Source organism: Colias philodice, chromosome 26 (assembly GCF_061535455.1).
Source record: "Colias philodice isolate Cphi_HAF_F1 chromosome 26, ilColPhil1 Martin Lab GWU primary, whole genome shotgun sequence".
Lineage (NCBI taxonomy): Eukaryota > Metazoa > Arthropoda > Insecta > Lepidoptera > Pieridae > Colias > Colias philodice.
In genome coordinates, this window is record NC_143111.1 from 6,772,484 (window position 1) to 6,889,965 (window position 117,482).

A 117,482-nucleotide genomic window follows, 5' to 3' on the forward strand; every position below is an offset into this window, starting at 1 on the left:
GCGACGCCCACTTCACAGATAATCAATACATGTAATAATAAATAATTATTAAATATTGGGATATTTAAGTTATATAATTCGCATGTCATTACATGCCGTTTTATATTATGCACTGACAAAATTAAAAGTGAAGTTTAACAAAATGAAGATTCACGATTCAAAAATTGTATCAAAGAAAACTTATGAAGAAAATTAAATAAATTTATTGTCTATGGATTCGAAATGGAAAAATATTTGATTTGTATTGATATTTTTCAAAATAATTGACAAGTTTATTAGAAAATTTAATGAACTTGTGATGAATTAGATTTTTAATTATTAAACTAGTTTTTTAATACAGTTTTATAATGTTTATGTCATTAGTGCAAAATGAAGATATTTATGGCAACACTGAACGTTATGTCGCTACTCGCTGGTCCGCCATTCGAATTTTGTTCAAGCGCCATTCGTGTGAGTTCGTCGTTTCCGTTCGACGGACTTTGTTGCGACGTGTACGGGTGTGTGCGAAAGTATGAAGTGAAATCGTACCTAAAAGTGTGTGAAATGTTTAGTGCTAGTTTTACTGTGCTTTGAATTCAAAATGAGTGCGAATGGATAATCTTTTTTCCATCTTTCGATCAACAAAACTGTACGCTCGCAGTACACGTAACATTCATATGAACTGTTTCAAAATGGCTGTGTTTTGAAGGACCCTTTGTCCGCTTTCGTGTGCTTCTCCAGCATGATAGTGGGATCATACAGACAAAGAATTATCTCTGAAAGGTGAGGAAACTATCTGACTGCAATTTCAAGTGAAAAAATTGTGTGGAAAATAACTGGTTCTCACGGAATCGCGGCGTCGTTTATTGCTTTCTACTGAGCGATATCAACCGCTCACTGGCTACGTGTGAGTTTCTTGAAAACATTCTATATATTTTCTCACTATTTAAACTTAATATTGCTTCATTTTAACGTTAAATGTTGAATTATGCATAATTCCTTATCTATTTTCATCACATGCTACAACAAATCATATGTTTCACTTTGTAGTCTATGATAAACGTAAATAAATAACCCAGTTTATTTTTAATCTTATTGGAATTTATATTTAGTTTTAACAGCTCCCGTTTTGCTTTTATTTAGTGTGACTGTTTTTATTATGTAACTTCGTATGTTTTATTATAACGATAATCATATATTTTATGCTTTGAAAATATCTACTAAAATTGATACGAGTTTTTAAATTTAAACAGCTGTTCCAGATTTACGTTATACCTACATATCATATGTCTGATATCGATTTCAGCTACCGCAATCTTACGTACCGACGGAATTTATAATAGTTACAAATATAATATGCTTTTATTTTAATATTTGTTTTATATTTGTTTTACAATCAAGAATTTTTATTGTCATTCGCTACTTGGGTATTATTTCTATAAAGTATCATCAGTTTCCCAGATCATCTTGAAATTTGTTTGTATGAAAATTATCTCTAGCACTAAATACTTTTGAGCGTAATTAAATGTAGATAAAATCCTACATTCTTTAGATAGATAAGGTTTTATTTACCTAATATGCTTTAATTTGTTGCGTCAAGGTAATTGAATATAGAAAACCCAATAATATAATATAAAAATATGCAAACTTCTCAACACCTTTTCACATTATACCTATATGAAGTTGCAGCTAACAGCCAATGCCAATTTATAAATTATCGGAATGATAAAGTTTAATATAACAACAGTATACTAATAATAATCAGCATCCGAGTGTATTAATGAATTGGGTGATTTAACCAGTTGGCTGTAAGAAATATATAATTACTGTTTGTTAAAACACTATTGAACTTTCACCTTATCTTTTTTTAAATTGCTTACAAGTTTAAAAAAATCTTCATTTATGATATTTTGAATTAAGTTATGGAATTTGACTTATTCGTATGTACTTGTTATACAAAATCAAATCATTAAGGTACATTTTGGAAATATTACTTTTTTAAGCTAGTTGTTGTGAAATAAATAATTTTTTTGTAACCAAGTTGGCATGGCCTTGCCAGTGTTCAACAATTTAGCAAATGGCAAATCAAAAGACAATGTATCTTATTCAGCCAGATTCTGCTTCTAATAATAATTTATTAAAAAATTTTGTATTGAAATAAATTATCTGCTAATGAAACTAGAGAAAATCGAAGCCCGATTTCCCCAGAACCAATCGGCCGATAGAATCGTCAAGTGTTGCGACACCGTGCGTGCGCGCAGATACAATGGTAGGCCGTTATGCGTTCGCTGTAACGGTGCCTGTGACATTTCGCTGGGGCCGAGACTCGGCACGACCTTAGCGAAGATCTCGTAGTACCGACACCTTTGTCTGGAAAATAGATTAGACCGTGGAGTGTAGTGCTGCAGGGCAATTATAAGTGGGTGATTTTCAATTTGTGGGCTTTTAGGCGGTTTCCTAGTTAAATCGCGCGCCAGGGTATTTATAGTTAATAGCGTAAACAGAATTGCATGGGCATCAAAATCTTGCTAAATACCAAAATCTTTGCAAAATACATAAAACTGCCTCTATACACAAACTTTTTACGCAAAATAAAACTCCCGTGTGCCACGCCCACGCCACAAGAATACAAGTATAGGATAGGATCTAAATTCTAATGAAAAATTGTTGTTGCTAACTGTAAATGTATTCCATCGCCACGAAAGTACGTTCATACGCAATACAATTGTACTAATCGAGTCATTTAGTCATACAACGAAACATGTAAAAATGTTAAAATTGTACAAACGTCTCGACTGACGTAACGATACACAAACATAATTTGAAGGTCCACTTTAATGGTGTTGCATGTCAAGTGCCATTAGCTGAAATGTCCATTCTCGAACTTTCTCCACTCATTCAGCAAGCTCGTGATGTTAATTGACCGGCTCTAGATAAGGTATCTGCTGGGTAACCTGCGCCTGTAGCTGTCGTGCGCCGTGTCACCCACGCGGTTAGAAAGTCGATAGCCGTGATAGTGGTGGGCTTCTGAAACAACTAAGCGGGCTTCAATGAGTGTACGCTTAAATAATGTAGGGTAGGGTAGCGTATGGTATCGTTGATGTGATCTCTCTTTTTCCGGACGCTGGATGACGGCTGTCATGTATAACTTTTTTGACACGCCTTTTTTTACGGGGGCTGGTCGACTGTCGTCATGTGAAATTTATAACGAAAAAAATAACAGATATGCAGCCATATGCCACAATTATGTATTTGGTTGTAGTAATAATTAATTTCGCGTCTAAAATAGGTAGTTTCACTAAAACCACCTAAAACTATGTACTATAAGTACCTTATCTATTGTAGGTATGTACATTGTTTTACTGAATTTAGTAAGCTTCTGCAAGGAATGAATACCTCTTAAAATGTACTTGATCAAAGTAAGCGCTGCTACATTGCATTCCGTAAGCCTCTTCCCAATAAATATCTTCTCTCGTTTCGAATCAAACAAATTAGTTTCAAACTGCACGTAGTAAAGCGTTTGTTGGTGTTTATTTTATGCAAATTAAAGTCTAGTCATGATTCATGGTATTGGTAGACAAAATATATACCTATACGTATATGTGTGCATGTAACGTGTAGTCAACAAACCACGGACATGTATCAAGATAGACTAAGCGAGTGTATGTACTTCCCGTGTCCAAACTAAGATTATGAAACTTACTTGACGCTGGCCTACACTCAGTCCGCGCTTGCAGTTCGCCAAGGAAAGACATGAAGCTGAATAAAGTAAAATGCCGAATTACGCCGTTATAAACTGTAGAAACTCCACAGCTGTGAGTGGCCGAGTTAGCAGAGATGTTTCCTTCCACCGGTAAGTAATTTTCTAATCAGAATATGCACTATTTATTTTAAAATCAAATAAAGAATATCTGTGGAAAACGATCGTGACAAACACGGATACCAAATCATACGAAATGATTCGGAATACATTGCGGCTTTTACTTGGCACGGTAAAGATCGAGTCGTATGATAACAAGCAATGAATAGCGTCTTCTCATTTTTCTGTTCTCATTTTTCTGTCCAATTTTGTGGTTAGTGATGTTCATTTGATGCAACAGTTCTCGATTCTAATCGATTTTATAATCGAACAGAAAAATGATAATTTGAAGGAGCAATTTTTCAGAAAAAAAGGCATAGATTTTTTTTGTCATTTAATACGACTTGACCTAGAACTTTTAAGTATTTTAATACAAAGGTACTAAAAATAAATATTATGACATGGACGCCATTAGTTAAAGTGTCATCTTGGGAGTTTTTTAACCCGGCGTCATTGAGGTTGGGTCAAAATGACCCGGCTTGTTTATAATTTACAATATCTTTGTAATTACGTGCACGATTGTGCTGTTCTTTGTAGTAGCTGGAGCTAATAATGTACATTAAACATTTTGGAAGTGAAATCCTTTCGACGTCGAGTGTACTGGGAGCTACACGCGTGTATTTTCGAAAAAGGTAAATATGACCCATCCTCACAATTGATGTAACAATTTCGTGCCATGGCTAAGTTATCGATTTTTACTGTTATGTAGGATTTCTTGGTGTCTGCAAACATTTTTTTTTGCTTGTTTCTGTGAATTTAATGTTTTTGTTTGTCTAACAGGTACTTATTATAAAATAGGTACTATAAACGGATATCATAGAAAATATCACGTATCATGGCGGGTTTAGACTCTATTTGACTCAGACTTACCTTATTATGATGATGAAGTAGAAGAAGAGGATCATTTTAGAGTCCGGAGTGTGTTTCAAGCGGAGAATAGAGAAAACCCGAATTCAATACCTTTTACAATAAAGCTAAATATGGGGTTGACGTCCCTGATGAACTTTGCGCCTCATATGATATGAGTCGTAACTCCAAAAGGTGGCCCCTGACAATTTTTTTGCCATGTTCGACACATAGGAATTAATGCGCTTATAATACATCGCATAAATAAAAACAAACCAAACGATAAGCGACGTAATTTTTTGAAAAACTTAGGTCTTGCTCTGGTCTTAGAACATTTGAAAATTCGCCAGGAATTGATCGATAGCAATGACAAATGGGTAAAAGAATCAGAGAATTTATTGGTGGATCATCAGAGGAGCCACCTGCAAAATATGTTAAGTGTGTCCGGAAATAAAAATAGTAAAACAAAACATTTTTGTCAAGCTTGCCCCAAATTTATTTGTCCTGAACGCATCATGGCTTTCTGTATTGATTTCATTTACAATGAAGATTCTAATTATCTTTGTTAAAGTTTTTTTCTAATATATATTAGACTTAAGTTTATAAAAATACTATTTGTAACCAAAACTACTGGTTATTAGCGTAGTAATGACATGAAAACGTAAGAGGTCTATATTTTGTTCCTATTTTTATGAGTTTATGTCAAAGTTGATTAAAGTGAATAAAACGTTGGTTAATTATTATTTTTATTTTATATTATCAAAACCAGAATACCTATAACCTATAATAATAACACAGAATACTAATTTTCTTAAAAAGTTTAAAAATAACAACTATAAAATATATGGGTAATATTGACCCACCTCAACGTTCGCGTATCTGTTTTCTACCACAATGACGCCGGGTTAAGAAAACTCCTTATTGCTTAGACTATGTTTGTTTTTTCAGTTTTCCAAGTAACCCGAACATAAAAGAAAAATGGATTGATGCAACGGGACATAAAGATTGATTGATTGACAGTTTCATTACTTTCTTTCGATGGCCTCTCTAGTACGTAGTACACGGTAACGCAATGGGCATATGTAAGAAAAAGCTAAAACACATTAGTTTACTTGTTAGAATATTAAAAGGTTTATAAATTTATTTTATCATTCCTCTGTCTATGGTAATTATCATTTTTCTGTCTTGAATCGATTAAGTAATCGATTACGATTCATTTATTTAATTACCTCTTAGACATAGATCTAGTTTGATCTGATTTCTTTCGATTTACTTCGATGGGATAGGACGATACTAGAATCGCCGCGCGAGTGGCGTCATAATCGATTTAGCGTAAAATGAAATTACCATCACTAAAAAGCGCTCGTGACGTCATAACGCGTCAAGGTCAGTACAAAAAATATGACACGCTTGGTTTTCATACAGATCGCGGTACTTGCGTAGTCTATCTATGTCTGTGCAACAAACACATGGCTACCGGTCGGCATATGTAATACGTAATCGCGTTTATTTGCGTGCGTCACAGAAGGTTCTTGTTAAAGTATTCAGTTCTTCGAATTCCCTTTTTATAACTTGATGTTCTCGTGATAGATCTATGATTTTTCAGAATTGCAATTTCTTTAATGCCGGCACTCCTTTGAAAAAAGGGGCTAGTATATCGTAATGTGGTAATGCGATTAAAAGAATGATACAATTGCAATTAATAAATGTACAACTAAGCATGAGCTTAACTGTACTGTAAAATAATGTGTTTATATGAATAAACACACTATTTTACAGTTCAAGTCGTTAGCATGAGGTTGTTTACGACTTGAACTGTAAACTTCATAATATTAGTACTAATTTTTTTGTGGTATTTTTTGGTGGATATTGTTGTAGTATTAAGGTATTGATAACAGCTAGTGTTGCCGAACTATCGATAGTTTGACTATCGATAGTTGACCTTGAAAATAAGTCAGAATATCGATAGCACTATCGATAGTATCGATATTATCGATACTATCGATACTATCGATATCGTTAATCATGGAATACTATTGATGAACTGCAATAGTATCGATAAAATCGATAGTATTGATTGCCAATAGTTGCTATACTATCGATACTGTCGATAGTATCGATACTATTGCTACTGAATATTGCAACTACAATCGATACTATCGATAGTACTGATACTATCGATAGTTTTGAGCTATCGATAGTAGTAAATTGTGCAATAGTATTGTTCAAGATTTCTTGGTATAATGGGTCAGTCAATGGGCTTATTGGATTACGAATTAACGAACTAAAAAAAATGGATTGTACAAAGCGCCAATAGATAACTTGAAAAGTATTATAACCAAACATCTAGTTCTCTGTCATCCACTATAATATTATTGATAAAGCAATACTATCGAGAAAAAGGTCACTATCGATGGGACGATATTATCGATAGTATCGACACTATCGATAGTATCGATAGTTCGTTCGATATTGAGCTTCGATAGTATCGACACTATCGATAGTATCGATAGTTCGTTCGATATTGAGCTTCGATAGTATCGATACTATCGATGGTATTGCTATGTGTCGATAGTATTTACGCTTATAGGACTATCGATACTATCGATAGTATCGACACTATCGATAGTATCGATAGTGCTATCGATACTATTGCTTTTCCCCAACTATCGATAGTTAATCGATAGACTATCGATAGTGGACTATCGAGCGGCAACACTAATAACAGCCGATATGCTTCGATATTACGAGATTTGTATTTTCCCGCATATTGAAGATGTAATCTCCAAATTTAAAAAAATTCCGATGAATATGTTTCCTTGCGATACAAGTACATAATAACACGTCGATACGAACGTAACGTGCAAGATAAATATTTGTTGCAGTTTATTCTCGCCATCATTTACGCTATCAACAATAGGTACATAACAATTCGAGGAAAAGAGATAAGTTTGAATGGTTAATGGCTGCCGCTGGCGAATGGAACTCGCTTTTTATGATGCTTTTTACAAAATTACGAAGATGGTGGAAGCTCGAAAAATATTAAAATTGCTCGACGCGGACGTCTTATTGCGTGTCGTTAATTCAGGGCGCGGTTTAGGGCGATGATTCATGGACTACTCGATTGTTGAACAGGTATAATCTCGATTTCAGTCATTATAACAACAGCGGTAATTGTTTAATTGGCGATGGTTTATTTCACATGCCAGTTACTGTGATGTATGGTTACGGTTACGACTTACGGCTCACTATTGATTCATTTCATATTTTATAGATAAATATTAAATATACTGTAAGGACCGTTTTTTGTTATTTTTATTTTATTTATATAATCTAAGTAAAACCACATGAATTTATCACATCTGTAGATATAAAAATATTCTGGCAATGTATGCTTCTATAACAATATGTACATGCGTTTTGTCTAAACTCTAAACAAATAGGTTCATAAACAACTATCCACCAAGGCCTTGTCTGTTAGCAACTGTCGGTGATTTACCGACGGAGTTGCGAACACTTGTATATAATGGTGAAGATGTAAAGATATTTTGTTGAATGTACAGCATAACAGTGTTAAACATCTCAGGATGAAAAAGCTTGAATATTATAATACTGAATGTCCGATCATAGGCAACAACTTCTAGATAAAAAATGTTCTTGTATACCTAGTAGGTGTCTTGTGTGGGTTTAAATAGGCTTAATATAAATGTATTAGTACATATATACCTGTATATATAACTATCAATTAGGAATGATCGATCCCATTTAACTCGTAACATTCAATTAAAAGCATATTGATCTAACTTAATAGAATTTAATAAATATTCCTATCAAAAATTCATAACAACATGTATTGTTCTCTATACATACCTACTTAACATATTTTTTTTCTCTCTATACCTATATAACGTCTTTTTGTTATCCAAAATCACAAACGTCCCCACATTTTACCTCTCAAATGTCGCCATATACACGAGTATAGAACGTGTGTGTTTCCACCAGCAGGGAATGCATGTCATGTACCCGGAGCAGTCACAGCATTGCAACGGTCAGGCACACAGCGCGCAGTCAGTGTACACGCCAGCGCCGGCAGCGTCGCCGGCCCGCCAGCCAGCTAAGAAGCGCCGCGTGCTGAGCCCAGCCGGCCCGCTCGCTAGCCACGCGCTACCGGACGATTCGCTTTTTAAGGTCAGCTTTATATAGTCACTAGCTGCTAGCTAGCCCAGCAAACGTAGTACTGCCTTACTCTTATCACTTAGGGGTATGAAAAATAGATGCACACAAAATTTCATGAGAATCGGTCAAACCGTTTCGGAGGAGTCTAACTATAAACACAGCAATACGTTATTTTATATGTATTTATTAGAAGATTTTGCATAATAGGTATATGTGATCGTTGATGATCAGAAGTAAGTTTTCAATTATAAATAGTCTTTTTTATTAGCTACTGAGAAATACAAATACATATGTTATACTGTAGTATTTATATTTATGAAATGATCATAATATGAATATTCTGAAGAGTTAATTTCATTGGTCAAAGTGAAATATACGATAACGTATTACGTATTTCACGTGGGCTATGGCCTATGGCGGCCATTTGCAGGCACATGTTTGGTACATTAGTTATATTTTGTTTCATAATATTGGAAGCCATTACTCAAAGCCTTAATATCATTTGTAATATCGAATTAGATCTACGATATAACGTGCATTTCACGTTATTGTACGATAAATAATTCTCTGTCAAAATAGAATTATATTTTTCACTGTGTTCTTTCGACTTCTGATTTCGCAACATAATTAGCCTCTAAGGATCTATCTTTATGTATGAATATAGATAGAAATTCCTTTGAGCAGTTCGTGTGTGACAACGCAACAGACAAAGTTACCTTCACATTTATTATATGACACAAATAACATTGAAATAAATGCCGACATATCACAATGATAAAATATAAAGGTGTGATTAGTTTGTCTGCGGTTCGAAGTAATTGTGATACGGGCTTTGAATTGTTTTTATTATTAACGATTTTATTTGTAACAGCTGCGCTTTAAGTGAAACAATTGTGAAGGTCAGTGCATACGGACGATTCGATAAACTGGAGCTATTAAAACTTTAATAAATAAAAATATTTTATGATTGTTTCACGGCGATTGGAAATGTCAAGTTGTTTGATGAGTAATCGAATTCTTGTTTTAAAGTGGTTATCTATGAGGTGTTTAATTAATGATCGATATATCGAGAAGTTTCCAAATTTTAAGAAAAAAGGTTTGGAATGAATAAGCGATTCATATACCTACTCGAAGCGAATTCTTGTGGAAATTAAAGCATATGCTACGCATTTGATATAGTATCAGCTAGTCCCCAAAAGGTTTACCATTCAGTTTCATAAACGTTCTCTCTACAATACACAGAGACGACAGCATCGTAAACTGCAATACAGTTATCAACTGCCAAACGATAACGGTCGCTCGCCGGCGTGACCTCTCCTCGTACAAACGTCCGGATGAACGGCCAGCGTCTCAATTGACGTCCGTCCTCTGAACACTGAGTACTGACATAGTATAAAGAAAGAAGCAGGCCGACTCCCAGCGTTTAAGCCTACGGTACCAAATCTCCCGAGGCGCAGGGTTGTCACTTGTCACATTGATATTTTAAATAATTGTACATATAAACAAACACTAATCGCTCACAGCAATGACGAGAACGGTCCATGAGAAGGAACCTAGCGGCGTTGTGTGCGTGCGTGCGTGCATGAACGGGGGCGTGGCCTAGCGCTTCGCGTACGTACTACGCCTAGCGCCGTTTGTATGTACGCGAAGCGCTTAGGTACACCTTTGTTGGAAGATAACTTGCTTCTCTCTATACTATGGTACTGAGCACTCCGTAAATGGGTTTCCAGGCCTCCTCCTCCGGCTAATTGGATATAATCGTTGTACGTCCTCGCGATTGGACGCGGTCAACACTGTCTCCGGTGTGCTGGAAATATGGACAATTGAATCTTGCCGGATCTTGGAAATCCGAAATGCTTTGTTTGGTGTAGACTTGTTGTTGTGTATAGAAATAGGAATTAATCTGTAATGGTAAAGATTTATAAAGTACAGTTCGGAGATAGGAGTGCAATATTAGCCGCTTTTTTCTATGCTATGTTACTCTTTAAAGCTCTCTCTGTCCCTTAACAGATAAGCAATGAGAAAAGAAATCGCTTAACAAATTGAATCTTGTCATCTTATTACATTCTGATTTCTGACAGATGCCCAATCTTTGAAGATAATTTATAGATTTATATAGGTATGAAGTTTCAACAATGGCAATTTTAATGCAGTAAGAAAATAGTAAACCAAGAGGTTTACTTGACAATAGATTGTTGCGAATGAATAGAAATTAAAATTATATTGATGGAAAAATTTAAGATCTAGAAGAGGGATCAAGCGAGATAACACAGGCCTCTAAATGGTTTCAAAACACTATTGTTTATTTTCATTGTTTATACTATAATGCAATATCTAGAAAAAAATCAGTTTAAATTCTATTTTAGGAGGACTGTTTGCAATTTTCAATCACAAGTCATTGTAATTAAACCAATAAAATGACAAATATCCCACACATTGCGAATGGATCTCTGATCATGAATGAAAATTAATTTTTCTTAAATCAATTTGCAGGTGATGTCGCGTGACATTGCACGTATGAATAAACATAGTAGAAAATATTAAATTGCCCAGTACCATAATGATTTCATACTACATAGATACAAGCTTCAGATTGTTAAGTATACTAATTGTAAAATTATCTCTAAACTAATATTAGGTGATACCGTAGAATAAAGAGTTTAAGATTATAATCTTGATATCGGCTTATATAATTGTCTTGTTATTCAATTATAAGTAGGTAAAAGCTAATTCCTAGATATCAAATTTAAAATTACTAAGATGATAAACACCTCACAAAAAACATTCTCGTAAAACGTAGCTAGATAGAAATATATCCGCGAATATCAGAAGAATGCTTCAACATTTTTCAGCAATCGAATTTAGCAAGCGGTTGCATCTGTCGATCGTTGTTGTACCGTTACTACCATCTGGGCCAGTTTGGAAAGTATCGCCGGGTTTTGTTACACGACGCTCCGAATTCTACTGCAATCCTTTATTGTTCTTAACTACCGGGTGTCAGGTTGCGGCCCATTGTTTGAAGACTTCGATATGTGGTATATGCTGCTAGATGTTGAATGTTGTGCTGAATGATGTATGGGAATTATCGGTGAATGCTAATTATGTTAATGTTAATTACTTTAAAATATGATCGATGATATTATTATGCATAAATTTATCCTGTCCATTGTTCAATATTTTGTTGAGTAAATAAAATTGACAAAAACTATATTTCAGTTGCAAGAATTAGGTACACTAGTTAATATTGTACTTACTACCTACTTAGTAACATATAAGCCACATATCATTATGTATTCTGAAGGATACATAAAAATGGAATAGTTTACAAATTGGATCGTAAATCAATATCGACTTTTTATATTTAATACGTGCAAGTGGCGTAAACGAGAACATTGCAAATACTTGCGAAAAAGCAACTCGCAAGAAAGCAGGCGAGTGGCAACAAGCGTACAGTGCAAGATTTGTGCAACGCTGCAACCCGATCAGCGGCCTGCTTGTGGCGTTTCGCTGCGCATGCAGAGTGGCTATCACATTGTCACATTTCCCAATCCAAAGCGAGATGGAATACAAACAGTTTGCGTAAGCGTCACGTGCGGCGGGAGCCCGCGCCGCGTGACGGGATAACGTGACGACTTTGGGAAATTTACTCGACAAACAACGGCCCAATCCACTCCGTTCTTCACCGCGGCCGAGCAAGGTCGTATGAGATTTAAAATCATGAATACCCGCCGGCATGAATAAATGTATTCGATTAAATTTCGCGCTCCAACGACAAATATAATCCCCGGGATCCGATCACCAGGAAACAGATATATTTGAATGCTGGCGTCATTGATGTTTTTGTTACACGCTGCGTAGTCGCGACGAATGGTATGTTTTTCATCCAAAAAATAGGTGACTCTAAATTATAGCGAGTATTATAACGATGTTATAAACGTGTCGCGTTGTCCTCCATCGCGATTTGTGTTCTATGCCTTCAGCTTTAGGTGCAGTTTACGTTGGTGTCCGACGTGACGCAACGTTGTTTACGCCCAGTAAAGTGGCAACGTATAGATGTGATATGCACGTAGCGGAGGCGCTCTTGTGCCAAATTTGGCTCCACTTAGATGGTTAGCAAGAACTACATTGACACGTCTTATTTTTTAAAAAGAAGTTTCCATATACATTTTCTTCGCGTTCTAAACGTATATATAAAACCCGACAACGGCTGGTTAATGGGGTCGTGACGTTGTGCAATTATAAGCCGTATGTAGGTTGGCTTTCTTTGTAATTGCCGATGTTACGTCTAGATGAAATTGCGAGTTGCGCAAGACTATAACTTATATTCTTGCTATAAAAATATATCCAATAACTACATTGTTAGCTGTTTGCTATGACGACTTGTTTCTATCCGAATTTTTCATGTGAACCCATCATGAATTAACACGACCTATATGGAATGTGAGCAATTATTAATTTAGGTTGTAGTAGCAATTGTAGGACTCCGAACTAGTCACTATACTACTGTACTTTAACCATCATTACACATGAAACGATAATTGTTTGTGTTGAAGTTTGAACCTAATTATTGTAATATAACATTTTATCGTCTTTTACGTGAACCTTGACATAAAAGTAAATTGATCATTATTTACGCCATTTTTTGGAGAATTGTTCCAATTGCTGTCTCAGTGAAGCATTAATTGACGAAGGACAGTCTCGCCTGAGTCGTGTCGTGTCAGATTGTGACAATTACGATGTTATAAGACGTTTTTATGTGAAATATTTAACATTGATCCAAAAAAGGGAAGTGATCAAAAATATATTTTTGACCCTTTCGAAGGTGACACTCAAGACCATAATACGTGTTTTAAATATTATAGCGAGTGTTTTCAGCCTTGATTTAACAAAATGATTACAATATATTTAACCCATAATTATGTTAAATTATTGTCCTTATATTTACTATTTACTTCATTGTTAATACTATAACTATGGAAAGACGCCAAATGTCGAAAGTAGCGAAATAATGGAGCCTAATACTGACTGTTATAATATATTTTGAATGAGTTTTATTGTCACAGATACATATTTTACTGTGTGTTGCTTTTAAGAAGTTCAGTTTCAATGTAAGAACCGCGCGTGCTCAGGTTGCAACCTCGTCCAGATTTGTACCAGGATAGCAGGGCATTCCGTCGGTGTACTTCACGTGCACATATTTAGGCGTGCCATAATTTCGCATCGTATGCAATGAAGATTTCGTGATGCGCAAATTGGCAACAGCGGACCATGCAGGTCAGTCACCCTGCTCCCTGCCGCCCGCGCATCAAGTTACGTAATCGCGCTGTTGCCACACTGACAATGCCAAACTCCTCGCTGTGTATTAGCGCCTGGTACCTCATTCTACGAATTTTCAGGTTCTATTGTATGGCTTCTGTCATTCGAGGTGATTTTTTTCCTTATTCGCACCAAGTTTTTGAGTTGTATTTGGCACTATATTCGAATCTACAGAATGATGAACATTGTATGTGCCAACTTATAATTTACAAATGACTAGAATATAGGGATGTACGAACCTACATATATGAGGTTTGTAATTGAGCTTAAACGGTTCGCGGTAAAGTTTTAAATAATTGATTCAGTTGGAGCCGTGTAGTTGATAGTTAATTTTTGATGCTCTCAGCTGAGTAACGAACGTGCGTACTGAAATTTTAATTGATTACAGTATTTCCATGTCATATAAAGCAGAGACTTTATCATTCGAAAGTTTTGTTGAGGAATTTTTTTCTCCGAGTTGAGGTATAGTGGTGAAGTGGAGTATCTTGAACATCTCGCATTGACGTAACCGCAATATTACCTTGCAGCTAACTAGAACGCGCGCCATTTTCTTGTGTTACCAGTAAGTTGGTGATAAATCGTTTAATCATGGAGCTGAACGTTCTGGCAACGGATTTGTTCAACTTTCCGAACCGGACCGGAGCGTTTCGTACATTTGTCACCGTGATAAATAGTCGTTAACTTTCACTGTTATTCTCCCGGGGACATGTTTTTAAAGAAACGTCTGCCGTTTCAAATTTCATTATTTAACTTTAGGAGAAATAATCACTCGACCCGCCAGCTTGGACTCGAAAAAATGAGATTTCTATGTTTAGTGTAATTCGTGTTGAAACTTTATCGGAAATTGATGAGGGAATTACAATCTTGAACAGCTAAGCGCGATCGTCCGATATCAGAGTCTAGTGGTCCTAGATGAAGATATCGTAGATATAGTAAGGACTGCATAATTTAATACGTGATAAAACTTGATGTGATTCGCCTCGAATGTATTTTGATGGCGTGGTATGATATGGGAATGGACCGAGGTACTTACATTTTATACGGATTCAAAATAATATTAATAAGTAGATTGAACATTATGATTGGTTGATGGTTATTGTTACTTGTTTCCATTCATCCTCAGTATGGACTTAGCTTATACAAAAATATGAAATGCGTGTCAAAGAAATAAACGTACGTACACTTTATATGACGTGCTTATGACTATACTTATGACCCTTTCATATCAAAATGATTCCACATATTATCCACTTTCACTCGTAATGATTCAGATTCTTCGTGAGTAGGTACTTATATTGTTAACGCATGTTTATTATTTAAATAATTATTATCTTCACTCCTTCGGATCTTGTGAAAAATAATATTTTCATTATCCAAAAATATCTCGCATGTTTTTATAACGACAAATTTTAAACACATTCAAAATGTATATCTTTTTGAGTGCACTTGATGTCCCCAATCTTTAAACAAATTTAACTCATATTTACAAATTATAAAATTATTTTTAGAATGAATTATTAAAGTATTTTTCACAAGGCACGAGAAAATCTCTTTCGATGACAACACAAAGAAACGCATTAATACACCCCTTCTTCACCGTATTCTTCTAAATACCTTACATTCGTTACGTTCAAAGGTGACACTCGTGCCTTCAAAGCAGTGTAAGTGAAGCTAATGATATAGTTAGTCAACAATAAGACGGGTATTGTTAACCCGCGCTTGTATGGCGAGGGTCCTTTTAGACATGGGGTGTTGTATACCCCGGGTGACATGTCTAGCTCGCTGCTTGAGACTCGACGTCATTTGATGCTTTCTATGAAATGTGTATAGCTTTAGCTAGCGAGAATTACGTGCGAATTCATGTCTTGACGTAAATTTTTGGTTAAGTAGATGTTGCGTGGTAGAATTTTGTTTTATCAGCTCATTGTTTGGTTTTCTGTGGATTTCACAACGATTCTAAATTGAAATGCCATTATCTTTATATTCTACTCCGATTTCTCACAGGTTTTCCTCAGCACTTAATTTGTACGGTGTACTAGAACCATTGTATTTTGTTAAGCAACTTCGAACGCTGTATGTAGGCTAACCGTATGTTGGCTACGTATTATGTTTAGTAAATTATTGAGATCGATTCGACGCGAGCTACAAACAAGTATGCGTTATTCAGACCACCGGAAAGTTCCTTAATGTTGCCCTGATATTGTAATAACGTGAATTGTTTGCTCAGTCTCCTGATATATTGTTCATACATGCTTCTATTTCTATAAAGTTTGCACAACAATTATGTACCCCCAGAGAAATTATCGTCCATTTAGAAATTAAGTTCTGACGTATCACTATCTAATCATAAATTGTAATCTTAACAAAATTAGTCATGTCTCAAATCTGATTTGCTCTCAGGCATTCCAGAACAATTCTGTGCATTTCTCCTTTGTCAATACAAAGGAGAACGGATCATTTTTAAAAATGATCCGTACTTCTCATAAAGCATTTTAATTGGAGAAAAGTCGCATCTACAGGAACCGTGTGGGTCGGGGCGACATTTCCGGCGTATGTTTTAAACCGGATAATTATTTTTCATGATGGAAAATCCAATTTCTATCTGGAAAGACTACGTACAGCTATCATTTATTGAAAATGTGCAGTGAAGCATTTTATGGAGAGCCTTTCCACGGTATATTCCAGAATTCTTCTTTCAGATTAATTTTTAATGAACCACGTTTAATGAAAGATTGGTATCTATTAAATGTTTATAGCCATAATTTTCCACTAGACGAGACGATACGTTATGATGTATCATCACAATCATTGACAGCAAAACGATTAGCGATTTCTTCGGTATTAGATAAAGTATAATATTATGATGAATGATGATGTATTGCGTAAAGTATTAAAATGTTTTTATATTGTTTTGTTATCAATTTTACATAATCTTTAACTAAATATCGTCTATAATAAGGGGAGTAAATGGATTTCTTAATGGACATCTTTGGGTTAGTCTGGTATATCCTATGAAGATCACCTCTCTTTAAAATGTAAATTGTAAACATTAATGATCTGTGAGGTCTTTTTTGTATTGCAGTAGCATCGTCTACCATACAAAAAGTACAGAAGATAGCATCGCTCGAAATGCATGTCGGCCATTCGTCGGGATGGTCTTCACTGTGTTTTTGCTGAACGCCACGAAACATTGAATCCAAATGTAACCAGTAAATGTTTAATTTATATCGGGCCTCGTGATTTACGTTATCACAAGTTGTCAAGCGTCGAGCTGCCGCTTGCCGGCTCCGTCTCGTTCCAACCTTCACGAGTGCGCCGAGTGTTCATTTGTATTCAGCGTGTCTGTCCGTCCATTGTGCACCGTTCAGTGCTTATCTATTGGGCCGGTGAAAGCATGGTGTCGAATGTGTGGGCGGAGGAAAGTTAGAAGAGCTTATGGGTCGTGGGTGAGTTGGAAACATTCGTGGGCTCGTTTGTTGCGTATTCGTTGAACGTTTATTATTTGGTACCATTTTTGTAATCTCACGAAAAGTAAAAAAACTGAAATATTAGTTCCTTTCGAACATTAGGGACGACGATAAACTATGCTAATCAATAAAAAAAACATAGCTAGGGCTCTAAATGTGGCGTGATCCTCCCTTTTATCGGAATCGGTTAGGACAACGATTAGAGTTCCTCAGAGTAAGGACAAACTCTTTCATCCTTAGCACCAAAACAAGCGCAGTTTCATGGATATTATATCATCAATTCAACGAATCGCCGATACTGATGAGCGTTAATGCATTGTTGGCGAGTTAATTTCTATTCAGTTGTAACAAAGTGGTTCATGACGCACGGTGCGAGGTCGTCGCGGCTGCATTGACGAGTGCATTGCACCCTAGAGCTCGAATGTTTGCCTAGTTACGTCTATAGATAACAGCGCACGATATACTTGCCTGTACATAACATGTCTAACGACTGACAGCTCAAATTTTTGGTGCAGACCACATAATTATGGGAAATAGACAGGATATTTTTTTTTCTGTCCAGCTCTCCTGGAAGTGTCGGTCCGTTTATGTTGATTTTGTGAAAGAATCATTGAGTAGACAATTATACAGGGTGTCCCAAAAAGTAGTGATGAACGGAAGCTGGGAGGTAGAGGACCTAAAGGGCTATCCGAATCACCCCCATGTATGTTATGCGATTTTTCGTATTTTCGGAGTTATGACGTTTTTTTCAATTTTTCACCTATCGCCGAGTACGGTGATATTTTCACTCATGGTGACGTCAATTATTGCGGAAGGTGCTTGATTTTTTTTGTGTGCTAAGCTGAAAGATAGGCCAATTCAGTATGGTAACATTTACTATCGTTAGATCTTCGAATGGAATAAAAAAAGAATTAAATGCCAAGAAAGATAAAATTACCCAGTATGTTCACAACTTCAAGGGCCCATAAAAAAATAAAATCACATAAAAAAAGTTTTCCATTTGGCTTTTAAAAACTCGCTCTATCTATCAGGTAGCTACCCTAAAAATTTCATTTTATTATTCAGAAGGCTTCAATCGAAAAATTGAAATCTAAATGTGGTAAGTGCAAAAATTTTATTAACATGATGATCATTAAAACCAAATTAAAACCCATAAATAGGTGTTTAATTACCAGAAATTTTTAAAATAACCCCGCTGTTGCTCAATGCAAGTGCGAAATCACCGTAAAAAGTTGTCTTTTAAATGTCTGAATGCCCTTTTATCATTTTTAATGGTTTCTTCTGCTACTATGAATTTCCAGGTTATTTCGTTCAAATTGTGGCAGTCTCTCGTCTTTGTAGTATCCCCACGGAAAAAAATCAATAGGGTTTATGTCCGGGGACCGTCGAGGCCAGGCTAAAGGGCAAAGATACCCTGAAAGATGGATTGGTCGTTGCAGCCTGCGCATGCGCTGGTGACGCCTGCCTTAAAGCCTGGCCTGCACGGTCCCTCGACCTAAACCCCATTGATTTGTTTCAATGGGGATACTAAAAAGACCTCGGCTACTTGAGAGAATGCTACAATTTGGACGAAATAACCCGGAAATTCATAGTAGCAGAAGAAACCATTAAAAATGATAAAAGGGCATTCAGACATTTAAAAGACATATTTTTACGGTGATGTCGCACTTGCATTGAGCAACAGCGGGGTTATTTTAAAAATTTCTGGTAATTAAACACCTATTTATGGGTTTTAATTTGGTTTTAATGATCATCATGTTAATAAAATTTTTGCACTTACCACATTTAGATTTCAATTTTTCGATTGAAGCCTTCTGAATAATAAAATGAAATTTTTAGGGTAGCTACCTGATAGATAGAGCGAGTTTTTAAAAGCCAAATGGAAAACTTTTTTTATGTGATTTTATTTTTTTATGGGCCCTTGAAGTTGTGAACATACTGGGTAATTTTATCTTTCTTGGCATTTAATTCTTTTTTTATTCCATTCGAAGATCTAACGATAGTAAATGTTACCATACTGAATTGGCCTATCTTTCAGCTTACCACACAAAAAAAATCAAGCATCTAGCGCAATAAGTCACGTCACCATAAATAAAAATCTCATCGTACTCAGCGATAGATGAAAAATTGAAAAAAATGTCATAACTCCGAAAATACGAAAAATCGCATAACATACATGGGGGTGATTCGGATAGCTCTCTAGGTCCTCTACCTCCCAGCTTCCGTTCATCACTACTTTTTGGGACACCCTGTATATATAATAAGGTCGAAAAAAATATTGTTAAGTAACTTCTATGCTATTTTGCAAAGAATGCTGGATTGGAACCCTCTTTACATAAAAAAAAAACAAAGCATTCGCAATTTTCTTGAACAAGAAGGAAAATAAGTCAGAATAACAATTTAGCTTCCCTCGATGGACTTGGTAATAAAAAGTATAGCTGAGCAGTTGAAAATACATTGAGCTGGCTTCGTGTTTCCCCAAAAATGTTTGCTCTAACCCCCTGCGTTTACGAGGGCGAGGTAATGGTTGAGGGAATTTCTTCCAAGTGTACACTCCGAGACCCCTTTAAGAGAATCGCCGACATTGTATTCATAAAAACGCCGGCTATATTGCATTCTCCGATGTTTTAGAACGATTCCATTAAAGTCGTGTGCGACAACGTGAGGTGGCTGTATAAATTAAATCGTTGCAAATTCATTTTGTACTCTATGTCCATTGTGTTAAGATCTCATTCAGCGTTGCAATGATAAATAGTTTGCTATCGAGACATCAATTGCATTGATTGCACTATACTAGATACATGTGGTTGTGCGTTTAATAAGGTAATGTGGGTGATAATGTCTGATCTGTTTGTCTTGTTATGGAACTAGTTTGTTTCAATATTGAATCATTAAACTGTTAATCGATATTGTCCTTTTTGGTCTGCAATTTGCACTTTCTTTTTTAATAACCGTCGCTTACACCGATGATGGATATCCGATGATCATTTTTCTTTTTCTCCGATGTTTTACAGGTGCTTCTTTAAGTTTTCCTTTACTATGATATCTTTGACTTCAGTGTTTTTATTGTATTATGTTTAATTTATTCGAAACTTGTTTGAAGCATATCAATCTTTCGGAAGTGTGCGAAATAATAATATGCAATTGAACATAAATAGCACTAAAGGAAACTGATCCTATTGCGCCTTACACATCGCGACACGACGTCTGATCGCACTGCGCACACACTCGATCGAGTTTTCCTTTAATGGACCGTCGCAGCTTGTCCTTAGGCTTGCTCCATTTGCCTGACATAGAAAAAGGTTAGTTGTATATACCTTGGTATATACCTAGCTGTTGAGATTCGAGTATGATTGAAACAGTTAGGCAATAATTGCTATACTGCTATGTTGTGTGGGAGAATTACTAAATGATCGGTATAAGGTTTGAATGATGAATGTGCCAGTTTCATCGGCTTAAAATATAGTACCAGTATTCAACTGCGTCAATTGTAATTATTGGATTTAGTTCGATTGACTTTGTAAGTTAATTTAACATTATTTAACATGTTTAATAACTCAAATCGTTCATAAAATATTTTTTGCCGCTCAACATAATTTCCGACGGCGACAGCAGTCACATACAATTACGAAAAGATCCCAAAAAAGCTGCATACATAGACTTTGTTGGCTTCATCAAGACGCTAACTTTCTAAGTATATCATATTCCAGCAGTAAATTTACTTAACCTTTCCGAAAGTTGATGAAATGAGATCGCCCGGCTCAAGATCTCGACGCCCACGATACTTGACGTCTTGCTTGAGGCTTACAACGGCTAAGTAATGAGTAATGACATCTACCGTGGATCCATGTTTTTTGATTTTCTTTAATATAGTTAATACAAAACGTATTTGGTTTTAGTGATACGTATCGTAGTTTTAGAATGAACGTCATTATTTTAGTATTTGCTATAGAAAAAACGAGTTTATACGGCCATTAAATTAAAGCAGTTCTATCTTGGTGCTATTTTTCTGTCTGATTAAATACAATAGCCCGTTAGATAGGATCCATCTTAATCCTTATCGAAAACGGACCAACTTTTATGTGTTTGCGTGCGTGGTAGATTTGTCTTACAATTACGAAATTTGTTTGTATCTCTCGGTTCTTAAGGAAAGAAGGAATATCAGCTAACGATTGGTTTATTGTTTTTTCTGTATAGGTATCTAAAAGAAACATTAGCACCTGGATATATCAACGTAACATATTTTCTTTTTATGCCATATTCGTGTGCTATTTTAATTGTACATTCCATACTGTTACAACTGTAAAACCATATATCACTTCACATAGGTATCTACTATCTAGTGTATACAGTTATAATAAGGGTGTTTTTTCTCATGTTGCAGGTAAACAAATTGTGTAAACACGTGCTCCGAAACAATCGAGGTCAGTAAACACTGCGGGTGCCGATAATAATTGTTTGTTTGTTTGTTTCACCGGGATTTACTATGGGCTAATTGGTATTTTGTATTTATTCAAATCGGTATTTTGAATCTATTTTGATCAGCTGCGAGATAAATATTTAGTGGTATGTGTTGTGTTAAATTTTAATTAGGCTGGTTTCAAAAATATTGAATTATTTTATGTTAGGCACAATGTTACATTTATAGAAGACTTAAATCATATTATATGAAGTAGGTAGTGTATGCCACAGAAAGTAATAATTTATTAATTACCCTTGCCGCGAAAGTGAATGTAGACAATTGAAATAATATTTGTTTCAATAAACATTCATCAAATTATTTCACGGTTAAAATTTTAAAGCAACGGTAACGCGAGAATTTGTCAACCATGAAATGAAAACCGCGGAAGGTAAGTAGGAATCAGGAAATTAAATCGTATAACCTTTTCAATATCCTTATTCATTATATATTTATGGATGGATTGTTAATTAAGAATTAAAGCTATGTTTCTATTTTATAGGCTCAATATTTAACTGAACGAACTAAAATTTTTGTATGGTAGACAATGAGTAAAAAAAAAGGCAATTATAACCGACGAATAACTTCCAATTACTGTCGTAATACGACAAATTTTTAACCGACTTCAAAAAAAGGAGGAGGTTATCAATTCGGCCGGTATGTTTTTTTTTTTTTTTATGTATGTACACCGATTACTCCGTGGTTTCTGAACCGATTTACGTGATTCTTTTTTTGTTCGATGCGGGATGGTGTCGAATTGGTCCCATAAAAATTTTATTCGGATAGGCCCAGTAGTTTTTATTTTATGAGCATTTTTGTCTGTATTTGTAAATGTTGCAAGTGCAAGTTTGAAGTCGGTTGTTTTTAACGCAGTTATTGTTATGAAAACAGCTCTAAATTAAGAATAGGAGAAAAGCATTTTTTCCCAACACAAACATAAAACAGAGATGCCTCACATGTAGCTCGACGGAATCATCTTGTAATTAAGATTTTGGAGCAAAAATAAAAGTGAACCGTCTCTCAAGTAGGGTTGCTAATTAGCAAGCGTAGACGTTCACAGCAGATCTGAAAAGATATTACGTGGTATACGTCTTTTTACGTAGTGAAAACTAAGTGTAATAAAGAAATAATTAACATTTTAATGTCTCAAAAAATTTACAACAACGGTACAAAAGATTTAGATCACAAAGACTAAATAAGAAGATTACATTGTAATAATCTATCATACTTATATATTTTAAAGATTTATTGTCAGGTCACTAATGTACTGGATTAGTGTTCCATTATACATAGGGGCCAAGGCCAAAGCCTAAGCCTGATTATCTACAGAGGTACATTATATAATTTGGCAACCCTAGTTAAACTAAGTCTAGCTATTTAGTCAGTTCATTAGTGCAGTGTAGCGTGTATATGATAATATATATATGTGTGTGTTTTTAATGTGAGTCTGTTTCACAATGTACCTCTTTGTGGAGTGTGGGAATTGGGAAACAAACGTGTGCCACTCGCATTGTTGAATAGAGATGCTAGATAGTGATTCAAAGGTATCTAAGAATATAAGAATAGTTGTAGCTATTATGGGCGCCGGTCGAAGACTTTAGATTGTTAGGTTTCTTTTGCTGCTGGACGAAATTGCGCCTTATGTCATAATTTCAGAATCCGAATAGAGATCTTTGAAATATCAATTTGATAAATTACTTAAGGAAGATATAATATGTATTCTTACGGTTTTTTTATCATACTGAGAAATATTTCATGTAATGAACTAAGTATAGATGAGATGCCTTTATTTATATCAGTTTTAAACAGGAACATAGCATGATTCTGAGACTGACATGAATTCAAAGAGTGAAGCTAAATCTTTGGAATATCAAAAATATCCACCAACATCCAGATAATTTATAAATATATATGTATTTTGAAGGTTTTGTACAATTTTCTCAACGTCGTAGGTAGCTACAAACTGTATTTTTTACTTCGTCGAACGCGGTTGGAATTTTTTATCCGATCGCCTCGGAGATGGACACGGCAAGCAGTTATTGACCCCTGGTGACTATAAAGAGTTTAGAGTGGCGTCGCCCACGCTCTGGTGTCTTATTAAATTGGGCATTAGACTGAACAAATAATGTTCCTGCAATTTACTCTATGGGTAACTGACCGTTTTGTCGTGAGATCGGTGTCGTCTCGACTCTATTCCTAATTACTTGCATGTCAGTAAGTAGGTTCATACTCTCGAATATTCTCGTCAAGAAATAATGACAAATATTTTGTAATAAAAAACTCAAACAAATTCCCAACTTTTCTAATTATTTTTTACCGAAACTTCGTTTAGTCTATTAAAAAGTTTTACGAAAATAATTAGGTAGTTAAATCAGTAAAGATTTTTCGTTAATATTTAATGGAGACAGAATTTCTCTAGAAAGTAGAATTTGAATAGACGAAACTTGAAGTCTTGGTGACAAAAGACAGAATGGTATTTTTACTGAATTCTGTTATAAATTATTTCAGTTTTTGGTTTATAACATCTTTATTATATTTCTGTTCTATGGAATATATACCATTCCTTTACTTAAAATTATTTTGCCCTTTGTTAGTGAAGTGATCCGGCAAATTGTAATAGGTACCGATGATCGAGAACAAAAACACACGATGAAAAGAAATGGCGTAATAAAGAGCGATATTCAAGTTCAATTGAACTAAGATTTATGTAATCAATTATCGGAATAAGGCTTACCGCGTATCATATATACGTTCATAAATATCTGCATCAATGCCGCGCCACCCACGTTCGCGATTTCAGTGGCTCCATAATGTAGATTGTGAGCAATCATCAAGCCATGAGCGAAATAGAAACTAATTTTTCCACTTGAGCGAACGGCTGACAAGAAAATAGCCGCGCACATGTTTCGCCGGTTCAATGAAAGCGGGGAGAGCGGGCCGGGCCCGGGACGCGGGCGGTGACGTCACCGCTCCCCGTCCTGGGCCACCCCGGCCCGAAATAGATGCTTCAGCCCGGGAGACGCTCAATGGAGGGCGACGCCGGTTTCCAAGGAGCTATGATTGATAATCACTTTCTTAGATTTCGCTCTTTGTACGCGCGGACACGTGTAACTTAGTTTCATAACTTTTTGGCTAACGACATTGATTAATCGCTCATTATTCGTGTGTGTGTATATATCCAACATACTTTCGAGCCAATTAAGCTGCCTTTATGAGCGAATAGTGCGGTAATAACCCCTTTTACGGGCGGGACGTAAACAATATCTCAATTATAAGTTGCGCAATTGGGCGACTGTAGGCACATTACAGACGGAGAGACAAATGCGTCCAGCGATAAAGGCCCATGTAATAAACCTTGTCGGATAATCTCATTCGTATCACGAAACTACGTGGGCATGTAACGAGTACATTGTGTGTAAGCGGATAAAATAATAAAAATAGACGACGGTGGCGCTCAATGGCCGGCCATTACAAAAGCATCGGATTGTTTTGTACACGGCAATAGAGTTAGTCAATTGTTTGTAGAACAAGTAATGAGTATGCGATTTTTCTTTGCCTTTTTTTGTGGTAATCACAATGCTATTGATAAAAAACAATCAAAACAACTTTTTGTCATCTGTTACAAAGTAAATCCGTGTAATTAATTATTGTTAGTTAATTTTATGTAACTTAATCTGTGGATTGAAGCTGACTAGATGAATATTTATTTGATAATCAAATTTTGGCTACGGATTGAACATAATTGTGCTAAATCCCATTAGTTGAAAGCTGAAACATTGCGTCTGAAATAAACAAATAAGCCATAACGAAACGCAAAACAAATCCGTTTTATTTAAGTGTTCTCTGGAGCCTCATTAACGAAACTCGACGTGCAACCGGTTCCGAAATCATTTAAACGGTTCTTAAAATAATGACGTCGGCTTCTCACTTTTTACGTTTTTACTCTTTTAACGATATACCGCTCGCGAAAATATTTTTTTCAGCCAGCTTTATAAATGAGGAATGAACGACTTCACGGTGTACGCTTTAATTATTTTCCGATTTAAATACGCACTTTCGAATTGTATTTTACACTCAAAATTATCCTACATAACCGCTGCTAGTTTTTTGTTACCATTTATTATCATATCGAGATCGATAATTATTAATCTATCTATCTTGAGGCAACATAATAGGATTATACGCATTTTCTCTCCCCTTCTGTAGGTTCACTAATTTTTAAAACGTACGTATTCAAAAATTACCTGTGTGTAGGATAAAATATACAGATTTTTTTTATATTTAACACCTTCATCCATTTTGCATTGGCACGCTCCCCTGATCATGCATGTTTAAAGCCGGCTATAGCGCCCGACTGATCGATTTTGCAATTTTAAATCGTGACGTCAATAACTCAGTCGCCCAGTGTGCGTGGGGCCTATGAATTTTAAATTCAGCTTAAATGTACAACATTCAGCGTTTAAAATTCATATCGGAAAGAGGTCTATTGTGAGTTCAATTTATTTACCCGAGTTCAATCTATCTGGACGCGGCCGTATAAATATTTGGTTGCTTTTAAATCAGATTCAGTTTAAATCCACAGAAACTTTTATTGAACGTATGCATATTATGATGGAAAAAATTGTGCACAAGTGACCTGTGTCTCGTGCTATTGTTGAAGCAACTTTCTTTTGATTTCAAATTCGATTAGCCTACAATGTAGTAGGTACTCGGCTTGTAGGTTCAACCGAATTCCACAAAAGGCGAACTCTCGATTCATATTATATATTTTTTATCACCGTGGTATTACACGACTTGTTAGTATTGAGGCAAAGGTGAAACCGGAGTGCGACCTCGCGGCAAGATGTCTTGGGCAATATTTCGTGTTTCCGTTTGGAGCGTGCGCTGCAGTGTGCTGCAGGTTGTTTCTTAATTAATTCCACTTGGAAGGTGGACTGGAGTTGTAATACTATGTTATATGTATTATCCGTAAAACAGTATATGTAAAGCAGTACCCTTGTTGGCACTGTTTTGCTATGAAATAGGGACAGGGCAGGATTGTGTCGTTTCGTATTTCGTAGACAGATTTGTAAATGCGTCGTGAATTGTAATTCAAGTGTTTGAATTGTAAATTCGTGTATTGATTTGATGAACATGGTTTTAAATTTATCATTAATTTGGGGGATATTTCTGCTATTAAGTGTATGAATAGAGTATATTTCTTAAAATGAAATATGAATTTGTGTTTCATATTCGCGTCTCACTAATTGCTGTGAGAGCTTGCATTCAGATAATTTATTGAAATATTTACGATTCATATTTCACGTAATAAATAAATATTGACAGTGTCGAGGGGTTTATTTCAATACAAACAAATTCGGTTTATCATCTTATCAGAGACGATACGGGCGAGTAATGAGCCAGCCGCTGATAGCAGACGCAATAATTCATAACACAAGGTATTATCGACCTTTTGTGTACGGTTTAAGGTCGTTTGTTATTAACACGTAATGTTGGTGGAATTAGGGATGATAAAATGCGACGAAGGTGTATATTATACGAAAAGCGATTTACCTCTAACATTTACATGAATTTCACCTTAACACGGCTTCAGTGCGTGCGATGTAGTTTGAATTGTTTATAGTCCGTTTTCTTATGGGCATGCTTGTATGGAAAGGTATACATTTTTGAGTAAAGCAATGAAATTTGGTTCGAATGTTGTACTCGTCCACCTAAGCCAAAATCGCCTGGTAGCCTGTGTCTACTCCCCGGCAGAAGGGAGGGAGGGGGGGTTATAGAACAGAGCGCCCGGCGCTCGGAAAAAAAATTCTGGCGGATTCATTTGGCCCTTTGAGTCGAGTTTGGTGTCGTTATCAGGTAACTAGATGATGCCCGATTCATTCCCCATACCAGTTTTTTAAGGTTCCGTAGCAAAATATGTCACAATCTTTAAAATAATAAACTTTTGGTAGTGGCAAAATCCAAACAAACCAGTATATTTTTATATTTTTGTATGAAACTTGGTTTATAAAAAAATACTGTCTGAAAGGCCATTTCATGCAGATTATAAAAACATTAACATGTAATATATATCTTACCATTTTCAATGTGAAATAAATTATAGAAAGTACAGGAACGTTCGTCAGCGCAGCGTAGGGGACGGCTAATAGACCCGAAAAATAAGCAATAACATAAAACAAAAAGCAGTCAAGTGCGAGTCTGACTCGCCCATCGAGTGTTTCGTACTTATTTGTCCTATACCATGTTATCTTGTCTGGTAGGACCTGGTTAGCTGATACACACACACTTTCGTCTTTATAATATTAGTGTGATTTTTAATCATCTTTAAATTATAAATGATGTCAGGTAACATTGTTAAAAATAAAGATATATAATAATAGAACGTTTTTGTTTGAATAATAATGACAACCACCTCCACAATTACATAATTCGGTACATTTGAGCTGGCGTATAAAACACTTCAATCTGGAATTGCAAGATTTCACGCACCGACATCTTATCAATTCAAAGCTTCTCTTTTATTTTTATTTCAGATGGGCAAGGAATATTTTGATTTTTTTAGGTCCCTAAATATATACAGCCTGTAAAACTGCCCTTAAGGTGTGTTGTTTAAGGGCAGCTTCTGTGGGAGGCAAATTTTCGATTTGCCTGTCCGTTTTTGTTAAAAATTTGTTTGCGACCCTCATTTACTGTCATAGCGGGGTACAATGTGAAAAACAAACATAATATGTACTTATAATAATTATAAAAAATATAAGTTCTGGATAAGAGTATCCCTAAAATGTCGTGACCGTCCTTACCTATCATGCATTGTAATCACAAACTTTTCAATTTCACTGTCTGCATATTTGCCACTGTAAAGTGCTTCAAATCCTCGTGTGACTTTCGGATATGCCTTCCATACCTCAAATGCACTTGTACCTATAGTTCTTTTAGACCTTCTAGCTTGGAATACATGATATTCTGTACTAGCCATATCTGTCGACTGTTCTTAACATTATTTTGGCTAATAATACTATATCGTGTGTGCAAACAAATTTTTAACAAAAACGGACAGGCAAATCGAAAATTTGCCTCCCACAGAAGCTGCCCTTAAACAACACACCTTAAGGGCAGTTTTACAGGCTGTATATATTTAGGGACCTAAAAAAATCAAAATATTCCTTGCCCATCTGAAATAAAAATAAAAGAGAAGCTTTGAATTGATAAGATGTCGGTGCGTGAAATCTTGCAATTCCAGATTGAAGTGTTTTATACGCCAGCTCAAATGTACCGAATTATGTAATTGTGGAGGTGGTTGTCATTATTATTCAAACAAAAACGTTCTATTATTATATATCTTTATTTTTAACAATGTTACCTGACATCATTTATAATTTAAAGATGATTAAAAATCACACTAATATTATAAAGACGAAAGTGTGTGTGTATCAGCTAACCAGGTCCTACCATACAAGATAACATGGTATAGGACAAATAAGTACGAAACACTCGATGGGCGAGTCAGACTCGCACTTGACTGCTTTTTGTTTTATGTTATTGCTTATTTTTCGGGTCTATTAGCCGTCCCCTACGCTGCGCTGACGAACGTTCCTGTACTTTCTATAATTTATTTCACATTGAAAATGGTAAGATATATGTTACATGTTAATGTTTTTATAATCTGCATGAAATGGCCTTTCAGACAGTATTTTTTATAAACCAAGTTTCATACAAAAATATAAAAATATACTGGTTTGTTTGGATTTTGCCACTGCCAAAAGTTTATTATTTTAAAGATTGTGACATATTTTGCTACGGAACCTTAAAAAACTGGTATGGGGAATGAATCGGGCATCATCTAGTTACCTGATAACGACACCAAACTCGACTCAAAGGGCCAAATGAATCCGCCAGAATTTTTTTTCCGAGCGCCGGGCGCTCTGTTCTATAACCCCCCCTCCCTCCCTTCTGCCGGGGAGTAGACACTGGCTACCAGGCGATTTTGGCTTAGGTGGACGAGTACAACATTCGTACCAAATGGCATTGCTTTACTCAAAAATGTATACCTTTTCCCATAAGAAAACGGACTATTAAATGTGGGGTGCCTGCTAATGTTATGTCTCCAAACTATTTGATATAATTTCATGATTATTCATGCCCGAATAACGATTATTCAGATTCAAGATTAAAATTCATCTTTACTTAATTTTTATCAAATTGTGTAGGTTGTATTAAGGCAAGAATGAATTGTTAATGGGGATTTTTTTAGACTCACACTTTTCATAATTTGTCTATTTGTTCAGAAACAAAAATAGGAAAGGATCAAATGAACACTGTATCTGCATATGAGTTGCATTTACATCAAAGTTCTGTGATGTAAACTATTTTATTGCGCACATAATACTAAACGAGTCAACGGCGAATAGCGTATCAATATCAAACATCCGAATGAAATATAAAAACTTGTTTTTCACGAAAAATCACTTCGTCATAGTTAGTAATTACAATTTTCAGTTACAGACTCTTCACTCAAAACTTATCTATTAGCTCTCTTGTGTTTATATAACGTTATTCGAGTCGCAATGAGACCCGAACCTCAATTTATATCACCGGCGTCGTCCAAACAATATACCGTCTAGAACTTATCTAGAGAGGTCATGCTATCACCTTCAGCTTTAACTTTCAACGGCACAGTATTAAAGCGTAGATTGCCGCTCGCCCATTGAGATTTTACTATTCTATCTCTAGCAAACAAGGGTGAATATTGCGTGGCAAAACTGATATGATTGTAGACCTTATGCTCTTTGACATAAGATTCAGTTGCAGCAACTGCGTTTTATGTGCGCATTCATTGAGCTCGCTGTAGGGTAGCTATGAAAGTATTTGCATCATAAACAAAAGTAATAGTCTACGTTCTGCGTAATTGCGTTGTATTTTTAAATAACGTTTTCAAAGGCCACATAAATAGTTTTGTAATACATATTAAATGAGATCAAAAGGACAGATTACAAATCGTGAGTTACACTTTAAGATTTTATTATAACAGCTGAAATCGAATTGAAAGAGTAGGTATGTACGTTATTTGTTTATTGTATTATACGTTTTTGGTTGTTAATTACATGTTAGGTGCAAAATCGTTCATTTTCAATTTCAGTACAACTGAATTATATTATGTAAAAAGAGTATCTACATTGTCTCATCTTCACGTGCCCCGAATCTATTGCTAGCAAATGTACGACATTTGTACGTAATAAGTTCAAATCCATTCTTAATCCCCAAAAAAGCGTTTCATTTAGCGCCGTCAAATGAAACTTTCCGATTGCTACGACTAAATAAAGCCAGCCTTTAACTCGTCGCTTCGAATCCTCACTTCAAATCCTAGCTTAGCTTGGCAGTCTGGTATTTTCATTTGGTACACTATCCTCCGAGCGAACGGGGATTGGGGACCCTAGCGGGCGTGTTATCGACGCAGCCGTTGCGGCGCGGGGCGGGGGCGCAGCGGGGTGCGGCGCGGGGAGGCGGGGGCGAGGTTCGACCGACCTTGGCCGTGACTCCCCGGCTCACCCCGGCCCCACGCATCGGGACCAAATTGATTTTAGCCCCCTCAAACCTCCTCGAGTGCGTAGATAGGAATTTTTTTTTGCGCAACACACCTACCTATTTCCATTTTGAAGACGTACGTGATTGTGAATTTTGATAAGGGCTTTTCGTCGACGGAAAATAGATAAGTCGGGTATATTTATTTAAAAAATGTTTATAAAGGTCTTTTATCATACAATATTCAATAGTTGGTTGTTGTTCATTTTGGTAATATGGTTGAGTGGCGAAATAATTATATTAAAGCCTGTTCTATTTCTTATATGAATGGGTGTTAATATGTACCTATATAATACCTATATAACATCTCTCTCATATTTCGATTTTGGACACTGGAAACTGGAAACTGGATGTATCGAAACAAATCTCGAATATAAACGATGAAACAGAAAATACCCGTACCATACTTTATTAATATTTTTTAAACATTACCTATAGGTTTTCACTTTTCATTATTACATAACACAGATAATATACCTAAGTGAACGTTTAATCTAGTGTCGGGTAAACCTTTGAAAAATACCTAGTTAGGTATGTGGTTTTTACCAAAATGCTTATTAATTAGATTTTAACAACTTGTCTTGCCTTAATGAATTATTAATACATATAAAATATACATATAATTATATTAATAACTACATTTGTCTTGTGCGCGTGTTGTTAGACTTGCCCCACTTTTATAAGTAAAATGTTTAAATTATACTGCCTTCTATTCATAAATTACGACCGAGGCCAATGTAAAATATAGCAGTGATTTTTAATAATGCTACTTTGTTATACTTAAATTAAATATAAAATAAACGATAAGAAAAATAATATAAAAAGGCATGAAACGTTTAGGAATTTCAATGACAAAATTTTCGAAATAATTGTTGTTTCTGTGCTGATATGGACCCGCTTTTTATTACAGATATGTTTTCGCTTATCGGTCAATTAAGGAAAGCTGGCATGTTCACAGTACTCACACTTATGCAATTTCACTTACAGTATGTTCAAAAATAAATGCGACTCTAGTTTCATTTTAGACTTGAATTGTAAAATGGGTGCGTTGTAGACAAATATATGCAAATATAATAATTATGAAAGCTCTCATAATTTACCTACCTGTAAAATTATAATTTAAAAGTAAATCAATTGATGAAGTTAATTATTTATTCTAATAATAATCAATTGGATAAAAGTATTAATAATTATTCAATTATCAAATAATAATTAAAATTCAGTCATAAAAACAATACAAATAACACGTGCGCTCACTCCCAACACACGGATGGTTGTTTTGATAATGATTTAAATAACGGACGTCTTCTGCAGTTGCGGAGCAGTCTTGTCAGTCTTGTCCTGACTTTGGTCGAGTAAAGATATCTAAGAAATATTATATTTGTAGTAAGTACGTAATACCTACCAATACGCGCTAACAAATATGTGTTACATATTTATTGTATAATTTTCACACTATTGGTTTTAAACTCAAACTCAAACATTTATACAATTAGACACAAAAGTGAGTCTTCTAGAAGCACTTTTGAATCGTCATAACAGTTGACAAGTTTTAACATTTACCACCAATTCAGAAAGCAGTATCTATAGAGAAGAAGAAGAATCTATTTAATCATAATCGTAATCTTCTACTTCACTGAAACTTTCATCGCTCGAAGAACTCACCGCGGCCGTCGGAATTTCTTAGAGCTATTACGCACTGTCGACCAGTCGCTGGCGACTCAGTCGCCGGCGACTGTGACTTACTATAGTTTAAATAGGGGCTTGCGCACTTAGTCGTCAGTCGTCCAGGAGTAAGTCCAGTCGCCGGCGACTGGTCGACAGTGCGTAATAGCTCTTAATGTTATTATAAATGAGTCAGTGTAATTATCTACTTTTGGTTCTAATTGAATATATTTTTCCTCATGTTCTCGCGTCTTTCTCCAAACGTCACTAAACATATCCAGACTAATAGCATTTGCTTCCTTTCTAAATAATTCTTCCACAGTTTTCAAGTTAAAGTTCACATTTTGTGATGCTACTTTCCCTTTAATTATGCCCCATAGTAACTCTATTGGGTTGAGTTCTGGATGGTATGGTGGAAGGCGCAATACACTATGTCCATGATCTTTGAGGATTGCATCAAGTAGGTTAAAATTGTGTATAGTTTGGCTTATTTTTTTTAATAATGTGATAACTCTGATTATTAATTAGTAATTTGATTTTTGAAAAAAAAAAATGCCGATTTTAGTCAAAATTTATATTTTTCTAACAAGATCCTTATCATCCAAATTTCCACCTTGGTGAGAAAAATTGACATTTCTAATGAAAATGAACAAAAAATTAAATGATTTTATTAAATACTGTAAAATAGTCTATAATTCTTCCATTTACTGTATCAAAAAATTCTTCATAGATTTTTAGATATTCGTACTACACCAATTACATCACCCTGTATTTATAAACAATTGCAAAATATGACACATACATAGGCCGGGAGATACTGACACAAAATTTCGGGTCATTTGTAACAGAATGGCGGTTCTACAGAGGTCTTATTACGCAATGACTAAAAGAAAAATGATGGTCAGAACGCTGGTACCGGTGGACTAGTCGCGTGGGCGTTAGTCGAACTCGTCGGATAAATAGCGAAAGTCAAACGATTTGTAACACAAAAATTTTAGAATTTATCGATAGCCCATAAAAAAGATGTAGGCGGTAGTGTCATGCCATACTTTTCCGGTGTAACTTACAGCCCCCCATACTGACGCGATGCGTTGATTTAAAAAAAAAAACAATTCAACCATTTGTACCAGGCTAACTTTTGCACAGGTAATCATCATCGTGCAGACATTTACGAAAATCGCCATGCCATACTTTTCGGACGATTCCAAATGGCCACCATACCGCCGAAAATCTGCAAAAAAAAATTTTTTTTTCGCCAAACAATTTGTACCAGTATTGCATTTGGATTTTTGGAGAGTATTTGATAAAATGTGACCATTATTATATTTGTCATACTTCTAGTACTTAGGGGGAAAAAGTGCTGCCATACTTGAAAAATTAATTTACTCGTCACGTTTCAAAAATACGACTGTACAATACGTAAAATAATTTTGTACAGTATGGGATCATTATATTCTGTTTGTTTGTATACCATTCTACCTAGAAAAAAATATCGCAGATTGCAAAAATGGGGCGGATGATTGTAAGACTTAAGCCAAGACGTAAAAAAAAATGAAAAGAATTGGCGATTTGTACCAGTACGGCATTTTTGGAAAGTATATGATGCAACGTGACCATTATTATATTTGCCATACTTTTAATAGAGGGAAAAATTAGTGCCATACTGCTACAAATCGTTCAAACTACGAATAAAATCTTACAATAAGAAAAAAATCTTATACACATTCGCCACCTCCCACAGGTATGGAATTATCACACTTCTATTTATAATCATTCAGGAGTTGTTGAAAAAAAAATGTAGGGTGGTACAAATCGTTTTGCGAGAAAAAAATCTTCAAAAATTTGCAGATTTTCCGCGGTATGGCGACCATTTGGAATCGTCCGAAAAGTATGGCATGGCGATTTTAGTAAATGGCTGCACGACGATGGTTACCTGTGCAAAAGTTAGCCCGGTACAAATGGTTGAATTGTTTTTTTTTAATCAACGCATTCACGTCGGTATGGCGGACTGTAAGTCACATCGTAAAAGTATGGCATGACACTACCGCCTACATCTTTTCTAAGGGCTATCGTGTATCTGTGTGCGTTTATTTGTGTTAGAAATCGTTGGACTTTCGCTATTTATCCGACGAGTGTGACTAACGCCCACGCGACTAGTCCGCCGGTACCAGCGTTCTGACTATCATTTTTCTTTTTGTCATTGCGTACTAAGACCCCTCTAGACCTCCATCCTGTTACAAATGACCTGAAATTTTGTGTCAGTATCTCCCGGCCTAACATGTGCAATGTGTAAATGTGTTGACGTTCCAGCTCTTCTTAATATATCTATACATTCGATGTCATACGTTTTTTTGTTATTTACACAAAACAACTTTACGAATTGAATGGAAATTACACATCCATTTTATACTTAAATCACATAGAAAAAATGCGCTTTCTTTCAACCGAAATATGATCAGCTTCATTTAAATAAACTCTACCAGTGTATAAAACAACTATGAAATTAGAACCACTGCTATATCACCGGCTACATTCGCGGTGGTAATTTTCTAAGAACTTTGAAACTATAAAAAACAAGTATGCTATTACTGAAATAGACGGCACGTTGTCTATGCTAGAGGCTAGAGGCCACCGGGAATAGTTTTAAAACTAATAATAGTATAGTGGCTCGTCTCGCTTCACTCCACACCTCTGTGTGCTCGCGCGTTTTCTTTTTCATACACTTTGTGGATGGATCCTTTACTAATTGTAAAAGCGAGAGCGTTGGGTTGTTGTTTTTCTTTTCTTCTACGTCACAACGGAGTATTTTATGGTACAGTTTTAGTAGGCGATACTTAGAAGGCTAGAGTACTATAGCCTACTTTTTTCCGAGGTGAAGTATCTAATTACCATGGGAATTTCCTTTGACCACGCAAGTGAGGCTGCGGGCAACAGCTAGTACGAAATATGTGTGTAATACGGTTCTTTTACGTGAGCGAGCTTAGTCTACTTCAAAGGGTTGAATGTATGAAGTAAAATGTTTGCGGGTCGAGAGATTTTCCAATTTCATTTGATAGAGTTAATGGGCATGACATACTTTGGGTGCGACACTCAAATTAGTATTAGGATTAAATATATAACTTTAAAAATTATGTTACTGGTCGGTTCAATTCTGTGGGTCACTTTTAGTTTTAGGTTTCTTTACATTTTTCAAGTTTCAGTAGGGACGTAGTTACTCTGTGTCCGTCGGATACATAACCTCTATTAAAAATGTTTTGTGACATTGGATGCTTCTAAGTAAGAAATAACAAACACATGCCCAACCCGTATAACCAAAAAAACTCCATGATAAAATGGAAATAATCTCTAAAACAATGTTCTTATCTCTTTATCATAATAACATTTTGACACATGCGCTTATGGATTGTGAGAGAGTCAGTCAGATAGTTAGATAATACCGACAGCAACATATCTATAAAGTAATAAAAACTGAATATGGTTAATAATAAAATATAGGTATGTCAGTTTGAAATGCAATTTCTCCGCATATGTTGCAACATGCCGCAAAGTTGTAGTCAATTGCAATATATTAGCAATTTTATTACTTTGAATTTATTTTATGTTCTCGCATAATATCACCAAGGCGTGGTGATACATACATCATAAATGACACACTAATTAGCTGATATTTTAAATTTAAAGACATAATATTGCGACGTTTGTTATGTAATTAGAAATTACGCAAAAACAACTGGATCGAAACTTGTTGGATAGTTTTGTTTTTTTTTTAGGCAGATTGGATTATAATACCAGATTCACATTTGACGAAACCTTCAGTTGAAGAAACAAGCATAGATATTGGAATATCAAATATTCAAGCGTTCCAGTTTCGAGAGACACTGGAAATTCATCAATAAAACTTGTCATGGAGACTTATCATGTCTATTGGAAAAACGTGCTGCCAAAATGATACTAAAACCTCAACTTACCGTACCTTTTAGGCCATTCTCCCATTGCGATACGCACATGCGATTCAAGTATCCTGCAAGTCTCGGATACTAGTCGCCGCGGAATATCTCACATACATTGTACCGGTAGCGTAGTGTGCGAGCCTACATACAAATGTATGTGAGATACTCCGCGGCGACTTTACTAGGATTATGGTAATATACCTATGGTTCCTACATATACATACCCGCATATATATTATATATGTATTACAGGGATAATGCTTATCTACGCGACAATATCCAAAAATATCATAATCATGCTGTCTATACTTCTATAGACACTTATATTATAAAGCTGAAGACGTTTTTTGAACGCGCAAATCTCAGGAATTACTAGACCGATTTGAAAAAATATTTCACCGAAGCAAAGGTACAGGCTGTATTATATATACGTGCCATGGACGAAGCCGGGGCGGACCACTAGTCAAAAATAAAAATATATCTTTTTCTCGCAAACAACTTACGCAATTTCAAGCATGTATGTGTAACTGCGTGCAATTTATCAATCCGATTGAAGATTTCTCGGTACATCGTTGACGCGACTTCTTGCCAATGATTGTTTATATTGAAAATCTTTTTATGTGCATTATGATCTTGTGTCATGTTATCTTTTACCGATCCGTTCTTAGTAAAAGAATATGATACGTCTGGACTGTACTGTTGGGTTGTTACGATATATGCTAATTGCAGCTTGGCTTTCTTATCGACTACCATAGTCAGTAGTCAGTACATTCTTCTCGATTTTATTTAAGTAGTCTTAAATTCAATGTCGAATGTAATTATGTTTTAATTACATAGATAGCGCTTTCCAGTTTGGAATTTGGTGGTTTTATAGTGGAGAGTTGTAATATATTTTAGACCTGTTGAGATAAAAATTACTATTAATTTGTACAAAGTAAACAGAGCAGAACCGCTTTGAATATTTGTAATAACATCTCATAGTCGGTTTCACACCGGACGCCAATGTTAGCCATTACCTCTGCAGCCTTGCTCGGTCCGGCTTCGAACCGGTTGCAGCGAGGTTGTAGCGCCAGTGTAGGTATACTGGCCCCGGAAAGTGGACAGAAAGAGTAAAGAATGGGATTTTAAACGGGTCTGGATATGCTGGCCAAGGGTGTTTCGAAGTGTAGTGGGTTTACTCAATGTGTAGGGTTGATACATGTCTCTTCCTGCTTTAAAGAAGTTAATATTATATGCAGGAGATTCCCTAAAAATTTTAAAGTATACAAAATATAGTGATACTTACACAAAATATCCCTTTCCATAGTGCATTATTATACTGTATGATTAAAATCAATTCATTTGTTGCCAGATTTCAATCGACACACACAAAATCGGGGACGTAGTGATAATTTATTCAGTAAACTAACTAGTAAATAACCAGAAAATACACGAATTTTATTTAGGGCCGATTTTTCAATCCCTGGTTAAAACTTATCCGTATAATAAAGTATTACACGATAATATTAAAATGTCACCTGTAAACTGTCAATTGCGGGCAATAAGAATACATTTTGAAATGGTAGTTTTATACGTTATTCGACGAATAAGTTTTAACCAAGGATTGAAAAATTAGCCCTTAACCAAATAAAAACAGATAAATACATTGCATCTGACAACCCGCACGCACTGTCCTGCATTTCGTGTGTCTGGTTTTTGAACGATCGTACAGGTTTCGGGGTATTTGGTGAGCGGAGGTCAACGTTACCTCGCATGTTTGCGCTCGAAATACTTTTTGGGGCTGGTTTCTGGTGTTGAATGTATATTATGGTTATGTAATTTTTTTATTTGTAAGGGGTAATAATAATTTATGTACCTACTACCTACAAGTGTAATGAAGAAGTTAGTAGGTATATATTGAAGGTAGTTCGTTTCTCTATGAAAAAAACAAGGAAAATGGTATGGAATGCAAACGCGAATTTAAAACTTTTATTTTTGTAAAGTTACAAGTTTTTATGTATTGTCAATTTTTAATACTGACTCTGATGGAGGCTTTTATGGAGATTACAACAAAATGAATTACAACTTGAATATTACAAAAATGTAAAATGTGAAGTCGAGAGTGCGTTGGTACAAGCGTATTAAAAAAAATCTTTTCATTATGATAAAGAGAAAGATGAAAGTCATACCGATCTCAAATAGCATTGGACGTATATGAATAGTAATTGTTTTCAGCATCAAGTTAATTGTTTGCCGACCTTCGCCGCCTCGCCGCTGGCGTCTAATATCGCCGGCAAAAACGTGCCTCCGCTAAATAATGATTGGCACAAATTATTGTTATCATGCGATTTCAATTAATTATCGAGATGCTAAAATAATTTGTGATTTCTCAGAGAGTTGTGCGGATAACGTCTCAGTTTTCTTTATTCGTATAATTGTTTTTTATCAAACAATCAATAATACAATTTAAAATGATAAACAGTACTATATTGCTTCCAAAAGTGGTCATTTATCACTAAATAATATAATTTCATACAGTTCATTTTTAATGATGCTTGCCACATGCAAGCACAGTTTGAATGATTGCAGTTACATATCCACCGGCCATCAAATACAATTGTATAAATTGGAAGTGTCGATTAATTACACGAAAGAGAAAATCAATAATAATCTCGGGGGTATTATGCAACCAATTACAGAGGTATCCTCATAACATAATGAACCTATACAAAACATCGCTCTATACAATCTTGTAGGTGTACACTGTATGTGACTATAAAAAGGCTTCTAACGAGGAATCCTTGTCCTTCACGGCGGGGTTCTACAGTAAATTGAACAGCAACAAGAGTTGTTTCATCTAATTATAATAAATAGGCTCGTGGGATACTCTGGGGAGGAGGCGTATTGATTCTTTTATGCGTACAATCTTTTATTAGAATAAGGTTCTGTGTAAACCTCCTCGTGTACGTTTCAATGATATGATTTTATTAACGTTAGGAGAGTTGGTATAGCGAATATTTATTTGTTAATATTAGAAAGTAGGTTTTGAACACTCATTTTTAATTGTGTCAAAAGTATTATACTAAGAAACGTTTATTTAATTTTTATAAAAATGCATTTCTTTTTCAGTAAAGTTATGACGTAAAACTCTTTAAATGTTCACATTTTATTTCAATATACAGTTATTAAAGCCGCACACTAATAGAAATATAGCTGGGAAATGTATAAATTTATATTTGAACCGTATTTTAACCAAAGTGAGTTTGCATTTGAAAGCTGGTTCTTTGGCCGACAGCGTTTTAGTTAAATGCAAGCGGTTTGTTTCACTTCCCGGTCTATTTTCGATATGTGGTGTGTCACTGTTTCCTCGTATGTTTGTGCGTCATTTATTTACGTATAATATTAATATCATGTGTATCTTTTTATAATGAAGTTTTGTTTTAACGAAACGTTTTTAACCGAATTATTTTTAACAATGTTTCATTTTCGATATTATGGTATGTATGGTTTACCTAATAGCAATAACAATTTAGCTATAAAGTATTCTATTTGGGTAGGTGATGAAAAAAAAGTCTAACGAAACTGCGGCCGGTCTGTGTTTTTATTGGAATTTTATGAACACTGTAAAGTCTGAATCAGATGAGATTTATGGCTCAATTCGAGACCGAATACTTTTGGCCAACGCCTCTGTTTACTTCGTTTTAACTTTAACGTGTTTTTTTCATGTCTCATTTTCGACGGGACAAATTTGGATGATTTTAATTTATATTTGACGGCTTTTACCATCTTGGAAATTCTGAATTTAGTTATTTATGTTCGTAAAAAATAAGATACGGGAAGATTTTGGTCATAATTATATAATCTACATTCTACGCAAATCCAATGATTATATTATGCAATTAATATAATCATTAGATTTGCGTTTGAATTTATAAAGGAACAAGACCAGGTCCTTAACAATTTGTTATAATACATACAGAAACACACATACAGGGTGTACCAAAAAGTAGTGATGAACGGAAGCTGAGAGGTAGAGGACCTAGAGGGCTATCCGAATCACCCCCATTTATGTTATGCGATTTTTCGTATTTTCGGAGTTATGACGTTTTTTTCAATTTTTCACTTATCGCCGAGTACGATGATATTTTCACTCATGCTGACGTCAATGATTGCGGAACATGCTTGATTTTTTTTGTGTGCTAAGCTGAAAGATAGGCCAATTCTGTATAGCAACATTTACTATCGTTAGATCTTTGAATGGAATAAAAAAAAGAATTAAATGGCAAGAAAGATAAAATTACCCAGTATGTTCACCACTTCAAGGGCCCGTAAAAAAATAAAATCACATAAAAAAAGTTTTCCGTTTGACTTTTAAAAACTTGCTCTATCTATCAGATAGCTACCCTGAAAATTTCATTTAATTATTCAGAAGGCTTCAATCGAAAAATTTAAATCTAAATGTGGTAAGTGCAAAAATTGAATTAACATAATGATCATTAAAACCAATAAATAGGTGTTTAATTACCAGAAATTTTTAAAATAGCCCCGCTGTTGCTCAATGCAAGTGCGACATCACCGTAAAAAGTTGTCTTTCAAATGTCTGAATGCCCTTTTATCATTTTTAATGGTTTTTTCTGCTACTACGAATTTCCGGGTTATTTCGTCCAAATTGTGGCATTCTCTCAAGTAGCCGAGGTCTTTTTAGTATTCCCATTGAAACAAATCAATGGGGTTTAGGTCGAGGGACCGTGGAGGCCAGGCTTTAAGGCAGGCGTCACCGGCGCATGCGCAGGCTGCAACGACCAATCCATCTTTCAGGGTATCTTTGCCCTTTAGCCTGGCCTGCACGGTCCCCGGACATAAACCCTATTGATTTTTTTCCGTGGGGATACTACAAAGACGAGAGACTGCCACTATTTGGACGAAATAACCCGGAAATTCATAGTAGCAGAAAAAACCATTAAAAATGATAAAAGGGCATTCAGACATTTAAAAGACAACTTTTTACGGTGATGTCGCACTTGCATTGAGCAACAGCGGGGTTATTTTAAAAATTTCTGGTAATTAAACACCTATTTATTGGTTTTAATGATAATCATGTTAATTCAATTTTTGCACTTACCACATTTAGATTTAAATTTTTCGATTGAAGCCTTCTGAATAATTAAATGAAATTTTCAGGGTAGCTATTTGATAGATAGAGCAAGTTTTTAAAAGTCAAATGGAAAACTTTTTTTATGTGATTTTAATTATTTACGGGCCCTTGAAGTGGTGAACATACTGGGTCATTTTATCTTTCTTGCCATTTAATTCTTTTTTTTTTATTCCATTCAAAGATCTAACGATAGTAAATGTTACTATACTGAATTGGCCTATCTTTCAGCTTAGCACACAAAAAAAATCAAGCATGTTCCGCAATCATTGACGTCAGCATGAGTGAAAATATCATCGTACTCGGCGATAGGTGAAAAATTGAAAAAAACGTCATAACTCCGAAAATACGAAAAATCGCATAACATACATGGGGGTGATTCGGATAGCCCTCTAGGTCCTCTACCTCTCAGCTTCCGTTCATCACTACTTTTTGGTACACCCTGTATAGCTGCTTTTGTATTTCGTAGGTAAATTGATTGGTTAGTACAAAATGTTCTTTGTGGTGTTTTAAAAAAAATGGTAACATTTATGACGCATTTTTGATCGATGGTGCTTGCGACCTTGGGTGACGCGCGTTAAGTTCAAGGTTCAATTCCTACATGGTATTCGTGTTACCACCATGGGTATAGACTATTATAGCCTTACAAAATAATGTGGTTCTTTTGTAGTTTTTATCAAAAGTCTATTCACTGTTCTGCGAATTAGTCTTGAGGTTTTTATATAGCACTAGCGGTCCGCCCCGGCTTCGCCCGTGGTAATATCTCCATTCCAAAATGCAAAATAGTTCAGTAGTTTAGCGGTGGTTGAGTAACAGACAGACAGACAGAGTTACTTTCGCATTTATAATATTAGTATGGATTATATGGGTTTGGAGAATTGAAATTTTATTTAGATTATGTAAGTAATGATTGTTTTACAGTCATTGGTAGTATTATTTTAATATCAGGTATTTTTATGCAGTTTTGATTTAAAATAGATATGACTATTTGCGTCATTAGTAAATGGATAATTAGTAGAAGTATGGAGATAAATACATAATTGTTTTATTTATTTATATATCTTGATATAACATCAAAAATTTACATTGTCTTGATTAGATTTGAATCGAATTGCGTGCGTTTGTTATGCTAAATACGCAATAATTACTGGTAGAGTAATAAGACATAGTTTTCCCTGTAGGTAATGTAATGTCTTTTTCATTTAAATGTGCCTATTGAATATTCTAATGTTTTAATTGGCAATAAAGTAATTACCCTGAATAGCCCTACATTGAGTCTGGTCATGGTTATATGCTTTTTTATTGAAATGTTTTATACATAAATAATAACAATAAATAATTTATAACGTGTATTGCAATTTTGAAACTTACGAGACGTTCTCTGCACCGTCTACTCAATCGATCAAGAATTTACTAAGTTTAGATTTTTGATGGTTGATTTTGAATTGTCGGAATAAAAAAATTCCAGCTATTTAATACCTTATGAATGATACGTGTTTAGGAATCATACAATTTGTCGATTCCTGTACGATGTTTTATTTCGCAAACTTACCTTATATGTAATTTGTTTGTGCCAGGAACATTAACTGTCAAGGAACTTTATTACACGAGTTAGCGAATCCTCCGTAATTTACTTTATATCGTAAACAAATGGAGGGTATTTGCTCGTAAATGAGTCATATTTGGCGATTGCTATATTTACTCACTATTTTGGCAAACGGCAAAACAGTAATTTTAGTGTAGTTATTGCTGATCGCTTCGTGGGGGAACTAAATTGGGGGACGAAGTTTTGTTTATGTGAATATTTAAGTTCCCTTGTCTTTTAATGCTATTTGCAGTAATTTAGTGGACTAATAATTTATAGCTAGTTAGTAAACATGACTTTTCCTTCTTTGAAGGTTCTTAAATTTTTTAGTAATTAGCTAACTTATTACTTAGTTACAGTATTAAATTTACTGGATATTTATCTGTGTTTTTATTGTAGAAGGTAGTTATAATAATATCGGCACAGTACATTTTATGTATTTAACAAAACATAACAGAGGCACGAGGCGTGTATCTTAAAAGTAATACATACGAATAGACGTAATTAAAATTCTTAATTGTAGTAATGGAGCGAAAACATGCGACATTTATTATTCAGGAATTTAAAAGTGTTATAATGCCAAGTCGGCGAAATTTATTGAACTAGACTAACTAAAAGTGCCAGCTAGTGACGGCAGTGTGATATGAAACTCCACACAAATCGAACCATTTATGGGTGTTGGCACTTGGCATATGTTTGATGATAATTACTGCTGATTCATTGATTAACTGCTGTGATTTTGTAGAGAATCTATACCAATATTATTAAGCTGATGAGTTTGTTTGTTTGCGTGAACGCGCATATCTCAGAAACCACGGGTCCGATCTGAAAAATGATTTCATCGATACATGTTCATATATCGAGTAAGGCTACCATTACGCTATAGACCAATATAATATTTCGATTAAATTGGTTGTAAAGACTAAACGTAATGGTAAATGTAACTCGTGACATGAAAAATAGCGTTAGGACACATAGCTTTATTTGGGTTTTGTATAATGTTAGAACATACGATTTGTAGCAATTTGTCCATACATCTAATGGAATTCTATAACTAGATGATTATTTGAAGTGTGTTTTAAAAATGAATTCCTTTTTGTTTCAGGTAATTGAGACTACTTGCCATGTTGGTTGCTAAATAAAAGGTATTATGGTTTTATTTTACCACGTGTGATATGAGTTAAATTAATTTTATTTTTAGCACGTATAAGACTGCAGAGTTCTGCTTTATTGATTAAAATATAAGAAAAAAGAAAGAAGACCTTAGTATAGTGGACTAGGACCTATATTCAGTAAATGAAAGTAAGTTTACTTTCATTTACTGAATATAGGTATATCATGGATTAGTAAATAATTACTACGTAAATATTAACAAATACTTTATCTACTACGATAGTAAGTAGGAAGATGTTTAGGATACCTAGGTTATATTAAGAGGCCAACATGAAGTACGGTCTACAATCTACATACAACGATATAAGTTAATATTTACTCTCGCTATCTTAAAGGCATAATACCTGCGATTAATGATAAACATTAGCAATGAATTAAAGCCTTTTTCGTAAACATTTTCATATACCCACATGTTTTGTTTCACAACCGTGCACGCTTTTCTTTTCTCACATCCTTGTGTATTGTGAATGTTTTTATGTTCGTTCGTTTCGCCGATAACAATGGTCCGTTTTCCTCATACGAAGCAATTAGTCATTTACTATTACTACTGTATTGATCATAATAGAATTGGTGCCTACGACATTTAGTTGCATTTGGCTTGTTCCTACTCTAGCGGCATACAAATTCCATATTGATATTTATATAGTTTAGTTATACTAGTAATTATATGAATATAAAGTGTATTTTAATCACATCATCACTTGATAAAACGTGCATTGCGTACCCTTGACGAGTTGGTATTCTGCCGGAAGATTTTATATTCATTTGTAAGAGATTGTCGGCAATGGAATTAACATCTTATATGTAGTATAGTTTTTTTTTGTATGCAAGAATAAACAAATGAACATACGGGTCAATTGATGTTAAGTGATCACGGCCTTTGATGGAAAACGCAAAAATACATAGTGTTGTAATTTGCTCACTTGTATAATATGTATAATGTAGAGTTGAAGTAAGTCCCCTTTTTACGCACGGTATGATGCATTTTATTAGCATCTCTCCGCATTATTTGACCTTTCTATGTCCATGTAAAACATAATATATAAAAATTTCCTTGCTAACAATTTAGAGTGAGTTAAATTTTAGAGTGAGTTTCATTTCAGTTCGAACTTGGCGTACGTAGATGTAATGCTAAGTGCTAACATACTGACCATATAAGATTAAACATTGTAAAACGTTATCGAAAAAGTCCATAAGCTATAAAACACTCAGTTTGATACCAAAACAAAAGCACATACAATAAAATTATATTGCGTCGTATTCTGTTTAATATCAGATATTTGTTAGAATACATGTGTTTACACCTGCTAGATCCCTCAGCGAGCGGTGGAAATGCGTGCCCGTCGTGAAATAACATTTATTTTGTATTATTTTTTAACAACTGAGGTCGTTTCGGCAATAACAGCCGACTTAGTGTTTAGACGATGATTGTGCAAGGTCATGTAATTATGTTTAAAATTGTTTCGTGTTAACTTTTATAAATAAAGAGAAATAGACACCGCTGTTTTTATATTTCAATATTTAGTGTAACGCATAGACATATTTTATTGCTCTATAATTTGTTCATATTATAGTTATCTCAATTTAAATTATTTACGATAAAGAACTAAATAAAAAGTAGCACAAGCTTAAAATAAAGTGCATGATTAACCAAGACCGTGAAACAATTTACGATTTGTTGATTGATGAATTAATAAAATTAGCTAGCATTTGTGAGACATCTTTCGTCTTACATGTTCCGATATAGTTATATTAAAATAAGTGACAGCACAATTTACGCAAACGAAACCGGGGCATTTGTTAGTTAATAATAAAAAGGTTATCGCGATACGCGGTCGCGGCGCACGTAGAATATTAACGTGCTTTTAAACAGTTACCTAAGCGTTGATGAGGTTGCATGTTGATTGGTTTCTATAGGTATGTGTACTGTGTAGGTGTATGAATGACGTCATCAAACATTAAGCAATTAATTTTGTAAGAATAACCTTAATTGAAATCGTATTCAATCGATGGCTCTAATGTTTCCAGTATGAGAAAGTGATGGCGCTAGGCCTAAAGCAGTATTATTTCCAAACTGGAAATATACTGCTTTAAAAAATTATTGTAGGTACCGGGACAGATATACAGCAGAATATCTTATATCTCGGCACATCTTGAAATAGCTACTGAGGTATTGACGAGACCTTACCTACTCGCTTTGTACAAAAATACGTCTGTCATATAAAAGATTTTGTCAGAAAATCCCATAAAAAGATTGCTAATATTCTTTTTCGTTCGGTTCCAATTTATTATTAGAAAAAAACTTTGTATAGTAGCTCCAAAATGACTGGTCAACCAATATGGTCCAATTGGGCGGCTCAATTTATTGACCGCTATCGGACTCAACCTTGATTGACGAATTGTAGGTCACATGACAAATCTAACGTTAGGTAATATGCTGTTAGTTCTAATCAAAAGTTTCCCTTTAGAAAGTAAAACAAATCGACATTGTTACTGGTAAAGGAATGTATTCATCATATTCTCATTTTACTTCAATAAATGCGAACGGAACTGTCTTTTTATGGTTTAAGTTATGATTAAAACTCTTCTATCTTCAGTTTGAGTAATTTTAGCGGTACATTTGTAGGAAGGTGGTGTTTGTGTTGATACTAGATAATGATAAGATATCTTTAGTTTTCTTTTACGACAAGTGTTCAATGGAAACATTATTTTTAAAGAAAATTACAGTTTTACCCCTAGTTAAATTTTCATAATTGCATGAATGTAAAAAAATCTATAAACATTTGTCAATTTTTATCAAATGCGTGAATCGAAATGATTATATCAACGTTACATAAGTATACACTGGCGAAACTAATGCCAACGTTGCAATTCAAACCTCGATTTGGTATATAATTTTTGTCAACCAGTACCTACACGTTCATATGTTGCTCCACCAGTACAAGAAAGAACCGCCCGAGGCCCGCCGACCTGTTCTGTCATTTCCAAAACCTGATCTCGATGCGCCACTTTAAAATAACACTATTTTTTATATTTATTTAATGCCTCTTAAGTATATAGTTCTGTTTATGACGCCACCGTTAAACCTTTATGCGATTTTAACGATTTAATTTTTCTCTTTCGAATTATAAGTGGAGTTTGTTTGTATATTCTCATTTAAAAATAAATGTACTGAGGAGTGATTAATTGATCTGTATTCGGTAATTGGATAGTTCAGAGATTTATTTCCATCACGAAAACACTGCGACGTCGAAAATAGTTCGCTCCATGAACCAAACAAACACATGGAAATATTTCATTTATCATTACTTTCTTATAATCCACTCTGTTGATTCTTGCTTTCTTGGAAACGTTCTTTAATATTTTAGTACCGTTTATATAACCTCTACGTTATAAGCATTTTAATATACCTACCTTTAATATACCTTGATACGGCGTTCCATACAAAATTAAAGCATATCAAAATACGAATAAATGTCCGTAAAGAGCCTTGAATATTTCACAGTCACTGTGTTGATTTCGTTTCATACCTTTTATGTACTTTTATTATTGACGTGAATAAAACTGTATACCTACTTCTATCTTATCAACGTTGATAAGATTTAAGAGATGTATTTGTTAACTATACGGAAGGCTATCTCTAAATTTAGGGAAATAATCATGTACCTACCACTATAAAGCATAGAATAGATGTGCCAAAATGTAATTATATTTTCTTGTGTGGGTCTACTTCTGTGGAACCCGAAATTAAGGAACTTTAGTATTAGTAAATACTACATAACAACTAAATCAACAATCGCTGGACAAGGCATTCTGATTTATTTTGCACTAGAGGTCCGCCCCGGCTTCGCCCGTGGTACATATTTCGCAATAAAAGGTAGCCTATGTCCTTTCTCGGGTATCAAAATATTTCCATACCAAATTTCATGCAAATTGGTTCAGTAGTTTAGGCGTGATTGAGTAACAGACAGACAGACAGACAGAGTTACTTTCGCATTTATAATATTAGTATGGATATAAACCAATCTATTATAAATCGAGATGAAAGTGCGTTTTATATTGCATTTAAAAGTAGGTACATAAAGTTTAATATCATAACGAGCACTTTCCTTTTTCCTTAATAATGAAACATTTGGCATCGTTTAGAAACTTTGGCTCAAAGTGATATGAAGCTTACTGATATTATTTAAGTGATATAATCGCTTAAGGTGATTCCTACGATCTGTTCCCAGCCAATGTCCCGCTAGATGGCGCTGAATTCTACATTTCTAGTTTATTTGAGTTTTTGCGTAATTGGAAAAGATTAAGGTCGTAGGAATAGTCATGGCGGTTACTGAATATTATATTTTATTGAAATATGTCATATCATTGCCTTAAAATCCACCCAATTTGGTAAAAAAATGCATTATAACATCTGTCATTGCATACAGGGTCGTTTACACACACAGACGTATACAAAAATGATAAAGATTTAACTCTAGATGGCGTGAATGTAAAGCGCGTCACACACGGTGAAGATACTACCTATAATATTTTATCTAATCTAGTAATATTTTATATTACAGTATCTTAAGGTATCCGGTATCAGCGTTCTGACCATCATTTTTCTTTTTTCGCTGTAGAACCGCCATCCTGTTACAAATGACCCACAAAGGAGAATGACCACGGGTGGTATCGGTAAAATTTTAGTTGTGCCACGTATTCGTTATAATATTGTTAATTCCTATTTGTATTTATAATGATCATATGTATCAATATTAAGTCTTAATTAAACCGGATAAATTGAAATAATAGTAAAAGTAAAAGTTTTTCTTTTGAAACATGTATGACTACGTATGGAATCGGTAAAATACTAGTTGTGTCGTGTTCGTGATATTGTTAATTCCTATTTGTATTTATAATGATCATATTTATCACTATTAAGTTGTAATTATACCGAATAAATAGAAATAAAAGTAAAAGTTTTGTTTTGACACATACCTATATCTATCTCTCTTGCAAACGTCATATGTCATAGTTTCTATTTGAAATGTCAAATGAATGTGTTCGACGCATTGTTCGATGTTATTTTGAAATAATGTTTAAATTACGATTTACTTTTCACATTATGGGTAGACAAAACTTCAAAACGCCACCTGCTACGGTTTATATTATTATGAACGATTAGCTTTCCGCCCGCATTTTCAAAAAAAAACCCGTATAGTTCCCGTTCCCGTGGGGTTTCCGGGATAAAACCTATTCAATGTGTCCAAGTTACGTTCTATATGTGTGCTAAATTTCATTGTAATCGGTTCAGTAGTATTTGCGTGAAACACACACATACACATCCTCACAAACTTTCGCATTAGTAGGAAGTAGGATTGTTATAAAAATAAAAGTTATATTTGTTGGCGTAAACTATTTTATTGTAATTTTGGGAAATAAATAATGTCAAAATTGATTACCTACAATAAAACGCAGTTTTATTTTATTACCTACATTACACTATTGTTTTTTTTTTATCAAAACATGTATTTGAAGTAGCAAATATGATATTATGCTGATCCAAGCATTTTCACTCAAAACTAATATCACTAATGATTTGTAAAAGTAAATTATTTCAATATACATTTCATAACCAACAAGTAAGAATAATTATTCATACAACAACAAATCAAAAACACTATTTACTATGGAAAAAAAACCAGGAAGGTGAAAAACATATTTACGATTTCGATTTTCGATGCACTCGACTTTTAGTAAAATAATAGGTAAAAATATTATTATGGTTTTGATCACAGACATATCTGTGGTTTTGATTTTAGCTAATAGTATCAGAAAGCTGCGTGTTCAATGCACGTCGGGGTCCCACAACTGTGGAGGAAGGAAGGTAGAATACCTCCATCGAATAAGTGAAGTTTTTCGACATACTCGATTTGCCGGCCGGCCTCAATGAAGATTGTCCGAAAGTTGTATATGTGCTCTGTAACGAAAAAATTTCGCTAGCGCGATTCAGAGTGAGGTGTCGTACAATATACCTAATGAAGTTTTTCATCTTTTTATTTTACTGCAAATACAAAATAAAAATTAAACAATGGTAATGTAAATTCTAAACAAACTACTACCTACCAAAATACAATTAGAACAAAAATCATTTGACTGGTTGATTTCACCCAGAGGCCAGAGGCGGCTCGTGACAAAATTGTATGGGTGTTCACTTGAAATAAAACAACGAAAATACAATAGCGTAGCAGTACAAAAAAAAATGAGCACCACATTTTATAAATGTCTATAACACTAAAAATTACAAAGTACAGGCTATTTCAAAACGAATTCAATGACTAGGTATCAATAATTAGTAAATCACCGAATTTGCATTCGCGAGCGTAGGTATCCATAGTGTTTGTCACTGACGGTCACTGACCTCTATAACTTATAGAGGTCAGTGGTGTTTGTTGTGTAAACATGTATGTATTTGAGTAGTTAGTAGCATATTATATTCTGAATTTCTGATCCATGCCTATTCACTCAAAACTAATAACACTAATGATTTGTAACAGTAAATTATTTCAATAGGTAGGTATTTGAACATTTCCCAACAAGACGTAAGAATAATTATTCGTAGGTATACAAGATACAATAACAAATCTAATACACTATTTATTATTTTATTATTTACTAGCGGTCCGCCCCGGCTTCGCCCGTGGTACATGTTTACGTTTTCTCTCCATAAGAAGTAATAGAGAGCTAGCGCAAAGCTACCTGTATGTATTTGACCAGACCTGGATTTTTGTGTGTTGATTCCCCTATACCTACTACACATGAGATGAGGAGTCACTAAGCCCAGAGTGGTGGACGGGGCGCGCGCTTAGGTAAGACAGGTGGAAATTTTTGGCGAACTTTGAAACCATTTGACCACGTCTGCCATTTTGATATTTGAAAATAGATTATTATTACTATCGGAAAATAACAATGGCAGACCATTATCACGCGGATAACATTCTGGCAGACACTTATGAAAGTGCTGAAAAAAATACAATTTTGAAAGTATTTGACCAGATCTGCCATTCATATATTTTATTTATTAGGGTCTTAAAAACTTATTTTCGAAACGGCAGACATTTTCATTGCGTACAGACTTCAGCAGACAACAAAACTTTACAGACTTCAGCAGTCAACAAGACTTAGCTTCTACATGGTCAGATGTATATATGTATTACGTTCCCTGACCTTACATCAATGATTTACTTTATTAATGTTTTTATGGTCATTTACATTTAATTTTGAAAACTATGGAATAAAATTTATAAATTTGATGATACAAAACTAAATATACATTTGTAAAGAATCTCAAATATAAAGTTGTGTTGCAAATAACAAATCATCATTTAAATATTTAGTTTATTTCTTTATTTAAGAAACAATTAACAATTACAAAACAACATAAAAAAACACGCATGCATTCATTGAAATGTTCATTCATCATCACTATCGTATGGCGTTGTGTGACTCGTCTTCATAATCCATTGAATCGGATTCTGTAAAAGTAAAACGTAAATTATATAATAAAAGAACTATTAGCCGCCAGTGTAGGTACTTCTGCTGCTACATGAAAATATGCTAGGGTTGCAACAAATGGGAAATAAAACAATTGTGATTATTACTATTATGATGTAATCATTTATTCATATTATGTACATTCAAAACAATTGCTATTATTAAATCTGATGTAATTATTTTTTCATAAATATATAATTATTATTAATTACATAATATATTGCACTGTGAAATATTTACGTATCACTTTATTTTTGATGTTCTTAATTGTCTTTTATAAAATTTAAGTGACGCATTCGCATTGGGATCAACAATCCGATAAGAAAAGAATGGAGACAACATATACATAGCTTTGATTTCAATTCTACAGATACAAAATATACAATCTATCTAAAATGATACAACGGATGTTTCCTGCGTTTTCTCGTCAAAATACCGAAACAACGTAATTATTGTATAGTAGTTGGGCGTGAAAGTAAAAAAACAAATGAAAAGTGTTTTCCATATGATTATTTATTAAATTTACGCGATTAAGAATAATTTCAACGATACAATTTAGTAACCGAGAATTCAGAGGATTAAAGAAAAAACCTGCCTGATCATTTTATCAAACTCTAAAAGAATTATGGTTATTTCGCATCACTCGGTTTATTAGTTTGGTAATAATTATTAAAGGTAGTTACAACCCTAGCCATTGAGTCGAACGGTAGGCAACACAATATCGACTTTGTGCGGGTACATATGGTACATTTCTTCTTGCTGTGAAGCGTAATTATTATTATTAAGATTTTTTAGGCTATTTTGAATCAGCTGTTCTAATTTAATTCTAGAAATTTATTAAAACGTGATTTTTTTAAAAGTATATTATGAGTTTATAAATACCTCAACCAATAGTTATTGTGTCCTATCCTCATTTCTTTATATCTTTGTAGTTAACTAAAGTGTTAAATTTACATAACCTCAACAACAACATTTACACTGCCACTGCACTAAAACTAAACTAACTAGCTCTCTAGCTATAAGAACCATCCTCGTACTTCAAGGGATATAATAAAAAAAGAATTATCGAAATCGGTTCAGCCGTTCTCGAGTTATGCGCTTACCAACACATTTTGCGATTCATTTTTATATTAGACTAGCGGTCCGCCCCGGCTTCGCCCGTGGTACATGTTTACGTTTTCTCTACATAAGAACCATCCTCGTACTTCAAGGAATATAATAAAAAAAGAATTATCGAAATCGGTTCAGCCGTTCTCGAGTTATGCGCTTACCAACACATTTTGCGATTCATTTATATATATATACTAGCGGTCCGCCCCGGCTTCGCACGTGGTACATAATATTTACGTTTTCTCTACATAAAAACCATCCTCGTACTTCAAGGAATATAATAAAAAAAGAATGATCGAAATCGGTTCAGCCGTTCTCGAGTTATGCGCTTACCAACACATTTTGCGATTCATTTTTATATATAAGAATAAGATTATGTGAAAATAACCAGGAAGGTGAAAAACATATTTACGAAAACATAGTAACATAATATGGCTGTCGCTACAATAATTATATTTCAATTTTATCTTTTTATACCTAGTAGAACTGGCCGACGAATAAAAAAAATCGTATTAGAATAAATACAATAAATTACGGAACAAAAAAAGGATTGTAACTGAATTAGGTATATTTGTTTCTGGGCGCACCGTTTTCGACGACGCGACGCGCGACGTAAGCGTATAGGTATAGGTACCTACTTTGCTAAAACAAACTAATAAAATTGTGTGTCTGTCTGAAAATTCGGAAAAGCATATTTTGCAAGTTTGTAATTACTTTGATAGTTTACCGATTTATAATAATTGTAATTGTAATTGTATAATATAAAATTTGCAATGTGGTGAAATTTCATAAAAATCACGGGCCAATTTTTTGTTTTGAATCCCACCGAAAATATAATTGCGTTATTAGAATAATTAATTACTATACCTACCCACGATCAATTATTACAATATAGTCTCAAATGCATACTAGAGAAATATTGCAATTTGATTCAATTAAAATGCATAGCATACAAAAATAAATTCACAACACAAGAAATTCCGCGCGCAAATCATAGCGCGTGTCAATGAAATCAAGAATGTTTTATATCAAGCCGACGCGGACGACGACGCGACGCCGAACAAAAGTACCTACGACGGACGACCACGCTTCGAGTTGCCAAACAACATGAGTAATAAATTGTTTACAAAAAAAAACAAGTTTTCCATTTTTCTGTATGAGTAGACAGAACTTCAAAACGCCACCTGCTACGGTTTATATTATGAACGATTGTTATAAAAATAAAAGTTATATTTGTTGGTGTAAACTATTTTATTGATCAATAATTTTGGAATTTAAAATTGTCAACATTGATTACAATAAAACGCAGTTTTATTTTATTACACTATTGTTTTTTTTATCAAAACATGTAGTACCATATAATATTATGCTGATCCAAGCATTTTCACTCAAAACTCATATCACTAATGATTTGTAAAAGTAAATTATTTCAATATACATTTCATAACCAACATGTAAGAATAATTATTATTATTCCTACCTACAACAACAAACCTAAAACACTATTTACTATGGGAAAATAACCAGGAAGGTGAAAAACATATTATTATTTACGATTTCGACGCACTCGACTTTTAGTAAAATATAGTAGGTAAACATAATATTATGGTTTTGATTTTTGCTACTAGTATAAGAAAACTGCGTGTTCAAACTACTTGTTTGTCTGTCTGAAAATTCGGAAGTACTTTGGTAGTTTACCGATTTATAATAATATTGTATATATCGTTGTTTAAAAAATATTCAAACACAATAAAATATGATATACTGATTTATCACTGGTTTCAGTGATGAACTGATGAGTCAATTATAGCCACTATACTTTCGTCATACGTGTGTATGATTGATGTGATTTGCAACGTGGTGATATTTCAGAAAAATCACGGGTCAAATTGTCCCACCGAAAATATAACTGCGTTATAAGAATAACTATACCTACGATAAATTATACATAATACAATATAGTCTCAAATGCATACTAGTGAAATATTTTATTTGAATCAATAAAATAAAAAAAAAATAAAAAATAATAATAATACAAAAATAAATTCACAACACAAGAAAATCCGCGCGCAAATCATAGCGCGTGACAATGAAATCAAGAACTTTCGAGCCGACGCGGACGACGAAGGAGCCTAACAAAAGTACCTACAATCATAGGCGGCTCGTGACAAAATTGTATGGCCGTGTTCACTTGAAATAAAACAACGAAAATAGGTACCTACAATAGCGTTAGCAGTACAAAAAAAATGAGCACCACATTATAAATGTCTATTTATACACTAAAAATTATAGAGTATTTCAAAACGAATTCAATTATTATTTAGCAATAATTAGAAAATCCCCGAATTTGCATTCGTGATCGTATTCATAGTGTTTGTCTACACTAATATTATAAAGAGGAAAACTTTGTTTGTTTGTTTGATTGTAATGAATAGGCTCATAAACTACTGGACATTTTACCAATGTTTGCAAGTTTGTGATTACTTTGATAGTTTACCGATTTATAATAATTGTATACTTATATCATTGTTTAAAAATATTCAAACACAATATGATATAGGTACTGATTTATCACTGGTTTCAGTGATGAACTGATGAGTCAATGTTAGCCACAATACTAATCACTTTCGTCATACATGTGTATGAACTATGATTGATGTGATTTGCAATGTGGTGAAATTTCATAAAAATCACGGGCCAATTTTTTGTTTTGAATCCCACCGAAAATACATATATTACTAATTGCGTTATTAGAATAATTAATTACTATACCCACGATCAATTATTACAATTTACAATATAGTCTCAAATGCATACTAGAGAAACATTGCAATTTGAATCAATTAAAATGCATAGCATACAAAAATAAATTCACAACACAAGAAATTCCGCGCGCAAATCATAGCGCGTGTCAATGAAATCAAGAATGTAATTTTATATCAAGCCGACGAGCGACGACGCCGAACTAAAGTACCTACAGTACCATTTACCTTCAGTGTACAATACAGTTTACAGACCTACGACGGACGAACAATAATGAGTAATAAATAAAAAAAAACATAGTTTCTAAGGTCATTAGTTTTATTTTATTTTATTGTTATTTTCTTTGAACGATTGGAAATGAAATTACTCAATTTTTACACAGAACTTTGATTTATTAGAATTATGCTCATTATGCATAAGATAACGAACGCGAATGCACGACATCTAGCGCGTCAATGTCTAAACATCGCCTTTCGTTTAGACATTGACGCGCTAGATCTGTAATAAGTATATAGTCTATGCGCTAGATGTCGTGCTTTATGTCGTGTTTCGCTTGGCAAAAGTCACGCACACTACTGTAGAAGTGTCAAATTTTTCCGGTATTTTACTGTTGTTTTTCTAAGTAAATATTGTAAATTATTGATTAAAAAGGTCGAACGCGCACACATTTCATTATAGAGAAGTGATAAAATGATTAGTTTTAAAGAAATAGTGTCTGTGTTAAGTGTTTAGAGGTAATCAAAAATGTATGGAGGGACGGTCGGAACATCAACCTTAAACAGGCAAGGCGAAAGCCGGCGCTTATTTCTCGAGACGTTTCAGTTGGTACTTGGTATGACCATTCAGAGCGGTAATGTTGGTAGTGTCTTGAATCCTTAGTGATGTGCAAGTGTCTGAATATGCAAATCTTATGATTTTAATTAAGTTGCTGGTATCTTGCAGTTTGAGATGTTCCAAAATCCAAGCTCGAGATCTAAGGAAGTTGTTTTTGGTTAGCTTTAGAAATATCTAGGTAGCTGTTTGGAGTTATTAGGATTTTGTTAAAGTTTTACGATAATGTTGCAGCTAAATTTTATTTTGGTTACTCAGTTTATCTATTCTTGTTACTCACGAATTTTCGCGAATACACGCAGTATCTCTTATATTTAAAGTCTGATTGATGCCGTAATAACGTGGTAAACAACTTTTTAAATGTTATCTAGCGCATTGTGTTCTATATTTGGCGACAAGGAGATCAAATTTTATGATAATTTAATATTTGTAGCCACGTCTTGGATGTTAATATAAAATTTAATAAAACGCTTCAGCAAAATTCGAAATCGTACCATGAATTCCTTATAGGTTTTTCCTTGTAAACTTTAATTAAACACGACCTCAAGTTGGAAACTTTTATTGAATCAATTCGGTGGATGCTATCTGTGGAAATGGTGAAAATACTCGTTAACGTTTCACCGCTCCAAGTCGGAGTTTTCATAACTATTTCAAAGGTCTTTTGTTCGGCTCGGCTCTTTGTGAATATCCTACGGTTTCTCTTCTGTTAAACACACCTTGTTTTATGAGTATTTTTGTGTTCGCTCCCGGGGCGATTTCATTAATGTAACATTGTGGGGGCGAAATGTTTATTTATATCGAGATTGGTGGTTTTCTTCTGGAAATTAACTCTTGGAAAAATTAATTATTTGGCTTCCGCCGCTAAATATTGGCTATTGCACATAGATTCAATGTTTATCTGAAACACCACAATTAACTTTAACAACACAGCTATTTATTTCCATACATCCTTTTCGAAATGGATCTAATCATTGACTGTAATATAGAAGTCAAATTATTAATTACACGTTTCAAATAAAGTATAAGACGATAGCCTCAGCATCAAATAAGAGTTTTTAAGATGGCAATTTGGAAAATATATTTCATATTGCTTTATCTATCTTATAACTAACTAGCGACCCGCCCCGGCTTCGCACGGGTGCAATGCTGATACTAAATACACAACAGAAAAATTGTGAACGTTGTATAGGTATAAAAATATAGCGGCCCGCTCCGGCCTCCGGCATCGCACGGGTATAAAATACATAGCCGGGCGGCCGCAAACGCTACGTCCTGCAATTTTTAAATCTGTAATATCTTCGAAAATATTCACTTAAATCATACGGTGTAAAGGGCCATATAGATCTATATTAAATGAACAATGTATCCATGGTATTTAATTGGTTAAGGATTAATGCTGTATTAGTTAAAATCGCTTCGAAAATTAGCCATTATTTGTCGTAAAAAGTAAATGACAAAAAAAAGTTATTGTGGGTTATCCATAAGAGATAGACATATACCATCGCGGACTTTTCTGTAGACCTTTTCAATGTGTATAATACTTAGTACATTATTTTGATAAAACTCGTAGGGTTCAGCCTGCGTTTGCAATGTAAGCGGAATAAATGTAATTTTTTACGACATCACATTAGAAACCTCAAAAATAACAGTACTTCTCCACTACTTAATGGATCTTATTATACATATAAACCTTCCTCTTGAATCACTCTATCTATTAAAAAAAACCGCATCAAAATCCGTTGCGTAGTTTCAAAGATTTAAGCGTACAAAGGGACATAGGGACAGGGAAAGCGACTTTGTTTTATACTATGTAGTGATGTAGTGATGTAGTGAAGTAATAGCGGACGTCGGGTGCACTATAACTGTCTTCTCTTACAAGAATAACCGACTCGTAAATATTCTGTACTCGCTCGGTGGACAAATGTAAGGGATCTTGGCGAATATGAAGTTTTGTGCTCGTTACTACTGTAGGAAATGAACAAAAATGCTACCTTAGTATATTGTTGTATAGGTATACCGTATACGCAACTGCAGAAATTTAAATAACAGTTTGTTATATTATTTTGATAAAAATGAATATAGTTGGCTCGTTGGCGCTTTTTTCTTGATAATATTAATATCCATTTTTTTTCTAAACCTAGATAAAAGAAGAATTTGTTGTACATGTAATTTATTAATTATATCAAAAAGATATCATGTTATTTCAGTCATGCAAACGCACAGCGATCTCGATGTTAGCAAGCACATTAGCATTCGTGTCTGTCGGTCTGTCTATCAATTACTCGCCCACGGTTATTAACTGAGATCAAACGCAGCCAGGTGCTAGATGTAGTGATAAAATTGTTTGTGAGAAATTTGCTTCTCATCGAGATATCAGATTACAGATATCTTATAGTGATAGCTTCTAAAGTCCGGTCGCGGAGCAGAAAGAATTTCGTACAATGACCTCTTTACCTACTGACAGTGGTCACAAACATTTTTGAATGAAGTGCAGTTTACATGAAATATTTGGAGGAGAAAATGTTTTTTACTAATTTATTAAATAAATGTCCTTTATTCATTTACAATACTTATTAGTTTGTTACATTTTAACTTTTTCAATAACAACGATATATTATATAAAAAAAGTGTGCGTGTACACACATAAGAAGTGAAACTTCTTTATGACCTTTTTTTTTCAAAAAACAATTTACTATGTACAATATTACAGAAATACGTTAGTCTAACACGCGATTTCGACTTAGGCGGATTTTGATTGGATATAAAGAGTTTGAGGTTTATTCTTATAAATTTTGATTTCAAAAAATCATAATTGAACACCTGACACCATGCAAGCAAACACAAACCTTACGCTCTTAGGTTAAAGGTTTACAATCCCTAAGGACGGCGGTCATTGCACCTGTGCGAGCAAGACACATTATTTTTACAAGGGAGTGATAGTGACAGGTAGTAACAGGTTAATGTACGAAATTCTTCCTGCTCCGCGACCGGACTTTAGTGGAACACAATGACCAATTATTAGTTGTTGTAATAAGAATGGCTACTGATTTGAAAGATTGCTTTGTGGTGCAATGGTTAGGCTTGGTATCATTAATGTTTGGCAAGCTCCGCAATATCCTTTTTTAGATACTTAATGCTTGTGTGAATTCCCTTGAATTGTAATTAACAGTAAATTAACAAGATCTTTGCTAGTTCTTCGTGTTGAACACTCTCAACTATCGCAAATGTTCCAAAGTTCCTACTCTAGTTGAATAATATCAACACACCTAATTATAAAATTTTGTCCAAACATATAGCTGTAGGTAAGTGCTTACAGTGTATTTATTATCCGGGTGAATTCACAAACAAAGCGGTGTAATTTACAAAATTACCCGTGACCTGTAAATCGATGCACGCGCTTCGCGAAAAATACTGTGACGCAAACATATTGTTTATTCATTATTAAGTAGGTATATTGATACAGTTGAACCGTTGATACAAAGATAAAGCACTGTTTATAATTTATAACGCTCCATTGTTACAACGAATTTGTTTATTTACTTACTACGCAAATGATGGAAATTACGTAAAAATATTCATTATTTGTTATGAGTTATGACACTATCACGCATTCGAAGATTATAAAACGATTTGTTATTATTTATTACATAATGCGACATTGAACGATATAAAGTAGATGAGTACATTAATATTAAACAGTCATAAATACTTTATGACAGTTTAAAGGTTATACTCAATGGTATCCGAATACCTTACTATAAAACGTTTACATTGAAAGTAGAAAGTTTTGGTTACGATTTCACACATAGATGAAATAGTCCCGATTTAAACATCACAAATCTAATATCACTACACAAATTGATGGGGCAAACAGCTTATCACAGCTCTGGTATTATCAGAATCCCGTAAAAGCTATTCACGGAAAAGATATCACTCAATGCTTATGTGTTTGGTTTAGTTTTTAATGGAAACAATTGGAAGCGTATCATGCACCCAATTATGGTGCGCTCCCTCAATATGATGGGCAGCGTTAGACGATTAGAGGCAATCACGATAGTATAGACTCTATAGGCTAGAGTATAGAGTGCCTAAATGTCTATGATTGACCGTCATTGTAGATGTTTGCATAATCGCTGTAATGGTGGCAAACATTGTCGATCATTTGTTTGGCCAGTGATGGTGCGCTCCCGTAACGAGATAAATCTATTGCCATGCGTCACTCGCTGCCAATTGTAATCAAACGCGGTACTATTTATAACCATGGAACGTATGTGTTTTGATTATATTTCAAGACATTAAATCTATTACATGTTCTCATACAAAAATGTGATAGTTTGTGAAGTTAGTGTTGCAATGCAGTTGTAAGATTCGTGATGAGTTGTAAGGCTCGTGAGTGCATTCTTAGTTCATCCATTCATACTTCAAGAATTGTAATATCTTCATCATCATCATCATCATCATTCCAGCATTTCAGGACGTCCACTGCAGGACATAGGCCTCCCCCAAAGATTTCCAAAACGACCGATCACCAGCGGCCTGAATCCAGCGGCTCCCCGCCACTTTGATCAGGTCGTCTGTCCATCGCGTTGTAGGCCGTCCCACACTGCGACGTCCTGTACGTGGTCGCCACTCAAGAACCTTTTTGCCCCAACGGCCATCGGTTCTGCGGGCTATATGCCCAGCCCAGCGCCACTTCAACTTACTAATACGGTGAGCTATGTCGGTGACTTTAGTTCTTTTGCGGATCTCCTCATTTTTATTCGATCACGCAAAGAAACCCCGAGCATAGCCCGTTCCATAGCTCGTTGAGCGACGCGAAGCTTTTGCACCATGCCCGCGGTTAGCGACCACGTCTCAGATCCATAAGTCAACACCGGTAACACACACTGCTCGAAGACTTTCGTCTTCAGGCACTGAGGGATTTTGGACGAAAAGATGTTGCGTAGTTTCCCGAACGCTGCCCAGCCGAGAATATAATATCTTGTAATATCTTCAATGGATCTAAATCTAATTTACGAGAGATAATTATACACATACATTTTGCATTGTAATGTTTGCATGTGTATGTATAAAAATGTGCATTTATTTCAATAATGTGAACGAAAATTAATGCTAACGTCTGCTCTTTACACAATATGCTGACGACCATCTTGATGCTAGGAGAATGTAAAGGAATTCCTGTAATGTTCCTCTTTCCATATTTTACACTTTTTACAGTATTTTAATGTCATTTTTAGATTGATTTATCATTTGTATTTTGTCCAATTTAATCCAAAATTAATAAACATGATTCCTATAGTCAGAACGGAATATTGATTAAAAATCATAAATATATGAATTATTTTCGCGGCGTCTCTAGAGAAATTAACATCGAACGAATATGTCTTCATATCACATATAATATGCGTAAAATTGCATGCAGGTGTTGCATCATAAAATTAATGTATTAAAATCTTTTGTTATCTTACCTTGAGGTTGTATAATTTTGACCTCTGTTTCAATTAATATTGAATTATTATCAAACGAATGAATTATTAAAAAAATATAGGTAATAAAAACTGTCTTTGTATGAGTGTAATAATATATAGTAAAGTCCCAACTAAATTAAAAAACTTAGATACTAAATTATTTTTTAAAGAACTTCATAAATGGCTTCAACAGAAATGTTTTTATAGTGTTAAAGAATACCTAAATTCGTAATTAACATTGTCTACTTGCGTCTTAATATTAATTTTGTAATAATGTATGTAATTTTTGTAATGAGTATGAACTATGAATGAATTGTGAAATATTAATTATAATAATGTGAATGAATAACAAATGAATTGATTTTAATAAAATAAAATTAAGAAGACATAATATAAAATGTATATCTAATGAAAAATGTATTTGCATGCCGTTGAATAACGGCTAAACATGCTGAAATAATGTATCTTATTCTTAACACCTTTGTATACCATGTTTACTTGCAAATAAATGATTTATTTATTTATTTAACGAGGAGTATCTATTCATTATTATTTGGCCATAAATCTATGAGTAAAACAAACATAAGTTATCATTAGTACATCTTCAGAGAAGATAACTATAATTATGCAAATTGTTTGCTACTCATATATGCATTATGCTACCTTATATTTCCTATTTATAACGTTGAGCTAGGAAACGAGAAATGTTATAGCTTATGACACATTTTCTTAAAGCGTTCACTCTGGCGACATACAATCATGTTGATGGGCTATATGACATTAGAGTGGCGAGCTCAGCAGTAGCATCAGCCGTTCAAAAAACGTAGCAATCAACTGCGGCATAATGGCATTCCATTCCACATGTGCCCGGAATATTCCTTGATGCGGGCGCGTTTCCGTCCGTAACTCAATTGGCAGGCAATCTCGCGCCGGCGCCGCGCAATTATCATCCAACCCCCGTTATCCCCTCCCCCCGTAACCCCCATAATCTCGGAGCCATCCGGCCCCCTCGAATGTCTTGCTTTTGTTTGTACATATTGAGGTTTTCTTTCGATTCGTAAACATCGTGGGCAAGGACTCTGAACAAGGTAAACGTGTAATTTAAAGATGCTTTATAAATTCGATATTTCGATACGTTACGTCAGATAGGGTATCAAGTTTGAATCGTGATTCATTGCGCAATATATTTTGTTATGTTAGGTGTAGGAAAAATTGCATGTTATTTGAGTTATCAATAATAAACCCGTATCACAGATACTGTTTCGAAAAGCAATAAGCTATAATGGCTCCAATTTGGTTGGACATCCAATACACTGCGTAGTTACGTCGTTATAGGTTTTCGATCAATGTAGGCTACGCTCAAATGAACACCAATTTCGGCGTCAATCTCGATATCGTTTTCAGCCAAGGGATTATTCTGTATTGGGCGTGATATTCGCCTATTTGCAAATCAGAATATTTACAAAATGTCATTATAACAAATAAAAATCGTGTCGGGGATGTCTATTGCGACGAATATTGCACAAGATTACAGATTTAACGTAGCAAATGTGAAGGGTGAGAAAGTGTGTGCATTTGTGATGAAATAGCTCTTCGCTTGCCTGTAGGTGCTCCATCATATCCATATTTCGTTATTGGGCCCCCATCAAGTATTCTGTTCAGCAGTTCAAGTGTAAAAATATGATTTCCAAATAGCTATTTACCGTCTAAAAGTTAACTGTTGTAGTTATATATTATGGTTTTACTTTAGAGACAATTCATAACATATTGACGCATGAGTACTACTCAAATTTTATGAAGTACCTACCTATAAAATAAGATGTTACAGCAGGTTTCACAACGTCTGAATTGGTCAGGTAAAAGTACAAACAATGTATGGCATTTTTATCAAAAAGCCTATTTAACAGACTATCATCGACATTATCAGCAAGGCGTGAAACGGGCCCCTAATATTACATTTCCAAAGCATTTATTGGTAACATGTTGTATCGCAATTTGTCTGAAGCCCCCGGTAGCGTTTTATCCGACGGTTAAACGTGACGTGATTAACGTGTAATTTCGTAACGCCGTTTCGAGATGACGTTTTAATATTTTTCTCACTCGCAATTTTATCTCCGTGTCTACGATGTTTTTAATAAGAAGCCTCTCAGGCATCCTGGCTTATTTCCATTTAGGGTAAAAGTTTACATCACTTTACGTACAAATAGTTCGTCGTAAATGTTGCACCCATATGATACATTGTACTTAGAATAATGCAATGTCTAGACTTGGTACCTATTGTTTAGTTTTATTCTATTATAAAAGTCAAACATGTTAGTTAATTTAAAAATAGCGATGAGTCATGTTGGCTACCTACTATTACGATCTTATTGTAGTAACGAAATGCATAGATAACTATGTCGTTGGCTTGTTGCGAAAGCAAGCGACGTTGCCAAACGTTCTGCCAAAAGGGATAGAATAATGGAAATAAATTGGAAGAGAAAGTTTATTCAGGGAACATAATAAACATGTAATTACTGTAAACATCGGGTTAAACGTACACGATTGGCGGAAGCAGACTGGGCTAAGTGAATCGCCTCTTTATGTACTGATCCAGTGAATACTGTTTAATGTTTATATAATGATTGTAGTGTAGCTTAAAATACTTTCTCTTAGGGAACTTTGTACATGAAAATATACCTATACAATTAGTGTTGCAATAGTGTTAGAGTTTTTATAGTTTAATTAAGGCTTGTCATGCATGTCCGAACTAATGTATGCATGAACTAATACTGTTTTGATTTCAAATTAAATCCAACAAATGTATATATGTACTTTTAAAGCGCCGTGTTTCGTAATATTTTTTTAACATAAAAAATATGCAGTTGAATAGAAAACGGTCAGGCCGTGCGATATTTTTACACCCGCACCTGCATTGTTCACAATTCACACATCTTTTTACACCAATAAATAGTAGATACAGACTGCAGATTATTTTCGTTCAGCACACGCGTTGCGTGCTCCGCCAGGTCGGTGTCAATCGCCGATCACGCTTGTCTAACCGACGCGACACACTGCGCGTGAAATGATTTTCTTCGTAATTACGCCTAGCTGTATAGGTAGTGTAGTACATATAGTATATGCTCGCTTCCTTGTGTTTCAGTTTTCACACTAGGAAATTGTTTCCGTATACACAGAGGTAGGTAGGAATACTATTTCCTCGGATGATTGGACATTTTATTATTACTTCATTTTAAGGATGTGTAGCATTTTGAAAGTAATATATATATCAATTATGCAACAGCAAAATGTTTCGTCTAAAATTGTGGTTAAATCCGGAGAGATAATTCAATTAGTTTCCTTATATTTTTAACAAATGTCTGACGATATATTGAAAATATTTTATATTAGATCCATCGGATTCTAGACACAATGTGCTATATATAGCCGACTATACACAGTACAAAATCTATAAGCCTCTTATCCAGTCACGTTTGGTGTCTTGATATTTATCGACGTAGCGATTTACGCATCTTGTGTTATGATAACAATATATCACATATTTTTAATAAAAATGCAGTCAAAAATAACCAGCATAGAGTTTAAAATGCATTGCACCTGAAAAAAATGTATTCCGCGTTAACTTCCGATGGAAAAACAAGGTGTTTATTTGAGTGGAACATTACTTTAGTAGTAATTGGTTATAAACATGTTTTTTGTACACAGCGTGTAATATTGGACGTATTTAAATTTTAAACTAAAATATTATTCTGTTTATTCTAAGCAAGTGATTACCGATTTATTTTTAACATCAATTTGGGAAGGTCAATCGGATAGTGAAAAGTCACTATAAATTAATATTAAAAAATCTTTTATTCTTATAATATCGTCTTGTGCGGTTTCCACGTCACATTTTATAAATTACCCCGGCTTCGCCCGTGGTACATATGAAAAATAGATGTTGGCCGATTCTCAGACTTACCCGATATGCACAGAAAATTTCATGAGAATCGGTCCACCCGTTTCGGAGGAGTATGCAGACTAACATTGTGACACGAGAATTTTATATATAAGATATAAATCCAGGAAGGCGATGCCCGCGTACTTGTGTTATTACCTACCCGCGTCTCCATCACGCAGACGAACTCGACGGCAGCGGCTAGTGCAATCTCCTTAGGCGCGGGTCAAACACAAGCGGTGCGGGCGCGGGCGTGCCATAAGCGCGCCTCTTCAATCTGTTTTGCACCACATCCTTCTTATACATTTTGTATGAAAGAATTTTGGACAGGCGTCGAGGCGGCACGCCACCGTTGCGCCGCGGGCGTACCGCAGGCGTACCGCAGGCGCGCTTCCCCAAATAGAGGTCAATTCACGGTCATACACAATCAAAAACAAATCGGGTGGTAGTAGACCGGGAGATACTGACACAAAATTTCGAGTCATTTGTCTGTTACAATTGTTACAAAAAAAAAATTTGCAGATTTTCGGCGGTATGGCGACCATTTGGAATCGTCCGAAAAGTATGGCATGGCGATTTTCGTAAATGGCTGCACGACGATGGTTACCTGTGCAAAAGTTAGCCTGGTACAAATGGTTGAATTGTTTTTTTTAAATCAACACATTCGCGTCTATGTATGGCGGGCTGTAAGTCACACCGGAAAAGTATGGCATGACACTACCGCCTACTTCTTTTTTATGGGCTATCGGTAAATTCTAAAATTTTTGTGTTACAAATCGTTTGACTTCGCTATTTTTCCGACGAGTTCGACTAACGCCCACGCGACTAAGCCGCCGGTACCAGCGTTCACACCATCGTTTTTCTTTTTGTCATTGCGTACTAAGACCCCTGTAGAACCGCCATCCTGTTACAAATGACTCGAAATTTTGTGTCAGTATCTCCCGGTCTATAGGAGACGGTAGCCTGTCAGTCAAAAATGTGTTCTCTCTGTGTGGAATTATATAGAGCTGCTATTAAATACCCTTCTTCGTTTTGTTTTTAAAGGTGAATTGAATTAATCGATGAAATGATTTACACAGGTGATGGCAGTAGGGAAAGTGAAAATGAAGAAGAGCATAATGAAAGTTCCCATGTATTTACAATGTCAGAAATAAAGATAATCCTGATTTTGATTGTGTTTTTTATTTATTTGTAATTGTAATAATATTGTGGAATGATCAGTACTGTAAATACTTTTGAACTGAGATTTTAATGATAAGATTTATATGGTTTAAATGTAAACCTGTGTTTGAAAACCATATTTTATCTATACTAATATTATAAAGAGGAAAGGTTTGTATGTATGTATGTATGTATGTATGTATGGTTTTCACGCATAAACTAGGTACTGGACCGATTTTGATGAAATTTGACACAGATAATCTTTAGACCCTGAGAAAGAACATAGGCTACCTTTTATTGCGAAATATGTACCACGGGCGAAGCCGGGGCGGACCGCTAGTACAATATAAATTTTGTGTTATTTTAACCTTCTTTTCTTCCATCATTACACCAGTACTACTTTAAAATTATGTACTTTAAAAGTACTATAAAATTTTCCAAGTAAATTCCAACATTTCCAACAAAGATATATTTGCAATCGTGGGGTTATCCTCGCTATTTACTTACAAGGAATTATCAAAACAAAATCGTTACTTTCAAATTAACGTTACTTTCAAATCTCTTTTAGCACAAAAAACATAATTTTACTAAATTATGCACGAAGAAAATGCATTTAACCACTCTATATAAATATCATTTTCGGACGCCAACAGCGCGCCCGAGGCGCGCCGGCAGCGCGCCCGAGGCGCGCCGGCTGGCGCGCCCGCGGTGCGCCCGATGCGCGCCGCGCCGCTTGTATATGTCCCGCGCCTTACGCATTTCGGTCTCGACGACACAAGTCATCAATCATCCATAATGGTTTTTGTGAGGGTAATAATGCAATATGGTTTTGTGGAGGTGTCCGCGTTCCATCGAGAGTCGATACGATCTATAGTAGTGGGTAGTAGGTACCTACGTGGATGTTGCGAAAGTGTGTTTTTTATATGTTGTTATTTTGAATTTTTGGAACCTAACACTGTATAAAGTACAAATTGTATGTAATAATATAAAAAGGCAAAAGAGCTACTATTTACTTTTTAGCATAATCATAGTTGATAATAATTAATAATATAAAACGCTCGGATAGTCCGAAGGTTCCTCACTCAGTCGCCCTAGACTCCGGCCGTCTGGCCACTCAGCCGGAGTTTTTTTTTCACACCGCCGCGAGGCGAGATACTTGCCTCCCCCATTAATAATATAATATCTTTGAAAATACTACAACACGCAAAATGATTGTGCATATTGAACTTCAAAGAGCAACATAGAAATCCAGTTTCTACGAAGATTTATTTGACTATCAATCCAACAGTTCCTGTTTGTATTTCTTCAATTTATTATTTGATAAATAGTTTTGTTTTTCGTTGTTTAAAAATATGGACGATGTAATTGCGTCATTTTGAATTATCTGAAATGAAGTAAATTTCATAATGTTTTCGCGCTGCTGTTTTTGTTATGTTGAGTGTGAGTATGTCACAAATATGTACTCGCTAATAATATTTGAAGGCCACTCTCTCGAGCGAAAATAGTTTTACGTATCGTGGCTTATGAAATTGCGAAGTGCTCTAAAATTGGATATACTTGAACATTCTTATGGAAGTTGTGTATTTTCGTCTTCGTAATTGCAACTCACGTTGTTGCGCTTTTTTATTAGGATTGAAAGAGCAAAATAGGATTATTTAGCTACTATCTTTTCAATTTATTTATTAAGACGAATACCATCAATTTATACATGCTTTTTGCACCAATATATACAGCTTCAATCGATATTTGCACCCTACTTAAACGGTCCAAAAGCAGACAGAAAATTACCAACCATCCCCCATTTTAAAACACATCTCGGCGTGCCGTTTCAAAAAGTCACCGAGTAGATATTAAACCGTGAGCTTCAACGGGCCAAGTCGTTAATCTTCGGGAAATGCAAATTTAACGCCTCTCGCCACTTTTGACATTACTTTTATCAATTTTTTTATATGATATAAAATGGTTTAATAGATTAAGTATCACGGTGGGCTTTATTGGTTTAAGTTGAGTTAATAACGGTGGGTAAAAGTGTAGTAAAACTAATATTTTAGCGTTATAGCGAATTTTGAAAAAGTTGTAGGTAACAGAGAAATTGTTTTAAATTGAGTAGAGTAGGTACGAGGCTATGACATTGTTTTTAGGTACATAGTATATGCTTATCAACCTAACTATCTTATAATCATAAATAGGTGCAATGTTGATGTTATTGTTGTTTATGCAGCTGGCTTCATTCCAGCCACATTGAAATACCAACATAATGCGGGTTTCGAAAACTCACTGTACCTATAACCGTAAATCCCAAAATTGATTTTCGCATCTCATTTATTATTTTAATGTATGGAAGCTCTAGCTGTCACCTGGCTCTTTGGCAAAGTTTCAATAAGTAGATCTTTGAATTATCTCTTAAAAAATCATATTACATTTTACTGTACAATAGGTACCTACTGTAAAATGTAGATATCGTCGACAAACAATTGCAAAATTCTGCTGATTTTGTGTGTTTCAATAAAAAAAAATTAACAAGTGTTGATTGTTTGATTTCGTTAACTGTCAACTAATTCAATTCAGATTCGATATAACAATCACGACATACTAATGAAAGGCAACGATAAAAAATGTATAGGCAAATACAGTGTTAAACCAGTTCACACAACAGCCACTATACCATGATGTCTCAAAGCAGTATTATATCCAGTGTGTCAAAAATGACGGCTATATAGGTCGTCTAGCGCCATTACTTGAAATAATACTGCTATAAGATATCATGGTAGTCCTTCAGTCTATGATATAGAATAGTGTCTGAACAAAACTATGTATAGGATATGTAATTACGCTAATGTCGGTAATATATCGTTTGATAATCGCGAACAAAGCCGCCGACGATATCTAGTTATCCCATAATGCGTATTGATGAGCAGGGATGCGGGCGCGAGAATGGACTAATTGTGTTGCACGATTAATTTAGATGTTCAGTGTATGTGGTTTTGTGTTGAATCCATGTATTCTTGTAATTATATTTTTTGTTACTAGTAGCTGTAGCCCGTAACGTAACAACAAAAAGTAACAACTTTCTAATAATTGAACTAGCTTCATTTAAACTTGATAAAAACGATCACTTCCCTTATAATCAGGTATACGAAACTGATATTGCAAATAATTAGCTTTAATTGTTAAATGAATTATTCATCATAAGTGTCACACGGTAAATTATTTGCATTTACGCTTGAAATTTGCTTTTTATCCTGGTATGTAACCAAAAAAATGAAATATCAAAAATTTGTGGTAAAATTACCGTAACACACGATATCGACGTTTCCTTAGTGGTTTCCCGTAGCGATTAATAACTTACAAAGTAGAGAAATATTATATTATTCAAGTGAGTTCCGCCGAAGATTATGCACCCTTCCAATTACAATAAGAAGCCTAATATTTAATCCAATTTCATTTCATTGCACTCGTCGTCGGTTGCCCGGCGTCTTTTAGTTTTCATGTATGTGTTGCGTAGATATGTTTGTATGAATGAAATGAATGTAAAATAGTAATAGTAGATAGATCAGCTATTTTTATATTTTATAATTGAATGTGTTGACTGTATATTTATAACATAATATTGTGTTTTATTACGAAAGTATCAAAGGGACACGTTACCTTGAACCGTTATGATGGTCAAGAACTCAAGATGCATAGGAAAATGTGTTATGTATCATAATTTTACCTCTACACATACACAAGATGCGTGTGTGTGCGTTTATCTCGAATGACGTACAATTATATCAGTTATCGCTATCAGTCGAGTGTATTATTTACGTTTGTAGTGTCAACAATAACCCGTTTGTTTAATATAACCGAGGTCTATTAGAGGCAGTTTGTTTGTGATTGCTATATCCTATTTGTGTGCGCGTTTCCTTTGGATAAGAATTCATATTCGTTTGATGAAAGTCGTGTATGAAATCCTTGTTAGAAATAAGTAAAAGTCTGTTGTCCAATCTATTACGTACCCGGTAATAGATTGGACAACAGACAAGTAATTTTGTCTTGAAGTCGAGGAGACTTCATTATTGCCCCTTCCTCAGCTGTAATCCACTTAAAAATGTTTTTTTTTTTAACTTTTATCCAGTTAGTAAAAACAGTTTCCAATTTCTGCAAAAAAGTATTATCACATTTTACAAACCACGCGATTCTCACCTGCGAAAATGCAGCGATTAAATCGCAGACTCTTAATTTTTCTAAATGGGCTTTTACATAATTAAATTGCACACGTTTAGAAAATAACGCGCAGTGAAAATAATAAACATAGCTTCCCGTTTAATTTAAAAGAGCTTACGCGAAAATCCACCGCCGCCGAAAGGGATTTCGAGGTGACGTCATTAATTTGGAAAATGTTTCAGTGCCTCAGCTTGAGCGTTGAGTTTTTAGTTGATTGTAATTAACTGAGTAGTTTGGTGTTGAAAGTCACGCAGATTAAAATATTGTTTCCTTAATAGGTATTGTACTCGACGGTTAGGTCTGAAATTTTAGTTGGATGTTGGAAAAACGTTTTACTATGATTGTTCAACTATTCTCATTCCACCAAAACATCTGAAGAGAGAATTGTTGCAACATAAGGCTTTTGTTCACATTATATTAACAGAAAAATGTGTTTTGATTTACAAATCGAAACTATTAATTCTTTAACTCCGATATTCATTTTATCCTTATCTGTATTGTACCTACTATAGAGTTTGTGAGCAATTCAGGCGCTCTGAAAGGGATTTGCAGGGATGACGTCACCGGGGCTTCCCCGTGACTCATCGGCGCGGGTGGATCGAGTCGCGTTGTAAATTGCTGCAGCTTTTCTTGTTCCTTCCTTCGTACTGCGTTGTGACGTCATTAGGGAAACGGCGGCGGCGCTTTGAAGCGAGAGGATGTAAAAATGTTTGTCGATTTATCTTTTTTTGTGTGAGTCTTGTGAAGATGGGACTGACTGCGTCTGTTTGAGTGAATCCCTTTTGCGCTACATCAAGGTTATGGTTTTCGACTTTCTTTTTCACTAGAAAATAGCAATGCCGGTACAGTATAGTATATTGTGACAATTGCGTGTAACAGCGAAACTAATTCCTATATAATATTTGGGATATACTTAACAATAAAAATATTTTAATAAGTGCACGACACGTAAGCTCATAATAGTAAGATAAAATTTAAATGGAATGTTAATAACAATAAGGTCGGCATTATCGAAAAGTCGTACAATATAATATGCTTACGTGACTCAATTCTATTCTTGGCAGCGTTTTGACTTTTGACCGTTAAAGAGCACACCGGCTGTATCGAGTATCAAAATAATGTATGGCATGATTTTGTTTCCGTCTACCCTTTATTTCTAGATTTTCAATGACTAGGCATAAGGGCTTTTGGCTACCTACTTAAACTTTAAAAATTTCTTAAGTTACTAGCAGTAGCGGTCCGCCCCGGCTTCGCCCGTGGTACATATGAAAAATAGATGTTGGCCGATTCTCAGACTTACCCGATATGCACAGAAAATTTCATGAGAATCGGTCCACCCGTTTCGGAGGAGTATGCAGACTAACATTGTGACACGAGAATTTTATATATAAGATTATATATCCTTTGTATCCATATGTACAAGTAAAACTTCCTCAAATCTTATTAATCTGAAAGGTCCATTGTGTTGTTTACGTTACAGGATGATTATGTAAAATCGATGGCCGAAAATGCTATAAGAACATCTTTCCCTTGCTTCCATTAAAACTTTGGCTTAATATTTTTGCTGTACTATTTACGAAGCTTGTGGAAAAATGTTGGAAGTTTAAATAGCTATCTGGAAAGTCACCGTTCATTTATTATTTTGGTTTATTTTAATGTATGTAATGGTTACAAACGTAATATTAATCAAAAGATTGTCGCATCTTGAGGATAAATGTAAACCATAAGTATGAGTGACATAGTTGAGAAATAAGCCGCGGCATCATGACTGACATCTGTATTAGGGTGCACTCACACACATCAGTCACCGTCAAGTCACCGATGACTGATCGGTGACGGTTTGTGTACGTATCCACAAACACCAGTCACCGTCATGTTGTCCGTCAGTCACGTCGCCGGTTTGACTGAATCATTGAACACATACATCAGGTTAGTCAGTGATTAGACGTGTGTCACGCTAGAGAACATGTAGCAATTGTCGGTAGCACGACGCTGACTGAACTGAGACGTGACGGCACCGGGTGAGTGGGGATAAAAGTATGGTACATGTATGGAAAGATTATTTGACGTGCCTGACCGGGGACGTCACTGATAGATTTCGTGCCGGCGACTGTCGTGTGGGAACAGAGTCATACTAGAACTATTGATACATATTTTTTTTTAATCCTGTCCGGTGACGTGCCGTGACGGTGACTGATGTGTGTGAGTGCACCCTTAATGGCCCCTATAAGTTTCTACATCGAACGCTATTTATTTTACAAGTACATGTACATTCGATGGAGCTCTGGGCATTTTTTTTACGTCTCATGTGATGAATTATTGACTATTTCAAACTTAATGTGGTTACAAACGTGTTTAAAGTAGACGTTAGCCATATTAGTTGCGATCTTTATAAGACTAAGGTTGTTGAGTAATTGTGGAATAAAATCGCGAACTGAACAATATTTAATTTGGGTTTATCACAGTAAAAATTTGATCAGACATAGATTTGTCGTCTATTAAAATCAGGCGTTGTTCTGTTTATAATTATTGTAAGATATGATACAATAAGAAGCCTGGTACCTACACTTTTACTGACCATTTTGGCCACTTCAATGTTATACTCCTGTGAAAATTTGACAACTACCCCAGTTCTAGAGATTTCCAATTTGTTCTCAGCTTACGACTCCCCCACCTTACTTTAAATTAACCGAATGACGTAACTTGTATGATCGTTTAGAGTTAGCAAAAACGGCAAGTGAGTCAGAGTCAGCCCACGTATGGAGGTTGGAATTATTCCCTCTTTAATTACGGCTTTCCGTTTTTGGAGCTGTGCCCTTATGTCGCTTCACACAGCTTACGGGCGGGACGGACGATTGACGCTTTCATTACATTAGGTACTGTATTGTTCGGGATGAGGATTCAATTTGCGAATGTCTTTGGAAGCGTGGTTGGTGGCCATTGTTAAGGATTTTCGTTGTATACTGGACAAATAGTTGGCCACATTTGGTGTGTTAATGGCAAAATGCTTGCGTAATCTTTTCCGTCTATGAAGAATGCCCAGTACAAGTGAATATAATTCAACAATAACAATAGAAAGTCTTCTTAATTTTTCTTATTTCTTAACTTGGGTATTTCCTCAAGTTAAATTTCTTATTTCACCGAAATGCATCGAAGTTTAGATTCAATCAGGGTCCAGAATAACATGGTTGCATGTTGATCAGTCGTTACGGAGATATATTATTTAGATAAATAAAAATTATAAACAACTTTGTGACGTTAACCATCTCATAATGCATCTTAGCGTCATCTTACGATGTTTTAATTATAATTCAACAGCGTATAAACGCTTCGCGTGTGTTATTAGAAGAATCTCTGATGGAGAGACATTAAGAGTTACGATCGACGAGTGTGTGCTCAAAAATAGACAGATATTACCGTGCTTGGGGGAAGGGGGAGGGGGGAGAATGTACACTGTAATGCGTTCGACAATGATGAATGAGTGGGCAAATCGATATAGTAATGTTGGATCTTAGCGTATTTGCATCTATATTTTATTTGTAGTAGTCTCCGTTCGTGTTATAGATGTGGAAGATTATGATTAGATTTGATGGATAGGGTTAGAATTCTGTCGCATATATCTAAAAGCAATGCAATAGTGGATGTACATTTCGATGAGGCAAGGCTTTTTTATCATTCATTGTATAGTTTAGTTGGGAGCAGAAACACTCAATAATCCTTTTGTCAATGTACAGAATGCCCCAAAATCCAAATACGTTATTCACATTTCAGCACTTCTATCCCACATCTAAATTATTCAGTGATGAGTGATGACTCGATTCTGATGCGGATGCTTATGACAAAAATATTTAGCCGTATGTAGGTGAACGTGCATCACGCATTAAAAATACAAGCGAATTGCGTGGATTCGGCCAGATATCGCTGAATCAGGAAGGCGTGGGATGGAGACTTTGTCATGCAAATGTCGTGGCGGTAATATCATAGTATAAAGAGAACAAATAAGTTATCTTCGAACAAAGATACATCGCGCCGTTTGTATGTACGCGTAGCGATTCGCCACACCCCCCGTTGATGTAGATACGCAAGCTTGACGTACGACTACGCAAGCACGCACACAACGCCGCTCGGTTCCTTCTCATGGACCGTTCTCGTTAGGGGAGCGCCATTGCTGTGAGCGGTCTGTGTTTGTTTATACAATTATTTAAAATATTAACGTGACAAGTGACAACCCTACAGAGTTTAGGTACCGAGCGTTCCTGAACGCCGGGAGATGGCCTACTTGTTCTCTTTATACTATGGTAATATCGTGAGATCGTGATCACCTGGCTAGACAGCTTCGGATCAGCGTGATGGATTAGTAGAGCCTATGGTTCCCGCGCCGCGCACGTGGAATAATAATAGATGAATGTGTGTTGGTTGGGAATTATCGGGATCATGGTTATTTGTAGTCCGATTCATGTTGTTAAATAAAATAGCTACTGTGGTGTTTTGGTAGTGTGGTCTGAACTGTTAAAATACTTATCAGTATTTAGTATCTATCCCTTGTTTGGTGATATTTTAGTTCGTTTGCAGTCTTTAAAAGTATGGCAATTTCTATTTTTTTTGATGTAAGATGGGACCAATGGGAGCTTGTCTTTTATTTAACCCTCCGTGCACCATGTGGGGTTTAATACACCCCAGCCATACAAAAAATCTTTGTATCTTTTCCAAACATTGTGCGAAAGTCTTGAAACCTCGTGTAGCTGGAGTTGCGACCTTGCCAGACCTCTTAGCGACATTGGTTTAGTAATAGCGTCGCAGACGCGGTAAACGGACGCCGTCAAAGTGCAGCTGGGTGTCAGAAACCCCACGTAGTTCGGGACGTCCACTAAAAGGTGAGCAGTATGGTGTGATAAAATACGACTATTTTTATATAAATATTTATTTAGTTTGTTTTTTTATTATTTAAAATTATCTGAAATTGTTTCTAGGGCTCATTATGGCTCATCACATCAATGAAAATGCAATAATATCCGCACTTATGGAAGAAAATGATAGCGATACGGATGAGCTGTTTCTACCTGGAAGTGAAGATGACTCGGATCACTTGAGCATTCAGTCTGAAAGTGAAAGTGAAGAGGATGTACAGGATATTAATTTTTAAGCTATTGCATAGCTTCTATCGCGGGCTTTGAGCGCGGGGACCGAATCCAGAAATTCCGTAACGAAAAACCTCACGCTCCCCACTCCGACGGGCACGGAGGTGTGGTTTGAAGGCATAGCATGCAATATCTTTACCGCGGCAGTCCCCGAGTGCCACACGTATTTTTTTTTTCTTAAAGTCTTACCGAACCGAACATAGTCTTATTTTAGTTGGTAAAAAGTACTATTTCTGTTACATAGCCTAAAGATATAATAAATGTTTATAATATTTGATAAATTTATTTTATTTTTAACCTCTTATAGTCAAGGGATAATAATAATATACACATTACAAATTTACAATAAATACTAGCTATAAAAACGTGGAAAGATTATTGGGTCCAGGAAACCCCACGTAGTGCAGGACGTAACTTTTATCCACGTGGTTCACGGAGGGTTAAGCGGTTTATAAGTTTCAAATTCAATTTTTTTTCGATTAATTTTCAATTCTGTCTCGTACTTTCGCATTTACATGAGGTCGATGGCTTTGTAATTTTAAATGTATTCACGCGTCAAAGGAGACATGTATTAATTTTTTTTATATTGTAAATATATTACACAATTTGACGATAGTTGAGCGCGATAAAAAAATGTATGAAGTCTCGTCTCATTATAACTGATTGTTGTGTAAATTTGACGTAGTGTATTGGCAAACGTGTATGACAGCTATTTTTAAAGATTAATTGGCGAAAGTAGACGTCTATTTTGTCGCAATAACACGGTTTGTCTGGTGTTTTGGATGCAATGATATTGAAAATGTGGAATTTAAATTAAAATAAAGGGGTTTTAAGAGTAGAATGCAATAAAAGCCGCTAATCGATTAATAAAATGAATGATGTTATCAGTTAATTGACACTGTTTAATAATCGGATAAAATATTCGATGGATTGTTTTTGGCGGCATGAAGTACCTTTATGAATCATAAGAACGTTGTGCCATCTTCAAACCAGTATGTAGTTTAGAAAATACCATATTTGACAATTTATTCGATAAGGTTGTACAAACAAACTCGGAAATGCCCAAAACCTTTGTGAGGTTTACACGAGACAACTTTTTTGTTCATGCTTTTAACAATATGTTTTATTTTTGTTACAGGTAACTTTAACACAGCCAGTGTATCGAGAATATCAGAAACAACAAGGTATTTATAAAATGTTAGACGTAAATACTTTTACGACACAAACAAGTTTAGAACATTTGATAGTTGAAACTTGAACTCTAAGGCCGTACAATTATATTTAGCACTCGTATAAAAGTGAATGTTGCACTATTTGAATAAGAAATGAGCAATAACAAGGCAGTGAAGTTTAAAATTATTACTTAAATACATTTTTATCATGTTTATTACTGGATCTAATAATACTTTACGACGGATAAAATGTTATCGGATTAAAACATTAAACTAAAATTTAGCGCAGAATAATCATAATAAAAATAAATGAGCATCTAGACGCCATTTATATAAGAGAAGTAATTTAAAACATGTTTCATTTAAATAATCTACATAGAGCCAGTTCTCGGCGACACCTAGGTGGCTAGGTGTGACTGTGACATGTGGGTCGCGCCCGCGCCATCGCCGTCCGCGTCGGTGGAAAGCGCGCACGGTAGGGATAATAGCGTGCGGACGTTTGATGGACGGGATTGGTCAGGAAGTACGGTTCGTTTAGTTGTCACTTGTCACTAGTAACTTGATGTATCGAATTGTTTTTTTGTACCACAGAACTACTTATGTCTTTTTTTTACATAATTACGCGTCAGTTAAGAATCGTAAATCACGATAAAGGAAACGTAATGAAGCATTATTCTCTCGTTCGTATACAAAAAATAGTACATAAAAAAAAGAAAATTTAAAAAAAAATATCCTATTTCTTTATAATAAATAACTGTAACCGCTACGCAAGAAATGCAGTTAAATTGCTTCTTAATAATAATCATACTTTTAAATTTTCCTACAGTTATCGCCTATCGGTATAAACACAAACAATCCAATTTGAATATTTATACCCAATTTGCTTACGTATTTTCTCATTTACGTAGCCAGCTTGTAGGTTCGATATTCACGCACCACGGGAGGCTGTCGGGTTGCGAGTGACACCGGCCGTCCGTCCGTCTATGTCGTTATTACGGTCTATATATACAATTAATGTATTAACTATTAATAAATATCACTCTGGAACAGTCCCGTTTGTTTACGGACACAATAATGTCGTGATGGTGGAATGCTTGTTATTAAAACGTCGTTATTGTTATCTCTGATAGATAATTTTCAGCTTTGTTGTGGACGCGTGTTTGGTATTGTGATGGTATAATGATATCAATGAATATTTAATGATTTCTGTGATAAGCTTTTGTTATTTTGAGGAAAACGGTAGATATAGTATCTTATTTGTAAGATAAATATGAACTTTTCATGAATCTAGCAATATTGTACTTTTTTAAAAGGTTGTATGCGGTTTTTATTAAAATCACGAGATTGCTTTAAAAAATTAATTCGTTTTCGAGTAGGACTTGTATAAAATAATCTCTATACTCGTATTCAAATTAAGTTATACATTTGTTTTATAATCTTGTCGTAACTCGTAACGTATTCACACCAATATAAATAAATTGTAGGATTATAAGTTCAAGCAAAATGGTCTAAAGTCGAGACAAACAGTAAAAAAACTAATATCATAATCTTTTTTGTATCCCTCGAATAATAAAAAAAATATACAAGTATTTATCAAATTATATTTACAAGTTTTACATGTTTGTTGACGTAACGAGTGTTATTTTGTCTCAATAGCTAAGTAAATTAATTATTTCCTTATTTAGTCACGTTGTCGCTGCGGAAGCGACAAGTTAGCCAAGTGATCAAGTTGCAAATTATACATTCACTCCCTTCGTCTTGTATGTAAATGTACACGATTTAATATGTATCGGAATATAAATAGACTATGGTCAATGTGTTAGTGTTAAATGTTGGTTATTTACAGGAAAGCGTAGCACTTGATTTCGATTATATAGGAAAGAGCAAGATTTTATATTATTAAATGTTTATATGATCACATTATGCATTATGGATATGAAGTGTTTGAGATTTTTTAACGTCTAAGAAGCATCTAATTGGTGAATATAGAAATCCATATATCAATGATGCTCTGTAGACAAAATGAATTCAGTAGTTGCATATATTGCAATTTCAATATTACTGAAATAAAGAAGTTTATTAACTACAATACTTCTGTAATTACCTTCCTCTTTTGAATATATTTCGCATTGAAAGACAATATTTTAAAAATATTTCCTACCATGACCTACATTAATAGGTTTAGAGACATTTATTTCAAAGAATAATACATATTTCATTAAACCAATCATCGCCTACAGTTGAATAGTGAATACATATCACAGCTCGCAAGTGTTGCAGATAATATATACGCATTGTGAGTGCATTTGACGCGACGCGAGATATCGCCGGAACAATGGAGCGATGTCGAAAACAACCCGGGAAAGTTTCGATTGTTCATCCAGCAACGATTATTGTGACGATTTTAGTTTTAATGCTGTTTTTTGTGGATTTGGATGTGGATGGTATGGTCACTTTGGGTGTAGCTTCGACAGAATCTATAATATAACAGACATACGAGTGGTGGCTTGAGGAGTGTGGCGAGATTTTAATATGTTAATGGTGAAGTTTCAGACTAGGATTTATTTTTATTTGATCGATTTATAGTCTACACTCTAAACTCTACACTGCATATTGATTGAAACAATGAGGAAGTCGTGAAGTACCTACTCATCTTAATTGAGGAAACGGGATTAGTGAATCAGTTATAAGAATAAATATTATGATCGCAAAAATCGTCTACTCTCTTCCCTAAAGTAAAAAGTGTACAAGATAATGTAATTCTTATCAGTTAAAAAGCATTCAAGCGGGTAATCTTCTCTGCTGTTTATTTTAAAGTCGCAAAGCAAGATAGAAGGTAACTCGCGCCAAGTCGCCGGCTGCCAAGACAATGCCTAGCAAGGAAGGCCAAAAGTATTTTTTGTATTCCAATTGAAATCGCGCTGGCCGTAACAACTGCGGACGTTGAATAAAATGTAAATTTTCACAATACTCTGTAGTTTACTCTTTAGGCGAGTATTTGCACGGTATATAACTGCGAACTGTGTCAAGACATTGAGCCAACTGGTTTGAGGGCTTTTGTACAAGTTTTTACAACGGGGAGTGTTAATTAATCAGTATCCTGTATTTGATAAAAGTCTTTTTTATTTTAAAATCGGAATTAAAATTGGATCTTTCTTAAAATTGCAGTGAACTTTGTACCTATTTTTATTAGCTGAACTAATGGTGGAAAAACCCCTGAACCGACATCAGATACAACCTCCATAGGCGGAACCTGTCTTTTTTATCTTTAATCGATTGCATAAATAACTGTTAGAAACAGCGATCAAAGTATTAATCATATTTTTTTCAAGTCCCTCTTTTGGTCTAATGGCATGTCTTATATACATATTTTATATGCATCAAGATATGGCGAAATCTATCCCACGTTCAAGCTAAGATCAAGTCTTATCTTATTTAGAGCTCAGAATTTACGACAGAGCCTGATATAGAAACTTTACGGTTACAGCCTTCAGGCTCCGCTCTAACTTCTTTAAATGTTTCAGAAGTTATGTGCATGACTTTGGACGGTACGAGTTTACTGTTATTTGCGTACATGCTACGTTTAAATAAAAGTATATTACCTTCAATATTTATTACAGGGATATATAAGAAGCATTTCTTGTAATCTAGAACGATTTTATTCTATAAACTATATCAACTATATCATCATATGAGATATACATATAATAATATGGTGATGAAACACACAGCTTCGCAAACACGACAATAGATGTCGCAATATTCAACACTCCTGTTAAACTCAATTTCTGAATCGCGCTTTGAATTTTTTTTACGTCCGTGAGTTTATATACGAACTTTTGGGTTGTTCATTGAGTGATTTCACTGAGAGATGTGCGTTCATTACTAGCTGTTTGTAACGTTTATCGTTATGAGCAGATTCCAGAACGCTAAATAAAAACTGATAATATTACAGGGACGTAAATATGGTGCCGTAGTTTATATAGCTGCGGTGCTAAATGTGTTACCAGGACATTTTTAATTAAATTTTCAGGAGATTCGAATTATTGAGGCTTTTATTTATTGTTAATGTAGAGGACTTAAAGGGCTGATAGACGTAGGAACTTTAAAACCGCGGTTTTAAAGTTCGCGTACTTACTCGGCTCGACGTCGGTGACACACGCAAGAGCTTGGTCAGTAGCTTCTCGCGCGTCACCGATATCGTATGTCTCTATGTCATCAACAGAGGGAATTTTATATTATTCAGGAATTAAATATAGATATTTTTAATTTAATAACCAGCACTTATTTTTAAGTAAATAGCATTCTAACAAAATAAATGTTCAAAAATTGAAGGATATATTTTCGTTTTTACTATTATATTTTGAGGGTACTTTACAAAAAAAGAGCGTGTGCGCCGAGCCTACGCGTCAGGAGTGAAACTTCCTTGGCGGGATTCAAAAATACCTTCGCCAATATTCAATTATATTATATTCATTCATATTAATTATATTAAATTATTTTCATAAAACTAAAAGAAGAAGACGAAATTAATTGAACTTTTGCACTTAGTAACACCTATTATAGCTAGACAGGCTAGGCTCGCGGCTCGCGGCGGTGACAGACGTGCGAGCGAAGGCGGGCTACGAGTAAAATTTCAAACATGTTGGATCGTCAACGAACTTACTCGACGGTTTTTAAGTACGCGTACTTGGGGTGACACACGAGCGAAAAAGGTCGTCGAGCCACAAGTTCGCGTACTTACTCGTACGTCTGTCACCCCTATTAGATTAAGGATTGGTCTCCGCGCGCGCGCTACGACTAGATACCGCCCCACCTAAAAACAATAGCTCTGTGAGTGCGGCAACTCATTTCTGTAGTGTGTGTTAGGCAATTTGTAAAGACGCTAGTGTGTGTGAAGAATTGGGCTGCCAGCTACATAAATTTTACCTCATAAATGGGAAATCTGGCATCTTGGAAAGAAGTTTGAAAAATATTTTATTCATCCTGACCTGGCCGGGAATCGAATCCATGAACATGTGACTCAAATCCACTTGCGACGCTACTATACTATAGTCACAAAGGTTGTTTTAAAGTAAAAAAGCGGAAATAAAAAAAAATATTATATGAGTCAGTTAAACATGGTTAAACAGAAATAAATTATTGTATTATACTTTTTTATACATGTGTTAGTAATAGTATATGAAAAAAAAAAGTTCAAATTATTGCTAAAATATTTCCTCAACCACGTGTATTTTTTTGGATATGCAATACGGCAACACTGAATGGCGTCGTATTTTCGTAGAAAAATTTTTCGAAGTAAAGGAGAAATTTCGAATAATACGATACTTAGTGATGGTACGTGATCCCAGTGTCTTTCTTATTTTTTGTTGTATTATTTTTAAATAGTTTTATGACACAAATAGGCATTTTACTTCAGATTTTGTTCAAAATCTTTATAAAATATCGGTTCACCCTCTCCACACAATGCTTGTGACACGACTGGCTTGGGCCTTGGGTACGCCGAATTCGGCGTACTATAAGTTGCCGCATTTTTCAAGTACGCCGGCGGTACCTAGTCGTAGCGCGCGCGCGGAGACCAATCCATAATCTAAGGTAATCACACCTTGCATGACGTCATATTTTAATTAATAACCATTTATTCTTGTGGTAATTAAATCTGCTTTATAGCAATAATAAAGATAAACGAAAAACAGTACATATTTTAATATTGTTCAGTATTCTGATTGAGATTATCTGGGCACAGTAAATAAATAATATTGCGTGATGTGGATGGCGTGATTCTCGCGATGACCTGAACTAGATACAGCTTGCTATAGGCTTAATGTTTCAAGGCACGGCTAGACGGTTCTTTGTAATTTAGTATGAAAATTAGACGGGGATTTGCTTTTTTTGTTGTCTCTACCTTTAGTTTAAATTGCATTGTTATTGGTAGGATAAAGGCTTTGGTTAATGTTTTTGTCAGGAACAGTTGATTATTTTAATAAACAACTTTATTTTTGTAATGGAAGTGTAAAAAGTAGTTGAGTTTTATAATCTTTTAATTTATTTAAATTGTAAATTTGCATTTATTTACTGTTTAGGTACTTGTACATTGTAAAAGTTGCCCTGACCTTCATTTTATATGTACTTTGTTTATATAACGTCATCAGTAAACATTGTATTAAATCTAGTTATGTTCAATTTAAGAACAGAATTAAATAATTTTTAGAAGACTGACCGAAGCTTCAATCATTTTAAATTTTCACCGTAAATTTTAGTGCCAATAAAAATTACATATAATCTAATCTAATATCTAATTCTAATATATATTATAAAGGCGAAAGTTTGTATGGATGTTTGTTACTCTTTCACGTAAAAACTACTGAATGGATTTGAATGAAACTTTACCACAATATAGCTTATAGTTACATCAGAATAACACATAGGATAGGTTTTATCCCGGAAATCCCACGGGAACGGGAACTATGCGGGTTTTCCTTTGAAAACGCGGGCGAAGCCGCGGGCGGAAATCTAGTATTACATAAACGCTGAAAATATGACTCTGATGCAAGACAATTGAATATTTCACAGCACAATTGTATGTGTATTATTCAAACGTTGCTAGTAGGTTTGTGGAATGAATGTTGTGTGCTATAAAAATTTTAAACGACCCCAGGGCAAGGCGGACTGTTTCTACATTTTTAAACAGCGCGGCAACGGCGGGTTTTGTCTATTCTTGGACAGATCCTTTTATAGCCGCTAACAGCATGCCATAGAGCATAGACTGCTGCTCTGCGACACCATTAGTGTGCCATTAGCCTAATTGTGTTATTGTGTGTCTGTGGAAATTATAAGAACCTTAGGATTATTATAGGAAGGAATGTGATAGGTTTTGATTTAAGGACTTTCAGCGATGACATTATATAGATAAATTGTTAAATATTAAATAGGTAGGTTTAAAAATAATGAGAAGAAAAACGAAAGTTCAACGTTGTTATAACTTAAAGAAGATGGTGGTAGCTTTGTAAATACCAGTAATGACAATTATTAAGATAGATAGAGATAGTTTTATAATTGATCTGTTATTATAACGTTTATATTTTATACATACTATTGAACTCAACATAATATACATACAATAAAAAAACGGATTTCATATTATATCTCTGCAAAGACATATTTTTTTCGTTAATTACGCAGCTCGTATGAGCGAAGTAAACAACGATGTTTATACACGGGTCGTTTGCCGTTTGATACGCGATGATAATGTCGCGTTGATTATAATACAAAGTGTGCGCCCTGATGAGGCTTTGTGCTGCCAAATGTTTATGTGTGTAACTAATTTCACTGTTAACGAAGACAAATTTCAGATGGTACTGTTATTGTGTCGCTGTTGTATTAAGTTTACGTTATGTACTAGCAGCTCGTGCTGGCTCTTTTCGATTTGACTGGAAGTAAAAAAAGAAAATAAAAACACTCGTAGTTAATGTAGTATTCTGCGGGAGAAATAATTTTTCAAATTGGACCTAGCCATTTCTTGACGAACAAACGCACAAAATTGATGTACCTTATTGCGTGTGATGATAGTTATCGAAATCAATTGCGTTGTTTTTATGTGATTAGGTAACAAGTATTCACTATTCAAACATCTTAAAAACACGTGAACACATCTCATATATTTCGGTATGTAATATTTTATTTTTATTTCAAATTAAATAAAATAAACTGCTATATATTGTTCACAACTATGGTTTATCTCTACCAAATTATGTTTTTCGCGGAATTTTCGAAATAACAGGATGTTATTTTAAACAATATGTTATGTTAAAATCCATAAAAGTGAAAATATTATGTGTAAAATTTTGTTTCGTGTCTCCTCATAAAAGAAAATTTACTTACTATTTCTGTTTCTCTTATCAATTTTTTTTTTCAATCAGCTCCCGCTGGATTCACTCGAAAGCTTTACCTGTAGATCCTGAGAAACGTCACACCTTATATTATAATTTATAATACATTCTCGACATAATAAATGAATACTGTTCATTAGAAAGGAGGCGCATATCGAAATTTCGCACGGCCCAGTTATCAGCGAACCGCGGTTAACGGTGCTCCGAGCGTTGGCGGCGCAAGCGCACCAATCACACCGCCCATCCTCTGTGTCCACTCGGTTATTAATTGCTATTTCATGAGCATAGTATTGACATCCATCCAATTATTGCGATTTGCGTTATACGCAATTGGTACTGTGTTTTGTTATGGTGTGACAGTCTACGAATTAATTTAATATATTTTATGTTCGGTTCTCTTTAAGGGTGCACTCACACACATCAGTCACCGTCACGGCACGTCACCGGACCGGATTAAAAAAAAATATGTATCAATAGTTCTAGTATGACTCTGTTCCCACACGACAGTCGCCGGCACGAAATCTATCAGTGACGTCCCCGTTCAGGCACGTCAAATAATCTTTCCATACATGAATCATACTTTTATCCCCACTCACCCGGTGCCGTCACGTCTCAGTTCAGTCAGCGTCGTGCTACCGTCAATTGCTACATGTTCTCTAGCGTGACACACGTCTAATCACTCACTAACCTGATGTATGTGTTCAATGATTCAGTCAAACCGGCGACGTGACTGACGGACAACATGACGGTGACTGGTGTTTGTGGATACGTACACAAACCGTCACCGATCAGTCATCGGTGACTTGACGGTGACTGATGTGTGTGAGTGCACCCTTAAACGTGTGAAAAGTTTCATCAGTGAAATTGATGCTTTTAAATAATGAAGCCTTGTTTGTTTTGATTATGCAAATACGATTATTCCGTTATGAGCAATTAACTGTAGTCGATCATACATAATTTATGTATCTTCTATCCATGCATTTCATTTGAATTTTCAGTTAAGGTAGCAATATTCATACGGCACAAAGATGAAGTTTCGAACACAATGATCAATGTTTGTAACTTCGCAAATAATGTCATGTTGGAACTCAACATGCAGCACAAAATACAAAGTAGCTAGTAGTGGCTGCTTTGAAATATAGCCTCGTCCGACGTCCAACTTTGTCCAACTTCGGAAAAAGTAACTAAATGTTAGTCACTTCGTAAAAAGTTGCTCCGCGTTTGAAATAAACCTCGTTAGACGCCTGTCTTCGGTGGTTTGACTAGTTTGTAACCGGACTATGCCTGTACAGTGTACACCTGTGTGTGCGTGTGTGTGTTTCCCACTCGCTTTGGTGTTTTGTGGGGCATTTGTTGATACGCTATTGTGATACCTGTGCAATTTAGATACAAAGTTCGTTTTTGTGTCTCTTATTTTTGGATCTGATGGAGAATTTCGATGTATAGCTGAAGATGTATGTACTAGATGCAACGATATGTAAATACTGTTATTTGATGCTATTTTTAGATTACAAGAGTCTTTCACAATTCCTCCGCCATTCCTAACATTCCTATTCATTAGATTTGATCATTTGACCACGATAAACGCTCTTCTTTTATAACTACCAGTTGTCAACAAAATGATAGTTTTCCTCTGACTGAAAATGCAGCTCTATAATATATACCGTTATTCCTTACAAATAAACCTATTATATGAGGAGGTATGTGTGCTGCTTAATGCTTATATATCTACGTGATTAGGTTAAGCGAAAGAGCAAAACCATACTCGCACATTAATTTTTAAAAGTGGATAATGTGTGTTTTCTTTGTATTCGTACGTTTAGGGGCAATTATAATTACATTAGATACATCGATTTTTATTTGTTACATAATGACAAGGTCAAATGTAAAAGCTTTGGGTATTTTAAGTATATTATTGTACATTTAAGACTTTTTAACTATCATTTTGAATACCTATATGTATTTAATAAAGTTTCATTATCAGTGCTTTCTTTTTATGTAATTGTGATTGAATGGAGTCATAATCATAGTCATATTCCGAAAACCTAATGTGTAGCTTTTATTTCACTCTTGAATAAAGAATATATATTTTGTATGTAGGATATAATATGTATTTGGAAGGAAGAGTTGATACTCATATGAAATAGTCCGTAATGTTAACCATAAAGAGTAGAGTGGTAGTTCTAAGTGAATATTACATAGAGAGCTTCGTAAGAGCTCCGACCGATCCTTTTATCCATATACATATGTACTTATATGTACTTACATATAGGTATATAAAATTCGCGTGTCACAGAGTTTGTATCGAAAATCCTTCGAAGTAACTTGACCGAAGTCGTCGTAAGTCGTAAACTATTTTTTATACCCCTAAGAGCACCCTTATCAGTCCTGACAGAACAATCTTTGTCAGGTCAGCTTGTTACTAATACTATAAATATTTATTTATGTTTGACGAGATTAATCAGGTGCAAAGTATAGACTATAGATAATTATAGAGCAATCCACGCGTGTAATATGGTAATTAATTTGTTTGTCGAAACTGGAATATTTCATGATTCTGTTATCACTCATAAATATGTAAAAACAAGCTGAGAGCTTCTCGATGTTCTAATGTATTTTTTTTCTTATTGGTATATAGTTTTATATTTGTTTTTGATAAGCTTGGAGTGGACACTTATTATTTTATTAATTTTGGTAATACATATATTACATTATAAACATTTGAAATGAAATCGCCGGCTATTTAAAGTGCAAGTTTTATTAAAAATACATAGTATGTACATGTATAAATTATAATCATTTTAAATAAGATATCCGGTTTTCATGGTGCAAGTTTTATTTAAAATAGAAGGTTTTAAATGTCTGTATTCATATAATATCTAGATGTAAATTAATTTTGAAATTTCCGTTCTTCCAACTTTTTAACGTTCATGTGAAATATCATTCAATTCTATTCAATGGTTTAAACGTAGAAAATAGACGCCTGTCCAATAGACCAATAGCAATCAAAAACTACTAAGGCAAATACTTACCTACGTAGAAAATAAGGCAAATAAAAAAAACTGAATGTTATAATGTTGTGTGTATGTTTGTTAACAGGAAAAGTGGTGGAGCGAGGTCGGTGGTCGGTGGCCGCCGGGCGTGCCGAGCCGCGCGTGCGATGCCCAGCGGCGCTCGCCCGTGCCGCCCGCCCAGCCCGCACCGCCAGCACACTGCAGCACGCGCTGTTGCGATAACACGTCAGTATACCGTCGAGGTTCGTTCCGCAGTGGCGAGTGGTCTGCGTCACTGCTATACTGCCGCACGACTTGTCACCTCGTCATCGGATCTCATGCTTGTTTGTGTTCCATGTTCGATAGGGAGCTTCTGGGTATGCGTCAAGGGTATAAGTAAAAGTGTAGATAGGTTTACAACAATCGATCTACAAAAGACGTCAAAGTGAGATGCCATGATTCAACTTTCGTGAGTGATAGAGAGCCAACTGAAGGAAATTATGGCTAATTAAGTAATTAGTCAGTAGCCACATTTCGACGTACCATTTCCAAAAAGCTAATAACCTATCTATACTTTTTTACTTAGGTATCATATCATTGGCCAAGGAGAGGTGGTTGAAAGCGGGAGCGACCTTGACTACGCCAATCAGACAATAGAGAAGTTTTTCTATTGTCTTTATAATTGCAAATGTTTATCAATATAAACAAATTCATGATTATGGTTACATTGATGAACAGACAAATGACTCCATGGGTCTCAATAATTCATGCTTTGCTCAAGCAATGTTACACAGCTTTAATTACATCGTATCTACCACCATTTGTTACCCGCTCTCGCTCCCGCCTTCATTATGACCACTCTCCACAGTATAATAAATAACAGGACACAAACATCTCTTCTTCCATAATTCTGGACAACGCAAGCTTTCGATGTTTCATTATTCTACTTCATACAGCACATTCTCATCGACTCTTGTCTTTCATAACCATTTCAATGTGTTATTTCTGTGTATAACGTATGCTTTATCAAAATAACTGTACTTCAGTATTTATTACCGTATTACAGTCTTTTTTTGTAAAGTAGCTGTATATTTGCTTCAAAATATTGTTTCAATGACAATAGGTACAAGTTTTTACACAATTTGTAGTACTCAAATTAATTTCCTCATAAATATTTCCACTGTAAAACAATTACATTTCGAACAAATATCCTGTTCAAATAACTTGGGAAAATCCGCGACCAATCAACAATAGAATTATTCTACGTCTTATTTGCCTGTTTTTAAAATCAAGATCGCGCAAAATTGTGGTGTTATTAGTCACTAATCAACAGCAGTTTATGCAAAGTATGTTTGTTTCATCATCAATGTCAATACACAATCCGTTAGACTGAATGAGATGAAATTTAATATGTACATAATTACATATGTATAAGGGAACAACCGAAGACGTTGAAAAATGCTAGTACATCGATATACATATATGTATATATCTATTGTCCTTCGCCAAATATTTATAAATGTTGATACGAACAAAAAGCGCTTATCTCAGCTCGATAACGGTAAACTGCTATCTTAACAGCTATGGCCATTTATGATGCCCTGGTACCGTTTTTTTGTTTTGCTTAAACCTTTGCCAAAAATCTTTACTATTACCGACGCACAAAAAAAGATCAAGGAAGTTAATTCTTTCTATTAGTTTGAGCTTCACCCAGAGAGTATTTAAAAAAAATAATGTTTATATGTAGAACTAGCAAAAGATAAAATTATGCGAAATATTGAAAAACTATAGGTTTGTTATATAATTTATGTTATTATACGTCTTCCGCATTATTGATACGCCTTTATCAGGTCACGTAGTCGAATGATAGATTTTTTTATTAAGATTAATTATTACAGTAGAAAGTTACAAAAACATTAATTTAATTACATCGCGTCAATGTTGTCGATATACATCGGTCTTGTATCAAGGGCGCCATAGGTCATTTATGAAATAAACAGAGTCGAGTACACTGCAATAACGTAAATAAATAAACTTTCCCCCGAGTAAATTCACCCTTTATTATTTGTTTCAAGATTTCCAACCGTTCCATACTAACATTGTTCGCTCACGTTTCGAATCGCAAATAAATACGTAGCTAGTACTACTTATACTACACAACAAGTGACCGTACGCGGTATCACAATGGGCGAAACGTCAAACAATCACATTCCCACAGTTAGCTAGAATTGGTATTATTATTATTACTACGCACAATGTACGGAATTCGGGGCTCGCAGCGACCCCTAGCTACCTGAACCCCCACCACGCACCCCCGGCGCTACCCGCCGTCATTCCAACCCCAAGCGGCTACGATGCGCTTGCGCCGGCTGAAGCGATTCACGTGCAAATTTAAAATGTTCCGTTAGTTTTGTATGTAAAGTGCATAGTGTAAAGTGTAAAATAGTGTAGATAGTGGTTTGTGCAAAATGGATCTCTCCGTACCTAGGATTAAGTTTGAAGCCGAGGATTTCTATGAGGAGGAGTTTGATTTTGAAGAGCTGTAAGTTTGTTATTCGCTGATTGCAGTAGATTTGTCTAGAACTAACGCACGCCCGGTTGGCTCTATGAAGATCGTAAATCTCAAAATTAAAAGTATAAAACTTTAGTGACTTTTTTTAAACGATAAACGTGAAACGTTTTACAATATGTCTATACCTCTTGAACTAACTGTGTTTTAAACAAACAGCTATAATATTAAAACCAATACCATGTCACATAAAATTCTTTGAATGGTTAAAAAGCGATAAATGTCTTTATTTCGAGCGTTTTATTATGTTATACCGATTTACATAATTATACCAATGCCCTGATAATAAAATTTTATATTTACTTTATTAATGAGATAATATGGACGTGATGTTATGTCTAAATGTGTTTGTTTCCGTATACACGTAGAATCGAAATACATAAAAAATTGGCTATTGATGTTCAATTTAAAGTATTTATCAGGAAATATATCAATACGATGTATTAACATGTTTTTTTTAATGTAAATACTGAGATATAAAAATCCATTACGATGTTATCTTATAACATAATATAATTAAAGTTAATTCCCGTTTTGTCTTGAAAATTTCTGTAAATTATTTATTAGCTCGTTAGAGAAAATAGAATAAGTATAATCTTCTTAGCATCTAAGAAGCTTTTCTTAATACAATGGCTTTTAATTATAAAGCTTTTCAAACAATGTATTGGAATATTCCTCTATAAATAAGAAAGTGATGTCTATTGCACGCCTCCTAAAATGTCTTTATGTATCATACATTGCACTTGAAAGATAATACATACACACACATATTAAGAAAAAACACTATTTTTAGAGCGAGCGCGCACGAGCAACTTTGTCTCCGCAACTGTTTTGTCTCTCCCATCAATTTGTAAGGGGAGTTGCGTCGCTACGTGCGCGCACTTTCATACTAGCCCATGGGTGGAGAGACAAAATAGTTGCGGAGACAAAGTTGCTCGTGCGCGCTCGCTCTTAACGTTCATGATATTTTTGATGACATTTTTGTTATTTAAACTAGTTAAAAAACAGTTTAAAAAAGTTCTGTCTTGGACGTCCGTGTGTCTGTGCGGATCCTTTTTCTTGTTAACACGATAGCGACCGAAATACTTTACTAATCGAGTCTTTTTTTTTCTCTTACGCTTGAGTATGCTCAGGAATAGAACCCTTTCATTTTTCAGGGTCTGATTCGATGTGGTTTAATTGTTATTAAATAAACAAAAATAATAATTAATAAATATTTATTAAAAAAAATTATGAGGCGTGCACTTTTGGATTTTCCAAATTATTTTTAAATTTATAACATTTTTAATTTCGAAACTTTATAGAACTTAATAAATGTTCCTTTGCTTTCATAGAAGTAAATCGTAAATTAGCAAAAAGGTCTGTACCCTCGTTATTTAGCTATACATTCGTTAGACCGCGAAAAAATAAAAATATGTTTTATGTATGTTGGTACTATGTACAAGTTCTGAAGAATCCCATTGAAGCAAAACTGTTGGGAGGCGCGCGAACAAAAAGCGAGCTCATCAAAGTTTTTCAACTCATCAGATCGGAGCTGAGCGCACACGGCGCGGGATCACTTGATCCCAATTCCCTATCCAATCTCAGTGTTGTGAACACGTAATACCGACTCGAAAACTTTCCTGTTTTAGCTCTTCGCTGACGAATTACCCGCTGACGGCTGTAGTTCGCTTGTAATACGCAGTTCGACTAATACCTAATTTCTAACTTGTAAGTTGTGCAAAACATTCGAGTTATGATTAATTTACGTAGTGCCAGCAGATTGGTTAGACGAATTGGACAGATTCGAAATATTAAGCGCGGATTCTCATTTATAAATATGTATAGGATAAAAGACGGTCTGGTCACTGGTGCCTGTTTGATGTTGATAGTGTCGAACGCTCTATGTAAAAAGGTTCACTTAGTATTTGTTTTAATTGTACTATACAAATAAAATTTCAAAGTTATCCACGTATTAGTGTTATGGGATTTTACTAACAACAGATCTTGCTAAAACAACTGTCGAAACATCATTAAATATCACGGCATATAACACAGATCTTGCTAAATGTGGAAACATCACGACTTTTTACGAATTATAACACAAGGGTTATTCCTTTCGACTGTAGTGTGGGAGATAGCAGAAGCAGGCGCGAGGCGGTGGCGGCCAGTGGCGTGGGCGCGGTCGCGGCCGGCACGGGCGCTGTCACGGGCGCGGGCACTATCACGGTCACGGGCGCGCGGCACAAGGGCGGCACGCACGGCGGCACGACGACGGCGCACAGCAAGCAACTCGCGGCGGGCGGGGCCAACCACCCGGCCCAGCCGCAAGGTAACAAACGTATGATCAACCAATTGTTGTTACCTCCTTTTGATTAGTGTAGATTTTGTTTAAGAGTAGAGTACGTTCGTCGTTTTTTGTTTATTGGTGTGTAAGTTGAAGCTTGGAGAATTTTGAGATCGATTCGTAAAAATACCTCTCGCATGAGGAACAATAAATTCAGATGATCACACACAATATTTAATAGCCATGATCTTTCATGTTGTCAAAGCAAGATGTGCTATAAATTTCAGAAACGTTTAGTTTACTAGTAGAAATAAATAGCTACTATTCCTTGTGATAGAATAGAGATAATTATAAACTTTCAATATTGACCTTTAGGCTTCAACTTACAGACCTGAATATATCATACAAATGCTCAATGTAAATAGCTATAACTCATAGCTGTAATTATAAATTACAAGCTTGTTTCACTCGACATATATCGTTTACATTTCTATTCAATTGAACTGATTACGCACTGAATGATAAATGTAAATAAATTATTCAAACATCTATGACTATAAAATAAATGACGAATGTACTCCAATTAATTTATATTACAATACGATTACTGATTTAAATAGCTCTATAGTATTTAAAACACGCTGCATCTTATTTTTTTTGCTCGAATAATTAGCTTCATTTATGTTTAATGTGAAACTTCTTTAGGCGCGTTGAGTGTAAAATTTGAAAGCCGCGTCATGACAATACCGTCGCGTCATGGAACTAAGACGATGATTTTGGTAGGTATCTTTGAATCTTGCCAAAGATGTGCTCGGCACACACGCTCTTTTTTTGTTAGTTTACTTTTTGATGTCATTCAACATTGATTAGTAGATGATTATTAATACAATAATACCTATTCTCTAAAGGGAAGTATTTAAAGGTAAGATGCACGCGTAATAATATATAACTGTACAAAACTTCAACCATTCTACGAGGAGGTAACAGCTGTCTTCAACGGATGATATGAACCACCATCGTGTAGTCTGTTTGAAATTTTATGCACTGCCCTGGTTATTGGGAATTGGGATACTAATTTCGGAATCATTAATAATTAATAATCTTTCTCATTATTTTATTTCGATTTCTTGGCTTGAGATCGTTTTATCCGCAGCTTATAGGACTTTGAAAATAAATTTTGTTCAACCATTGTTATGGTACATCATGTTTTTCTGTTCATAGAACAGTTTAAATATATTCAAACACTTATATGCGTCACTAATGACTCCGAATTTTAACAATACATAAAGCAAATGAGCGTCATTACGTTATTTTTAAAATATTACGATCGTTAGTGTTCTTAACAAATTACGCGTAATTTGGATACCTAATTAATAGAACTGCATTTGTTTTTGCATTTTTCGGAAGTAATTTAATCTACTCTCATTATAATAAATAATAATTAATTTATGATGTTTGTGGAACTTTAATGACGTTCATTTGACTCTATTTATGCATGCATTCTTGTAATTATGACCGCAATTACGAATATTATTTTACATACCTATATGAAATTACGAATTTTACCATTTACTCGAACATAATTTTTTATATCTTTTGAAATTACTAGGTACTTAAACTTTGTTTATCTTAAACTTCGTGTTTCTATTATTAAGTTAGAGCGTATACGCACTATGCGTATGCGGGTAGCCGCATTGCGGGTAGCCGTCCGGCTGACCGCAAGCACAATTATGTACGTAATATTCATTTCTATGCGCACTGTGCGGTCTGCGGTAGCCGCATCGCAGTGCGCATAGAAATGAATATTACGTACATAATTGTGCTTGCGGTCAGCCGGACGGCTACCCGCATAGTGCGTATACGCTCTTAGAGAAAAATTTTTTACTTGTTCACTAACATATAGCATGAAGATGTATTATACTGTAGAACTACATTTACATGTGACATAGTATAAATTCTAAACGATGATCTGAATATTATCTGTATAATGAATATTATCCTAAATGGTATGGAATTCTACATAATATATCTATTGATTTTAGCATGACATTAGCAAAATAATACCCTTCAAATAATGATATTTTGTCAATATTTCGACGTATATTTATATTGTTATTTGCACGCTGCGCACGCGCAGGCTCCGGCTGCGGCGGCGATGGGGACTACCAGCTGGTGCAGCACGAGGTGCTCTACTCCTCGTCCAATCGGTGAGTTTTGTACTGTTTTGTAGTAGAATAGTTTTTTTTAATTGAGTTGTATTAGTGTAATTAATTGGGTAGCCCTAGGAGAACTGAAGGCCATTCATTTGTTACGTATAGGATTAATTTGGTTGATTTTAATGAATTGAGAATTAATGCCTATTTAAAAGATTTGAAACGCAAAATGCGTGTCAATTCAAATTTAATTACAAAATTACATCGATTGGGTGTGCAAATATTAAAATTTTTAAAAATATTAAAATAGAAAACAAATTATTCTAATTAATTTAATGTACACACAATAACACACGCGTCTTGTTATGGCTAAGAACTCTTCTAAGATATTCGAAAGATAGTTTGAGGTTTAAATCATTTCCAAGTTGTTACTACGTATATTTTAATTTTATTATTTTTTCTATAACTTCAACCCCAAAAATTGAAAATCTATAAGGTAACAAAAAAGTTCCCTTGTATATTTATTTCTTACAGCAAATCTTTCTTCAAATTGACTCGTGGTTAGTTGGATATTGGTTAATAAAACATTCATAGATAAAACATTGGTAAATAGTTGGTTTATTTAAATAATTTAAATTGAACCACGGTCGTGTTCGTTAAATAATATTGAGCAACATCGTATCGGATAGTATTGCGTATGCATTAATTCGTTAAATATTTATACAGCCCGCCCACTTTTAACCCACATAATATTATTTTGTTGTTTGCTTTTTTACCTTTAATTTGTATTGAGATGAGGTCTGAATCGTTGTGCCGGATAATTTATAACAAGTTTGTGGACACAAAACGATGCTATTTGTTAATCGATGTTACTTAATGTCTAAAATAAGGATATGAGTAAAGTACATTTTATATTTGCTGTTAATTTAAAATTTACAATTATCTAAAATCTACTACAAGAAAAATAACATTTTTACCATTTCACCAGATTGTAATTAATGTCATGGTTCCTAAAAGTTCAGATTGTTATAGGGCGACTTCTATTAAACAACCATGTACCTCGTATGTATTTAATATAGATATGTTTAAGTTTTCATTTCATTTGCAGTTATACTATGTTTTCCATTATTAATATTGATTATTTGGCATTACAGGTACGAGGTGTTGGAGTTCCTCGGTCGCGGTACGTTTGGTCAGGTGGTAAAGTGCTGGAAGAAGGGCACCAACGAGATAGTCGCCATCAAGATCCTCAAGAACCACCCCAGCTATGCCAGGCAGGGGCAGATTGAGGTGAATAATAATAATAGAAAACTTAAATAAGTATTGTGGGTAAACTTTTAACTTTAGGATGTGATCTTTATGAATACATTTTTTTACCACTACTTGTGAATCGGCAAGAGATTTGTTACAAGAAAAATTAAAGTCGGAGACGTGATTTTCCAGAACCAAATAGTGCTCAATGCAGAGTAAGAAGTTCATATAACGCAAGACAGTAGCTACGAGTACTTATATGGCTAATGATAATACGATTTATTGAATGATATAAATCTCAAAAAGTGCATAGATATAACTTTGAAATGTTTTGTTAGATACAATGTAAAAATATCATATTATATAAAAAAAAAATATGGAAGCATAGAGCTTGATTTATGTAGTTTCTATCTCGTCTTCACAGACAATCCTCTGAACCGAATTTAGACCAATATCGCAAACAATTTCACGATACATTCACCAATGCGGACGGACTAATTTAATGCACGAAAGAAAATTGTTTATCTTTGCAAGCAAAACAATTTTTCGACTCGACGCCCGCACCTAAGGATTGACTATACACTCATACAGTCTGCTTTTCTAGAACGGTTTTGTAAATAATAGCTATATGATCGTCGTTTTCGCCGCCATCATAGTATAAAGATAAAAGTAGGCCGACTCCCGGCGTTTAGGAGCGCACGGTACCTAAATTCGCGGGGCGCAGGGTTGCCACTTGTCACATTGGTATTTTAAATAATTGTATAAACAAACACCGACCGCTCACAGCAAAGTCGATGTGCCTTTGTTCGAAGATAACTTACTTTTTACACGCTTTATATGTATTAGCTTCATCTGTATGTTTGTTTGTTTGTAACCGACTTCTTTGGGCGCGATTTTGACCCACTTTAAACGGCCAGATTTCGTTCAAACTTTGTAGATTTATTGAGGACCGATGACAATACACTAATTTGATAAAATTATTCCATTTTTTAGTTCGGTTTCTATAAAAAGCGTGTTTTTTAGTTTTTTTAAACTATTATTATTATCTCTTTATACTATGCCGCCATGTTGTTTCGCGTCCGCCATCTTGACTGGGTGCGCGCCAAGACAAACCGTTTCGTCGGGGAAATAAAAAGGAGCGCGTGAAAGGCGACAATCTCTCAATGTCCCGGTGTTTTTGTTCGATGTACTTAAATTTTCGTTTGTAGCGCTCTGCCAAATGACTTTCTCGACGTATTTGATTGAAAAAGTCTTGCAATCTTTTCGATATACAGTCTTAAACATTTTCTCGAATATTTCTGTCATTGCGTCATATACGAAATTAATAGAAAATATTTTGCAACCAAATGAAGCGCCAAGTAAAATATTGTCGCTCGCATTTAGAAATTAGTGACAACATAAAATTGGGACGTTGGTATAGGGTACCCAGTGTGCAAACCACTTTATCTAGCGGACGGTCGAACTGGCGTCTGGCCAGCGTATGTTTGTGTGTAAAGAGCGGAGAGATATCACACATAACGATAGATGATAATTGCCAGGCTATGTTTAGTTTGGGAAAGACAGACGAGAAATAAAAATATGAGTAATGGTGCGATTGAAGTATGTATGGACGCAATGGCGGATGTCGTTGTGGATTTTTTTGGAAGTTATTGTTTCGTTCAAGTCAAATTATATTCAGGGTCGTTACACAATAAAACATATTATGACATTCTGTATCTTGTAAGTTAATTTAATAGTCCGAAATACATGTTGTTTAAATTAAAAATAATTCATGATAAAGTGGAATTAAAAATAAATGAGATAGGTAATATATAATTACAAACAAGAAGCAGGAATGCAAATCACACTCTTTATTGAGTTCACGTTTCTACGTCGCCGGCCCTGTCCCAATTTTTCTTGGACCGTGTCCTTCTTTGTTACTGATCAAACTTTGTGAGATTTTCCTCAAAACTTGCTTGTTTTTGTTTTTCCTTTTGCGTTGAGATCAGTATATTAATAAAAACTTTCAAATTTAGCTTTGTTTATCTCGGAAATCGTACAAAGAAAGAAATTTATGACAGTAGTTTATGCTTATCTACATTTTCGTTTTAGAAATGAAATTACACAATCAATACGAACAAGAACGACACTATGTTTTAACTCTATTATTTTCGTGTTATTATCACTTATTCAAATTAAGGTGTCTTTGAAGTTGCCCTTTTTAAATCAGCTTTTGTGGTACTCATATTTTAGTATATTCATTTCAATACATTTTACATAGCTGTGATTTATTAGGTGCCTTATAGCCTTCCGATAAATGAACAATCTACACAAAATTAATTTCTCAATTTGGTTAGTCAAATAAGTAAACTCTTCAGCTCGGTAAAGATTTAATTGGTTATAAAAAGCGATTCAGTGGTTTTTGAGTTACATCTTAACAAATAACAAAAAAACAAAACGAATGTATCCTCTATATAATATTATTAACATAGTGTTAATAATCTAATTCCTCGATGTTGCCTATATTATTAGTATAGTTAATGTTATTTTGTTACCTTTTACCCAGGTGTCGATCCTCTCGCGGCTGTCGCAAGAGTCGGCCGACGAGTTCAACTTCGTGCGCGCGTACGAGTGCTTCCAGCACCGCTCGCACACGTGCCTCGTGTTCGAGATGCTCGAGCAGAACTTGTACGACTTCCTCAAGCAGAACAAGTTCTCCCCCCTTCCCTTGAAGTACATCAGGCCGATACTGCAGCAAGTTCTGACGGCGCTGCTTAAGCTTAAAGTGAGTATATTGGACAGTTTACGTTTGGTTCAGGATATAAATAGTACCTATAGTGTCGTTTTCTTGCTATTCTCTCAAGTTAAGGTAGTTCGATTCAAAAGAAATAGTGTTTCCAAGAATTTTTGCATCAGTTCCTTTCAATAACTCGCTTAATTATTCAGTATTTAATAAGTTTGTGTCATGACTGATAAATTGTAATTTTTACCGCCTCATTAATCTATTAACTATTAATTATTCCCAATATAATCGGTCTGTATTTCAATCTAAAATTCATTGTCACTATGATAAAAATGTATAGAAAAAATAATATATCAAATTATATGACTTTAACTGTATATGTTTTCCAGCAACTGGGTCTGATCCACGCGGACCTGAAGCCCGAGAACATAATGTTAGTGGAGCCGGCTCGGCAGCCCTATCGCGTCAAAGTGATCGACTTTGGCAGCGCCAGCCATGTCAGCAAGGCCGTCTGCAATACTTACCTGCAGAGCAGATACTATAGGTAACGTTTCCATAAATACACTACATAACACATACATGCACGCACACAGACAACACATAAATTCTATATATGTATACATACGCACGCAATTATACGTACGCACACGCACGCTTGCACAATCACATGTGTGCGTATGTACAACATTTAATGAACTTGAATACACAGCAAATCAAAATATGCCATATTTATTTTTGTATCTTTGCGTAACTATACTGAGAATAACCATATACATTACTAACTTCTCGCCTATGGCTTCGTCCGTGTAGTTTAATTAAATTACCACGGATATAAGATGTTTTACAAATCAAAAAGTAGTATATTTCTTTCTCTAGACTTATGTCTAGATACAAAAAAGGATATGAATATAATCAAAATGCTCCATTGCGTCGTTGACTAAAAACAACTAAACACATTTTTAACCGACTTGTATTTTTAATATTAAGTAATAATATGGGTGTATAACTGACCAAAACTGTCCACATTGCCAGAGCACCAGAGATAATCCTCGGGCTAGCGTTCTGCGAAGCGATCGACATGTGGTCCCTGGGCTGTGTGGTCGCGGAACTGTTCCTGGGTTGGCCGCTGTACCCGGGGTCTTCGGAGTACGACCAGATTCGGTACATCTCGCAGACGCAGGGCCTGCCCACTGAGCATATGCTCAACAGGTGTGTGATTATTATAACATTATGAATTGCATATAAACTGTTTATCAGGAGCCTCAATGTCTGTTAACTGGGTCAAAAGTAGCAACAAAGCGTATTTTCTTTTACATACATACATACATTCCATAATTTAATAATAAGAAATTTAATAATAAGAAATTCTCTACAGAAACGTACCGAATTTGGTACAGATTCAATTAGGATGCATGAAAGTAATAAACACTCATTCATAAATAATTCAAATTTTTCGCGTGTATAGCCTATGTGCTAATCAAAACTATGATTCATATCTGTGCCCAATTTTGTACAGATTAGCTGGTTTTGCGTGAAAATGTCAAACATAGATTCCTAATTTCTTAGACTCTTCGGCGAATAGCAGAAACTTCTATAATTTTGTATTGGCAACTCTTTATATTTCAAACACGATATATTCATTGTATAATTAAATATTTGTAATTTCTTAGCGCATCAAAAACGGCCAAGTTCTTCTACCGCGACGTGGACAGCACGTACCCGTTCTGGCGGCTGAAGACTCCCGAGGAGCACGAACTAGAGACCGGCATCAAGAGCAAGGAGGCCAGGAAGTACATATTCAACTGCCTCGACGATATCGGACAGGTTTGTGATATGTGTAATAGCTCATATCCACACACACACACATACTACCCGTTCGCTTCGAGTTGGCCGTCGATGACCGTTACAAAATGACGTCACAGGCACATCAACTGGTACCGTCGACAAAAAAAATAATAACACTCCGTAAAATAAAATAACAAAAACAGTTCATATAATTACTTACTACAGCGTGTCTGTGATTCCGGGGCCTGATGGATTAATTAGAAATTTTTACTGATAGAAATTTTAAAATAACAGGTGAACGTTCCAACGGATCTGGAGGGCGGCCAACTGTTGGCTGAGAAAGCGGACAGAAGGGAATTCATTGACTTACTCAAGAGGATGCTCACTATGGACCAAGTGAGTGGTTGTTGAAATTAGTTGATATAAGTCTTTGTTATGTTTTTTTTTTGCTGTGCACTTGTCAGAATTGAATTTGCATTAGACTTAAATAAAAGAGTATGTAGTTTTTATTAATAAAGTTAGGAATATTGAAATTTAACGTGGTTTTTATTATAATCGGGTCCTTTATTAATTCTTTTGAATATTATTTGCTAATTTACAACACAACCCTAGCCTATTTTATGTATATTTTAGTAAAAATAAAGATTTATTTATTTTTTGTATTTGTTCTAATTTTTGATTGAATCTTGGAAATAACATTAAAGGGACATTTATCTTAAGTCTGCATAAAATTTTATAAATGCAATTAGTATTAAATGTTTAAAAATCCTGTAATTGTAATATGAATAAATATTCATAATACAAATAATTAAACCTAATGTGTGTCCGCAGGAGCGTCGCATAACCCCCGGCGAAGCGCTGAACCACGCGTTCGTGACGCTCGCACACCTCGTGGACTACGCGCACTGCAACAACGTCAAGGCGTCCGTGCAGATGATGGAGGTATGTTTGTTTGTTTTTTTTAAGTGAAACTTCTTTATCGGGGTTGGAAAAAAATTTAGTGTAATTTAGTATAGTTAAACATTTTTTCGTTACGCGTGACATTTTTCCGTTACGCGCCATCTTGTTTTTATCCCTTACACGCGTGATTCGACGTATTTCTGTAAAGTTGCATTGTATATTAAATTATTTTTTGAAAAATAAGGTCATAAAGAAGTTTCACTTCTTAGGTGTGTACACTAGTACACGCACACATTTTTTTTTTAGAACTGTAGGGTGGGAGAGCGAAGAAAAATTGATATGACTTAGTATTATTTACAGCTTTAGGGTAGAGAAAGAAAAATGGAGACAAAAATGTTATTCTGTCAGTATTTTTGGTTTAGTGATGTCTGAAGATGTTTAGTGTAAGATAACAAGGATGATTTTCAAAATTTAGTTCCATTATTTGCTATGAAATTAAATTAAAACGTTAAATCGCTAGAGAAATATCCACAATAGTTGTAAATTTTAGGTATTTTGAATGAAAAAGATATATAATGCAACAATGTTCGCATTTTTTAGACATTTGATTGACGTTAAGTAGTAGTACGATTTAATATTCAAGTACGATATCAAAAATGCAAGTAAAATTACCTTACAAAAATAGCTTCTTATAAATGACACTGTATCAATTTTTATCTATATTTATTTTAATATGTATGTCATGTGCAGGTGTGCCGCCGGTCCGGGAGCGGGGTGGGTGGCGTGGGCGTGGGCGGTGTGGGCGTGGGCGTGGGCGGCGGCGAGTACGTGGGCGGCGTGGTGGCGCCCGCGCCCTCCACCGCCCACCACCTGGCCCTCACTATCAACCAGCAGCGGCTGAGGGCGGCGCCCTATGATAACCTGGTATGTTACTGCCCTTATATACGTGATTATTTTTGGAATACATACAAGATTATTACAATTTATGTAGGTAGTACTATAACAGCACAATATCTATATAGTAGTCTCTGTGTCTGGGTGTTAATTAATTATCTATATAAGTATTTATTTAAAAATTATATATGTATGTTTATCAGCCATCTGGTTTCCATAACACAAGCGAAAGCTTAGTATGGGATCAGATTGTGCCGTGTGTGAAAATTGTCCTGAAATATTTATTTATTTTATTTATTTATTTAACACTTTCAGTATCAGCTGTATGGTGCTGGGCGGGTGGCGGTGGGCGGGCGGCAGTACGCTACGAGAGCTGAGCCCTTTCCGCATCAGTTCGTCTCGTCTATACTGTGCCAGCCGGCTTATCAGGTAAAAGAGAATTATTAAAAAAATCAGATAGTTTAAAAGCTGGTTCTATGTCGAAATTTTGGGAAAACGTTTACATATTAACAGACAATAGATACGAACAATAACGTTTAAAGATTTTCGATGAGATAATGTCGATGTTTTATGGTAATATTTTTTCAATTGATGTTTTTATTGTATAAATTGAATTTTTCAAATCGGACCAGTACTTCCTGAGATTAGCGCGTTCAAACAAACAAACAAACTCTTCAGCTTTATAATATTAGTATAGATTCAATCTACCTATTATATTGAAGTGACTGACTCATTAACGATTATCATTTTGTTAACTGTTTTAGCGCAAAGTTTTTGCTCTAAGAAGATGACAATCTGTTCAATAATAACTATGGTATTTTACCACCTCACAGTCATGTCAAAATGTTTATAGCTATGTCACAGTATTAAAACACTCCGTTCATATTCCAGGTGCAGCAGCTAGCGGCAGCAGCAGCAGCAGCCGCGGCCGCGCACCACCAGCACGGCGTGGCCGGCGTCACGGGCGTGGGCGGCGTGGGCGTGGGCGGGGTGGGCGTGGGTGACGTGGGCGAGTGGCGCGCGCCGCTCATCGTGGAGCCCGCGCCGCTGCCCGAGCCCGACGTGTGGGACCTGCACCACCATCCGCACAAGAGGTGCGTATATACACATGTGTATGTGTGTGTGTGTGTGTGTGTGTGTACGCACACGAGCACGCGCTGCGTATACTATGTAGACACTTATGTGGGTGCGCAAATGTATTAGGATATAATACGCACGTACACACGTAGAAGGTGCGTGTATATAGGACACGTGCACGTTAAATGCGTACGTGTACGTGCAAATAGACGCGTATATCAATATTTTTAAAAGTATACGCACTCGCACGCTTGTAGATAGGGGAACGACGTTTACGTATACAAAGTTGTTAACAATACAAATATTGAAATCCGTATACATATTTTGAATGTATATTATGCGTGTATAGAAACGTAAGTTCGCACAAGCACCAACATTCATACTTGTTAAAAATACTGATATGCAATACAAACATTTGCAGACCTTGAAGTACAGAGTTTTATAGATGGTTTAATGGTATAAATCAATATGAGCAATTATATAAAACGCCGTACCGTCTGTAAGAAGTGTATCTGATTTAAGGCCTGTTCCAGAGGCTAGAAAAAAACGATCACATGAACAAAACTAACGCCCCTAGCCATAACAAAATAGCAAGTAAATTAGAATAATATGGTATAAAAGTGAGTGGTTGTCAGCAGATCGACGAAGCAGCAGTCGGGCGTGGCGCACTACCAGCCGCACCACCCGCCGCAACACTACAGGTGCGACACGCACACACCCCCACCCCCGCCCACCCCCCACATTACATGATTACGTGATAGGGCTGCCACTGCTTTCGATGTTTATCCCTGAAAATACATTTTAACATGATAGGGCTGCCACTGATTTAGTTTTTTATTTATGCACCCCTCACATTAGGGCTGATAAATTTTTTATAATTTTTTTTTGGTTTGAGTTGCGTAACACAAGATAATTTTTTTTTACTCTTAAAGGCACGTAAAGGGCTTCTTCTTCTCATATTAGGATTGTCGAAAAGACTATCACTTGTTATGTTAATAACGCTATGAATTGACATAATAAGACTGCTATGTCCAGAAATAAAAGTTACAAATTTGAAAGTTTGTAACTATTTTGTACATAGCTATAAGATTTGCCACTTTAGTCGTAATAGTAATTTCCAAGTGATATTTTTCACCAAACAAGGTGGTGAAAGAATATCACTTAGAAATTAAACATTTCTACCATATTTATTTCATTTTCGTCGTAACGTTTCAAAACCATGTTGTATCAATGAATGTAAATTAACCTACATTAATTCTTCTTTTACTTCTAATTCAAAACCTAAACAACCAATATTGCTGTGTCTTTTTGTTTGCTTTCATTATAATATTGTATCAAATGCATTCCTTAACCACTATCTTTATTATTTTTCGCTGATTTCTATACCATTTCTTGATGGATACTGAATTAATTAAATCATTTATACAATCCGTCTGATCGTAGCATACGGAACTTTGAATGTTTCATTATATTGATCTGATAGATCTCCTTGACGTGGCGGTATTGCTTTGTCGCGACTGAAATTTTACTCTCAACCTGCCTAAAGGAGTTTCACTTAACAATAATACACATAATTAATAATATCATGTAATAATCTCCAGTATGGCGAGCAATGGCGGCAAAAAGGAGCCGACTCAGCTGTCGCCGGTCAAGAAGCGGGTTAAGGAGGGCACGCCGCCCTCCAGGAGGCACCAGCAACATGATAATGCGTTAGTTTATTTGTTATTTATAGCACTTATACCTTTTTTTTATAGTGTGGAAATCTTGCATAGATACCCACGGCCTCCGGGGAAGGAGCCGTGGGTTATGTCGGATTCTTACCGACTAAAACCCCACTGTGTTCCGTCGAGCCGCTTTAATGATGGGGCCGCGGGTATTTGTTAGAATTCTTCCGCGACCAGCACTTATACCTGTATCATCACTACATAGTATAAAAAGTCGCTTTCTCTGTCCCTATGTATGCTTAAATCTTTAAAACTACGCAACGGATTCTGATGCGGTTTCTTTTAATAGATAGAGTGATTCAAGAGGAAGGTTTTAGTAAATAATTTATTATGTTTTAGACAAAGCGGGCGAAGCCGCGGGCGGAAAGCTAGTACTTTATAACTGTAGAATCTTCATGAATATAGTTTGTTGTTTGACAAGTAAATTCTTTACTATGTAATTATAATTGTTATATTGGCTTGTGTGTATTCATACACAGTTTATCAATCTGTATATCAACCACAAATAAATTGATCTGTTTTGCCGTAATAATTTTTTTGATGTAAAAACAAAATTAAATTCATCACTTGATTTAATTCTCGTATACTTCTTAAACATTTGTCATAATAACTTATAGAACAACATTTGAATTCAACATTTGATTTGATTCTCATATTCCTCATAAATATTTGTCACAATAGTGTATACTTAGTACAAATTTTGAATTCAACATTTGATTTGATTCTCGTATTCCTCCTGCACGTTTGTCAGAATAGTGTATAGAACAACATTTGAATTCAAAATTTGATTTGATATCCCCAGTATCCGCGCTATCGTCACTGATTTGATTCTTCTCCCTCTTAAACAGTTTTTTATAAAAGCTTTATACAACTTTTGTCAGGCATCATATAACATTAATATGTATTGTGTCACTAATTGTACTTCAGTCGTAAATTGGCTCCAATATAAAGAGGTTGTCAATCCGTTGTTTCATTTCCGCTATCCGAAATATATAAAGCCGCTACATTTTGATTTGTTGTCCCCAGCATCCGATCTAACGTCGCCAACGGCACGGTTCCCACGTGGGATAGCGGCCCGTGTGCAGGTGGTGCACACACCATCACCATCCGCGACACGCCATCACCCGCAGTGTCCGTCATCACCATCAGCGACAGCGACGACGACGAGCGCCAGCCCCACCGGCCGCACGACAACAGAGGTACACATACATACATACATACATACATACACTACACCTAACACATACCGGCTGCATGACAACAGAGGTGACCACATACATACATACACACACATTATATATACAAAGAAAGAAAGAAAAGAAATTTATTGCCAAAAAAAAAAAACAGCCAAAAACATTACAAAATTTACGGATACAACCTCAGCAAAATGCTGCACAAAAGCAGCGCTGATTTTCAGGCTGTACCGGCGATATACCTCACACTGCACACTCTACAGCTAGTACAATTGTTACGTACGACACACCCTGTATACTATACACTTGTACATACACACACTACATCTCACACGGGACACTACAATGTACACTATACTTACCTCACACAAAACATTATTTTTTAACGTTGCACACAACACGCTAAATTACGCATCTTACCCTTTACACGCTAAACAACCTACGTATTATACCTTACATGAACATGTCACATCTTGAGCACGCTGCAACCGACACGATACATTATTAACTTTAAAATGAAAAAAAAAAATGTGTGCGTGTACACACGTAAGACTTACTTTGACTTTATGACCTTATTTTTCAAAAAATAATTTACTATATGCAACTTTACAGAAATACGTCAAATCACGCATGGTAGGGATAAGAAAAAGATGGCGCGTAACGGAAAAATGTCACGCGTAACGAAAAAATGTTACATTAAATTTTTTTCCAACCCCGATAAAGAAGTTTGTTTCACTTCAAAAAATAAAAAAAAAAATTAACAAGAATAATCTTCAAATCATCATCTTCTTGTTTTATGCTCCCAGGTAGCGGCGAGTGCCCGAACCAAGCGGGCGTGGGGGCGAGCGCGAACACGTCGAGCGCGGGCACGGGCACGGGCACGGGCACGGGCACGGGTACCGCGGGCACGGGCACGGGCGGCGTGATCTGCAGCGCGCGCGACGAGCGGCACGTGAAGCACGAGCCGCACGCGCCGCACCACCAGCCGTGCCACCACCACGCGCAGCACCACCAGCACCACCACGTGAGTGACGTCACTGCATCTTTATAGATGTTTTTGTGATTCTTTTTTTATTTGGTTTTAAAATTTTGATGTGTTAGAAAAGTAGACGTAATGTTTTGTGAAATTTTTTTTAAAGGAGATGGGTTTTCAAAATAGACACGTATTGGGTAATTTCAAAATAGACACGTATTACGTAAACCGCGGTCTAGTTTGTTTGCTTTGGTTAAATGATTTTTTTTTATTACTTTTTCGCACTAAAAATGAAATTTAAATTTTTAAATGCTGGAAAACACATTTATTAGGATAAACATGATGCAAAATTTTTCAATCTATGCGGAAAAACCTTATTTTCTTCAAACGTGTTATGCGTAGCGTCAGGCGGGTTTTTGCCAAATATGTATTTAACATTAAAAACCTATTTTTTCAACCATATTAATAAAACAAGGTATATTTCAAGGTTTTTAATTGATAATTGTATAACTCCCTTAGCAACAACAGCAACAACAACAGCAGCACCAGCAACAGCAACAACAACAACAACAACAGCAACAGCGGCAAGCGAGCGCCGCGCAAGCGACACCGCAGAGCCAAAAGAAGCGGCTGCTTGCGCTCGCGCAGCAGGAGGCGGCGGCCAAGCACGAGCCGCACCACGAGCCGCATTACAATGTATGTACTTTATTAAATTATATATATACTAGCGGCCCGTCCCGGCTTCGCACGGGCATTAAATGTCTGTCTGTCTGTCTGTCTGTCTGTCTGTCTGTATGTGAAGGCATCACGGGAAAACTGACGGTTCGATTTCGATGAAACTTGGTATAATTATACCTTATTATCCTGGGCGTAAAATAGGATACTTTTTATCCTGGAAAAATACGTAGAAAAAAAATTAATCTTAATTCTTCAGTTTTATCCATAGACGTTGTTCTGTAGAGTGTAGAACCGCGAATACACGTTCCGTATTATTATAGGCCTAGCCGTATTTGGGTCCAATAGATATTTATAAGATGTCATTGTCAGAGTTACTCAAAATGGAGAAATAAACCATCCACGCGAAGACCGACATCCGCGCGGACGGAGTCGCGGGCGGAAGCTAGTTTTATATAAATGGGTTTAGTTCTGAAAAGAACTTTTTAAATCGGTTTAGTTACTTACTAAACGAATTATTATCAAGCGTAAATTCCGCACACGTCCATCACGTAGGGAGCCGACCGCGCGAGTAAGCCGCGCGGCAAGTTTATTTCGTGATCTTAACCCCCCTCCCGTACCCCTGCCCGAGTGACGCCTACAACGCATAGCTAGCCGAATACAGTTTATTTTTTAATTTTTTTTTAACTCGTGATATCTTTTGAATGGATTGTCAGAATCGAATAATTCAAAAAGTAATATAAAGATATTGAAGCAGTCTTAAATAATACATCGTTTATTTTGATAAGGGTTAATACCAAGGTACAAATAAAGAGCTTTTTGTAGCGGTGGTATTTTAATTTCTTTTTTTCAATAAAAAAACGCTTATTGTGACATGACTGTAATAGTTAGAGATATGCTGCCGCTGATTTTTTGTAGATAATGGTGTGTTCTAAAAAAATGTAGTATATCATTTTGTTCTATCATCAATAGTTTTCGCAGCGCACGCGATGTAAGGTAGTTTTTTGATATTTTTTTCACACCTTGGATTACGTTATCGTAATTTTAGTAAGGATGCCTATTTTTTTTGAAAATGAAATATAGCCTATGTCACTCAGAAATGATGTAGCTTTCCAACAGTGAAAGAATTTTTCAAATCTGCCAAGTAGTTTCGGAGCCTATTCAATTCATACAAACAAACAAACAAACAAAAAATCAAACCTTTCCTCTTTATAATATTTGTATAGATGTATAGATTATTACGAACAAAGGTCATATTATATTGAAATTAATGCCTATTTTTTCTTGGTCTCGAAATCGTGCATAAACAGCAGGACCTTTACCGCAAATTTTCTTTTTATTGTACATCTTTGTTACAGTCAGGAGAAAGATGCAAGGGAAACTTGAGTAAATTTGGGCTAATAGTAAAAAAATTAAAAACAAATTGCGTATTACATAAGTGACTAAATGATGAAACATGTGGAATGTGTGCCTAAAAATATGAATTATTATATTTAAGCATTGTTTCAACGATATAATTATTTTCAGAACGGGGGCAACGTGCGTCAAACGAACGACTATCAGTGTAATCAGTATGTGCCCACTCAGCATAACAAGAGAGATAGTGTAAGTTTGATTTAACGATTTATTTATTATTAAATAACTTGTAAGGATTTAATGACAAAGTAATATATATATATATATATACAAAAGTCTAGTTAAATGATTTGTTAATAGTACCCTGATACCTTATTTTGACGTATGACTATGCCATTTTTACTGACATAATTGAAATAGATTATAATTTCAAGATGTGAAAGCGGCCTTATATTTTCTAATGATTATTTGCCAATGATACCACCTAATTGTAAAATCCTCTGAAATTTTTATCTCCTATGTTATTTGTATTACTTGAAACAATAAACTATTGTTTCATTTTTGATCCTTCGAGCCGGATTTCCAACTCTTTAACATAAATTTTAACATTAAATGATATTTCCAGAGCGGCGGTTGTCGCGATTACATACCGGCTAGCGTGAGCGGCGTGAACCCGGTGAGCGGAGTGAGCGGAGTGAGCGCGGTGAGCGGAGTGAGCGGAGTGAACAGCATGGCGGGCAACATGGGCGTCAACCACAAACACGCGTGGCACCACCACCCGCACACGCACTACAAGTGAGTCACTAGCTTTACAGTGCTTTTTTGAAGTAAACTTTATCCGAGATCATTGTGCTATATATTATAAATAATTTAAAAAGTGTATCTTTATGAAAATGATTGACAATAACATACAATTTAGGGACAAAAAACTTCTTACTTTGTCAAAGTGAAAATAATGAAGCACACCTAAAAAGAGTTATTTTACATTTGTTACAAGCACTTGTGTGGTTATACAATAAATGTAATCTCAAAAACGCAATCCCTACGAATTTGTTTTACAGATCGATTCTTTTATAGGAAAAATTTCGTACATTATGAATTTACTTCAGCAGGGAACTATAATACATTTTCTAGTCCAAAATTCATAATTTAATTTAAATATTTAACTAATGTAAACGTATGTATGTTTTCCAGGAGTGGTAGTGGCGGTGTGCTGTCCCCGCCCGGGGGCGTCTCTCCGGGATATCTACCGCCGCCTCTATACGTGCCCACGTATCACTATCACACGTGAGTTATTTATTTTTGTACTAGTACTATTTTAACTAAAAATAAATGTTTAACTGTCGCTCTCTTGAAAATGGTCACTAAATTTTTTTGAAGGAAAGAAGAATTGATTTCTATTTAATTGATACATAATATATAGAGAGAAGGAGAAAATAAACTAAATAATTTGCTTGTTAACGTTCATTAATTATTATTTAAAATCTAATTTTGAGATTGATCGATTTATGTTTGTATATTATAAAATACTATAAATATTGTTTTTATTACATAATAATTAATAATGTCACAATATGCAGGCAAGTTGTAATTTTAATCTTGCCTTTTATACCTCATTTGCATTTTACCCACATTCATGTGATATTTACTTCAAATTACCATATACATCCATACTAATATTATAAATGCGAACGTAACTCTGTCTGTCTGTCTGTTACTCAATCACGCCTTAACTACTGAACCAATTTGCATGAAATTTGGTATAGAGATATTTTGATATCCGAGAAAGGACATAGGCTACTTTTTATCCCGGGAAATATGATAGGTTTTATCCCGGAAATCCCACGGGAACGGGAACTATGCGGGTTTTTCTTTGACTGCGCGGGTGAAGCTGCGGGTGGAAAGCTAGTATTACATATATCTCAATAAAATACCACATACTTTTTTTGTATAAATAAATAATGTATAAATAAATACTTATCATGCTTTTATCCAATTCCAGCGGCGGCGTAAGCGGCGTGAGCGGCGTTGGCGGCCCACCGCCCGCTCACCACGCGAGCGGCGCGCGGCTGCCCGGCTACCTGCAGCCCTACTCCCCCACGTACCTCGTGCACCAGCACCCGCACCAGCACCTGTGGTACACGGACTGAGTCCGGGTCTAGTGGGGGTCGGGGTGGTGACCGTGAGCGGGGAGTGGTGACCGTGAGTGGCTGAAGTGAAGTGGTGACCGCGAGCGTCTGAAGTTATGTGGTGACCGTGAACAGCTGTCATGACTCTATTGGGAAACAATACTCAACATGATTTGACCGCATGGATATTGGATACTATGTGTGAACGTCAGGGAACGAAGTGAAGGAAATTATAAAGTATCCATTTGGAAAATGGTCATGACATAAAATTTACGACAGCGTAACGTCACAATGGAACGCGCAAGGATCAACACGGTCAAGGTGTACGGAGTGACCGTGAAGAATTAATGTGACCGTGAGCGAGATATATCGCCGCTCGTGACCACGTGATCACGAACGCGGGATTATTGAACTTTAATTTGTTTTTATTTAATGTGGAGACATTTTGATAGTGTCCGCGACATGTATTATAGTTTACGATTTTAAATATTCATAACTGATTTATTATTTTATGTTATTTATGATCAATCGTCTATAGAGGCAATGTCTCCACGCGTATGTGACGTCATCATTGATCAGTGATTACGAATACGAGTTGAAACTGATTTTATCATGCCGTCTCGCTCTTTTATATTGAAATAAGAGACGGCGCGAATATTTTCTTTTGTATTTGGATACCAATGGAATATAATGTTTGATTTTTGATTGGTATTCACAGAATGATTTGTTTTACGTGCGCTCGCGTCGCTTGCGTTCGCAACTAATATGGTTGGATATTGCGCGACCGCAAGCGACGCCGAGCGGCAAACTAATGGAGTTTATTATATATCACACTGCAATTTTTTTAACCCAAAATCTTATGACTAGTGTGTAGAGACGCGACTTCGCACGGTTCCTTATAATTTTTCTCTGTGAACATTTTGACAGATTTATTGTAACCGTCAAAAGCGCTATTTTTAAACTGTTTTATTATTTTTGTTTGTATTTTTAAGCGTTTAAATCGAAACTCGACGTTGAATTGAAGCGTCGAGTTTAGATTTAAATTATATGGCGATGTACACGTGTGTAATCGCCGCGAACCGCATCATTATCGGTGTATTAGGTTAGACGCTTTATTTCTTAAAGTATACGCGTTGCTAGTGAAATGTATATCGGTGTGTGTCGCGCCGGTGGGCGGGTACAGTGGAACAAACACACGAACACGCCGCCCACCGCCGCGGCACAGTACTATATTATGTATAATGTTAAATTGTAAATTTATTTCCTTTGGAGTTAGGCGAGTAGGTTGCATTTACTAATGTTTTATCGTAGGAATTAGTGTCTGTACCAAATTTGTTGGGGTGTTTATTAACATGTGTCGATGTCTGTACTGAACGTTTAGGTTTCTTTTTACGTGGTGATTTGTCAATTATATGATTTTTATTTTTATTTTATTTTTTATAGTGAGGATTCGCTTGAGGTATGCGATCTTACGTTCCATATCATGTAGTTTAGGTCCATCTGTAATCGATGCTGTGTTTTTTAATTAATATATTGTCGTATTAATCGTAAATAAAATGTTTTTTCTCTGTAGATATTAATATGTGTAGTATGCGGTGATGGATTAGTATTTATTACTATTGTCTAGCCGTTAGATTCAATATTATATGTTATTTAAGAGTTTTATCGTGTAGGTAACACTTGTATATTCGTTAGGTAGATTGAATTGGATTTCATGGTTTTATTTTTATTGTACGATGCAAGATGGCCGCTTTTTTGACTTTTAATAATGAAAAAATACATTTTCACTTTGATGGTTTAAGTTTTAGTGAGACAATGCTTATGGCGTAAAGGAGTGTTTAAGTATTTGCTGGTTTTCAGTGACTTTTGTTCGTGGAACATATTGATGGTGGTTTTTCAAAGATTCGTGTAAAATGTATTTTTTTGTTATTTTTCGTCGAAACGCGACCGTTTCGCATGATAATCTTGACGCTTCTTATAATTTGCTAATTTGTAACGTGTACTGTGACTGGGTGTAACAAACAGACAGGCCCGTTTTATATATATACTACTACAAATGATACAAATAATACAATTAAATTTTATAAAAACTTTAATTTATAAGTATATTAAATTTTTGGCTTCACCAGCCGCCTAGCGTATGTTTATCGTTTAAGTAACATATGTTTGTCAATTTTTATCATTATTTCCTATATAAATAGAGTCGTTTTTAATTTCATTTTTTTACATTAAGTATTATTAAAGAAAAAAACAATCAAATAAAAAATATAAACCTAGTTGTAATAACCACCAAAACTATTTTGTTTTAAACAAATAATTATGTTGTAGCTTGCTGCCTGACAATAATTCATTGTAATTTTTAATTATTAGTTACTGTAGTTTTATTATTTTTCGTGTATCTAAGCATTGTGTCGATCACAGAAATGGCTGTACTTTTTTCTGAAATATGATGTGTATTTCAAAGAAAAATAACTCAAAATGCGTACAAAAACCAATTACGCTCACGGCTATTTGTCTGATCTTTGCAATGCTTATGTTTTAATTTATAATCATATAACACGCTTTTGGTTTATTTTTACGTTTCATTTAAAATTTCCTTTGAACTATAAATTCTTTCTGTTTATTCTATTCTTATTATAACGAGATATATTCACTAGTATGTTTTTCACTCAGTTGACAGTATTGCTAAACAAATTGCGTGTTTTATGAGTTTTTCCTACAAATATGTAATAGTAGAGAGATTGTCCTCGCGCGAGGCTTAGTCAATGATCTCCGATGTGCACGAACGGTATATAGCCCTCATTTTTTTTTTAATATTATATAAGCGTGCGTATCGTTTTCATATAATTATTGTAATTTAGCCGTATCGGAGCTTTGGGTTATTATGTAAAATGGACTGTTTATTATGGATTTTTTTTCTTTATAGTGAATTGTATCGCTTATGTAGTCAACGTTTTTGTATATGGGGCACGCTAACAGTCGCACACGCCTGTCCGACGGCTTCTGTGATTTAGTGAATGGAAATGTAAATTTTGGGTTGTTGCAATAAGTTGATAATAGAAATTCATTTTCGTATATGGGATTGCGTTCGCACACAAACGGGACAGAGCGACCGAGTTTCACCGTAACAAGTAGACGCACTCTGGTTTTAACGTTATTTCGACAATAATTATTAAATCGTATGTAACCGATGTACAAAGCCCTATGTAAGTCAAATGTAACGCGTATGATGCGCGCGCGCAAGGCCTACTGTGATCGCTCCGAACTTGTATTTTATCGTTAACGGCCGGTGAAACTGTAGTTTTAGTGATTTAAGTTAACATTTTAACATGTACCGACGGTACGCGCCGAAAGCTATATTGAATAATGGGTATATTACGTTTTTATGTCTAGATTGTAAGTCCTTGTGGCACGAGTGACCACTAACGTAAGTAAGTGTGGGTGATCAGGGGCTAGCACTGATGTTGCTTAAGGTTTTATCTTCATTAATAATCACATAGTTATTATGAGAGAATTGTAAATAAACATCCAAATACCCCTTTTTATTTTACTTTTATTTTTTTCTCCCTTTCCTTTATTTTTTATTGGTTTTGTTATTTTTATTTTGGGCCTGTCTAGTTGAGGTGCCGATGGCTTAGAAACGAAATTTTGAATATAATAGAAGATAATGCTTGGTTTGTGACCGATCGAGTCCCGCCGCGTGCATTCTATAGTCAATAGTGTGGCCACCGCGCCAGAGCTGCTGTCTAGACAATAACCCAGTGTCAGACAATAATCATTATTATTTGTTTGCTAATTGTTGTAGATCTCCGTTCGTCCCTTGTAGACCCATAGACCTCTAGTTTAGATGTACTTAGCGCAAATCAACGTCTAGATCTTACAATCCGCACCGGACGTGAGATTTTTCCATATAAAATACTACTTGAATTATGCACAGTCATCTGTTCCAAGCTATAAAGACACGATTTACTAAATGTACTTCTATATTTTGAACTGATTAAATTATTGAGAACTATAACTATAATATGGATAAAGTTTTAAACATAGCTGTAATTATTGTGTGGAATCGAGAGAATGACGCTAATTCTACTTATTAATTATTATATCAATCGTAACACAACACGTAAATGCGAGTTACTTGTCGTGGCTGTTTTAAATATTTTTTTATTTATCTTAACGCACTTTAGTACATCACGAACGTTTTAAATACAAAATTGTCAAACGAATATTCATAGAATACGTGTACATACTCAATCCTAATTAAAGTACGATTTTTACAATTACTATTACTATTAGGTACTAGACCTATACATTTTTAACTCGACTGAATGTTTATATGGGCTTAGATGTGGCTTGTAGAAACAGCAAATAGTAACGCAGTAGACCACTTTATGGGCACCACATATCCATTGAGTGTTTGGAACGA

At 35.1% G+C, this 117,482-nt stretch overlaps 1 protein-coding gene across 9 annotated transcripts; it reads left to right on the top strand.

Moving 5' to 3' along the window:
• The first annotated feature begins 425 nt into the window (after nucleotides 1-425).
• Nucleotides 426-116,599, top strand: Hipk (Homeodomain interacting protein kinase). Of its 9 annotated transcripts, none has more exons than XR_016317762.1 (25): nucleotides 426-886; nucleotides 8,687-8,872; nucleotides 89,496-89,635; nucleotides 94,067-94,278; nucleotides 96,362-96,431; nucleotides 97,532-97,667; nucleotides 100,174-100,392; nucleotides 100,740-100,894; nucleotides 101,383-101,559; nucleotides 102,021-102,174; nucleotides 102,430-102,531; nucleotides 102,967-103,077; nucleotides 103,786-103,959; nucleotides 104,245-104,358; nucleotides 104,821-105,023; nucleotides 105,642-105,707; nucleotides 106,608-106,715; nucleotides 107,757-107,929; nucleotides 108,730-108,947; nucleotides 109,416-109,592; nucleotides 111,099-111,176; nucleotides 111,553-111,722; nucleotides 112,122-112,214; nucleotides 112,930-113,129; nucleotides 113,162-116,599. XR_016317762.1 is itself a non-coding variant. In XM_089711440.1 (25 exons), exons 2-24 carry the CDS (start codon nucleotides 8,693-8,695, stop codon nucleotides 113,075-113,077), a joined length of 3,378 nt encoding a protein of 1,125 aa, XP_089567566.1. In that variant the 5' UTR covers nucleotides 426-886; nucleotides 8,687-8,692; the 3' UTR covers nucleotides 113,078-113,123; nucleotides 113,171-116,599. The 9 variants fall into 9 exon arrangements, 8 of the variants coding, with proteins under 8 accessions (XP_089567566.1, XP_089567562.1, XP_089567569.1 ...); XM_089711440.1 differs by having other exon boundaries at nucleotides 112,930-113,123; nucleotides 113,171-116,599; XM_089711436.1 differs by having other exon boundaries at nucleotides 112,930-116,599.
• Nucleotides 116,600-117,482: the final 883 nt, after the last annotated feature.

What these genes read in the sequence shown, in the direction of transcription:
- Hipk (XM_089711436.1), top strand. Translation starts at nt 8,693, where the DNA reads ATGCATGTCATGTACCCGGAGCAGTCACAGCATTGCAACGGTCAGGCA. An exon ending in CGGCGCTGCTTAAGCTTAAA is followed by an intron (nt 100,393 to 100,739) that starts GTGAGTATATTG and finishes TATGTTTTCCAG; the next exon opens with CAACTGGGTCTGATCCACGC. An exon ending in CACCCGCACACGCACTACAA is followed by an intron (nt 111,723 to 112,121) that starts GTGAGTCACTAG and finishes TATGTTTTCCAG; the next exon opens with GAGTGGTAGTGGCGGTGTGC.